We start from the raw sequence: 108,513 nt of genomic DNA, 5'->3' as shown, positions 1-108,513 counted from the left end.
AACTATAGAGTTTTTGGTAAAACTCTAGGCTTTATTCAAGATTGTGACAGACATATAACGTGTTGAGGTTTGATTTCACTGGTCCTTTATAGTTTATTAAGCATCATGACCGTGAAGCCTAGCATAAAAGAAACATACAAATATAAAATAGAGAATGTAGTAATCAAATTATGCCAAGTTAAAATTATATGAGTGACACATTTACAAGCTCTGATACACAATAAAAGGTTCTAGCAATGGCAGCGTATTAAAAGTTATATAATTCACAATAATTCACAATTAAAACAGTGTTATAATTAATTACCTTTGCCTCCGTAGGCTGTCAAAATCTTGCTTTAGTGTTTGCTGTACAATATAGTAGGTGTGTGCTTATGGCTGGGTTACTACTGAGAAACTAAATCATAAGGCTGCTGAAATGACCTGGTTGCAAAAAATACCTTTTTTAATTGTTCTGTCGGCGCTGCGATTGGTGACCACATATCGGGCCATACTGCTATGAGTGGCAATTACCCTCATTCACGGCTGACAGTAGGGGGTCATACATTCTTGGTCAGTGCAAAAATCAATAATGCATATTTGGCAGCAAACAAGACTGTGTATTCCTTTACACTCCCACCTAACATTTAAGTGGTAACTTAAATTTATTTTATCCAAATTAAATTTTCTTTAAAAAAAAAAGGACAATATCTGGCATAAAGTGAATACTGCATTACAACTACTCCATTTATGTTACGGTAAATATACTGATTAACACATACGCACAGCTACCACTACAGTCTACAAAAACTATGAGATTGAGTAAACTACGTTTCTACATTATTGACAACAAAGAGTAATAAGTCTGATTATATAGGCATGAATCACGAGTAGTAAGATTTGCTGTGTTAAGCTCTAAGTAATAAAACTAATTTCTGTACTGGTCGCTGGACGATTGTGGTTGGTGAAACTGGCTTGCCCTTGTGGTTCAGGTTCTTATTTGCCAAGCGAAGAGTTACTTTTCGTACTTTGCCATCATCACCAATTTGGGTGGCGTCCACTATGCCTGTACTCCAAAGGTTCCGATGTAGGTTGTCATCTTTAAGTAGCACTACGTCTCCTTTCTTGATGTTATCTTTAGCGCTTGTCCATTTCTGTCTTTGACTGATGTGAGAGATGTATTCTGATCTCCAGATCTTCCAGAATTCGTCCGCTATCTGTTGTGCTTTCTTCCAGCGAATATTTCCATATATCTCACCATTTGAGAATTCTCCAGGGGGTGGAGCAGGAGTATGTCCTGTCTTTCCAGTTAGCAGGTGGTTTGGAGTAATTAAAGGATCCTCGGGGTTTCCTATTTCTGTGGCTGTAAGAGGCTGACTGTTAAGAATACTGGCAACTTCACAAAAGGCTGTTCTCAATGTTTGCGAGTCTAGCCTTCCTTTATATTTCAGTGCCATTCCATTTAAGACAGCTCTGGTAGAACGTATGAGCCTTTCCCATACTCCTCCTTGGTGACTGGAGCTGGGTGTGTTCATCTTAAACTCTATGCGATTGTTCAGGAGATATGCTTTCAGTTCCTTGTCCTTTACACTTTCTAGCTCTTTCTGTAACAAATTCTTTGCTCCAATGAAATTTGTACCTTGATCACTGTAAAGTGTTGTTACCTGTCCTCTGAGATATATGAGACAGCGGAGAGCATTTATGAAGCTGTCAGAAGAGAGATCCTCTATCATTTCTATATGAACTCCTCTGCTATAGAGACAAGTAAACAAGACGCCCCATCTCTTCAGGACAGTTCTTCGGTCTTTTACCTCAAATGGACCGAATACATCCATGCCTACATGGCTAAAAGGCGCTGTTCTTTCAAGTCTTTCAGCTGGTAGTTCACCCATTCTTTGTGTTTCCAATGGTTTGCGCAATCTTGCACATGTGACACACTTACCAATCTCTGTTTTTACCATAGATGTGCCGTTAGTTATCCAGAACCCAGCCTCTCTAATCGCTGCCAGTGTGCTTCTTTGGCCTAAGTGATGTATTTTGTCATGTAAATTACGAATGATCAGTTTTGCTATATGCGTGCGTTTTGCTATGATGATTGGGAACTTCTCATCTTGACTTAATTCGCTCGCCCTTCTTATCCTCCCACCAACTCGGAGTAAGCCGTCCTTATCCATATATGGGTTCAACTTGGCAATAACGCTAGATTTGTTTACTTCTTCAGAACATTCTAGTGCCTTTACTTCTTCAGAGTATGTCTCCGCTTGTAGCGTTTTGATGACGAACACTTCAGCTTCATGAATTTCTTTAGTCGTGGGAGCCTTTGTTTTCCAGATATTTGATGTTTGTTTACTTCTTGCCGTTCTTGCTATTTGCTTAAGAATCGCAACACTGTGTAGCAGAGATCTGTATGAGCTGAATCTATCAAATCTTTCGGCAATTGTGGGAGCTACACTTGTTGAGAAGACTTTGATGCTTCTTACTTCTGGGTCATTTTCTTGTAAGGTTCTGTCAACTGAATTTGATTTCAGATATGTGTCTAAGCTTGGTTTCTTTAGGAACTCGGGTCCATCCAGCCATGATGACCCTTTCAACTCACTAATACTTGCTCCTCGAGAAGCAGTATCTGCTGGGTTATCTTTTGAGCATACGTAAGCCCACTGCTCAGATGTCGTTGTTTCTTTGATTTCTTGAACTCGATTTGCCACATACATGTGAAACCTTTTAGTGTCATTCGATAGATATCCTAGCACTATTCTGGAGTCTGTCCAAAAACATTCTCGGTCGATGGGCATTTTTAATTCTTTTCTGAGGAGAATGCTCTGACGAGTGGCAATCACAGCTGCTTGGAGTTCCATTCTTGGGACAGTAACACTTTTCATTGGGCTAACCCTAGCTTTTCCAAATATAAGTGCGCAATGTACTTTACTGTCTGTATCTATATATCTTAGATAGGAACAAGCTCCATAGCCTGATAGGCTAGCATCACTGAAATGATGAATTTCTGTTCTCTGAATCGTAGTGTGTGGCTTTACACATCTTGGAATACGCACCATCACCAATCCTTGCAATTCTTGTAGCCATGCGTCCCACTTTACTTTTAGTTCTGGGCTGATAGGTTCATCCCATGGTTGTTTGTCAGATGTACAGATCTGCAGAAGTTGCTTGCCTTTTAATATGAAGGGTGCCAATAAGCCAAGTGGATCGTAGATTTGAGCGACACTGGATAGGAGTCCACGCTTTGTGGCATCTTTAGCTTGCACGTTGTTGGTGAAATGAAACTCATCTGTGTTTACATCCCATTCTAAGCCAAGTGTTCTTTCGTTTGGCAGTTTATCTGTGAACAAATCTATACTTTTTACACCTTCACTTCTTTCGCTGGTTGGAACTGAAGCAAGCACTTCTCTTTCATTGCACACAAATTTGTGTAGTCGAATGTTTCCTTTTGAACAAATGTCTCTTGAGTCTTTTATAAGTTCTATAGCCTCTGTTCGGTTTGCAACACTGGTGATTCCATCATCTACATAAAAGTCTTCTAGTAGAAACTGTGCAGCACTCTTAGATATATCACTGTAGTCCGTGGCCAGTTTCCTTAGTCCAAAGGTTGCTACACCAGGCGATGACGTGGCGCCAAAAGTATGAACCTTCATTCTTAATTCTTTAGTTTGAGTGAAGTCTTCGTTTGTCCAGAGGAACTTGAGGAAATTACGGTGTTTGACTGGCACATGAAAGTTGTAAAACATTTGCTGTATGTCACAGCATATAGCAATGCTCTCCTTTCTAAAACGACATAGTATCCCCACTAAACTATTTATGTGGTCAGGTCCTTGCAGCAAGGTGTCGTTTAAAGATATCCCCCTATATTTAGCACTTGCATCAAAAACTACCCTGAGCTTTTTCTTCTTTGGGTGTCTTACTCCGAAATGGGGTATGTACCAGCCTTTAGTGGTTTCATCTTGAGTGGTTGCTGGGCATTCTTCTGCATGACCAGCTTGCAGAAGGTCCTCCATGAATTTGACGTATTCTTCTTTGTACGCTTTATCCTCCTTCAGTTTCTTTATGAGCTGTGCCAGGCGCTTCTCTGCTTGAGGTCGATTGTCTGGGAGCGTGGGTGCTCCGTTTTTGAATGGAAGTGGGAGAACATAGGTGCCCTTTTCATTTTGAGCAGTTTCTTCTGTAAGCATTTTTGTAAATAGAATGTCCTCTTGGGATGCGATACCATGTTCTGCATCTTTAAAGTCCCTTTCTAGCATGTTCAGTATTTCGCTATCTTTCTTTGTATCTGTTTTATATGATGAGACGTTCTTCAACGGGATTTTCTTGTTTGTTCCTCCACAGAGCGTCCAACCAAATATGGTTTCCATCGCAAAGGTCTCTCCAGGGCCTCCTGCCACTGAGCTGAGAGGTGTAAGTGCTTGTGGGCAGTCAGACCCTATCAATAACCCGACGGGTATGTCGAGGTAAGATGGTATCTCTTTTCCTAAGTGTGAGAGATGATCCAGTCGGCTAGCTTTTTCTTTAGTTGGGATTTGCTCTTTCTTGCATGTTATATAGTCTTGTTCGTATGCGCTTACAGTTACATGTGCATCTGTCATATAACCTCGTATGGTTATATTGTCGTACTTCTTTATTCTTTTAGTCGTTTCGCCGTTTAATGTGCATACAACAACATCTTCACTTTCGCCTTTAGACTCGATGATGTTTGCAACGGTCTTAGTGACAAAACAGGAATCTGACTGAGTATCTAATAGAGCGTAAACAAGCAGTTCCTTGTTTCCAGAAGATACATAGACTGGTACAGCCATGCTGAGAATCTCTGATTTGAGTTGAGTTTTTCTTACATTTACTTCGGTGTTTGGGCCAGTATTTGACTTTGCTTTACTTTCTCCTTTCTCTTTTGTTTCCCTATTTGGTGGTGAAGATTTTGAGTTGTCTTTATGTTCATCTGATCTTTTGCCTCTTGGCTTCCAATTGTCGTCGTGAAGAACTGTAGGGTGCGCTCTGTTACATCTTTTACAGGTGTCCTTTTTTCTACAGGTTTTTGAACGATGTCCTGTGGTTAAGCAGGTAAAACACAGGTTGTGTTCTTTTACGAACGTCACTCTTTCCTCATAGGGTTTAGCTTGTAATGTATAGCAGACATTTACTTTGTGTCTTCTCTTGCAGAAGAGACAAGTGTTTTCTTCTTCAGCTGATGTTTGGTAGTTCCGGACTCTTTGCCTTGTGCTTCTGTCTTTATCATCTTTGTTCTCTTTAGTTGAAATTAGTGATATTGGTAATGTCATTACATGTGCTTCTTCTTGTATGAAATCTGTGAACTCGCAAAAGTCTGGATATCTCTTTTCTGACACTTGTATCCTTGCGATCTTTCTAGCCCAACGGTTTCGTAGCCAGTCTGGGAGTCTCTGTATCATCTTTTCATTCTCATTGCAATCATTTAAGATTTCGAGTGAGGGTATGGTGCTCATCGCACTACGTATGTGACACAAGAAGTCGCCTAACTCTCTTAAGCCTTGGCCGTCTTTTGCACTTATCCGGGGCCATTCTGCAAGTCTCTGTCTAAATGATCTAGAAATGCTTTGCTGATTTCCATACCGTTCTCTAAGCTTTTCCCTTGCCAATTCATATGCGTCTGCAGTAGCCACTAGGAAGTATCCATCTATGCATTTCCTAGCTTCTGCTTTTACGTATTTCTTCAAGTGTCTCAAACGATCGGATCCTTCAATGTTCTCTGCCTTAAGATAGGCGTCTAAATCAACTTGCCAATCCATAAAGTCTAACATATTACCGGCGAAAACTTCGGGTTCAACTGACTTCTTTGTGGAACTTCTGCTCAAACTTGCAGCTATGGTTTCACCCAACTGTTTCATGCTTTCTTGCTGGCTACTGATTAGACCTTGCTGCGCATTACTGTTAATTTTATGACTGGCTAATAGGCTATCTTGTTGCGTGTGTTGTTGCTGCATAAATTCGTCTCTCCTGTTTCTCTGGTGTGTTTGATGCATGGTGCTGCTTGATGGTTGACTTGTAGGTACACTTCCGTGTGGATGTTGATAATGCATGGCATTGACTTCGCTAGCATCTTCTCCCACTTGTTGTGTATAGTCTGTTGATTGGTCAAGGAGGTCAACCTGCCGGAGTTGCTGCTGTATCGACGCAGCCTCAACAAGGGCCTTCTTCGCTCTTCGTCTTTTCATCAGGTCTTCAAAGATTCTCTGCTGTTCTGCCATTTCCTGTTTTGTTCTTTCTATTGCAGCTTGAGCTTCTATGAGTTCTTCTTCTTCTTGCCTTTCTGTGTCCAGATTATAGAGTTTTTTGTGACAATGCTCTTTGGTGGAGTCAACTTCGCTTTTATACATAGCAAACATAGTCTCAGTTTGTTCATCAACTTTATTTTGAGTAAGATCAACAAGTTCATTGTATAAATCTGACACACTACAAAATTGAGTATCTACTGATTTCAACATTTCAACAACATTCTCAGCGGACTCAGCATCAATTGTATCTGACAAGAAATCAATTGCCTTAACCTGCACATTTATCTCTTTCAACACCTTTATGTTCAGTTGATATACCTTACTTTCTTGACCTATTAAAGAAAGAGCTGCCTTTCTTTGAGGCCTTTTATCTGTATTTTCGGTAGAACTAACACTGGGTTTATCCAAGTGTCCGGAATTTTGCTCACTTTGCACACAGCCTGGCTCACTATTGACAGATTCCGAATCGGTGTCGCCCATCACAGCGCGCAAAGCCCAACTGTGGCAACGCGAAAGGCAGCACAGACAGACAACCAAAAATTGTACGGTTAAAAATGTGGGATTTACTACTCAGCAGCTTTATGGCTTAGTTTTTACAATCTATTGATAAAATGTCTTAAAATTATAACAAACAAATTATATAACTCAAAGGTACACTCTTAGTAACTGATACGCTGAGAAAGGTAACTGATCAGTGATTATCGCCCAAGGGCAGTTGCAGAATTAATATTTATTAAAATTATCTATATAAAACAGGCTTCTGATAATAGCAATAATACTACTATGTTATTGCTAGTCTATGATAATTGCTGACCTATATACTGATAGCAGCTCTAACTGAGGGCTGTGTACTAATGTTAATAGCGCTAATTGTCTGTAGTAACAAATGTAATACCTGTCAATGCTGTATGTGTATACTTGTGGCAGTTTACACTTACTATAGTTCTTTGATCCGCTTGGGCTAATGTTTATATATGTATTTGAACTTAGCTTGGCTGGCTGATAATTTCTTTACGACAATATAGTCACTCTGTATCTGTAGGCACTGTATTGTGGGCTTGTATAGGTTCTGTGTAGCTGTAGCTCTGTGTGTAGCTGTAGCTCTGTGGGTAGCTATAGCTCTGTGGGTAGCTGTAGCTCTGTGGGTAGCTATAGCTCTGTGGGTAGCCGTAGCTCTGTGGGTAGCTATGGCTCTGTGGGTAGCTATAGCTCTGTGGGTAGCTGTAGCTCTATGGGTAGCTATAGCTCTGTGGGTAGCTATAGCTCTGTGGGTAGCTGTAGCTCTGTGGGTAGCTGTAGCTCTGTGGGTAGCTATGGCTCTGTGGGTAGCTATAGCTCTGTGGGTAGCTGTAGCTCTATGGGTAGCTATAGCTCTGTGGGTAGCTATAGCTCTGTGGGTAGCTTTTCTAACCACTTTGGGTAGTTCTGACTTTTTCAACACTCAGGATGTGGAGGCTTCACTATAGAGTTTTTGGTAAAACTCTAGGCTTTATTCAAGATTGTGACAGACATATAACGTGTTGAGGTTTGATTTCACTGGTCCTTTATAGTTTATTAAGCATCATGACCGTGAAGCCTAGCATAAAAGAAACATACAAATATAAAATAGAGAATGTAGTAATCAAATTATGCCAAGTTAAAATTATATGAGTGACACATTTACAAGCTCTGATACACAATAAAAGGTTCTAGCAATGGCAGCGTATTAAAAGTTATATAATTCACAATAATTCACAATTAAAACAGTGTTATAATTAATTACCTTTGCCTCCGTAGGCTGTCAAAATCTTGCTTTAGTGTTTGCTGTACAATATAGTAGGTGTGTGCTTATGGCTGGGTTACTACTGAGAAACTAAATCATAAGGCTGCTGAAATGACCTGGTTGCAAAAAATACCTTTTTTAATTGTTCTGTCGGCGCTGCGATTGGTGACCACATATCGGGCCATACTGCTATGAGTGGCAATTACCCTCATTCACGGCTGACAGTAGGGGGTCATACATTCTTGGTCAGTGCAAAAATCAATAATGCATATTTGGCAGCAAACAAGACTGTGTATTCCTTTACAGGCCACACTATCCAGCTGGTAATAGATATCTGCAGGTGTATTCCACAATATTGACTATAATAAGAGCCATGCCAGTTCACCCGTACAACCAAAACCACATGTGAAAGTTACAAAAAATATTCACACAAGATTCACACAAGATTCCAACTCACAATTACAGGATTCGATCTCACAACTATTAGTTCAGCTGTACAACACAATCCTACCTGCACTAATTGACCAACTTGATACATTCAGTACCAATCGTGTTGTGAGCTATTATTCCTGACAATCTCTCATTACACTCCAGACTGTCAGAATGTTAGTTATTAATGTAATTAGCGGTGATGAGCCCATATGACAGCCATTAGTCACATTGATATGACAGTTTAATGTTCCAGTACCAACATGTCTGACGGTAAAAGCTTCGTAGTGAAAAGAAAAGAGAAGCCCTATTGATAAACCTTTAGAGCCTTTGAAGATAAGTTGCTTTAACAAAATGAACCAAAGCCTCAGCTGAAACACCCAAAATAAATATACAGATACCTACTAGTAGCCTGATCAATAAGTCTAAAAGGAAGTCGGAATTTACATTCAGTTTTTAAAATTTATGCACAAACTTGCTCAAGGAGCTACCTACTTTTGCCAGATACAACCATAAAACCATATAACCATAGTTTTACGGCTCGATTTGTTTTATATGGTTGTTTAAGAGTGTGCAGAAAGAAAGTTATTCCTTTAAACATATTACAGAAATTAATAAATAAAAAATGTAAACTGACTTAGTACTTGTTCAAAGTTCTCAACTACAGTTTATGGCAGATCTTTAATAATAAAAATCTGATTGCATTAAATAATTACACCAATTTAAAAGAACTACTGAAAAATAAAAACCAAAATGCTTGCTTCTAGTTTAAAATTTGAAAATGTCCTTTGAAGATGATTGGAAATAACAAAATGAACGTAAGTCTCAGCTGAGAAACCTAAATAAATATTAATATCTACTATTACCTTGACAATCTAGAGTGAAGTGAGAGATCATCACCTGGTATGATAAAGCACATACTGAGCAAGTTGATTGGTGCAGGTATTACAGTGTCTGCCTACTAAGCTAAACATCATGAGCTCAGGTCCTGTGCAGGGCAACTTTCTATCCTTATCTCTGATCCTGGTTTCAGACGTACACTGAGTTTCTTATAGTAAAAATTTCTTGCTCAACTCTTTCTCTACCAAATTAGTTTCCTTAAAGAGATATTGTTGCAGATTTAAAACCTAATGTTTCCAAAAGGCACATATAAACTGTCATTACATTTGAACCACAGTCTATAAAATGATTTTGATATCAAATCAAGAAGCTTAAGATATTGAAATTACACAGTATGAGCACTCTGACTGGCTAGTGTGCTGTGAGAGATCAAGTACACTGACTGGCTAGTGTACTGTGAGATATCAAGTACTCTCACTGGCTAGTGTGGTGTGAAGGATCAAGTACTCTGACTGGTTAGTGTGCTGTGAGAGATCAAGTACTCTGACTGGCTAGTGTACTGTGAGAGATCAAGTACTCTGACTGGTTAGTGTACTGTGAGAGATCAAGTACTCTGACTAGCTAGTGTACTGTGAGAGATCAAGTACTCTGACTGGCTAGTTTGCTGTGAGAGATAAAGTTCTCCAACTAAGGGCAGAAAACATATGTATGTACAATTTTTCTGGAAAGTTGATGAGTGATCGATTAGCGCAGTTGTTAAGATGATGGTCAACCAGGCAGCACATGTTCCGTGTTCAAATGCTCTAGAATGCAATATTTTATGCCAACCTTCAAACTGTGGTTAATTAACACATAAGTATGTAGGCAATTCTTTACTTACATTGCAGAAACCAGTTCAAGCAAATTACAGTAATAATAAGATATCTAGTGTAGTCAAGCTTTACTAGGTAGAGTTGAGAATTAGCTTAAAAATAGGAAACAGAGAGGAAGTCTTGATCACAAACTAGTATTTCCATAATGCTCTCAGCATGGCTTCAAAAGAATGTAAAGACACGACTATAGTTATAGAATAGACCCATTTGTTGATAATAAAAATGTTGTTAACAAATTTATTGTTAACAACTTTGTTGATAAGAAGTTTGATGATAACTTTACTCACTGGAGTCTATTATCATTCTCCAAGATTCTAAGTTAGCTCTAGACAGTCCTGCCACCATTGGCAACTGACAAGTATCAACAGGTACTTATGCTGTGATGATTACTGCAAGTGGCCGAGCTTCTTCACATTCAGCTTCGGTTCTGTAAACAGAGGAACAATTGAAAGTTTCTGGTTTTAATTCAATAGAAGTGGTATGACCATGACTTAGTTTTAACAAAATGTAGGACAATTCCAGCCATGTTCAAAGTTCTTTCCAGATCACCAACACTGCACACTGCTGAACAAGTTTATGCTCACTCTTCATTGGTGCAAACCACTATAGCAGCTTTGCCCAGACTACGGAAACTGCTAGACAAAAAAGTCTATGCAAACATTAAAACAGCAAATAAGTACATGTAGATAAATAAATATTCAGAGATGTCTGAAGGCAGATGTTAGAGTGTTGATCTACCAAGTTGGATGTCCAGGGTTCAAGTCATATCCATAGCAGTCTTTTATCCTCACCTCCACCCCTGGATTCAGACAGACACGACTTTCATTACAGTAAATATTGTATTTGTAACACAGTCAGTCACTCTGGACTCTCTTACTTTCTATTCAAAGAGCCCACACAATCCAGATGATTATAGACATCTGGAGGTGAATTCCATAATCTTTACTATGATAAGAGCTGCGTACATCCGTCGAACCAAAGCAATGATTGAATGTTACAAACACGATCAATTTAAACAAGGCTAGAACTCACAGTTCAACTGCACAACACACTCCTACCTGCAATTCCACCTGCACTAATTGACCATCTTGCCACATTTAGTGATAACCGTACAGTATGCTGTTACACACGACGATCTCTCAAAACACACCAGACTACCAGGATGTTATTTAATAATATAATTAGCAGTAATGAGCCGATATGACAGCCATTAGTCACATTGATATGGCAGTTAACTGTTCCACTACCAACAGTCCTGATAGTACAGATTGCCTAGTAAAATGAGTTGCCTTTTGCTGCAGGTTTCAAAATGATATGCATATATGTGCAAAGTGTAGAAGGCATAGTGAACAGTCAAGCCTTGGACAGTTTGTTATAGTACCAATTGCCTTTTCATTTCTTTAAAACTTTTAATAAATTTAAAAAGATTATGTATAATAACAAAGCAAATTAACTTAGTATTTTATAGGCCAAGATTTGAAAAGCTGGAAGCCAAAATAAAAAGTTCACTTTTAGGCAGTTTAACATAAATAATTTCCTTTTCATTGCGTTTAAACTTTCAATAATTTAAAGAAATTCATAAATAATAAAATGGTCAATTAACAGATTTTTAATAATAAAACTCTGATTGCATTTAAAAATTACTCAAAATTAAACCAAGTATTGAACAATAAAAACCAAAATGCTTGCTCCTAGTTTAAAATTTAATTAAATATATTATCTGAAAAAGAATTGCTGTAACAAAATGAAGGAAAGTCTCAACTTTAACTCCCAAAGAAATATAAATATCTACTAGTACCCTGACAATCTAGAGTGAAGTAAGAGATCATCACCTGGTATGATAAAGCACAGACTGGGTAAATTGATTGGTGCAGGTATTACAGTATCTGCCTACTAAGCTAAACATCATGAGTTCAAGTCCTGTGCCAAACAATTTTCTATCCTAATCTGTCATGTGTTTTGCTGGTTTTCGTGCACCAAGGTTTTTACAATGTTTGCATTATTGAATTTTTCTAGCATTTTTGGTTTTTGATTACTAACAATTGAGATGTTTTTATTCAGCCCTGAGAATCACTGAAAAACATCACATCTATTTTACTTTTTTTTTATAAATCAAACAATTGATGATTAATTTAAGATATAATTCAAGGCTCGTCATTTAATCAATTTTACTATAGTAAGAGTCGTGGATGTCTGTCTATGTGAGGCCGTACTTAAAAGTTTGAACCAGTATTGCTTTCAACGAGATTCAAACTCTCAACTTTCCGCGCGATAAATCACCGTGTTAATTTTTTTACAAAAGCTAGCCATAAGCATAGATACTTGCGATAACTATAATCATTGTATATTATTATAACTACTAGTACCCTAGAAAACAGGGTGCTGATAGAGACAGTCAGGTATTTCAATGAAGCACAGAGAGTAAGTATTTGTACATTAACTTTAACATCGTGGAAGACGAGTGATTGATGTGAGTGGCAGTGCGTCTAGTCTAACTTTAAAAAGTATAGCATTTTTCAGTATTTGTATGTTTTTATGATTTTTGATTTTTTTTATGTTTGATGTGATCTGACCGCCAGGATGTTTATAGATTAAAGTTGACCAAATTTCATCGCAGTTGAGCCACTCAGAGCAAACATAAGCGTGATTATGATGGCTATAGAATAAACAGAATAGGAACACATAACCCTGCAACTTGAACATAAAGGATCGATATTAACTATGGCAACAGCAAAAACTAGTGACAATATCAAATCACTAAAAAACCTAAATTTATATCTATTTTAATTTTTGTTTACAAATCAAACAAATGATTAATTTTAGACATAATTCGAGACTTGTCATTTAATCAATTTTATTATAACAAGATTTGTGCGTGTCTGTCTATGCGAGGCCCTACTTGAAAGCTGGAAATATATTGCTTTCAAACTTTCAACTTTTGGCATGGTGGACCAACACTCAAACACTTGATACTGTCTACCTGTTTGACAAAAATTAGACTCAAATGATAATATGAAATCCCTGGTTTGAAAGCAGCTTTTAAAGGCATATTCAAGGAATTTGAGTAAAACAGTTGCGGAGAAGCTGATTTTATTTTAATCAAATATTATTTCCTTGTGAATCAAATTATAGTTACAGTTACATTCTATGACTATTATAATCATTTTATATTATAAAATGCACAGTTTTCTATGAAATACAGCCCTTTGGTATAAACAGTCTCTCCTGCCAGCAGCTATATTCTATTGCATCCTACCAACAACACTATTTGTAGCATACAATTGTTATGGCCCTGGCAGCAGTAAATATAAAAAAGACATCCCTGAATCTGCCTTTTGTTCATACCCCCTAATAACGTCAGCATTAGTGATATGTGGCAGACAGTTAGAATTTATATAAATCCATATATTCCATTATCGCTCATAAAAGTAATGTTCGAAGTTGAGTTTGCACATACGCCACAAGCACCAGTGGCAGGATCGCAGGGCTATCGACAATGAAATGGGAACGTATGCGCTGAGCACTGCCAGGTATAGCTGTCGGTCAACACAAAAGTTCAGCGCTGTTCAACCTTTGCAAAACCTTCCCAATATGTAGTTTAATTTTGTAACCTTAGCTCAAAGAAGTGCATATCATCATCTGATAAAGATCATCATCTGTTGGTCACCTGTGTTAGTCGAAAAATGTTGCAGAAATTGTTTGCGCTATCTGGAAGCAAGTATGGGTCACATGATCAAATTACGACTAGATGTTTAGACCAAACTGAAGCGAAACTGTAAAGTAGTGTGCATCTATATTTGATACGGGCTTTCAGGTTAAACCCGAAGTTTTTGTCATAAGCTAGTGCTACGAGGTGTTTTATATTAAGCCTTTCATTGGCCTTTCATTTCACTCACAACATCACGTGTCAAAAAAATAACCACGTGTTTGAGTATGTCGTCGAAATAACAGGACTCTAAACTACGGCGGTTTTGTGTGGCTGCGATTAACTGTTCATTTTTGAGCTTTTAAGACCTTGTAATCACATTTCCAATTTTTTTGTACCTACAAAACAGCAGAGCAAGACATAGGGGATCTTTAGATAGCAAATAGCTGTAATGTGAATTTTTTGCAAGTCAACCTTTAAAGAGATTTTAGGTTTCTAAGTGCACTTTGGTATAGAAAATGTGACATATGTGAAAGTAAAGTTTTAAGATTGTTTATTGAGTTCAGCGTTCCTCGGGGTGATTTTGAGTTAATGACTTATTGAGTTCCTTGGGATGGGTCTGATTTTTCACAATAGTTAGGCTATAGGTAAGACATGGAGCTCTGGCTATCTGCTCATATAATTCATATACGCTGTGTTTCCATGACACGCAAGCTTGAGCTAATCTGCAGAAGATCTACATCATGAAAATGGCCAGAAATGCGCAGCTTGAGCGGGTTTGTTTCATACTTGCAAAAGATGGAAATCACATTTGCTAATGATTGCTAATGATGCGTATTAAAATGTCGCGTAAGCTATTCCATTCTAAACATTTTCATACTTCAGTTGTTTTTATTTCATCTTCTGCAGCTAGATGGCTGATGTTCTGAATGCTGTGAAGTTTGTCAAGACTCTGGGAGCCAATCATTATCAACACAGTCTGGTTGCATTTTTCTTTTGGCATTCATCGTCGATTATGTGAACCGTAAACCGATGGCATCAACTAAGCAATGCCGATACATCCCGAAAGTTGGCAAAAGGGCAAACTTTCCTGATATTTCGTGGAGCGTCAACGACCGTCTGTACAATGTCAACCATTATGGTGATAGTAATCTGTGATCAGAGATAAAGCAGTTTATTTATTTTCATTTACAATAGTTGCTGCCGGACTAGTATTTGATTCAATCAGGTGGAAACAAAAATTTTTTTTTACGAAAAATGACAAGGCGACGTCACGAATAGGCTTGTATAACATGTGGTTTGGGTAAACATTGTTATTATCGATTATCACTAGAGTAAACAGCAGAGAAGGTGATATAGTGTAAACCAGCATTTAACAGCATTTGTTGTGTAATTATTATGTCATCGTGATTGATGTTTCTGTACATGCTGATTTCGTACACCCACTGGTAAAACCATGATAACATAATTTGTTATGTAATCATTTTAGTTTAATCATGCTATAGACCTACTTCCTTCTATGGAGTAGAAACTAACCCTCATTCTAACAACACACTGCATCAATTTCTGACTCACCTCTACTGCAGACATTAGTGTCAAATATAGTCGAGATTGTCATTTACCTCCTTGTCATCATCATGGTTTGTAGATATTTTTTTTGACAGTAGCTCCTCAGAGCTCAGCATTGATTGTATAGATTGATTGAATTTGATTGATTGATTTAATCAGACATGAAGTGCATGGCTGCAAATGCAGAATAGAAAAGTTACAGATATTATTATAACTGTATTTTAACGGTGTAACTGAAGATGCCATGCCATTTGGAAAATGCTGGCCTTTGCCAGTACACAGCGAGTTTTGCCATTGACAAATCTCTATCGAATCCATCATGCTAAGTAAGAAAAGCTAAATGAATGTTTATTGTATACTCTATTCCATATTAGAGATCTTTTCAACATTTTGTCAAGTGTACCTCATTAAGGTATTAGAAGAGCATACAAAAATGCCCCAGCTCGCGTACATTATCATTGCATAAGACTAAAAGGTGTTGGAGGAATCAAAATGCTAAAGTTGCTATGTATGAGTTACCATTCCTGAATTTGCCATGTTCAAACTTTGATATGGGTAAAACATTATCGGTTGGTACAAATCAATATGACCTAATAAAATAACCGATAGTTACTAGCCGCATTGCAGAGGAGGAGGTACTAGCACAGCACAGTTAGTACCAATGTTACTTGCCTCCTAACTACAGGCTCAAATACTTTACTATCATGTATCAAGTATACTCGTCTTCTCTAGGTTTATGGTGCACAGGCTGAAATAGAGACGTTGGTTAAAGATTGTTTTTTGAAAAAATAAAATCTAGTGATAAATACAAATTATACATTCTAAGAAACTAGTTAGTAGTAGGTAGATTATTAAGATGAAAATTATCAATACAGTCATACCTTGACATACGAGTGTTTAACGTACAAAAAAAAGCTGGGCACAAGCATTTGAGATGGTGTTCGAAGCGGCCACAAGGTGGCCTAAAATGTGAGAGGCAGCTTTCAAGAGCAGCATCACTCGGTCTATTCTTTTCCGATGAGATTAGGAAAGTTTTTTGAACAAGCTCGCTAAAAGTGATAGTGAAAACGATGCAAAAAGTACCAAACTGGACAATGGTCATATGAAGAGCACATCTATATGTGTGAAAAGCATATGTATATGACCAGTACATCTTTACACATGAACAATATATTTCAACACTCAAAATATATGTACATATGAACAGCCAAACCTTACAAATAAACAACAGATATGTACAATAAATGTACAAAATATCTATATATATGAACAGCAAGACTACACATGACCAGCTAAACTTTACAAAGGAACTGCATAATTATACATATGAACAAAATATATATACATACAAGTGAACAGCAACTAAGTACATATGAACAGCATATCTGTACGTATGAACTACACACCTGTTTATAGGATGAGCAAATATGTGTGTATGAGTAGCATACATGTACATATGAATAGCATATATATATGTATTATTATCACATCTGTACAGCATATCTGCATATGAACAGACAGTCTGTAACTATGAACATCATAGTGTACAGACGAACAGGATATATGTACATATGACGTAAGATATACAACGGGGATACGCAACAACAGCCAGAGTTCCTACCCAAGTGTAAAACTATCATTCATCAAGCCTCTCATCATTGACTAGACACCTCTTCATCATCTCGTCAGCTAGACTGGACTTAACCTGTCCACCAACACTATCATCTTCCTCACTGCTTCTGTCGACGGTTCCTGTTGAAGACAACAGAAATACTGGCTAAACTGAAAACGACCAGCTACATGTATGACTCATAGCGACTACAGTAATAAGAACAGCTAAAAGTTAGACCCCAACCAAAATATGGCTTACTTAAAATTACATCTGTAAATGATCGATCGAGCTCTGTTTAAGATAAAAGTAACACTCACTTCAAGTACTGAGTGTGTAACCTAGCAGTTGATGTAATATAAGATAGAGAATTCTAGAAGGCAAATGACAAGGGCCAGTGGTAGCATACCAGATTGCTTAGTCATATGTCGCAGGTTCAATTCTTACATGCTGCAATATTTCTCTCCAACCTGCAATCGTGGTTTCAGGGCAATAGACACGGCACTTATTTTATCAGAAAAGATTAATTTCTATATTAGTATTTGGTAATATATTAACAAATAACACTTTGCAATCCATAGTTTTTGTTGACGTCATCACCCTGTTTGCACATGCGCTCGTCCACGAAAAAGCCGCTATCTTTGTAGAAAACGATCGTCATTGTCTTGATTAATAGTAATTTTCGATGTTGTTTTGATACTGAAATAAAAAATTTGCAAATAAAAACATTGTTTGCAATAATTACTTGCAGAAGTTTCGTGTTTTTAACGATAAAAGTTGTCCATAAAGATGGCAGACAACGATAGAATAACGTCACAAAAAAACGAAGGATTGAGTGTGTGCATGTGCACTTGTGTGTGCGCTGGTCTGTGCAAATGTTATGCATTTCTAGAACAGCATATATGTACATATGAACAGCATATACATGTATGTACATATCAACAGCATACCATACCAATGAATGGCTTCAAAAATATGTGTATATTTTATTTTTATTTAGTATCTTTGACCAAATTTATGACAATTTTTAACATGCCCTCATAACTTTGAGTCATTGGTAGTGAGCCAGTCATTAAGTGACCATCTCACACTTTATCTGTTCTCTTGTTTACTTAAATACTTTTGAATGTGAATAAAAACAAACACTTCACTACTCACCTGACTGGTTATAGGAAGGAATGATATCATGCCTCTTTACCGCCTGTGTCCTATCTTCATAGCTGCTATAGAGAACCTGTAGAAAGATGTCACCATGAGTGTAAATTGTAGTAGCTTAGTACCAGAGGCCATTGTCAAGGTATTTGGCTAAACACTTGTGGTCCGTTATTTAGCTCCCTGGCAATAGATGCAGTCCCTTACTACCTTATTTGTAGCAGTATTGGCTGTTCTCCGGCTGTCTGTTCATTTTTATCATAAATCAATCTTTATTCTCTGCTTGGTTGAATTATTCTGAAGCTTCAGAAGGTAAATTGGCCACACTGGTTAGAGTGTCAGTCAAACAGGCTGAAAGTCATAGATTCAAACCTTGTATAAGTATTGGATAATTATTCAGTCATCTCATTAACTACATGTACAATATTTTGTGAGTGTGTGAAAGTTGTCGCATTTAAAACAATTGCTATTGCGATAGATCTAAAAAAGGCATTAACACACAAAGTGAACTTTATCATTTCTGAGAATGTGATATTGATTCATAAGTCACCTTTAATTAACAATTAACATGCACAGCATATTTGTACATATGAAAAATGTTATCTGTCTAATGAAGATGTAACATGTACATATGAACAGCATATGTGCACATATGAACAAGATATATAAATATATGACCAACCGGTCTGTACATATGCACATCATTTATGTATTTAATGTTCAAATAGAGGCTGGTGGTGTATTTTTCCAATGGCTTTTGTCAGAATTTTGGGATCATACATTCAGCCCTTTTTTGAGTGAAATTAATGTCGCCTTTATTTTGCCATCTTTTTTCCGGTAGAATGATATTAAACCTTTTGCATGCAATAAATCTGCTAACTCAACTCCAACTTGCCAAAGATCTCTTAATAAATATGCACTGGGAAACCGAGAATTATTTTATCAGTGATATCTATCGCTTGCAATTAACCTGCAATGATATTATAGCCTGTTTCCTGCTTTGCACTTTTTAGAGGTTTCAGTTTTTATTTCATTCTGTATTTAAAAATATATTTTTATTTTATATATGTATTTAATCATGTTACATGTTACTTTCATGCATAGCCTTAATCGCAAATGGAACACATAAAGGTTTTGCTCGCTAAACATAACCTTTGGTGCAAAAATTGCAAACTGTTTTAGATGCATGTTATTCTAAGGATCAAGTTAAACAAGGAACTACCATTAGCCTGAGACAGCTATAAATTATTTCTATGGTGTGGCTTTCAAAGTTTTAATGGAACAAACAAAACGAACCGAAAAGCTTTGGAGTTGTACAACAAGATAATTAATTGTTATTGATGTAAATGATTCGTTATGCTACTGCGCAGTTTGGGCCTCATCATTATTTTTCTTTCTTTCTTTCTTTTTCTGTTTTCATACTTTTTGATGAAATAAAACAAACAAACAAACTATCAATGCAATTTTGTGGAATTTTTTCATGTGATCATTTGATATTATGGTTTCATAAATATCAAATAATATTACAGTGGTGGTCAAATGGAGGTGGTGTTTGATTAGGTAGTGCCACTCTGTTTTTCAACATTTCTCTAAGGGCGATGGTCAAATGGAGATGGTGGTCAAATGGAAATAGCATTCAAATAGAGGTAGCGTTCAATTAAAGGTTTCATAGTATATACATACGAACAGAACATTTGTACATATTAACAGTTTACCTGTACATATGATCAGCATGTATGCACATCTGGACAGCATATATGTATGTACGGACAGCAAACATGTACATATGAACAGCATATATGTACATGTGAACAGCATATCTGTACATATAACGACATACCTGTACACAAGAATAGTATGTCTGCCCATTTGAACTATGTATCTGAACATACGAACAGTGTATGTGTATATACTGACAGCATATCTGTGCATCTGAACAACATATCTGCAAATATTAACAGTAGGCTATATCTTCTATATAAACTGCAAAAAAATATGTTTATAAATGTGTGTGCATGTGAGTGTGTGAACTTGTAAATGCATGCAATTTGGGACTCACACCAGAATTTAACAGACAAATTGGAACGTTCAAAAATTGGGGACATTCCCAATATGTTAAACCCTTTTTTCTTATAGAAGACTAAAAAATAAATAGTTTAATCCATCTCCCGACAAAATCTGAGCATTGTCCCCAATTGCCTGCATTTGTAAGAGAACATCTTTGAGTGCGGGAGTGTGAAAAAATATGTAAGTCCCCAAAATGTTTGCTAAATTCTCAGACATATTTGACCTGTTTCCATTTGTTAGTTTGCAGAGTTTTCTTCTCATAGAAACCTTTTACCTAACAATTGGGGACATATATTTTATTGGGGAGCTAATTTCTATCTTGTGAAAACTCACAATATTTGTGAGTTTCTACAAGAATGAAATTACAAGAGATGAAAACTCACATATTTGTGAGTGAAAACTCGCAATATTTATGAGTTTTTATCTATACTGTAGCTTTTATACTTTATGCTTTATACTTTTATGCTGTAGTTTATACTTTTATTTGAACTTGTGTTTAACTAATGGCTACATCTGGTCTTCTACATTACAAATGTATTTTATAGTTTAGTATTTGCAAAGTTTTTTTATGATACGTCTTTGGACAGCAGTTATACGATCTCAGCAGACATTTGAAAGTGTGTCTCTTTTGCTTCCTTCAATAGTTCATGCCTTTAATAATCCTTGAGAGCTCTTGTACCTTTTTAAATATTCTCACATATGCATCCTTGTTTACTCACTGGCTTTTGTTTTAGTATAGTTGTAGTTTATTTGTAATTAAAAAAATCTGTGCTTTATTATTCAAAAGATTTGTTTGAATTCATTATGTAAATTTGTTACATAAGCTATAGCTGCATAAAATTTCAGGTTAATTTTACATAGTCTTAAACAAAAGATCTCTGTACATGTAATTTATTCACTTCAAATCATGATCCATTGAAGGTCTTTGCAAGAACTTTACTACATCATCCTTCCTTGATATTTTTAGACCGAATAAAATACAAAAATAAAACATGTAGCTTCCAATGCTTTTTCTAACTCGTCTACATTTTCCTATATCTATGAACAATAATGGTTGAAATTCCGATTTACATGTAAAACATATTTAAAAAGTTAACTTGAATGTTTGATAATTTTGGTTCAAATCATTTAAAACAAACATTATTAAACCAATTTCAAGTGTATCTGCAAATTTCTAATCTGAGATCTGTATATTGTTAGAATTCAATCAAATCTTCGGTTCTTTCTTTCTGAGACCAGCTGTCCATCATTAAACTTTTTTACTATGTAGTATTCTTTCATAAGCTCCACTAAAAAACTTTAATTACTACTAAAAGATCAGAGTCAATTGCAAAGATTGACAAGGTAGTATATTTTTAGAGAATGAAATAGCTAGATGGAAAATTCTGCCATACATTTATCGCTTTTCATTAAAAATAGTTATAGTATTTTTTTAAAAATATATATATTTCATCAAGTTTATATTGAGTATGTTGGCCATACCAATCTTTTTATCTAAAGCTTGATGGTAATTTATCTCCTATGTCTCTATGCTTGCTCTTCATGTATGGCTTGAAAACAATAGACTTCAAGTTTAACCAATTTAGACTTCAGTTTACCAATTTCAAGTTTAATCAATTGCGGTTATCAATGTGTAAAACTAAGCAGCAATGTCAACATAAAATGAATATATTTAATTCTTTTTGGCTTTTTGAATTTTTTAAAAAGTGCTTGCCATCGCATCACTCGTTCTTTTTACTTTCGTTTATAACACTTAACTCATGCTTACACAATGTAAATATGCTGATGACTGGCATTGCTAGCGGTATAAAATGAGATATGGCAACAAAATTAATTCAGTAACGTAATTAAATTTGATGATGGTTTATGCCAATCGCTTGGCATGAATGCAAAACAATCTTACATTCAGCTGTCTTCTCAGTTCTGCAAAGTGGAAGGACTTGAGAGTTAATAGAAAACTCTGTCGAAATTTTTACCTTGGTGATAAAAGCATTACTGGTTGGAAAATCAAAAATGTAGATAAGACATCAGTTTGCCACTCCTGCTGTTTACAACTTACAAACTATACTCGCAAAGATCAGCATTGATCCTGGGAAGCAATTGGTTCTATTGAATTTATATCCGAATATAATCACCTAACACCGAGTTATCTTTTGTACATCATACATATGTATAATTAATAGTTCCTAGAAGTAAATTAAAAAAATGTCATAATATGTATGTTTATTACTCAACAGAGAATTCATAGACAACTATGAAACTTTTGAATTGAGTTTGAAGTAGAAATGAAGCCATGCATAACATTTACTAGCATAATTATGAAAGTGTGCACATGAGACTGCACATGAAATTATCTACCGAGCATATTAAATTGGCAAACAATTAAGTATACAGAAAAGCAAAGTGTTTTTGCATACTCGCAAACAATAAAAAGAGTATTTGGGGTGTAAAATGGGTGTGAAATACTGAACGTAAATAATCGCCAGCATGGATGGTTTTTAAAATGTTTATTACTACTTGGTTCAAGGGAGTGCAATAGATTAAAAAATTTTAAATTTTAATGTAATATTCATCATATTTAATTTTAGCTGGATTTCAGTAGTATATATATCTAAGAACCTAATACGCTTCAATGAATGCATGAAACTTCGTTTGTTATACAATACAAAGCCAAATCCGCTAAGCTAACGTGTCAGCAAATAAACAATGCATAATGAAAATCTATATATCTATATATAAATCTCAGGGTCTTTTTGTCTTCAATCGTATGTCCATTTATCGCAAGTATGCATTGTTTCAACATAACAATGCATAACTTATATGACTCTCGCATAAGCTTGATTGATATACTAAGCAAGAATATGGCAATCAGTAGAGAGCTGTAGCAGAACTGAAACAGGCACAGTATGAATTACACAAATACATAAACAGTACACATAAATAAATGCAGTACGCAAAAATAAAAAAACCTTCATTTAAAACCGTCATTTTTGATACCCGCGCAAAATCAGGCAATCTGCTAGTTTTATATAAAGCAGGAGTGGCTGCTACCTATTTGTAAAAATTCACAACAATAAAAAATCTAAAGAAGTAAGACCAATTTAAAAAGAAAACACTTTTTATAATTAAATCACAAAATGAAACCAAAACTTTGGATGATCACCAAAAAATACCAAATAGTAGATCCCTGGTCAAAATTTTTCAAAATCACACCGGCAAAATTGTTAGCGATTTCTTGTTAACTGTTTTTTTTTCAATTATTCTTGACAAAGTTATTTCTTGCGCTGTTTTAATTAAAAAAGTTCACAGACAAATGTTGGTTTTTTGCTATTTTTAATTTTGTTCAAAAACCTTTGCAAATAGTTTTTATATATTGCATTGTAACAAACTAATTTTAGATATCAATAGCAATAGTGCAATAAGTTGCTTATGGTTCTATTGTTATTGTGATTGCTAATTTGAACTAAATAGTTTTATCAGAATTATTCTATAGCTGGCCATTGACAACCTCTATTGTAAATCTTATCTATAGTTTCAATGTTTGGGAAACCCATCTAATTATACTTTGTATAATTGTGTACTTTTAATAACTACTTTGAAATTTTGATGCTGTTTGTGATTTGTCTGAGTCAACATGTTATGGCTTCTCAACCTTAGCCTGTTACAGTAGTGTCTTGCTTATATTAATGTAATCTCAAAGAAGCAGGAGTTAAATATAGACAACAAATAAATTATTCAGTACTGCTGGTCATCTGAAATAACAAGATTATAAAATTTAATCCTTTATACACCAAATCAAAGAAAAATCAGATTTTTACTCCCATAAAATTTGTGCTCGGTAGCATATACAATTTACAAATATTTGATGAGTTTATTATTTTCTGTCTACTTCGCTCTACAGTATTCTAATCTGTTCAAAGCTTTATAATGGTTAGCTAAAATGCAAGCGGATTCAGTGAGTGAGACATGTTGTAAATACTATGTTGGCTTCAAAATTCCCCAGACACTGCAAATAGTTTTCAAGAATCTACCCAGGTGCCATGTTTTAAACTTTATTTGCAACATCACCTAGATAGCTTCAAACAGGAAATATTAACTTTGTTTTGGATTAATGATAGTCATGCTCACGTTCATTTTAGATTACATAATTTTCACTATGCCCATTTTTTAAGAAAATGCGTACATGTTTGCCTATCTAAACAGGTTTCATAATACATCAAATCACTGCACAGTTGTCAAAGAGTTATCACATACGTCTTAAATAGAAAAAATAAAATGAACAAAAGCTAATGATTAAGACTCATCATATTTTTAAAATATTTCATCTAAATTGATGTTGTTCCCATAGACTACTATTATCATACGCTATACTGACATGAGCAATATTGTCAAATATTTTATTTGAAAACATTATGAAAACAGCACGTAATATAGAACACTAGTTAAATCTTTAATCAGATCATCGAATTTACAAAGAGTTGACCAGTTATATTTTAAAACAAGTATGAAGGGTCTTTCTTATGAAATTTTTTCAATTTCTTGAGTGAAATTTAGTATTTTGACAATTTATATGTAATTCAACCATGAGCAACTTATACCAAAAGAAAATTATGATAGACAACAGAATTATATCACCCCTAACCATGGAAGGTATGAAGTCATGTATTTACTGATTTGCTTTAGTTTTTAATTTAAATTGCAATTGGAAAAATCTTGTAAACCTAAAATGCATGATTCTCAAAGTTGATTGTTTGACTATCACACTCACAAATTTTTTTTTTCGCATCACATTAGATAGTTCGGTTGATGAGCCGGCTTGCACAGTAAGAAATCTAAGAGTGAGTGGTTACTTATTACAAAGTTATTTTCTAGTGCCGTTGTTTTTCTAATATTTTTTATACATCCGTTGTTTTGGCATACTTTCAGTGTTTTTAAGAGAATCTCCTGAACCAAGTAGATATTACTGCTTTCTACTTATTTTCTGCCAAACGTTAAGCAGCAAGGGTCCAGGTAATCATGATGCAACATCAAACAGCCACAAGATCAATTAATAGAACAAAGGAAATTATGCAATATGGTTACATGCAGACAATAATAAGATTATATGGTTTGCAACTTTTACACAGTCTCACATACAGAGAAGAAACTTTTTCTCTTATGGTACGCACTCCATAACATACAAAATTGAAAATATTTAATATTTTAATTGCAATGCTTATTTTATATGAAGCAGGAGAGGCTGATAATTGTTTTTAAAATTCACAATAATAAAAAGTCTTGAGGAATGATACCGATTTGCAAAAATATTTCTCACAATTTAGACACAAAATTAAACAAAAACTTCTGTTGAACACCAATAATGACCAACTGGTAAATCCATTGTTGAAAATTCGCAAAAGCACAGTGGCAAAATTGCCAGCAAATCCTTGTTAACCGTTTTTATTACTGTTGACAAAGTTATTATTACTTTCGCTCTTTTAATTAAGGAAGGTCACAAGCCAAAATTTCTGTTTTGTCAATTTTAAAAGTCTTTTAAAAACTACACAAGTATTTTTAGAAATTGCATTGTACCAAAATAATTTTACATATCAATAGCAATAGTGCAATAACTTACTTATTGTTCTATTGTGATCGCTAATTTGAACTAAACATTTTTTTGAAAATTACTCTATAGCTGGCGTTGACTACCTTTGTTGGAAAGTTGCCTCTAGTTTTAATGATTGGAAAACTCATCCCACTTTACTTTTCCAACTCATAGCCACTCATTTTTATTAATAATTGCTTTAAAAAGTCTTGCAGCATTGGTAAACTTTTGGCGCTGTTTGAGATTTTTCTGAGCCAAGATGTTTGTCATTGTTGACACTTTGCCTGCCATACATTGTGCATGTCGTGTACTGCTTATGATTATGTAATATTGAAGAAGGATCAATTAAACTTAGGAAACAAATAAACTTATGCAATACTGCAATCAGTAAAATTCAGCACTGCTCGTGCACAATGACAAGATTATAACATTTTCTGCTTGTACACTAAATCAAAAACAAATAAGATCCTAAAATCTCATAAATTTTGTGCTCAATAGCATATACACTTTACAAATATTAAATGAACTTATTATTTTCTGTCTACGCCGTTCTATAATATTATATTCAGTGCGCAGCTTTATGGTTAGCTAAAAACTAAGCAGATTCAGTGACTGAGACATGCTGTTAATAAAATGGTAGCTTGTAAATCTCACAGACACTGCAAATAATTTGTCGAAAATCTACCTAAGCACAGTATTTTAAACTTTATTTGCAACGTCACCCGGTTAGCCTCAAACAGCGAATATTATAATTGTTTTGCGTTAATGATTGTTAAGCACATTTTGATTTTAGAGCACACGGTTTTCACTATGCCCATTTTTCTAAGGAGATGCGTACATATTTGCCTATCTAAAAAGCTTTCACAGTGCGTCAAATTACTTCACAGTTGCCAAAGTGTCATGCCATATGTTTTGAATCAATAAAATAAAGTGAACAACAGTTAACCATCAGGACGAATCACATTTTCAAAACATTTCACACTATTTGATGTTGCTCAAAAAGATTACTATTATCATAAACTATACTGACGTAGTAAAATATTGTCGAAGGTTTTACGTTGAAACGTTAGGCTTAAAATTTAATTAAATATTTAAAGAATTTAATAGTTAGTGTCTAAATTGTTCTATTTTTAAAAACTTCGAGATGAGTTAAAAACCAAACAGGCATAGCAAGTGAAATGTGTTTGAAGTGATAGGTTGTATTCTGTCTCCTAGATCCTGCAGATAATCTGGCAAATAACTATTTACTTGTCTTAGACTGTACACAGGATATATTATATTTGTAATGCATTAGTGTTAATGTCTTGTGTACATGTGCCAATTGTAGGCTCAATAATTTCTATCATGCTAATATTTGAAAGAAAATAAATATATATTAATACACCTATTAATAAACGAACAAAAATTTGTGAAAATCCTAAACTAATGGGTTAAATGTCATCCACACCCAAGTGTGTATGACAATGTAAGTGTGCACTTACAATAATTTATCAATTTTTAGGCTAATCGTTCAAATATAACAGAAACTCGCTTTGATATTTGTGCCATCAAATTAGAAAGATTTTACTGCAGCCCAGATGCTTTGAAAGCCACTAAATGATTAGTGACTGTAAGTGAACTTACAATAATTTGTAATGTCACATGCCCATGTGATATTAGTTCTGTCATAAAATTGAGACATCTTGGCACGATGGTCTTTACATGGCTTAAAACTGCACATTATTTTGTATTAATTGGTTAATGCAACCATACAAATGTTTAAACTAACGTAAATATGCCTGAGATATTTGGCTGTCAAATAACGGCCATCTTACAGCAATGGTTTTTAGATTGTTCATGACTGTGAGTTCACATATAATAATTGTTTTATGTCACCAAATTAATGGTTAAAATATCATACCCACCTGTGAGAATAATTTTACTATCAAATATATAAATATATATATATGTATATATATATATATATGTATATATATATATATATATATATATATATATATATATATATATATATATATATATATATATACATATATATATATAGATATACACTCTTGCAGAACTATGATCAGGCACATTTCATCCAAGTCCTTCAGCTAGCTCTACCATCATAAGCTCATTAATATAATCCTGAATATGTTATGGACAAGTCAGTTATGTTAGTTTCCAAGACATTCACAACACCCAAACACTAGTTTCCATTTCAGTCGGTGCCTTTTCCACTCCCTATTGTTTAAATGATGCCATTCCAATAAGCCAAAGCTTTCCTTAAGCTAATTGCAGTGTACACGCAGTCACAACCAGCCAAGCTATGTTCATTAATTGTATGCAAGCTATAATATCAAAAACGATTCTGTTGAAACCTCAAGTTGAGCTGGATGTTTTTGGAGATGTACAAACACTTGTCAAACAGTATTTCTGTGTTCTTTAGTGGTTGTGGTTTTGCTGTCTCAATCTCCACTCATCATCAGTTTTAATCTTGTCTGTGAGTTTCCATGCTCTTAAAGTCTGATGAGATAAAAGGAGAAACATATCAGTTTATTTTCTAGTTTCAGATTTCTATTGCTTTCTATTATTCAGTTGTCTTCTCTTTATCATCTATTTAGTAAGTTTACCCTATTCTATTTTAAACTATCAACACAATAGTCCATGACTGTGGTGTTAAGTCACATGACAGAAACAACATGTTATCTCATTTGTGTTTCAAATCCTACAGTGGTGTGCATAAACTTGGAATCACATTGTTTTGTTCACTCTATATCAAATGGATCTTCCATTTGCTTTCTATTTTCCTGCCAACTATGATGCCATGCCAGATATTATATATCAATCTGATCAGCAGAAGATGTGCTTTTAAACAATGCAATGATTGATTTAACACAATCATTTCTGAGTGATTTATATTAATCCTATTAAACAGATTAGCAATTTTATTTAATCAGAAAGTTGGTAAACAGCATGCCTCGACGGTGTCAGATGGTGATCAAGAACAAGGGCTGGCCAATAAAATACTAATGCTCAGCTCAAGACACCTTACCAGTTCTTCTGAAGACCAACAATAACTCAACGGCCTTTTTCAGGGCCACCAATTTGTATAAAAGAGCTTGTTTGTATCCTATTTTATCAATTTTCACTAACAACATTCATAGCCTGCAATAAGTCGGCCTTTTGGTAGATCCACCCCAGTGATAAAAATCTGAGAATATTTTTGAATATTTGGCATCATCGTGTTCTTCAGAATTTTCCCTTTTAAATGATATATATATTGATGGGGTTGAGGCATTTAACTCCAAATAATTATATGCTGTTTATAACTAATTAACTCCTGTTTATATGCTTAGACAACAGCATATAAACAGGCATATTTGAAGATTTAACTGGTGATTAAAGTTTATGCACACCACTGTATTTTCAAATTTAAAGTTTTCAACTTTTCATTCTTTTGAAGCATCCACATACATCTGCACTCGACGTTTACATTCTCAGTGCTGCTGCTTGAATCTGCCAGCCATATTTTAAAATCAGAGCAAACCATGAACTGAAGACTAAGTTTACTCTGACTGCCACTGTAACAGTGTATTTCTATAAAATTCTCATAGTTCAAGTCTAATCTGTCCCTTTGGTTGATTACAATCTCCAATATGACAGCTGGCATCAAAAAGGTCTTGCTATTATACGGTTTTTTACATTCAGGAGTTCTGTACTCTACAATGTTCAAATATTCGGATTGTTCAGCCTCATTAACTAGCAGATGGAATAGAACAATTATGGTGCAACAATATATATCATAGATTAGGGATACTTGATTATCTATCACATAGACCTGCACATGTCTGTAAATTGGGAGTTACACTCTCCATATGCATATCTCCCTAATGATTGGGAAATGATCAATTAGTAACTCTAATAAGAGCATTGGTCACATTTATCAACCATGAATCTTCTATAACAAGCATTTCATTATCATAGCATTTATGCTTTACCTATTTACAGAGATTTCATGTCATTAGTAATATTTTGTTTTTAAGAGATGTTTACATATTCACCATCCCCAAGACATACTTATCTCAGCTCATCATGTACCCTGATCATCACAACTAACTACCATATTTCTTGTGTAGCCTTCCTGTTACATCTTGTGCTGTTCCCTTCCCAATTACTCGCTTATTCTGGCAGTTATCGTGTCGTGCCAGATAGGTGATTGGTTGGCTCCAGTTTCAGCATCCCATTACTTCCGTTATAGAAGGCTTAGTACATGTCATGTCCAATAGAAAACAAGAGTCAAAACATTTTTGATTCTTTCAGATTTTTTTGCTTCAGAGAATTTCCTTGGTTTTAATTTTAAATTTTTACTTTGTGTATTAAAGTATATTACTGTAAAACCTCTAACTGAACGCCATGGCGCTCTATTTTTCAACCCTTGTTTTACAGTGGCGGTCAATTGGAGGCGGCGTTCAAATATAGGCTAACAGTGAACTTTTTTCAAATGGCTCGTCAGAATGCTCGGAAAATAAATTTAACCCTATAATGGGCGAAGCGAATGTCACCTATATTTTGCTCTCTTTTCCGGTGGAGCGATATGAAACATTTGGGATCCAATAAATCTGCTAACTTGCATAACCTGCCACAGATTTCTTATTAAATATGCATCAAGAAACTGAGAATGATCTCTACCAGTCGATATTTTTTGCTTGCAATGAACCTGTGGTGATATTATAGCCTGTGTTCTTCTTTGAAATTTGTTGGCATTTTTAATTTGTAATTTATTCTAAATTTGAAGACATATTTTATTGTATATCTATGTTTCATAAAGTTGCATAAAAACTCATGGCATTTATTGATATTTTTGCTACTGCTTGCATCCAAAACTAGCTTTTTATGTTCAATAGATGTGGAGTCATGAGCATCAATCTGCTGGAAGCTGTGTTAAGATAGCCACAAGGATGCTATTAAATAACATGTTAAAACTCTACATATTTATAAGTTATACAATGACAATCTATCCAATGATACAAATATATGTTCATGAACAAGTGACATAAACGAACTTAACAAATGGAAACAAATATTATCGTTATCAGATGAATCGTTTACATTGATAACAATCGTTATTAATGTAAACAATTATGAATTAACTTATTAATAATGCAATAATACTACAATTATGTGAACACCTTTTTCTACTGACCACTTGATATTATGGCTTCATAAAGATCAAAAATAGTCTCTCCTCCCCCCTCTCCATGCAATCCCTCTCTTTAGAGTAAGATGTCTGCTTGCTTTATTGATGTGTTTGGTGTGTTTTAAGATGGCTCCGTAGTCCGATCATTGCTCTGCATTGACGATTGCAATGTGGACATTGGTAGTCATCATTCATCAAAGTATCAGATGAGCTAAGCCACACTTTTCGTGCTGCTTTGAGCTCTTCTCTGTGACACATTTTTTCATTTTCAAGTATTTTCACCCTTTATGAGTTAAAGTTCTCCATCCAGTTCTTCTCGTGGCATTCCATTCCCAGGTTTCACATCTGATGTGACAACGCTTCAAGCTATCTTTGAGACAGTCTTTATAGCGCTTTCTTTGTCCCCCCTAAAAATAGTCAAAGCTGCGATCAAATGCAGGTTACTTTCAAATAGAGGGTGGCGCTCTATTTGTCAACCTTTCTCTCGTAATGGCGGCCAAATAGAGGTGGTGTTCCAATAGAAGGGGCATTCAATTGGAGGTTTTACGGTATATTAAATTTGAATTGTTTTACTTCATAGGGAGAGTGTTATTGTAGGATATCAAAGTAATTTTATGTATTACTGGGCAAAGTATCTGGATATGTTAACAAAATGATCGTTCGCTACTTTTTCTCTTCTTTTTAATGTCTTTTGGTTCATCAATAGAAATAGAGCGATACCTCAACATACGATCCTAATGAGTTCTGGAACCTAGCCCCCATTTCAATTCTCGTATCTCAAAACAATTTTCTTATGTAATTAATAAATAAGAATTAATTTGTTCTTTCCAGTAAAATAAAGAAGCTAAAGTGGATATTACAATGGAAATGTGTTTTTCATTGGTCTAATTCTCTACCTGCAGTCACAAAGTAACAAGTACATATGTAATGGGTATGGTCTACAATAAAACAACATCTTTATATGCAGTACTGAATAGAGTTCTCACCTTTGAGACAGACGGTAGAGGCTAGCGGTAGTTCAGGAAATACTTGACTACAACTCATTCTGAACACTACACTTTTGTCATGCTACGCAACAGTAAAGATACTTTACATTTAACTTAAATTAATTTTGCTGATTACGCATACAATTAGAAATAAGTTTTTATTTTACCTTAAGCTTATTCAAATTTTGTTTTCCATTTTTGTACTTTCCGATTAAAATCATTTTGCTTCACTTTTATACTTTTTATCACGTTCACTCATAGCCAGCTTTCTTTATCATTTTTATTAGATAAGAAAAAATAAGGTATCGCGATGCTATTCTTGTCAGCATTGGAACTGTCTCGTATGCTAGTATCTCTAATTGGTCTTATATCTCAAGGCATGTATTGGCTCAGAATTAATCTCGTATCTCAAATTTCTTACCAGTTAGAATGCTCTTTTGTCGAGGCATGCAGCGTTTCTATTGATCGTTTCACAAAGGAAGGGAGGGGATGTACACATGAAATCAATATTGCTATCTAAGAACATATTTGTACTATGATATATTACTAAATAGATTAATAAAAATACTGTCATCAACGGCAGGTTCCACTGCTGATTTTTTAACTTAGTTTATTAAGGAGTTGCAGTTAACCTAATTTCTGTGAAGATTGTCACAAAATGAATAAGTGAGGGTCAGCATATATTAGCCCACTGCAATTTTGATTATGTTGTATTGTAGTTGTTGTATTGTATTATCACAATAAGTCTTGTATCACAGAAAACACAGCTAACAGGTAAGAAGCACATAAAGGAACTGACTTAGTTAGCAAGCCCATAGCTATGGGTTATTAGACAATTATGCAATTATAGCACAGCTAAAAGAAAGCTGACTGCACAGCTAATATGTAACACATCTCCCTTACTATTTTGAGTTTATGGTTAGTCATGACCTTGTTAGAACTTAGAACTGTCATAGTAATCAGGTCGTCTTCTATTACGAGTAGGATATCTGGGACTTTGTACTGGCCTCTCATCAGGTACAGATTGGGCAGGTTGGATGTTAAGATCATTTGAAGCTGTGATGATATTGTCATTGGTCGATGTATCATTAACTTGAAGTCTAGCTTGTAGCTGATTGGCATGTCGTCTCCATACACCACGGTCTGTTCGCACAGCATACAGTATGTTACCCAGCTTGTTAATTATCGTTCCAGGTATCCACTTAGGTCCAGAGCTATAGTTCCTTGCATAAACCAAAGAGTCTACTTCATACCGTGATGATGTAGAAGATGCTTGACCTGGTGAAAGAGTTTTCTTGTTCTGAATTGGTTTCAGCAAGGTCAGAGTATTTCTCGGCTGTCGTCCATGTAGAACTTCAGCAGGTGATTTCCAGTTCAAAGAGGGATGAGGTAAACATCTGTAAGTGGTTAAAAACAGTTGTAGGGCAGTCTTGATTTTCTCCCCTCCTGCACAATTCTTCTCTACAGATTGCTTAAGAGTCTGGACAAATCTCTCCGCTTCTCCATTCGATGCAGGATGGAATGCGGGAGATGTTATATGTTTAATGCCATGCATGGTGCAGAACTGGTCAAATTCATTTGACACGAATTGTGGGCCGTTGTCTGTAACGATAGTCCGAGGAAGACCTTCATGTACAAAGATCTGTCGTAGCACGCCAATTGTGTCCTTAGAAGTAGTTTTTCCTACATCTAGCATAGCAACGTACGGATATCGGGAATGTGCATCTACACAAACCAACCACATCTGACCTTTAAAAGGTCCTGCATAATCCAAATGAATTCGTTCCCATGGTAGTTGGGTGGACGGCCAACTTTGGTAAGTCTTGGCTGGGTCATTAGCACAGATTCGGCAAGGTTCACAAGCTTTGATTAGCTGTTCTATGTCTGCATTGATGCTAGGCCACCATGCGTATCGACGAGCAAGCTGTTTTACTCTTTCTACACCCCAGTGTGATGTATGCAGCAAGTCTAACACTTTACTCTTCAGAGCCTGTGGAATGACAACTCTAGTAGTGCCATCACGTTGCAAAAGCACAGCCTCCCCATGAACAAAAAGAGACTCCCTCATATTCCAATATGGCCGCAAATGTTCATAGCTAGCTGTAAGCTTACTGGGCCAAAGGCCATTCAGTATCCACTCTTTCACTATCTGTAGTGATGTGTCTTTCATGGTTTCTTGTTTAACAGCCTCATCGTCAAGGGGACCATGATCGAGCTCCTCTTGTATAGTGTGTGAGACCTCAATGCTCTCCTTCTCTTCATCATGGTCAAACTTCGGGTCTGCCCCTATAGGTAACCTGGACAAGCCATCTGCATTGCCGTGCTGTGCTGTAGGTTTGTACCTGATGTCATACTGATAAGCCATCAGTGTGAGGGCCCATCTCTGCAGTCGCTGAGCTGTTAAAACGGGGATATTCTTTTCTGGTGAAAACATGGCAACCAGGGGTTTATGATCAGTAATGAGCGTGAAACGTCTCCCATATAGATACTGTCTAAACTTAGTCACTCCATAGATGATAGAAAGCGCTTCTTTCTCTATCTGTGAGTAATTCTTTTGGTGCATGTTCAATGTCTTTGATGCATGTGCTAGTGGTCTTTCAGCTCCATTTTCCTCTTGTAGGAGTACTGCCCCAATTCCATAGTTAGATGCATCTGTTGCTAGAACCAGCGGTTTACTCTGGTCAAAATGGGTAAGTTTGGTAGCCTTGATGACACTTTCTTTAAGAACATGGAAGGCCTTGTCACACTTGTCAGTCCAGTCAAACTCGACATTTTCACGAAGAAACTTGTAGAGGGGGGCTGCTTTGCTAGACAGTTCAGCAATGTATGAGCCATAATAGTTGATCTTGCCCAAAAACGCCTGTAGCTGTTGTAAGTTCTGTGGTCGTGGAAGCTGTTCAATAGCCTCTATTGCAGAATTCGAGGGAGTCTTGTCGTTCTTGTCTATTATGTGACCTAGGTATTCAACAGCATTCTTAAAGAACTCGCATTTCTCTCTTTGTATGCGGAGCCCATACTCCTGTAGTCTAGCTAAGAGTTTGTCGAGGTTAGACCAGTGCTCACTCTCACTGCTACCAGTGACAATCAGATCATCCAAGTATGCTGCAACTCCAGGTAAGTCAGCAATCATTGAGTCCATGCATCGCTGAAACTGTGCAGGGCTTGATGCCAATCCAAAACACATCCTGTTGTAGCGAAACAAACCACATTGAGTGTTGATGACACACAACTTCTTTGCATTATCATCTAACTCTAGTTGCAAGTAGGCATCTGCCAGGTCTATCTTGGAAAAGTGTACCCCGCCTCTCAACTTCTCTAGCAACTCTTCAAGGCTTGGTAATGGGTGTTGATCAATTGATATTTGTTGGTTCAACATCTTGAAATCACCACATATACGCACTATTCCATTTGGTTTGGAAACTGCTACTATTGGAGCAGCATAATCACTAGAGTCCACATGTTCCAAAACACCAGCTTTAACTAATCGATCTAGCTCTTCTTTTACAGCTTGGCGTCTAGATAATGGCACTACACGAGGTTTAGAAAAGCTTGGTGTGCTTCCTGGTTTCAAGCGTACTGGTACTTTTACCTTTTTACATCGGCCAAGACCGGTCTTGAAGACATCAGAGTACTTAGAGGAGAGTGCAGCGATTTTGTCCCTAAATCCAATAGGGTTACTTCCTGTGACAGTACAGGTAACATCACAACTACCCTGTGTCAATATAGCTAGCCCCTGCTGAGAGAGACCGAATTTGTCACTCCAATCTAGACCAAAAAGGTTTGAGCCTTGTGTTGTGTTTACAACAAGAAGTTTGAAATTTTGTTTTTCCACATCTCCTACCTTCACACTAACTGAACATTGTCCTTTAATCTGTAACTCACTCTGCCCATATGCTTTAAGATGGGTACTGACAGGTAAGAGGGGGGGTGATCCAAGACTTTGGTAGCCTTGCAAATCAACTATAGAGCAAGTAGCCCCTGTGTCCCATTGAAACATTGCATCATGACCATTGACAACAGTTTTGATCCAAACCTTTCTATTGACTCGTTGGAAAAGATTATCTGAAACTGCATGTACTGAATGATAAGGTTCACTTGCATCAGTGAGCACACTTAACACAGAGTTTTCAACTGTCCTAGCAGACTGTTCTGTCTGACTTTGTGCTGCTGTCTTAGCCATACAGACAGCCTCAATGTGACCTTTGACCTCACATTTCCTGCAGACAAATGCTCGGCAGGGACAATTTTTTCTGTCATGTTTAATGTAACAGCTAGGGCAAGACTTCAACATACCTGTGTTCTGTGCATTAGCTTGTTGCTTTCCAATGGTTTGTTGACCTCGGCGTGATCTTTGCTTGTACTGACCTGACATTTTGTTTACTGTGTCTTCGATAGCTGGAGAAGTTGTCTCCCCCTTGAGAATTTTATCGGTCTCCGTTGTCTTGATGAATGCTGTAGCCTTCTTAAGAACATCATTAAGAGAGGGATCAGCATCAAGTAGACACTGGCGATGTACATCAGCATGTGGCGTCTCTTTAATGATTATGTCACGAATTTGTTCATCAACATAACTAGTGCCACAGCCTGTGCTTTTGCACGTGAAAGCACAGTGCCGTGCGAGTCCACGAAGTTCTGCAGCCCAATCAACATAGGACTGACCAGTCTTCATCTTACATTGAGAAAATTCAAATCTTGCTGCCTGAACATGTATGGTATCTGCAAAGTGTTCATTAAGTTTCTCCGACAACTCAGTAAATGACTTGCTTGTAATATCCTCTGCGCCAAATAAGTTTGACAACAAGTCGTATGTCTCAGCTCCTACCCAAGATAGTAAGCATGCTCGTCTCTGACTGTCATCTACCACCCGATACACATTAAAGTGCTGATTGAAAAGTTGAAGGTACTGGTTCCATTTTTCTTTACCCCTGTCGTATGCTTCAAACTTGGGTATGGCGACAGCTACTGGTATTGATGCAGCACTATCACTCTTGGTAGCTTCAAACAAGGAGATAAACTGCTTCTGTAGATCAGCGTTTTGCTGCTGGAACTGTTGTTGCTGTTTCTGCATAGCATCGATAAAAGCTTTTATGTTAGGATCCATAGCAAGACAATAGAAAAATGCTGGCTGTGAGTCCACAATGTTCGTTCCTGACACCAGTTGTTGTATTGTAGTTGTTGTATTGTATTATCACAAAAAGTCTTGTATCACAGAAAACACAGCTAACAGGTAAGAAGCACATAAAAGAACTGACTTAGTTAGCAAGCCCATAGCTATGGGTTATTAGACAATTATGCGATTATAGCACAGCTAAAAGAAAGCTGACTGCACAGCTAATATGTAACAGATTACAAGTTATATTATGTTACAGACAATCTGGTGAATGCCAGCTGGTCACATTGGTTGAGCGCTCTCTTCAATTCCATTCACTGTTTTAAAATAACTCAAGTTGTAGCTTGGGTGGTCGCTCCTTGTGTGGCAATAGCTAAAAACTGTCAGTTTGAGTTCAACAATAGAGGATAGTAGGTGGGCCTTGAGTGTGATACAGATGGCTGGGGTTCAACTCTATGGTGAGATTCTCAGTAAGACATAATAGTAACAAGTAATAATAGTAATTATAATATTAATAATAGTAAAGTTTATTGTACTTCATAGCTATCAACTTTAACTAGTAATTTATTAATCATACTTTATTTATAGCTCTGTTTCTCTTGTTTTCTAAACAGCTTTTTCTATTATTCAGTTGTCTTCTCTTTATCATCTATTTAGTAAGTTTACCTTATTCTATTTTTAGACTATCAACACAATCGTCCATGACTGTGGTGTTAAGTCACATGACATAAACAACATATCATCTTTTTTGTGTTTCAAATCCTATTTTCAAATTAAAATTTTTTAACTTTTTATTCATTTGAAGCATCAAAATACAACTGCGCTCGATGTTTACATTCTCAGTGCTGCTGCTTGATGCTGCCAGTCATATGTTAAAATTACAGCAAACCATGAACTGAAGACTAGATTTACCCTGACTGCCATTGTAACAGTGTATTTCTATACTAGAAATTCCACTGTCATACAGCCCACGACCAAAGTGATACTAGAAAAAAGAAAGGGTACTGATGGTTGAGAAATGCAATATTAGCAGTCAAATAGGACAACTGCAATGGTAGCTGTAATGTACTGGGTGTTATTATATACAACAAATAGCAATAATGAAAGGAAAAGATTATATGTTTATATATCTCCTTCTGCAAAAAAACAAAGGCAATATGGGCCAATATTATAAGTAAAATGCACTGATATTATTAGAATAACCAATATTATTTATATAGCAATAATAAACAACCAATGCAAAATTTTGTTTACATTTCAAAACGGCATAGCTAACAATATCACGAAGTTGTGATATTTATATAGGTTTTTAGAAAATCTGTACGTAATCATTGTCCTGTAGTCATCCCAACTTATAATTATTTATTGCAATAATCTCATTAGAACCGTTAGAAAAAATATCATTGTCTTGCCTTTACTTACACTGCGTTAGATTTTTAGAAAGTCTGTACTACGTAGTCATTGTTCTGTAGTCATCCAAACTTATAATTAATTATTGTAATAATCTCATAAGAAACGTTAAAAAATATCATCGTCATTTGCTTTACTTATACTGCGTTGGACATCAGTTAGAATGGGAAAGTATTCAAATGTGTCGGCAAATGAAAATGAAAAAATTGAAATCGGCAAAAATGAAACGATTTCTGTACTCCTATGTTAATTGCCAAAACCGTCGGCAATTCGACAATGCTATAGACTGGTGAAAGGTGCACGTTTTTTTTCGTGAAATGCGCAAAACTTCATCGTTCTATTATCTGTCCCTCAGCGTTTTAATTTTCGGTCTTAACTTTATTAAATCAAGCTTTTCAAGTGTTTTGCCGCGATTTTCGTTGAAATTCATCTGTCTATTTGTGTATAATCCGATCGAATGGGTAAGTTTTAAAATAATACCGACGGTTTAAAAAGACTTGGTAACGTATTTAAATGAGTTTAAATGTGTTTTGTATTGTTATTATACTTTAACGACTTTACATAACGATGCTTAAATTTGTTGATGAGATTTCCTGACGAGGGTTCGTCTCATTGTTGATGAATAATTTTCGTAGGTTGTGTGCACATGCATTTATCATAAAAACTCCCACACTTCACTCCGCTCGTTTGGTCGTGGGAAAATTTTCATAGTTCAAGTCTAATCTGTCCCTTTGGTTGATTACAGTCTACAATATGACAGCTGGCATCAAAAAGGTCTTGCTATTATACGGTCTTTCACATTCAGGAGTTATGCACTCTTCAATGTTCAACTAATCTGATCGTTCAGCCTCATTGACTAACATATGGAATGGAACAATGGTGCAACAATATTTATTATAGATTAGGGATACTTGATTATATATCACATAGACCTGAACATGTCTGTAAATTGGGAGTTACACTCTCCATATACATGTACATATTGTCCTAATGATTGGGAAATTATTAATTAGCAACTCTAATAAGAGCATTTGTCACGTTCATCAACCATGAATCTTTTACAACAAGCATTTCATTATCATAGCAGTTAAGCATTACCTATTTACAGATATTTCATGTCATTGCTAATATTTATTTTTAAAGAGATGTTTACTTATTTACTACCCACACGATGACTTGCTTGTCTCAGCTCATCATGTACCCTGATCATCACAACTACATGTAGCTACCATCTTTCTTATGTAGCCTTCCTGTTACATTTTGTGCTGTTCCCTTCCCGGTTACTCACTTATTTTGGCAGTGCTATTGTCGTGCCAGATAGGTTAGTGGTTGGCTCCAGTTTCAGCATCCCTTTAGTTTCGTTAGAGAAGGCTTAGTACATGTTATGTCCAATAGAAAACAAAAGTAAGAAAAAGTTTTGACTAATTTAGAATTTTTCGCTCCAAAGAATCGTCCTGGTTTTAATTTTAAATTTTAACCTTGTGTATTAAAATATATTACCATAAAACCTCTTACTGATCGCCATGCGCTCTATTTTTCTACACTATTTACAGTGATGTTCAATTGGAGGCGGCATTCCAATAGAGGCAGGCAGTGTATTTTTTCAAATGGCTCTTCAGAATTTGCAAAACATGAATTTAGTAATAATACGGGCGAAGGGAAACATAAATATTATCATTATTAAACATAATCATATCGTTTACATTAATAACAACTTTTATTATTGTTAGCGATTAATTATCAATACAGTTTTGTGGGCCCTTTTCTACTGATCACTTGATATTATGGGTTCATAAAAGTCAAAGAAAGTCAAAGTGACAGTCAAATAGAGGTGGTATTCAAATGTATCATATCTAATTATCATATCTCAAAACAATTTTCTTATGTAATTAATAAGAAGGAATTAATTGGTTCCTTCCAGTAGAATAAAGAAGCTAAAGTGGATAATACAATAGAAAGGTGTTTTTCATTGGTCTAATTCTCTACCTGCAGTCACAAAGTAACAAGTACATATCTATGGTTATGATATACAATAAAACAACATTTTTATATGCAGTACTGTATAGAATTTTAGAGGCTGGCGGAGAAGAGGCTAGCGGTGATTAGGGAAATTTTTGACCGAAACTCGGTCTGTATACTACAGTTTTGCCATGACAGTAAAGAAACTTGCGTTTAATTTAAATTAATTTAGCTGATTACGCCTACAATTAAAAATAACTTCTTATTTTACTTTGAACCTTTTTGAATTTGTAGCCTTGTGAAGTTTTGTTTACAAGCTATATTATGTGACAGACAATCGGATGAATGTCAGCTGGTCACATTGGTTGAATGCTTTCTTCATTTCCATTCACTGCTTTAAAATAGGTCAACTTGTAGCTTGGATGCTCTCTCCTTGTGTGGCAATAGCTAAAAACTGTCAGTTTGAGTTCAACAATAGATGATAGTAGGTGGGTCTTGAATGTGATACAGAGGGCTGGAGTTCAACTCTATGGTGAGACTCTCAGTAAGACATAATAGTAACAAGTAATAATAGTAATTATAATATTAATAATAGTAAAGTTTGTAGTACTTTATAGCTATCAACTATAACTAATAATTTATTAATCAGACTTGGTTTATAGCTCTGTTTTTCTTGTTTTCTAAATATATAGAGAAGTGGTATTACATGTTTTAATGCCACCCTGCATCACACCTGTATTATTTACTAAAGATTTGGTGTGTTTATATGGAGTTTTTTTATCTAAGGCGCATCATGGCAAGTGACAATCATGCTAATTCCTACAGGACAGTTTCATCTTCTTTTACAATTTCAGGTCAATGTAATACCAAGTTTGATATCATCAAGAATATTATTATTCTTCGATAACTATCTGAGGATTACATACGTCCAACCAAAGGTTGACAATGTACGCTCACTATACATGGGGATTATTCTGTACTTTGCTCATATGAAACTATGTCATTTGCGGAGGAGCTTTGGCTGAATGACAGAGTAAGTTGACTTGGAGGGTATGTCAGATGATGTTCAGTTTATAATTTAGAATTGTTTACTACCAAAATTACTGCGAAACGTCTATTTGAATGACATCACAATCTATTTTTAACCTTTCCCTTATTTATAATAGCGGTCAAACAGATGGTGGTGGTGTATTTTGCAAATAGCTCGTCTGAATTTTGGAAGCTAAGTTTGACCCTTTTACAGGCGAAGTTAATGTCTTAACCCTTAATGTCATTAACTTTTTTCAAAGTAATAAATCTGCTAATTTGTTGAGGATCTCTAAATAACAAGCATGGGAAACCAAATAATATGTCAACCAGTGGATATCTATTGCTTGCAATTTACTCCTGATAATACATATAGCACGTGATTCTGTTGTCTTGCAATTTGTTGGTGCTTTGAATTTTTTCATTTTGTAGCAAGTTTGGAGGTATATTTTCATGCTATACTCTATTTAACATAGTTGCATACAAACTCATTGCATTCATCGATATGTTTGCTAAAGTTTGCAGTCAAAACTGACATTTACATGCAGTAGAAGAGGAGTTATGAGGGTCGATCCCTTGCAAGCTGAGTTGGGATAACCGCAAAGATGCTATTTAATAATATATGCTATTAATCTGGAATTTTACAAGCTTCATAGTAATAATTTGTCAGATGTTACAATTGTACAAAACCATACTTGTACCACCTGCAGAACCAAGAATTGAGATTTTTGAAACTGAATATTCGCTCGTTAGCTTCGCCAATTGTGTTCTGATTGTTGCATTTAATAGAACAAACATCTTCTGGCTATTCAATACCTTCCATAATGTTTTCTGACATCAAATCTTCTTCTGTGCCACTGAACTAAAATATATTAGCGTTTAAACAATTTTTTGAGCAGTGCGAAATACCTACTGGTTGCATTTCGCGCAAATGATAAACCTTTAGCGGCATCGCTAAGCACAACTTTCAGACTAAAACTAGTCGCTCACATACCATCGTAAATATAAACCATTTTTTACATACATCAAAACATGAAGGCCGAGTCAAACAAAGGAACTACTTCTGTCTACTAAAGTCTGATACAGTTATTAATTATTTATACGGTGTTGCTTTCAAAGTTCATTATAATTATTTGTTAATGGAATCGATTCATTATTAGTACAATTGTAAGAACATTTTTTTACTGGTCACTCGCTATTATGGGTTTGTAAAGTTAAAAGAATGTCAAAGTGATGTTCAAATGGAGGTAGCGTTCATTTAAAGGTTTTACAGTAAGTTAAAATAAACTGAAAATTTTTTATCAACTGCTTTTTGATTGCAGCTGCTAGTACTAGACTTTGTCTTTAGATAAGCTGTAAGAATACTTAAATATTGTTCACTTACTGCTAGCTTGCATTGTCGCTTGATAAACTGACCAGAGATAAAATACATGTATCTAATTTTATTGATTTAAGCGGGCGTACCTTATCACAACTATGGCCGCATTTTCCAATGGGCAGACAAAGCATTATTTCAACCTAAACTTCATGTGTTTTTGAAAAGTGTGACAAGCTTTTAAGCATCCTTGACTTCAATGTTGTTTATTATCTGCCCTTAAACTAAGTGTTTTGTATTTGGGAGTTTATCTGAGAAACAGTAGCTTTAATTAGTAGACCTTGACTAGGACCTGCCACTAGCTATCGTACTATGTGTGACATTGGCTAGCAAGTGTCTATAAATTATTCATTGTTGCTGCTAGCTGAGTGTGAGTGGCTGATATGCTGGGATATTTAACATCCATGTACTTACTTGAGTCTTTAAATGTTTTCATTAACTATTTACTGTTTGTGATTGATTATTACTAAAATGTAATATAAAACATTGTACTTAGTACCTACATGTTAATCAAAGACAGATATGTATCTTGAATTCTATTTAATTGTAGCAACATGAATTGTATAAAGGTTTATTTTATAAAAAAATTTCTATTTGTCACATTACTGACAGTGGTCACAATGTGAATATTTATAGTGCCCGAGGCCATTCTGTTTCTCGTAAAAATAACATAATGTTTGTTATTTTATTATATGAAATTAAGCAGATAAACTTCACTTTAAATACTAAACAGAAAGTGAAACTAGCCACTTACAAGGCTGTAGAACCAGCCAATCATAAAGCTGCAGTAACAACTAGCTCCTGTTCCTTTATTCAATATCTTATAAAGTCATCATGAATCACTGTTTGAATAGCTCTTATTCAGATCAGCCAATCAGGAGACAGATAACAGTATTATAACCAGCTACAAGCTATAAAGAAGTCTGTAGTAGTCAGAGCAGGTAACAAACAGAATAGAAACAGATAAGTATAACTTATATATTATATTAGCATCTGCTGATATTGTACTTACTGGGAATAATAGAGTAGATGAGGAGAGACACTGAGTCAGTGTGATTATAATATAACTCTGACCTCCTGAGACTATCACTCTCTACCCTGAAGAGACTCATAGAGTCTGTCATGTAGTTAGGTTAAGTTAAGGTCAGGAGGCTCGGGTCTCATTCCTCAGTCATAATCAGACCAGCAAATACTTCCTACTGCAGATATTTCATGTTTCTCAGCTTTGCCAGAGTCTGACATCCCTGGCCTCTTTTTTATATTCTGTAAATATCCAGGGTTCACCCGCAGCCACTCTGTTATGGTTGGCAACTTTCCAACTCTGCAGTTGAGTCACATTGTGTACCCATTTCTCTATAATATTTTACTGTATGCAGCAGCTAATATAATGCAGTACATGTGTTACAGTTAAACATGGAAGGAGTGCTGAAGAGTTATGTGAGAGATGGAGAGATGAAGATGCATGAGTTGAGGTCAGCCTTATAGTCAGTCCAACCAGCTGAACTACTGAGGTTACTGATTACTATCAAGCATGACTCATACACAGCTATCATGGTAGCTGCAGTAAAAGGACACACAGAAACCTGTCGTCTGCTTCTCTCACCAATCAGAAAAACAGCAGACGAGTTGCTCTGGATGAAGAGGAAGGATGGATTTACAGTACTACACCTTGCAGTACAGAGGGGAGACAACAGTTAGTGCGTAGAGTTACTGATAGACACAGTGAGTGATGAGAGGAAGTACAAGTTTGTAGCTGAGAAGACTGGATATGGTTACACAGCTATAGGAGTGGCTGCAGAGTATGGAAGTAGCAAGTGTATAGAGTCTCTCCTCTACAACTTCTCCTCACTACAGAGAGACTCCCTATTAAACATACAGGATAACGACTTCGACACTCCACTACACAATGCAGCACTCAGAGGGGAGACGACTGCTCTGCAAGTCATGTTAGGATCCGTGTCTCTAGTGACTGTCTCTTCACTCCTCAACATAAAGAATAGTGACAACCGTACTCCATTGGAGGAAGCTGAGTTGAGGGGAAATAAGGAATCATCAGAGCTGTTAAAGAGATGGAAGAAGCAGCCAGTAGTAGAAGGTAGGATTGTTATACAGTGTGATACCAGCTACTCACTTGAACTGTTCTACTGCTAAACTCTTCAGTCTCAGCAACTTTCTACTGAAAATCTAAACTAAATGCTAGTAATTCATTCATTGTATACATTTACTGTTGAATCCTGGGACATACCCTGGATAATTGCATCTCTATTTTCCTGTAAACTCACTGAGTCTTGCATAGACAGAGTGCTGCTTGTCTCCAGCCTCCAGCTGAACAGTTTATAGTCTGAGTATTTAAATTAATATTAATATTCAAAACTGGTAGGATTGAAGTGATGTTAGCAGCTCTTTAAATATCAACTCCTTGTGTCAGACTCAGTAGCTTGACTCTCGTGTTCCACACTATTCTGTCTGTTAATATTTCTGTATTATGAAATGTCTGAGATGTGAAGAATTTAACACAATAGTAATGATACTATGATTATTCTATGTAGTGGTAGACTAGTGAGTCATTCTTTCAAGCTGAGGTTAGAGGTTAAACATTACACTCATTTTCATGAATAGTTAATCATCTATGCAGCAGTTTTTGATGGAAAGTAGAAAGTATTACAACCATATTTTACACTGCTGTAGATTATCCACAACTTTTAATTGTTCCTAACATAACATGACTCTATCGTTTGTCATGTTTTGTAGTAAACTTAATAACAGACTAAAGTACATATTGTAGCAGCTTCATGCCTCAATACTCAGAATTTAAATCTATAACAAAAAATAATGTTTGAAATAAAGATTAAAATCAGAATAGTTGATTTGCTGCTGTTATGGACTATAAGACATTGTGTGGTTCCATTTTCTAAGGCATGTGTATTAGGAACAACTAGTATGATGTTGAGTTTTGGCTGAATTTCGTATTTGCTGGTGCTGGTTGGAGGATTTCTTATAAAATGACATCAGCATTTATTTCTACCAGATACATTCAACCTTCTTTCCATTAACAACTGTAGATATGAAATTATGTTCTAGTTTTATTCACCCCACAGATCAGATATTGTGGTATGTTTGGCTTGGCTGGCAATAACTACAAAGTTTTAAAACTTTTTAAAAAATTTCATTTTTCTTGAGCGCAAGTGGCTTCTGCGCAAAACACTCAGTACAACTACAATACATTTAGTGGCCGGTCGCTATTTAGCCAGAGAAATAAACTTACCTTTGAATTAGAGTGAGTGTGTTGAAACTTCATCAAGCGACCAGCCTGCCGGAATGCATAGGTGTGCAAGTTCACAAAAGTTTCGCCTTGCAAGAAGCTCGAGCAAACTTGCAGCGTTTAGCTAGCTGAGCAGTCAAGCTATTATTAGTAGTACGCTGGCCTCGGCTCTTACGAAAAGCACCTAACAGCCTGTTTGCCCCACCTGCTTGGAAGTCAACCAGCCAACCTGTCGCAAGCTTGTGCGAGTCCATGAAGCTCATGCGCTTTTGATTTCAAGTAAAGGCAGATCTGTCTAATTTCACTGCTGAGTACAGGAATCGATCGCACTCCACTTGATCTGCCTGCCTACTTGTGTGCAAGATTGCCAGCCTCTACGCTACTATATACAATGCACATACAGTAGAGTATATTCATAGAACGGCTCAAGACTGGGGTCGGCCACCCACACTGCCAGGCCAGCTTGTTTCTGTCTCTAGGCACTTGCCTTTGCCTCTAGGCACTTGCCTCTGGGACCCACTCACTGCCTCTGTGCTACTACATATGTCCCTGCTTCTACATCCCTCAGTCTCTGCGCTACCATTTACATTCCTGCCTTTATGCCCAGTCATTCAGTTCCTTCTGTAATAAACAATGCATATAAAAGCCTTGTTAGCATATAAATATGTTAAGGTACATCTACTCACCAATGTATTCAGTATCTGCTGTCATTGTCAAATGTGAGCAATGAAATTGTTGAATATCTATCAGCAAGTTTTTTTTTCACTCTGCTGCAGCTTGGGATGACGCTAGACAACGAATTACAACACTGCGAATAGAAAGTGACCAGAAACTTTCCGTTCTACAGAGAGAAGGCGACCGGAAATTCACTGCTCTACAGGGAGAAAGTGACCAAAAAGTATCAGCTCTACAGAGACATACTCAGCAGCAGGCAGAAGGTAACTTCCTATGTCATTGTTTCACTAGTATATTGTTAGTATAGTACTGAAGGAAAAAAGTTTGTTGTTTTTGTAATCGACAATGCATATGAATGCTTTGTTAGCAGGTAAATGTGCAAAGGTACCTATACGTACCAATGTGTGCATTGTCTGCTGGGATTGTCAGGTGTGAGCAATGAAAATGTTGCACATCTATCACCAAGTTCTTTTTTCACAATGTTGTAGAATTGGATGACGCTAAACAACAGATAAAAACACTGCAAAAGGAAACTGAGCAGCAGGCAGGAGGTAACTTTCTATGTAAATGCTTCACTAGTCAATTGTTATTATACTACTGAAGGAGAGAAGTCAGTTGCTTCTGTAATTAACAATGCAGATCAGAGTCAGGGTAGGCAGATCTATTTACATCCAAGCACAAATATATGCAGTAACAGTGTGGCACATGTAACATATGGTTTTTCATGCTCACTTTTATAGCTTTGGTTGAGGCTAGACAGCAAGTAACAGCTACAGGAAGACAGTGTAAGCTATAAATTACCTACTAGTAATGGTCTATAATACTATTTACTCTCAACCTCATATCTTGAGTATCTAGTATTACCCAATATTTAGTATCATTCAATGCTAGTAAGCTATAAATTACCTACTAGTATATATTATACTAGCTGTTGTATTGCTCTGATGGTCTGATTCTATAAGGCTGTGGTTGATCAATCATGGCTCACTCCTGGTAACTTTATGTAGATATGTTTATGCTGCTTGAGTTACATAGTATGTGAGAATTCACTTCATAAGCTCAAGATTTTCAATCAAAATGGCAAAAGTTTGAATTTTAGACTGTTTTAACAGATTGATAGAGGTTTGTCATTGATATCTCCCTGCTCATCAGTAAAAGTAACCCTTGTTTATATATCAATTATGATGACGAATTTCTGTTTATTCAGATTTGGCTGCTACACAGGGGAGGCTGGAACAATTTGCTGCGTACCTACAAACTCCAGGTGATACAAATTTGACAGGCAATCAATGTCACCACCCGAACAGTTAATAATTTGGCAGCCGAGACTGACAATCTACCCAGACAGACACTAACGATGCCGCGTGGCCTACGTTTTAGCCCAACCATCCAATAAGCAATGACAAGAGAAATGACCAGCCAGCCCCCAAACCAGAGGGCAGGCTTATAGTAAATAAGGACACGCTCGAGGCCCACTAGATGCCCATTGTCAAAGTGATCACATTATGTTGTTCTTTATATTGTAATACATCCTGCTTGTATTTTATTATTTTTGATTAAATATACTTATTCTTTCAACCTTCTTTCTTCATCCATATACAATGCACCCTTAGACTTTCTTTAACAACCACAATATATAACTAAATCTCTTCTTTTAAAATTCATAACTTTGCTATATGAAGCAGCAATAGAGTCACGTTGATGAACATGACTAATAGTTCCTAATTGATGAAAATAACTAGTCTCCTGGGTATTAAAATAGCCTTTAGTTTAATAAACCATGAGGAATTTGTTGATGATCTTAGGCTATCTCAAGAAGTGCACCATTAATTATAAGTTACAAGACATTGTCTCATATCCAGCAATGTAATGTCTGGTTCCTGGTTCACACACTACAGCCACCTGTTATGGCTGCTACTATATATCATACCAGATGAGGAACAAACGTTCCTATAGCAAAGTTCATAGCTCTTAGCAAAGCAATTCAAGCTAATTGGTACAGAAAAATTGAACTTACAAAATGGAACTGGTTTGTTATGAATATTGTTCCAAGCCATATTGTGCAACAGGTAAAACGCAATCACTCAACATGATGTTTACGCCTGATGCACCTTAACCCTTTCAGCCCTAATTATTTTCCAGTTGAGTGCCCCCCTGGCCTAATTAATTTTTCACACTCAATATTTAATAAAGTGAGGTGTGTTAGATTGAGCATAAATAAAGCTGCGTTCAAGATAAATGAAAATAGTTTTTTTGTAACTTGTTGGTAACATTCTTAGCTACATTTTGATACTAATATATACACATTAGGTTAATCTATATAGGATGTTATTGATAAGATTCAAATCGATACATTTTTTGGAAATCGAAAAGTCTAAGTTTGGCTGCTACTACCAGTCAGCTTTTTGGTTGATAACACTTCAGTAACATATTAGGATGACAAGAAAAGGTGTTATCATCAAGTTGCTAAAAGAAAATTGGAGTTCTAACCAATAGAACTGAAATTATGAGTCTATACGCAATATTATGGCATAATGTAGTTTCCGTTCCATTGTTCAATCAATTGGTATATAAGGTCTATATATCATATTTACATTCTATAAGGACATCATTTATTGCAGTTATGATAATAAACACGAGATGCAAACAACTGGAGTACAATACTAATATAATGTATCGTTTTTATCAACTAAAATTGTGAAAAGATTTGTCAAGTAAAATTTTTTTCTTCGAAAAATTTAAAAGTTATAACAATTTAGTAATTTTGACGTTGTGCAATTGAAACCCACTTTGTGCTACTAATAAACGATCATAGTGTTGTTGTAGATCACTGTCACTGCTAAATTCTTCACCTGAACTAATTATTACGTTAGATTGTAAGATTTAGCCGTTGTCTTTCGGCGAACGCATTCAATATGGCGACCTCCAGTGTTGAAGTTTGAAATCTATCACAGGATTTGCCTAGTAAAATGCTTTTATCCAACCACATTTCTGGTATCAAAACATTCCTCAGACTGTTATCTTTCGAAATAAAGCTATAAAAAAACGATAAACACAAAAGGAGTATCAATAAATTTACTCAGAAAGTGTCCCGAAAGTGTTGGCTTCAGGCCCAAGTGTGAACAACTTCTCCCGAAATAGTTGGCATCAGGGGTGAGAGGGTTAATAGACTAAACTACCTTCCGTAATAAATAAAATGATATTTGCTAGCACAGTGTCATTCATTCTGTCAATAAACAGTATTTAAACAATGTATAACACATATCAAAAGTTAGCATAGATGATTGAGATATCTAGCAAGTACATACAAGTTGTCTTCATGTTACATACTTGTTCTACATTGGTTTGGAGTTACGACCTCGTGTTTTAGATAGAAAATTGTGAAGTGATAGCATTGTGACAGAAGACCTATGGTAAATACAAATGGTAAATGGTAAAAGAAATACAATTAAGGTATATAAATAATAAGTAAAAATACATCACATCTACCACAATGTACTCCACAGTAGTCTAACATTTGTTTACATGTTTTTACACTAACAAAAGTTGACTTGAGAAAATAATTGTTATTTTATTTAAAATTCAAAGAACTGGTTAAAAGTTTACACAACCTATTAAAAGCCAATAGAGAATAGAGAGAGACCAGGTGAAGAGGTACATCACAGTGTACATAACCTATACATATACAATACAGTAGCCTACTACCAAATACAATGTTTATCAACAGAGACTCAAAGGAGAGTTTGATTAACTATGGTAGTGCTTCATGACGGTATCTTCAGAGTGTAACACTGTTGCTAAGGGAAGACAACTTCTGTGGCAATTTAAGTCTGACATGAAAATACTAATAACAAAATAGTTAATCATGAATATATACCAATAAGGAAGAATAATAAAAATGAAATTAAGCCGGAGGAACCAAGTAAGGGCTCTGGTAAAAAAGGTACAGTGGATGCTCTCGTAATAATGTATGTTCCAGACAACTTGAAGAATTCATGTGAAGTTTTTTGCATTGTACTACATAAAATTTTTTAATAATCTAAAGAGTCAAGCCAGGTGAGTTTTCAATTTCAACTTGAATGTTAACATATCTTGTCACATTCGCTAGAAAAAGAATGACACATGTGAAGCGTTACATCTATTATATTTACAACTTCCATGACATTCTAGTTCATCGTGATAGATCGTCAGATGTATCGACAAAAATGGGAATAAGTACCTGCACAATTGTTTATAAATACTGAATATCCTTATAATGGTGCAGGTGTTACAGTGTGGGTCAAATAATCTGAATGTCACGAGTTGGAGTATCGTCAAAAGTTATCTGTTATCCTAAACTTGACCTTTGCATACAGATAGACGACAAACAGGTAGTACCTCTTATAATATTATAAATATTTTGTTGTTTCGGTTTATTGGACACGTATAACATATTTGTTATTAGTTTTACTTAGCGGAATAGACTTTGTTGTTTAGAAAAAATAGACAAATCATAGTTAATGAATATCAAAGATGTACATTTTCCATAAACTTCTTATAAAATTATGGCAGCCATGGTTCATAATCAGTAAGATTTAGCGGTTAAAAAAAGAAAAGTTTTCTATGCAAACTAATAATACAGCAGTTATGGTGCAGCCCACCGATTAGAAGAGTTGAGTATAGTTTTTCCTTTTTTGTATGCCAAAAGGCTAGTTTGAAAAGTTATTGGATCAGATTAGCCAACTTACGCCAAGTTGTAGGAGCACGTAATCTATTCTGAGGTATCACGACTGTGTAAAACAAGGAACTATTATTAGGTGGTTAACCCAATCCAATACAATTCTCCATCACCAGAGACCCGGCCCTCTCATGAAGATGTGGTGAAGATGTTGAAAAGGCCGAAGGAAGCACACACGACTCACTGAAATGAGCAGATGGCCATCTGACAAGGGGTCCAAAAAGAGCCTCCCCTATTTGCACCGGAAGACTGAATCTGGCTTCTGAATGAAAGAAAAAAAATGAAGGGACAACCCCAACTTTAAATTAAAATTTGTAGGGCCTTTCCAAGTAAAAATTTATTTGGTCAAACCATAGTTGCGTAGTATAAAGGGGGCCAGTTCTTGGTGCAGAATGAAACCAGGCAAAAACCATTCCGTGTTTGTCCGGAGAAGCTTGGACAGACACCAGCCACAATAAAGCTAAGAAAAGGTCCCAACATGCAAGGGACGCGGTCTAAGAGCCTGGGGGAAAAAGCAGAGCTTGAGATGGAAAAGCAAATATCAAAAGCTTACACTTCCCTTGCATTCAGTAAATAACTAGAAGGCCAACTGCAGGAGATCCGAAGGAGCCTGGAACTGGAGAAATGACTGTAACAAGAAAAAATTCCAGGAGAGCCAGCTGAGCCTGTGTGTCCGGCACCAATCTAGCTTCCTGGCTGCTAGCAAAAAACACCTGGAGTCAATAAGTACAACTCTCGGCCATGAAATCTTTTCCCCAAAGAATTTTACCTATACGACAGCAAAATTTTGGCTTCTGATTGGTTCCCATATGGTTCAAATCGCATGAACTGCACTCTACTCATGCATTAAAGATATTGTAGACATGGTAATTGATATGCAATCATATTCACACACAGGATTATATTGGACTTGTCTCCACATTGTAAGATTTGTTCATTGGGAAATTCTTGAAGATTGTTATATAAATTATGTTATGTATGACTACAGGTACCATAAATATATAACTTTGTAAACATTGTGCTATAAATTTGTATATAATATATTAATGTCTGTTTTGTGCCGTCGATAAAACACAAATTGTCGAATAACCGTTCGGGCGTGGACGTGGTACACACGATGCCGATTAACGATCACTGCTACATCACATACAAATTTATAAGTAAAGTATGGGTTTTATTACTCTATTGGTATTACCTTCAGAGCTCATAACATGTTTATTCATTATCCGTATATCTGTGAACCAAAAAGGAGCCAAAATTTTACTGCCATAGATAAACATGTTTGAGAAAAAAAAGTTGCTCCCCGGCCAGCTAGAGATGATCGGCCACCTGAATATTAAGGAGAGTTGGAGTGTCAGCTATGGTGAGAGCCAATGAAAAGCACAACAAGCACAGCGCTGCCGGAGCCCAAGTGAGGAGGAGTGCTGATGACAAGAATGACATAACGCCTTTTGTTTTTAAAAGATAAAAAGTGTGTATTGCATGGTCTGGGTAGCACACAGTGGCACTGAATGAACAAAAAACCTAATTAATATTACAAAAGTGATAAGGGTGTTAGTACTTTCGTCCATGATTACATTTGGTAAAATTACTGGTACAGTAAAACCTCAATTCTGAACATAATCCGTTTCAGAAGGTTGTTCAAAAACTGAGTTGTTCGAGCTCCAAAAGAACCTTTCCCATTAGAATTAATGCATGTAAATTTTAATCCGTTCCAAGTCGAGAAAACCACTTCAGGAAAGTATTTTTAACATTTCACACCATAAACTGTATACCGCATACTATAAATAAAAACCGGCAGATGATGATTGTGTTTATTTTTAATAAAATATTTAATATCATGATGAAAAAAGAAAACAAAAAGTAAACAGTATGTATGTTTTGCTCTCAAAAGATTAAAAAACCTTAAGGTTAAGATATGATAACAAACATTGGCGAAATTAATAAAGAATTGACCAAAAAGTGAAACCAATCAGTTACATAAAAAAGTGCGTAAAAAATAAGCATAAATAAACAGCAATGACCCATTTATTTCACGTGTTTGAAGGATAATCCTCCTACGAGTCGCTTATAACAATGTCGTTAAACGTATAAACCGCTCTACAGCCCTCTTCTATGCTGTTTCTGGAGCTGTTCTGAACGCTTACTTGCAATGCACATGCTCTGCTTTGTTCGAGAACCGAACTCGTGTTTGAGATCCGAGATGAACAAACCTCAATTTATTGTTTGATAACAGAGTTGGTTGAGAGCCAAAGTGTTCCAAAGCCAACTTGTAAACATACTAATAGATAATCGCTATTTGTGTTTGATGTGGTACTGCATGGACATCAGTTAATAGAATAACATGGAACATCATGTACATCAGGGAAAGTGATTGATGCTCTGCCAATATGTAGGCAGGACTTTGTTTTAGTGTTTTGTGTAAAATTAGCTGTAGTGGGTGATATACAGACACCAACATGCCTGTTCAGGTGGCTGTATATCATTAAACATGATGAGTTGGGTGGGGAAAGTATTCTTATGTCTACTTGTAAAAAATACAACAGCAAGTAAATGTTGTAAGAATTGGTCACCCGGAGAGTTCAAAGGTAATCATAGTTTGACGTGAGCCTAAATGATAGATGATGATGGTGAGGTAAGAGTAGCTCCTGTATGGATTGTTTGATGTCCAATTGTCTGCCTAGCAGCAGAAAACAAAGTCATGTCCATCAACTGGCCCACTGAGTTATTTGATGTGCTGATTGATTATTCACATGTAATACTACTCATGTAGAAACCACTGCCTGTATAGACCATGTATAGGAATGATATCTTATACAGGGATGATTTAGCTAAAGTCATTCACCCTAGTATCAATACTAGTTGCAGTAGGCCAGTCAGCATATTCTTCTGATGGCATGTACAGATGTATAACAGCACTTTGTCGGTTGCAGAATATGACGCACAATTCTTATCAACACAGACCACTAATTTGTAAGTTTGCATATCATTATCCATACACTCCACCAGTAGCTGACCTTAGCACATCACAGGGAGAAGGATAATATATGGACAAACAAAGCAAATTCCCTCCTTTCCTCAGTGATTGGTCGTCAGCCTGCCTTTACCAAAGCTCATCCGATTGGTGAGATTCATAAATAAGTCAGCATGTTTTTTATCATGTTCTCGAATTCTTCTTGAATGCTTGACATGAATGCTAATCTATCTTGTAGCAGTTGCGAGAGAAAAATCTCCATGTGTATAGCGTTATATCTATTATGTTTGTGTATATAACCACAAGGTCCCTGTTGTCCAACCTTGCCCGTAGATACAGATAGACGACAAACAGGTAGTATTTTTTTATAGTAAACATATTATGTTGTTTTGCTTCATTGGGTACATAAAAACATTTGTTATTCATTTTTGCTTTGAAGAATAGACTTTGCTGTTTAGAAAAAATAAATAAATCTATGTGAATAAATGTTGACAATGTTTGTTTCCTATAAACTTCTTATAAATTGCCGCAACGATAGTCTATAAAACCAGTAATATTTTTTAGTGAAAAAGATAAAAAATTTAATTCAAACCAATAATACAGCAGTTATGATACAGCCCACAAATAAAAACAGCTCAGGCAAGTTTTTGTATTTTGTATGGCGAAGGGGTGAGTTTAAAAAGATCTTTGAATGGATTAGCCCATTTATATGTATTTTACTGTTCTTATAACGTAGAAGTCTCATAGCATAAACGTAGCTGGAATAGCTTATTAACTTTAAAGGAACAAGTACTGTGTTTCGAAGTATCAAGATCATGTTAAACAAGGTACTACTATTAGCCTGAGACAGTTAATCCAATCCAATACAATCCTTAAAGGTTGACTTGCAACAAAATTCACATTACCGTTATTTGATATGAAAATATTCACCATGTCTTACTCTGTTGTGCAAAACATGTGGAAAGGTAATTACAAGCTCTTAAAAGCTCAAAAACGAATAGAAAATTGCAGCAACACGAGACCGCCGTAGTTTGGATTCCCTTTCCAAAACGGCTCAAATGTGATGTAGTTGTGAGAGATGGTTTCTGTTTACACTTTCTTGCAACCTTGTTCGTTGAATTATTTTCACAAATATACTTCACGCATTCAATAAAACCATGTCTATTGTTCTTACGCGTCTTTTTCGCCATCATCGTAATCGAAAAAATTTTAAAACCTACCGTAAAAAATCTAATTTTTCTACCTCAACTCGAAGGAGTGCATATCATTCTCTGATGAACATGAGAGGCCTGTTGGCCACCTGCGATAGTAAAAACTGCTGCAGAAACTGTTCGCGCGCTATTTGACAGAAAGTATGGGTCACATGATCAGATTACGACTAGATGATTAGACCAGGCTGAAAAGATACTGTAAAGTAGCGAGCATTTATATTTGATACGGGCTTTTGGATAGAACCTCAAGTACTTGTCATAAACTAGTGCTACGAGAGTTTTATATTGAGCCTTTTATTGGCCTTTAATTTCACGTGATAATATCACATGTCAAAACAATAACAAAAATGTAGGAGTACGTCAGCCAAATAAAGAGATTTCAAACTACTGCGTTTTCGTGATGTCTGCAATTAACTGTTCGTTTTCAAGCTTTTAGGAGTTTGTGATCGCATTTCGACACATTTTGCATCTACAACACAGCAGACTAAGACATTGTGAACCTTTTGATACCAAATGACTGTAATGTGAATTTGGTTGCGAGTAAACCTCTGAGTGGTGTTTCATTATCTTACATTAAAAACGATTACATAACAGCCATACATATACCTTAGAATAGAACTAGTCAAGCTGTATTATCATTACTCATTGTACGTAATTGTTATACAGCAGGTAAAATGGAAAGCAAAGGTCTGTTGCAGGAGCAGACAAATCCATAAGTTATCTAAAGAGGAAGCTGCTATCGCTGACATAGTAGGCCCCTTGAACATGTTTGACTGAGCTGAAGATTGCTGTGCCTGCTAGGTTGATGAATCGAACTTTCTTAGACTTTATTCTGTGTTCATAGTTGGCCAGGTACTCCCCGTTGACGTATATCTGTAACATGATTTAACGTAGATATTTGTGTTTCCAAGGCTATAACAGCGGATATAACCAATTATGCCTTTTTACATACATTTAAGACACTATCAACCCACCAATTCACATATTAAAACTTGATTCTACTGTCACCTCATAACCATCATCTCCCACATTGAACTGAACATAGAACTAAATAGGATAAACATAGGATAAATCTCCTCATCTTCCCAATCTCCATTATTCAGAGTGTTGAGTACAATTTCACCTGCAGAGAGCTTTGAAATATTAGGACACAAACATGCAGCAAGCTGCACTTCCTAATGAAGGTGATAGAACCCTGTATATCTGGCCACACCTCCCAATGGTAATTGAACCTTGTATATCAGGGCCACACCTCCCAATGGCGAAAGGATTCTGTATACCAGGCTATTACTTTTTGCTATCACGAATCATTGTTTCACACATTTTTATCATTTCATCTAGCTATAACATTTGCTTAAAATTCTCTTTGGTATTTTTAGCTAGTATATTAGATTTATGATTAGAATTTACGTTCATTTCTCACTTGTAGAAAGTGAGGAACATTGATTGATCAATGCTCATCTTCAACTCCAAGAAACTGAGCTTCAAATTGTTGGCTTTGTGTATTTATGCTTTTGTTAAACATTTATTCATTTTAAAAATTACACTCGCAATTTATCTAACTATCAAATTGAAAGCTTTCAGTAGATATGCAATAGAACGACGTAGATATAAATGACATTTGTTTTATTGTTACATGATGTTCACGTGGTTCACTAGGGAGCAGTTGTGTCGGTCTGGAAACTGCCATACATGGGAAAGAGAGACACGAATGTGGGCTGCACCAACCATAATATGTTTTGTTTGAGTTTGCAGCAGTAGATTAATTTGTCCTATTATATGATACTAGCTGCATTACCCGTCTACAGGAGCAGATTCACGGGCAGCATAAGGTTTATTGAGAGTTGGCTTTCATACCGTAAAACAACTCCAAATATGCAGTTACATCTCCCTTTCTCCATCTCTCCCTTTTTCCTCTCTCCCTCTCTCCCCTCTCTCTCCCTCCCTCCCTCTTCTCTCCCTCTCTCTCCCTCTCTCCTCCTCGCTCTCCCTCTCTCTCTCCTTCTCTCCCTCTTTCCCCTCTCTCCGTCTCTCCCCTCTCTCTCCTCTCCCTCTCTCCCTTCTCTCTCTCTCCCTCTTTCTCACCCTCTCTCCCCCCCCCCTCTCCTCCTCGCTCTCCCTCTTTCCCCTCTCTCCCCTCTCTCTCTCTCTCTCCCTCTTTCTCACCCTCTCTCTCCCCCTCTCTCCTCCTCGCTCTCCCTCTCTCTCTCCTTCTCCCCTTCTCTCCCTCTCTCCGCCTCTCCCCTCTCCCTCCCCCTTCCCCCTCGCTCTCTCTCTCCCCTTCTCTCCCCCTCTCTCTCTCCCTTCTCTCCCCCCTTTCTCTCTCTCCCTTTTTCTCTCTCCCCCCTCTCCTCCTCGCTCTCCCTCTCTCTCCCCTTTTCTCCCTCTCTCTCTCTCTCTCTTTCTCCCCTCTCTCTCCCTTTCTCCCCTCTCTCTTCTCCCTCTTTCTCTCCCTTTCTATCCCTCTCTCTCTCTCCCCCCCCTCTCCTCCTCGCTCCCTCTTTCCCCTCTCTCCCTCTTCCCCCTCTCCCTCTCTCCCTCCCCCCTTTCCTCCTCGCTCTCCCTCTCTCTCTCCCCCCTTCTCTCCCTCTCTTTGTCTCCCTCCTTTCCTCCTCGCTCTCTCTCTCTCCTTTTCTCTCTCTCTCCCTCTCTCTGTCCCTTAGTTCAACGCAACACATGCGGATAGACAACATTTTTGGTTTTTCTGTCGGGCGTATGAAGAAACAGTTTTCGGTGTGTGCCTACTTTTGAGCAGGCGACGTATAGCTGGTCATGGCTGATGCAGGGTGACAGTAAGTCGATAGCAGCTGCTCTCTTTCTTTTCACAATAGCGTATCGCAACCCTCGGAGTACTCGTGGAAGTTCTGTAATAGTAAGTTACAGTAGGCCTACTCATAGCTGGAAAAAAATTAGTAACTCGGCTGCTGAAGAAAATGAACATGACCCAGTATCACGAACAGCGGCAAAGTCAACGTTATTAAGTAGTGGAGATATCAATCAATTTATCTTTGTATAAGCTATCCTGCATTACTTATTAGAAGTCATCCTCTCATGTAAATTTTCTTTTAACTTTTACACAAATAATCTCAAACTAAATATGAATTGTTCACTACTATCTTGCATTCAGGATTCTTCTACAGTTTCCGTTTTATTGGATAATATGCCTGCAAATAGAGGCTTTTTGTTATTTTGTTGTCAGCAAAATAAAAGATTACTAACTAACTAACGATCGAATCGAAAAAAAGACCGCCATATACGGTAATTTATTTATACTGCTCATATTTGGGAGTTATCGGTGACTCAATATATCGAGAAGACAACTCGTACTATTAGCATATCAGTATTTATCGTCCATCTCTACGAAGAATAGCGGGTTACGTATTATAATAGAGGCGTGTACTAACCGGAGATTCTCGTTAATGCGCCCTAGCGGTGAAAAAAACACAGAATAGACACGCCCTTATATAAAAGTAGCGGCTAATAGTCGGAAAAGTACGGTACTCTATAAAGCGAACAGACAGATACACAGACAACGATTGCCGTTTATATAGTAAATGAAACTAGGTGAATGGCCACAACTTGGATGGATGGTTTAATAAAAACTTTATGCTGCAGCGATAATTGCAGTTGTTTTCGCCATATATTCAAACATAATTTTCTCCAAGATGGCGGCATGCTTATTTTCACCATGTTTCCATGGTGCGCAGTACTGCGAAGCAGCCCCCTCCGAAGTCGAGGGGTTTGTACGTTTCCATGCTGCGCAGTGGTTTTCAGCAAATACCGCAAATTAGCCAGAGAAGAGAAATTGTATAAATCGAATCGCCTGATGGAGAAATAGAATCGATCACGTATACCGAACGTCATAAACGGTCTTTTTATGATTCTGTCGTCATTATACTTTTATTTACAATACACATTCACAAGGTTTTACAAACCTTAACACACTTTTTACATTGTAATATATTTTTAATATTTAATATTTAATATTTTCAAGTATTTTTAAGTAATATAGTATTTAAACGTTAATTTAGGACTTGCCACCTATTTTTCGAAAAGTGTTGGCACCGATAACAAAGTCCAGAAAAGTAATCACCTCATCATCCTCGTGAATGCAGACCATAGTTAAATTTAGGTGAAAGAAGATCGGAAGAATAGTAAAAAACAAGATTAACAGGACAACCTCTGTACTAGTTTATGGTCCTCGAAGAATCCGTATCCACGGCATGAGAGCTATGCGCAGCCACTGCGCAATCGCTATTTCTTTGCTGCGAATTTGCACTGGCTTCGCACTGATCAGTGCGCGGTGATTTCAGTGCGAAATTGCCGTTTCCATGATTCGGAGATAGCGCAACTCCGAAGCACTGAGCATCATGGAAACATAGTGTTTGTTTAGTAGCTAGTTTCCCGTGTGAGACATGCATAATAATGTATCTGTAGCTAGATTTAAAATTTTATTTTAGCTCACATGAGCAAATGCAAAATAAAATTTAAGCCAATAGAGCCGCTAGTAGGAGCCGCTAGTAGGAGCCAATAGTAGGACTAGACTTTTATGGCAATAGACAATGTGAATATGAGAGATAGAGACAGGTTGTATCACTGGTTACATCATTTTGAGCAAGTCCGGGCATGTTATTTGGTCTGAGCGTTCTTACTGTGATCAACCTTTTTCGATTTTAATCTTCAAATATCTTGACAATGACATCGCACAACAAACAACATATCAACTGATAGACAAAAAAGTGTTTTCTTTTAAATATCAACTCAAGTTCAACTTTGATAGGACCCTGTATATCAGGCCACACCTCCTGAAGGTGATAGGACCATCTACATGTATGCAAGACGACATTTTTACCTTGGTCCCATCTTGGATTAAAGTGCAGAGGAATGTCTGTGTGTTTCTCTTCCTCATCAGAACTTGACGACGATTCGTCCGGAGTCTTACCTTGAAGGTTGATGCAAATTCTGAAAAAGGACAAACAAAGCTTTAACCAAATATCTAGTCTCAAAACACCTGTTTAGTCATCTGTCACCTTCTACAAGGTGTAGATGCTTGTAGGCACCTGCAAGCACATGTAGAGCCTTGGCTAATGCTAGATGTTCATATGGCTAGATGATTGTTGGCGCCTATAGGCGGCCCAAACTATATTCAGGTAAAATTTGCATATTTACACAGAATGCCTTAAATGCCTTTGCAAAAGGTTTTGGCATTTTGTGCTAAGAATATACTTCAGGCAAAGTCTTAGCCGGATTCATGTCAATGACAGAATTGTGACATAGGCAAGTATCTAATAGCATCTTAAATAAAATGTACTTTTAGTCTTCAAAACATGAACAGCCACACTCATAACACCTTCTACTGGTTCACTTCTGATTATTACAATTATTATTGAATATTACATCCATACACGAAAACAAGGCTCAAATTTGATTAATTTAGAGTTATCGTCTCAGCAAGGTAATGACACAAAATGAGGCAACTCCAACGCCTCATTATTTACAATCTTGTTGATGCACATTTCCGTCTAAAAACAGTCATTTTGCTGTAAACTCCAAATGACCAAAATGCAATAGTGAACACAATTTTCAGGATATTCCTGAATTGAAAACTTTACCTGAGATAGAGAGAATAATAAAGAGTCATGATGAATGAACTATAGGAACAATAAACACATCAGTTATGAAAATAAAACAAACAACTTGTTTTTCTCTTATGCAGTGCTTAGATCATGGATTACATACACTCCAGAAATACACAACAAACATTTCTGGTCTGTGAGTTGTGCCTCTAATAAATAATCAAACAGAAACTTTTGATATCACGGTGTTTCATTACTCACGATACTTTGACAAGTTTTGTTAAAATTTTGCACTTGTTCAAACTTTTCTCATCACAAAGTCGGAAACCTGCCACTGTTTAACTTCTATGTTTACTTTTCTAGATCATCCTTGACGGAGCCTATGACTGTAACAATGTCTCCCGACTTCAGACCTGGCACTTTGCGATAGGAGTTGTCTTCCTACAGCAGGTTATCACACTGCATCACTACTTCAGTGAATATGAGTCAAATTTCCAGATCCAAACAAAGAGAGAAAAGTCTACTGATGGTTTACGGATAGAGACGATATGATCAGCACTTACCAACGAGCCAAAGAATCTAACCTCCAATACAGACACATCTCCATTAACTGTTAGATGATGAGCATCCTGAGCATCACATCGATGATTGTATGTCACATATGGCTCACCATTCACATACACCTGCAACAGTTGTCAATATATCAAGCACAGGACTAGCTAGTCATGTATACCAGTAATAACTGTCAATAGACTGACATTTGAGTCATCATTAGCAAACACCAGTGACGGCTGTCAAGAAGCTAAACCTCTACAATAATTGTCATCAACATGAATGACAGACATCACTGGATGCTACCAGATGGAAAGCTCAAAACAGAGAGTGTGAGAATTTTAAACGCATGACTATAATATCTTGTACATGTATTCTGTCATGGCTAGATGCAGGCTTGTGTAGCTTTACATATGTTTACACAATTCTAGATTAACTAAAAATGTTATGCATGACTAGCATCTCTCCATCTGCTGCAACACAGTAGCTGCTACAAATGTCAATAAAGCCCAGCTTACCGAGTAATAGTCATCTTGCACCTGAATGCCGATCTTGTAGACTTTTCCAGCCTCAAATGGGAAGCCACCTTTTCTCTCCTCTTCTCCGTACTCACCACCTAGTCTAAAATTCCTAACCGTTTCTCCTTCATAGAAACGTGGGTTGAAATGGAGTTGTCTTTCCTCATCAGAAGCGTCACACGCCAAGTTGACATCAAACCTTAAATATTAACAAACAATCTAAACAAACATTCAGACTGGAAGACCAAACACTTGCTTCTTATGGTCCAATCATTGATAGAATGTGTCGGTCTGTGAGCGGGGCTCATGTCCCAAGTCGGATATGTGAAATAGGTCAATAGAAGACAGAGACATATTTATAGAGGAGGTACGACTGGCTACTAGATGCAAGGGAGATATGACCCACCTAGGCTACTCTGCATTGGATATTGAAATCACCCAGTGGCAACAGTTAAGAAGTGTGGTAAGTAATCGGTTAGTCCCACATATACTGTTTCCGTGCTTCGAATTGGTTTGGAGTTGCTTCCACTCTGATTCATTGAAGCGGTAAAATCCAAATGCATTTAATTTCGTTTCTTGCTCATAAAAACGTTCACTGCTGATGAATCCAAATCGATAACGCTTGGCTAAGCTCTCCTTATTATAAGCAAAAATCTTTTAGCTCAAACATGTGGATCACTGCTATGAAAACATTCTACTGCTTCTCTTCTCACTGCTGTCTTTGCTTGAGTTTTTACCTTTACATAACATTTATATGTCAAAGATGGCTTGTTCGTACGAGGATGATGAAATAATTATATTTTCTAGCACAACTTGTTAATTACGCAAGAATTGGAAAGTAATATGAAGACCTGTTTGACTTTGAAGTATACATCACGGATCTTGGAAAGATCCATAGCGCAACTCCGAATCATTGAAACAGTCGGGAGCAAGTTCGCCGGCAGCAGGCAACTCCAAACTTATTTGAAGCAAGGAAACACGGTGATTATGTGGACTGCAGACTATTATGGGAATAAAACTGCTCCAACTTTCCCTCAGAGTTCGTTGGTTTCATTCTCTCTCTTTTGGTTTTATTCTTCTCCGTATTTTTTGAGATGTTAAAACCATGTTTACAATAAAAACAATCTCATTTCTGCCGTCACTGTGAAAATATGAACAATAATATTTATTTATATTTAAAAGCAAGAATACTAGATATTAGTTTGACTACTTGGAAATACTTGGTAGGTTTCTGTAGTATTTCGAGTAGGCCTTGAAAAAAATGATTTTCATATCTTGCCTATAAAATGGCACCATACTTTTAATGCACTTTTTATGCTTTAAAGGTTACTTTGTTAACTGAAATACATGACAAGTCGTGAGTGGCGAATTCCATATAGATTTTCTTTGTTCGCATTTTTCCAACTACGGCTCACCTGTGAAGGCTGTCACAACTGTCAGTCGTATTTATCCAATTACACCGACACGCAAGAATTGTCATTAACTATTTGTGTCAAAAAGCAAAAAAAGTACACCCGCATAAGGTGTCATGATTTTATGGTCATGTTGAAACTGCTGCAGCTCACCTGTGAGGGTTGTCGTGAACAGCAACAGTCACATTAACCCAGCTGCCAGGAATCAGCTCCTGTGGGATGATGCTGTTGTAACGAGCTCCCTAGAAAGCGAACAGAAAACTCCCTGTAATTCAGACATTCTATTCTCATCAAGTCAGTCACACAGTACTGAATAAGTATGATACATGTAGTTCAAGGAACTACTTACATCAGTAGTTATGGCTTAAGGAAAATTTTAGCCTTAGTTGCTTCAATGCTCACAGACTGTCAATACTAATAGATACTTACAAAGTATGCTGTGAATTCGACATCGGTAAATTTAGCATCACCATCTATGTAGATGTGAGAGACGGAACGGATGTCCACTCTATGGTCGTAATTGCAGAAGTGGGCTCCATTAACATAGACCTAAAGGGGACAGTAGATCAAAGTTTACGCACAATATCCCTATAAGCTGACCATCACTGATTCAACGATGCAATTAATCAACAATTTTGAGCCATTCACAAGATAACAACAGTAAAAATCCGCAAGTCAAGAGAGTTTTATTACGCAGAAATTTGGATCGAATCCATCATGCTTCAAAAAGATGAAAACAGAATTTGCGGATGCGTCGAAAAATGCTGTGCCAGCTATTCTATTTTAATTGTTTTCCAAATTTTAGTCATTCTTGTTTTGATTTGAGCAGTTCAGAATGCACCGCTATGGCGTAGAAATCCTTATCTTTTTGGCAAATCATCCACATCCCTTATCTCCATTGAATCACTTATTGCATGGCAACTCAACGTGTGCACAACTCCAAATCCACACCATAGAGATGGTGATTCACTGGCTACTAAATGACAACATGCAATAGCATATTGGAAATTCATCATGCTTTATGCTTTATCGATGTATCTATTTACAAGAGCAGTAAGTCTAGAGATGAGGTTTAACCCTTTTGCAGGCAGAGCGACATTGTCGTTTCCCGATACTGACGCCAATGGACAGAGCGACTATTATGTCACCACACGAATGTCTTTTATAAATTTATTTCTGGTTACCTTATTGCGTTTTTTTTATTTAATATTTTTACTAATAGTAAAATGAAATATATTGGTCAATGTTAGCAACCAAACAATTAGCAGTTTTGATAAAAATTGATCGTTTTTCGCAATGCTAAATGAATGAAAAATCGGAAATAAAAACCTATTTGAATAAAATAGAGATTTTTGTTTGTAGCTTGTTTATGCTTCTGTTACTGCTTTCTGAATATTTTCCCAGAGAGCAACAACTTTCTTTTACTGTCATGGCGTCCTCCAAAGGCTATAGGCAAAGATATAGAGGAACAATAATAAGCACATGATGTCAAGACTGTGGTGTAGGCCTCTGCAAGGGCAAATGCTTCCAAAATTAGTATAGCTAGAGAAACACTTATATAAGAATTTGAATTATAAATGTTTACTAGCTGCATTACCCGCCTACAGGAGCGGATTCGCGTTCAGCATAAAGTTTATTGAGAGTTGTCTTTCATACTGCAAAACAACTCCAAATATGCAGTCTACTAAATTGTTATCCTGATCAGAGTATGTATGCACATATACATGTCAATGTTGGGGAGAACAATGGAAATCTGCAATGTGTCTTACAGTTAGATGCGTGTCACATCTAGTAAATATTCTAGATTCATGTGTCTAGATTCATGCATCCGTTCATACCAGTCTATATTTGCAGTTGACGATCGCGCACTTCTGCCACTGAGCCCCCGCCTCGGCTGACCAATCTTTACTCGCTTTACCAGTTGACAATCACGCTTTTGAACTTGCCTCGCAATCAATCGGTTCGCACTCGCAATCAATCGGCCTGAGCGCCTCGCAGTCAATCGGCCTGAGCGCCTCGCAGTCAATCGGCCTGAGCGCCTCCCAATCAATTGCCTTGCACTCTCCTCGCAATCAATCGTCTCACACTCGCCTTGCAATCACCTCTCACTCGCCTTGTAATCACCTCTCACTCGCCTTGCAATCACCTCTCACTCGCCTTGCAATCTCCTCTCAATCGCCTTGCAATCACCTCGCACTCGCCTTGCAATCACCTCTCACTTGCCTTGCAATCAATCACCTTGCACTTGCAACCAATCGTCTTGCAACCAATCGCCTCGCACTCGCCATCTCATTCATCCAGAAAGCCGCGCCTAGAGACTCTCGCTGTACTCGAGGCGAAAAAGGTCTTCCGCGCATCCTCGAGTGACGCGATGGCCCAAGGCCTAGCTGTGCTACCCGGCGCTGCCCGGGTAGTAAAAAAAGTCTTTGCACACATAATTTATTTATTATTTAACATATAACAACATGCGCCATTCGAACTTTCAAGCTACATATCATGAAAGAAGTGTTTTGTGTAGATGAAATAAATTAGGAGAGAAAATAAAACAACTGTAAAGGTTTTCAAACTTTTTCAAACAACTACAACTTTCAAACTTCATATCATGAGGAAAAGGTTTTGTGTAGGACAACTGATTTAAAAATAAATAAAACAACTGTAAAGGTTTTCAGACCAATGTAAATTTAAAATTTCATAACTTTCAGCGACCTATATATTTTGATAACGTATAGTGGAACCTCAGTTCTCAAACATAATCAGTTCCAGAAGTTTGAGATCCGAAACAATTTTTCCCATTAAAATAATGTAAATTTTAATCCCCTTCAAAGCGAGAAAACAACTTCGGTAAAGTATTTTTTCCACATTTTACACCATAAGCTGTACTTGAGCCTGGGTAATAAAAAAGTCTTTGCTCAGAAAATCTATTTGTATTTAACATATATAACATTTGCCATTCAAGCATTGAAACTACATAGGTAACATGAGAAAAAATAATAGGAAAACATGATAAAAACATGAAACCTATCATGAGAAAAGTGTTTCGTGTAATTGAAATAATTTAAGAGAAAATAAAAACAACTGTAAAGTTTATCAAACTTTGTCAAACAACTGTAACTTTTAAACTTCATATCATGAGGAAAAAGGTTTTCTGCCAGTCTAATAAATTAAAAAAAATAAAACAATTGTAAAAGGAATTATATGTAAATTTCAAATAATTAGCAAGTAATAGCTAGATTAAGTCAGTTTTGCAACAATTACAATAAAAGATAACACGGTAATGATACAATTAATACAAACTGAGAAAACAAAACAAAATTTGTGAATATGTTGAATTAATAGTAGCAACTAGCAATAGATATACAGTCAAGGTGTTAATACATATACAAGCAAACTAGCAATAGATTTACAGTCAAGGTGTTGATAGATATACAGGCAAAATAGCAATAGATGTACAGTCAAGGTGTTGATACATATACAGGCAAACTAGCAATAGATTTACAGTCAAGGTGTCGATACATATACAGGCAAACTAGCAATTGATTTACAGTCAAGGTGTTGATACATATACAGGTAAACTAGCAATCAATATACAGTCAAGGGGTTGATACATATACAGGCAAACTAGCAATAGATTTACAGTCAAGGTGTTGATACATATACAGGCAACTAGCAATAGATTTACAGTCAAGGGGTTGATACATATACAGACAAACTGGCAATAGATTTACAGTCAAGGTGTTGATACATATACAAGCAAACTAGCAATAGATTTACAGTCAAGGTGTTGATACATATTCAAGCAAACTAGCAATAGATTTACAGTCAAGGGGTTGATACATATACAGGCAAACTAGCAATAGATTTACAGTCAAGGTGTTGATACGTATACAAGCAAACTAGCAATAGATTTACAGTCAAGGTGCTGATACATATACAGGCAAACTAGCAATAGATTTATAGTCAAGGGGTTGATACATATAAAGGCAAACTAGCAATAGATTTACAGTCAAGGGGTTGATAGATATACAGGCAAACTAGCAATAGATTTACAGTCAAGGGGGTGACAGATATAAAGGTGAACTAGGAATATATTTACAGTCAAGGTGTTGATACATATACAGGCCAACTAGCAATAGATTTACAGTCAAGGTGGTGATACATATACAGGCAAACTACCAATAGATTTACAGTCAAGGTGTGGATACATATACAGAAAAACTCGCAATATATTTACAGTCAAGGGGTTGATACATATAAAGGCAAACTAGGATTATATTTACAGTCAAGGGGTTGATACATATATAGGCAAACTAGCAATAGATTTACAGTCAAGGTGATGATACATATTCAAGCAAACTAGCAATAGATTTACAGTCAAGGTGTTGATACATATTCAAGCAAACTAGCAATAGATTTACAGTCAAGGGGTTGATACATATACAGGCAAACTAGCAATAGATTTACAGTCAAGGGGTTGATAGATATACAGGCAAACTAGCAATAGATTTACAGTCAAGGGGGTGATAGATATAAAGGTGAACTAGGAATATATTTACAGTCAAGGTGTTGATACATATACAGGCCAACTAGCAATAGATTTACAGTCAAGGGGGTGATACATATACAGAAAAACTAGCAATAGATTTACAGTCAAGGGGTTGATACATATAAAGGCAAACTAGGATTATATTTACAGTCAAGGGGTTGATACATATATAGGCAAACTAGCAATAGATTTACAGTCAAGGTGATGATACATATTCAAGCAAACTAGCAATAGATTTACAGTCAAGGTGTTGATACATATTCAAGCAAACTAGCAATAGATTTACAGTCAAGGGGTTGATACATATACAGGCAAACTAGCAATAGATTTACAGTCAAGGGGTTGATAGATATACAGGCAAACTAGCAATAGATTTACAGTCAAGGGGGTGATAGATATAAAGGTGAACTAGGAATATATTTACAGTCAAGGTGTTGATACATATACAGGCCAACTAGCAATAGATTTACAGTCAAGGTGATGATACATATACAGGCAAACTAACAATAGATTTACAGTCAAGGGGTTAATACAAATACAGGCAAACTAACAATAGATTTACAGTCGAAGGGTTGATACATATGCAGGCAAACTAGCAATAGATTTACAGTCAAGGTGTTGATACATATACAGGCAACTAGCAATAGATTTACAGTCAAGGGGTTGATACATATACAGGCAAACTAGCAATAGATTTACAGACAAAGGGTTGATACATATACAGGCAAACTAGCAATAGATTTACAGTCAAGGGGTTGATACATATACAGGCCAACTAGCAATAGATTTACAGTCAAGGTGGTGATACATATACAGGCAAACTACCAATAGATTTACAGTCAAGGTGTGGATCATAGACCTATTAACTATACTAGACTGGGCAATGCCAAGCCACGTTGTCCTACATAAATAGCCACATTCTTCACGACGTAACGTCAACGCTTTGTTCACTCGCAGCTGGTCAGGCAAGCGAGTCATCATTGTTTACATTAAAAGAATGGCAGAGACAGCTTTGTTGCTACATGTAATTTGACATAACTACTAAAGTACACAAGATATTGGTTTAAAACTTTAGATGCAAAGCTTATACACTATGCATTTCCTGCCCTGAAAACTTGTAAACATAAAGTTGAATATTTCATATGTAAAGTACGAGTAAAAATGTATATTGATCTATTCAAAAAGTATTGCAAAATTATCAATGTTGCCCTATGCTACGGGCTAACATGTCAGATAGCTAGGTGTACAAACTGATTTCAAATGCATACACACTGGTAAATGGCACACTGATAGCAGTCTGCCATGAATATAAATGTTGGGTCTTGGGTGTTATGCAAACAGCATCAGAAAAATCGTAGAAAACAAATTACAAATGGTGCAATTTTCTAGACATATTGTGACAGGCTACACATGACTAAGGACGACCAGTCGGCTGAGCTTTGATCTAAGATTACTTTTGTTAGCTGCTACCTTTGTAGCCTCATGGTAAATCCTAATTCTGACATATCTGGATGTGATAGTTTTAAATAACGCTGCGCAAAAATTTTTATTCTTGTCCTGCAAAATAATCAGTAAATAATTGCATTCTTATGCAACCATCATAAAGTAAAAATCTTTTCGTTAGGTTTAGCTACACTTCTAAATATAGCACAGCCATCACCAAACTCATTTACTAGCCTATGTCCACCTGCCATGGTGATGAAAAACTTCATGAAATGGGCAGCACTTCGTCTACTCCGGGGTTGACACCTCTTTGTGCGAAGCAACTTTTCAAATATTAGCGCCAGCAATGAACTCTAAGAAAAAATTTTGAAAAAAACTATTATTTGTATGCATATCTCAGAAAAATCCGCAAGATTTCTTGCTCTTCATATCTAGGTACCTCTCACAACCACACTTGACAACAATTGGAGTAAAATTTACCGTCGAATCATTTCCAGTGCTGGTAGTTGCTCCACTCTCAATGGCTTCCTACTTAAAACTATGGCCTGGACTAGGCAAAGTGAACAAAGCAACAAAGTGAACATAAACATATTTTCTGATGCTGTTTGCATGACACCTAAGAGCCAACATTTATATTCATGGCAGACTGCGATCAGTGTACCATTTACCAGTGTGTATGCATTTGAAATCAGTTTGTACACCTAGTTATCTGACATGTTAGCCCATAGCATAGGGCAACATTGATAATTTTGCAATACTTTTTGAATAGATCAATATACATTTTTACTCGCACTTTACATATGAAATATTCAACTTTATGTTTACAAATTTTCAGGGCAGGAAATGCATAGTGTATAAGCTTTGCATCTAAAAATTTTAAACCAATATCTTGTGTACTTTAGTAGTTATGTCAAATTACATGTAGCAACAAAGCTGTCTCTGCCATTCTTTCAATGTAAACAATGATGACTCGCTTGCCTGACCAGCTGCGAGTGAACAAAGCGTTGACGTTACGTCGTGAAGAATGTGGCTATTTAAGTAGGACACAATGCTGAGCCGTGATGCATTGGATTGCCCAGTCTAGTATAGTTAATAGGTCTATGGTGTGGATACATATACAGAAAAACTCGCAATATATTTACAGTCAAGGGGTTGATACATATACAAGCAAACTAGCAATAGATTTACAGTCAAGGGGTTGATACATATAAAGGCAAACTAGGATTATATTTACAGTCAAGGGGTTGATACATATATAGGCAAACTAGCAATAGATTTACAGTCAAGGTGATGATACATATACAGGCAGACTAACAATAGATTTACAGTCAAGGTGATGATACATATACAGGCAAACTAGCAATAGATTTATAGTCAAGGTGTTGATACATATACAGGCAAACTAGCAATAGATTTACAGTCAAGGGGGTGATAGATATACAGGCAAACTAACAATAGATTTACAGTCGAAGGGTTGATACATATGCAGGCAAACTAGCAATAGATTTACAGTCAAGGTGTTGATACATATACAGGCAAACTAGCAATAGATTTACAGTCAAGGGGTTGATAGATATACAGGCAAACTAGCAATAGATTTACAGTCAAGGGGGTGATAGATATAAAGATGAACTAGGAATATATTTACAGTCAAGGTGTTGATACATATACAGGCCAACTAGCAATAGATTTACAGTCAAGGTGGTGATACATATACAGGCAAACTACCAATAGATTTACAGTCAAGGGGGTGATAGATATAAAGGTGAACTAGGAATATATTTACAGTCAAGGTGTTGATACATATACAGGCCAACTAGCAATAGATTTACAGTCAAGGTGGTGATACATATACAGGCAAACTACCAATAGATTTACAGTCAAGGTGTGGATACATATACAGAAAAACTCGCAATATATTTACAGTCAAGGGGTTGATACATATACAAGCAAACTAGCAATAGATTTACAGTCAAGGGGTTGATACATATAAAGGCAAACTAGGATTATATTTACAGTCAAGGGGTTGATACATATATAGGCAAACTAGCAATAGATATACAGTCAAAGGGTTGATACATATACAGGCAACCTCGCAAGATAACAGATATTGGTTGATAACAGAGTTGGTTTAGAGCCAAAGTGTTCCAAAGCCAACTTGTAAACATACTAATAGCTATATTGCTACTAAATCTAAAAAGTCAATGTCAGCTCTGAATCTCTTAGTAACTTCGGTACTAGTACTTGCCTTATTAGCATAATCTCGGGAAATTCTTTTAGAAGTCGCCATGGCAGTAAACTAAAGTCAAACTCTCGAAAAATTCGGTAAATAAAAGCTAAAACCGAAGCAAGAAAAATAAAAGTTGATAAACGATTTAGAACAATTTTCTAATTTTTTTTGAAAGTTTATTTATTCATCACTGCTAAAAACGATCGATTTTTTTTAAACCTTGAAGTCAATATTTGAGGCTAACCGAATTTACTATATCATAGCTTGCTATTGCTAAAAAAAGTAAACAAAAAACGGCATTTAGCTAACCAGAAACTGCAATAATAAAATACTTTACCGAAACGACAAAAACGTAGCACTGCCCATTAGCAGCCGTATCGCAAAGTGACAAAAACGTCGCTCTGCCCACGAAAGGGCTGCAACAACTACTGAAAAATAAAAACAAAAATGCTTGCTGCTAGTTTGAAGTTTAAATTTTTCTTTGAAGATAAGTTAATTGCCTGAACTGAAACACCCAAATAAATATCTACTAGTAGCCTGACAATGTAGAGTGTAGTGAGAGATTATCAAGTATTATGCTAAAGTACGGACTGGGCCAATTGATTGGTGCAGGTATTACAGTGTCTGCCCACTAAGCTAAATGTCATGGGTTCAAGTCCTGTGCAAGACAATTTTTCTATCTTAATCTCTGATCCTGGCTTCAGACATACACTGAGCTTTTTGTAGTAAAAATTTCTTGCTTAACTCTTTCTCGACCAAAGGAATTTTTTTACCAGGACATAATTGCATAGATGCTAACTAATATTTGACAAAGGTGCATATAAACTGTCATAAACTTTAGCCAGTAGTCTAAAAAACATTTAAATAGCAAATTACTTAGCATAAAACTTCACAGCAGGTGATGCCATGAAAATGCCACAAATGTGTTGCAGAATTATCTCGGGTACCTTTTCAGCCATTTCCCCTACTACTGTGAGCATGTCCAAGTCAAAGGAGTTATTAATATTATTACAGCTAACAATAAAATAATCACTCTCTGTAGTACTATTGTTCAATAACATTCACTTAAAGTCTATTGATCTACAATCAGTGAAACTCTGTAACAGTAATATGCTGGTTATTGCTAAGAAGAAATTGTGATAAAAATACTTTTGAAAAGGTTTAATAGCAATAAAGGTTTGTAGAATTTTATTTTGAAACCACTTCGCAGTCAGGCCACTTCAAACATCAAAAATAATAGCAAATCGTAGAATAATATCCATACTTTCTGATAGAATTAACTAAAATTGGTTGCAACTACATCGTTAAGGCTCATCTCACAAATAAATTGCATATAATCCATTCACTCAATGCATATTTCCTTTTGCTCAAGTACAGGTACTATTGGCTAATAAATCAACTTCTCACTAATCGAACACTGCACAAACCCTACTAAAGCCGCACCATGTGACTCTTGGCCATCTGCCAACACTGTGGCAATTAACTCACACTACTCGGCTCGCAGTATTCACAGTGGCTCAGGTTGTGGTTAAAATAGTTATTCACATAATACACTGAGAGTTAATTATAATATGTAGATAATGCAGGTAGCGTTCTAACCTGCTCATGGTCCAATAGCTGTTGAATTTTATCAAAAAATAATTAAAATGACAATCAGTAGTCTTTGGGTCGGTGTAGATACAGACAAGAAATAACAATTTAACTTACATGAATCTGTTCCCATTCCATTCGATCCTCCATAAATTCTTGACACAACTCTTCCCTTATTGCCCAGTGACAGAAAGAATGCCAGGTACAATTCAGTCACTAAGGGATGCTGACAGGTGTCAACAGGTTCTTGCTGAGCTAGAAACAGAAGTGGGGTACTTGAATTAGAATAACACACTTTCTCACACTCCTCGTGACTACAGGAAGTCAAATTTATGAAAAATTACTTGATTCTGATTCAACGTTAAAGGTTTACTTGCAACAAAATTCAAATTACAGTTATTTGGTATCAAAAGTTTCACAATGTTTTACTCTCCTGTTTTGCAGGCTCAAAATATGTAGAAATGTGATTAAAAGCTCTGAAAGCTCAAAACGAACAGTTAATCGCAGCCATCACGAACACGGCCGTAGGTTGGAATCCCTCTCAAAACGGTTCAAATGTTATGTAGTTGAACATGATGTGCTTCTGTTTACACTTTCATCCAACCTGATTCGTCAAAATAATTCTACAATTAAACTTCACACATTCATAAAACACTGTCTACTGTCCTTACGCGTCTATTTCTTCATCATTGTACTGCTGTTACTTTGAGCACGGATATCTCCAAACCTAGCCTAATGAAACTGTAAAGTAGCGAGCATCTGATTTTGGTAAGGGCTTTCATGTAAAACCTAAAGTATTTGTCATGAACTAGTGCTTTCTATTGGCCTTTCATTTCACATAATAACATCGCCTGTCAAAACAATACCTACGCCGAGTTGAGTATGTCATCGAATTGATGGTTTCCAGCCTACAATCGTTTTTTTAAATGTTCGTTTTTGAGCTTTTAAGAGCTTGTAATCACATTCTCACGTATTTGGCACCTACAACACAACGGAGTAAGACATGGTGAATATTTTGATACCAAATAACTGTAATATGAATTTTGTTGCAAGTCAACCTTTAGTGATGAACTTACACAAAACTTTAGTAGATTTCATCGGAATGTGTGGATATTTTTCAAATTTGAAATTTTTGTTGATTCTTGAGACGATTTGACTAACATGTCTCAGAATTTAAATTGACAAAACTTCAAACATAAAACACTCAAAGGAAAAATATGTGCAAAATGATGTCATATGTTGTCATCGTTGTGGTGGTTGATACCGACTATTATATTCAAGTTACAGCGTAACGTGTCTCTGCTCTGTCTCTTTAAACCTATAGTCTTCATAATCACACTTGTGCTTGATACGAGTGTTTAACCGCAATCAAGTTCTATCAATTTTTAATCTAGAAATATTCTGACAGTCAGATGACCTCAAACATGAAAAACAATCGCAAATGATAAAAGATATCAACACTTTCTGATAAATCTACTAAGATTATGTGCAAATTAACTTTTAACAAGTCTTATAAAAAGCCGGTTTGTGCGGGATTTGAACTTGTGACCTTCAGTTTGGTTTCGTGACCTTCCGACCTTGCTGATGATTTGCCAATGTAGTCGCATCAGCGAAGATTCATTTCAAAATAAACGCATTAGTCTGCATCAGAGGAGATAAAAGCTATGCATCTGTGATTGGCTGAAATGCTGTATTATAACCACCTGGGTTCCATGTTATTCATATCCACTGCAAGCTAGTAGTGTCTGAGAGTGACTTTAGAATAATGACTACAGTACTTGTTATACACAACTATTTTATATATTCAAAGATATTCTCACTCGTACATTCTCAACATATCATATTTTTTTCTAGTTTTGTCATGAACTGGAGTAAGTTTTTGCATTGCCGTTTTTATCATAAAAGTGGAGCACTTTTCCCCAAGTAAAATAAAGCAACACAAATAGCTACGGAAACAATATTGATGATCCGTATTAGAATACAAACACTCTGAGTGTTAATTAGATAGCATAGTGGAAAATCATAAAGGATACCATTGGCCTTCACACAATTGAGGTCAATTCTCATTGGTCAATTTATTTGTCAACATGGCACAACATTTAATAGAGCTGGTGTGTATAGCCCCAAGCAATATCTACACTATGCATCTGCCATGCATTTTGCTGGTCTGTGTGCACCTGCACTTTTGGAATGTTTGCACTATTAAATTTTTGTAGCATTTTATGCTTTTTGATTACTAAAAATTGAAATTAAGCCTGGATAATCATTGAAAAACATAATTTTACTTCTAATTAACATTTTTATTGGAAATCAATAAAAAATGATGATTTACTTAAAATACAACTCATGGCTCGCCATTTAATGAAGTTTACTATAATAAGATTCATGCGGGTCTGTCTATATGAGGCCCCACTAAAAGGTTAGGAGAAAAATATTACTTTCAATGGGATTCAAACCCTCAACTTTCAGCGTGGTGGACCAATATTCAGACCCCTGCTATTATCTACCTATTTGACAAGAAATTAGATTCAAAGTAGAATATGAAATCCTTAGTTTGAAGGCTTTAGAGGCATATTCAAATAATTTGGGGTAATACAATTGTAGAGAAAACGATTTCATTTTAATCAAAGATAATTTCCTGGTGTAACAAATTATAGTTATCTGCTTCAGCAACTGATTCTATAAGACCTGAAAGTGAATATAGACTAAGATCCTAAATCAATGTGCTTAGAAATCATATTGACCTTACACTAAAGTTACTCTTTTGTTTATTTACTATGAGAAAAGCTGGCCATACGCATAGATACTTGCTATAACTATAATCATTATATATTATTATAATTACTAGTACCCTAGCAGTCAGGTGTGCTGATACAGACAGTCAGGTATTTCAATAAAACACAGATATTAAGTATTTGTACATTAACTTTAACATCGTAGAAGGTGATTGATTGATGTGAGTGATGGTGTGTCTAGTATAACTTTAGAAAGTTAAGTATTTTTCAGTATTTGAGCTTTTTTTATTTTCAATTGATCGCAGCTGAAACACTCATAGCTAGCGTAAAGCCTGGTTCCCATATCAATTGCGATAATCCGGCGGTAACTTGAGCAGTACAATGTTTGCGACGTTATCCTCAGTGGCATATGTTCACATATAAGCTGCATCGCTAAACATAATCGCGTAATCAAATAAAGTGTTCACTAGCCATGCGCTTCTATAATGGTGACCTCCACCTGTACAATGCATTCCGGGAACATATATGTACATGATACATACTCATATTGATCTTTACTATAATAAGTGACGTGTCCGTCGAAAAGCACACTAAGTGTATGAAGAAAAAAGATTGCACAGCACAGGAATAGAACACTGATATTCAGACACTGAATATCACAAAGTTTAGAGAACTAAAACTAATTCTGTGCATAGTTGTTGCACATGAGAATCTCTCCCAGTGCACGAAACTGCTAGCATACCTATATTCTGCTATTCCGACAGTGGTCAGAATATGTCGGTCTTGTATTGCTGTCTTGGTTTGGTTCAGGATAAGTGTGTTTAAAAATTTGAATTGTAAGTATTTCCCAGCGACAAAATCGAAAAACAGTTATCATACAAAAAACACAAAATTTGGTCGTCAAAAACAAAAGTTGTCCTCTCATGTGTGCCACATGCACCATAACCAAATCATCAAATAAATAAAAACGAAACATTTGTGGTCTGCTGACTCGCTAGCAAAAGGAACTGAGTGAGATGTGTTCTAAGTCATACCCATAGGAAGCAAACAGATGCGTGATTGTCACAGCCTGCTAAGGTTACCTATTACCAAGATCTCAGGCTACTGTTGTGATTACTGAACTGGGGAGCCATAGGCCTACCCACTATCAGTTAGGTCTTTATGTATATGAAATACTGTCCATGAGACAGATCATACTACTGCTAGGTAGATACATTAGATCAGTAAAAGACAGCGATAGACATACATCCCACCAGGACCAATAGAAATTGGATCAATACAATACAGTAGTCGCTCCTACAACGTGAATAATCCATTCCAGGAATGTACATGTTATAGGAATGTTATGTTACCTGAACAGTAAAAGACATGCAAATAGCCTAATCTGTTCTCAAATATTCTCAAATTCACCCTTTTGGTCCTTCTAAAAGGGAAACCAGACATAATGTTTTAATTTAATGACTACCACAACTGCAGTATTATTGGTTCATATTGACAACTTTTCTCTTTTTTTCGTAGCAATTTCATCTGATTCATGGTCTATGATTATGGTAATTTAACAACAAGTTAAAAGGAGCTCACACCTTGAATGGCGATTTATAAATATTTATTTTTTCTCTTTTCTACACACGAACAGATTTATTTCGTAGCAGAAAGGTACTAAATAATATTTTTGGTTTAAAACAAGGTAAAATAAAAATATATCTTTACTAAACTCAGATGGATCTCTATCCGTCTGTCCATCTATCCATCGCCAGAGTTTGAAGTTATGATAAAAGGTAGCATTTGACAGTATTCCATCTCGTGACATTCAGATTGGTAGACCGACGCTGTAACACCTGCACCCATCGGTCGCCTTCAAGTCTTTTTGAATATCCTAGAACACTTATGTACTCGCTTCATCTAACTTTCACAGTTTCGTGGAGTCATCCACTCGCGAAAATTTCATGAGCGAAACTAAACTAACATAACGAACGAGCGAAAACGCGGAATTAAATAGCTTTGTTTATTGAGTCCAAAAAACAAATGGCAGCAAGCGATCAAATTGCATTATCGATCTCAGCAACACAATTCTACCTGCGGCTCACAATTACAAACTAGTCCGAAATTGAATTTTTTTTCTTACTGGTGAACTGAACCTGAGGAATCTAATTATGTTTGTTCCAAAAAAAGTATTTCTGCAATTTCAATATGACTAATAGTCTAAATTCTCTCATTGGTGAACTTGTTTACAATTGTTAAATTATTATATTAAAAAATTATAATTTAAACAAATTTTTATTATAAACACCATTTCATAACAACAATAAAACTTTCCAATATATGTTCAAAGCCAAAGACGTGATAAGATAGCTCCGATACAAAAACTGTTAAATAACCATGATATAAAATTGGCTAAGGATGGTTTTGTATCTTATAAGAGTGTTTGTTGCACTCTGAGGTTTGTACATGAGCCATAGATAAACTAACTAGAGTGCTGATCACAAATCACTGAGAGTAGCAGGGAGATGATAACTTCAAGTTTAGGAGTATATGCATGACTAAACAAAGGATTTTCATATAGTTTCCTATCTACCCTCTTTATGGTACAGGAGTCGTGCACATAGGGCTAGAAATCCGCCTAGCAGTCTTGATTAGATCAACAAAAATGTTTTAAGAAATCAGCCAAACTGTCGTTTGTACTGGTTCAGTTTAGAAATGGCTGATCCTCTGTAACAGCCAATCAGATCAGATGGATTGAAGTTCTATTATCTCACACAGAACTAGCTAGCAAGTGCTAATAACCAATAAAAATAACGACCGTATTTGTGTACGTAACAACAGTTGGTAGGGTAGATTGTTCCACGTGCTCCTTTACAAAGCTTTTACGAATAACTCAAATGTTATCCTATGTTATCCTTTACAAAGGTTGTGAAAAAAACTCAAACATTGGAGGCTGAACGAGAAAGTCTGCCACAATTATATCAAACTGGCACCCAGGCAGCTAGTCCAGTGTGCTGTGAGAAATTATCAGGTGTGATGATAGAGCACAAACAATAACTATCTGTGTAATTATTGTGATATTTCAAAGGGTAGTAGATTGACCCAAGTATTAGAGTGTTCAGTCTACCAAGCTGAATATCAGAAGTTCAAATCTTGTATGATGTAATCTTTTTCTAATCTTAACCTGTGGCTACGGATGGACGGACAAGATTACCAATACATAGATCTAGACTCACCTCAAGTCTATGTATGGAGGATCCATAGAAGTAATAGTAGAAATCAAGGTGAATACAGCCAGATGTAGAGCAGAGGTGAGACATTTCTACAAATACCCTCATGTACCTATAAATAATAAACATAGGAAATCACTGCACCGTTATGCTCTGAGAAATTCAAAAGAATAATTTACGAGACAACATTGATAAATTTTTATGAACACGCAAGGAATTCAACACACAGAATCAGTTATGTAAGGGAGCAAGGGAGTTTGACAATAGAAAACCTGCAGTGCGTCTTCATGATTATGTTACAATCAATTTTTCTATAGAAACATTGGAGGCCTTCTCAATCACTAGTGTTACATGCCATCAATTTTTGACCGATTTTTCATCTTCGTACCACATGAATGGTTTGAAAAGTGGCATATTTAATTCTTCGAAGCGATTCAAACCTCCGATTCAAGGAGGGGTATTTTTAAAAACATCGTATCAACAACGACGTACTGCGTATAGTTTAAACATCGATATTCGTATTATTGCACAAATCTTTGCGACCGGAGGTTGGAGTTTCATCATCTTCATCGATGACATCTTTACAGCATTTCTACGCAGCTCTGTTTTCAACGTGTGTGTTCTAAAAACATTTTAAAACATGTTTATTTTAAAATGTTAAAACACAAACATTTTATAAATATTTCAAAATGCCAAAAGTTGTGGGAAGTTTTTCTTTTAAATTCAGAGTTATTTTCCAAAATGGTGAACTCTCTGTTCTCAGACGAGTTAGTCATCGCAAAACTCAACAATGGTTGTATTAAACTTTTCGTTAACGATAAATAGTCATTGTGAATTGAAAGCGGAAGATTCAAATTTGACCTTGAATGCATTTTAATAGTGTCAGCTGTAAGCAGTCATTGTGAATTAACTGTGTTTTATATCACAGCTGAATAGATAGTGTCAGCTGCGATGTAAAACATGCGCCCTCTGTAGCTAAATCGCAACAGGCTTATATAGAAAACTCGGACAATTTTGTTGTAGCGTGTGAACTCGTCAGCTACAAACAATTGGGAGTTGTGTGACCACTACTGTGAATCATGTAAGTTCGTCCTCCTCATTCTACGATCAAAACCAGCATTTTGAAGCTCAAAAATGCAGCATGTAATGTTAGTGATTGTGTCTGGCGACTTCTCAAGGTGTCAGACACAATCCAACCTTCTCAAGCCAGTTACAGCGCCTGTCACGACGGTATCTATCTCTATTGGCTACTGGCTAATTAAGTCATTTGGCACGTTGCAATTGACCTCAATTGATCAATTGGCATTCTTTCAAAGGGTTCCAAGCATATTCCACTATAAATGCATCTCCAAAGGTTGGCTACAGAAAAGACACATTTGGTCTGGCATGTAGCAGTGCCTTTAAGCACACATGAAATATTGAACCTTATTAAGATATGAATTAGGTAACATACATTCACTCATTTCCTAGCCTTAGTATACAAACATCATATACACTAAATACCAATCAATATGAGCTAATAAAATATTCAATAGTTACTATCCACATGGCAGAGGGGAGTTACTAGTACAAGTATTACCAGTGCTACTAGCCTCCTAGCTACAGCCTCAAGTACTTTACTATCTGGTATCGAGTACACATGTCTACTCTAGGTTTATGGTACACAGGCTAAGTTAGAGGAGTTGGTTGAAAATCATTTGTTGAAAATTAATAGTAAGTGATTGATTAATAAAGTTATACATTCTAAGAGAATAGTTAGTAGTAGGTAGATTATTATGATGACTATTATCAATACAGCCATATCTCAGCATACGAGTGTCCAACATACGAGAAATATGAGACACAAGCATATCAGACGGTGTTCGAAGCGACCACAAGGTGCCCCAGAATATGGAAGGCAGCTTTAGAAAACAACATCAGTCGATCTATTTTTTCCGATGAGTTTAGGAAAGTTTTTTGAACAAGCCGGCTAAAAGTGATGGTGAAAGCGATGCAGTAAGTGCCAAACTTGACAGATGTCATTCGAACAGCACATCTATACATGTGAACAGCACATCTATACATGTGAACACCACATAAGTATATGATCAGTACATCTGTACAAATGAACAAGAAAATTTTAGATACAAAATATCTGTACATATGTACTGCTAGACAGTACATATGTACAGCAAAAGTATACATATGAACAGCAAAAGTATACATGTTAACAGCAAAAGTATACATATGAACAGCAAAGGTATACATATGAACAGTAAAAGTATACATATGAACAGCAAAAGTGTACATATGAACAGCAAAAGTATACATATTAACAACATATATGTACTTATGAACAGCATGTCTATACATATGAACCACATGTATGTACATATGAACAGCATGTCTATACATATGACCAGCATGTCCATACATATGAACCACGTGTCTATACATATTAACAGCATATATATACGTATGAACAGCATGTCTATACATATTAACAACATACCTATATGTTTGAACAGTATATCTGTAAATAAAAACGGTAACACGGCAAATATGAACAGCTTGTCTGTACAAACAGCTTGTCTGTACAAACAGCTTGTCTGTACAAACAGCTTGTCTGTACAAACAGCTTGTCTGTAACCTTCGAATAAACTTAAAGAAAAATCAGCAATATTTATTTTGGTTAAGACACTCGAGAGAAAAATATATCTTTTCTTCTGAGCATTTTAACAGCGATCAAGTTTTGCCAATTTTAATCTGAAAACGTCCTGACAATCACATCACCTAAAACTCCAAATTTTTTAGAAGACAGATTATGGCATTTGAAAGCGTAAAAAGCTGTTGAGCCAGATGTCAGGAGTTCAAATCCCATAAGCTGCAATGTTTTTTCTCAACCTGCAACCGTGGTTGCAGGGAGACAGACACGGCTCTTATCTTAGTAAAAAAGATTAATATTTATATTAATATAGTACCCAGTATTATATTAACAATCCCCACTTTTTCATTAAGTGTGTGTCCGTTGGTCTGCACAAACACCATGTGTTTCCTTAATTTCCACACTCGAAAGCACATAGATTATGATTATGAAGTTTGACTGATTTCAGCCAAACTTTGTATGTATATGCTCCATGCCTTCCGATATATTACAAGTATATTTAGTCTCATAACCCTGAGTCATTGTTAGTGAGCCAGTCATTAAGTGACCATCTCAGACTTTATCTTTTCTCTTGTTTACTTAAATACTTTTGGAAACAGTTCACTACTCACCTGACTGGTTATCTGAAGGAATGATATCATGCCTCTTTACCGCCTGTGTCGTATTTTCAGGGCTGCTATAGAGAACCTGTAGAAAGATGTCACCATGAGTGTCAACTATTGTACCAGAGGTCATCATCGGAGTATTTGGCTAAGCACCTGTGTCTGATATTTAGCTCCCTACCAATATATACAGTTCATCTTTACGTTATCTATAAAAGTATTGTCTGTTGTCTGTCTGTTCACTTTTTCTCACAACCCAATCTTTATTCTTTGATTATTGTTTTGACTATTATTTATTCAACTCTCTTTTTAATCACCTCCTCTCCGCCTCTCTCCGCCTCTCTCTGACTCTCTCCCGCTCCCCCTCTCTCTTCAGCTCCCTCTTTCTCCATCCCATTCCCGCTCCTTCTCTCCCGCTTACTGTCTCGGTCTCCCTCCCACTCGTTCTCTCTCCCTCTTTCCCTTCCTCTCCTTTCCACTCTCTGTCTCCCGTTTCTCTCTACCTTTCCGTTTTTCTCTCATTTCCTCTCCCCGTATACTCTCTCTCTTCATCTCTCTCTCACACTCTCTCTCTGCCCCACTTTCTCCCTCAACTGTTTATTTATAGAAAACTAAGCCCTATCATAGGAAAGACAATTACCAGATAGGAAAAGCCAAGACAACTGCAGCTAGAGTATAGAGTGTATAGTGTGACCACAGTGTAAAAATACTACTGAATGAAAACTTTCCTGAAGGTCGGCTACCTCATTACAAAGTCTTGGAAATATTGTAAGACCTCCTAATAGCAGTTACAGCTATGAATCACTCTTTGCTATTGGCTAGCTTCACTGTAAAACATCATACAATTGGTTCAAATTATTACAATGACCTCATACCATTAGTAAACTCTATCACTTGGATCAAGTTGTTCTTTAGCTTCAAGTGTTCATCTTTAGTCACAACAGCTTGGAATCCTGCTTTTACCTGATTTCATTGTAACAGACCACAGGCTAAAGCTGTACTTGTAACATAATAATAACTGATAATAATAATAAAATGATAACATAGCCTTTGATTCACTTAACCCCAACGTTTCTTTCCCAACAATTAGTGTTTTACTATAACCCGCTGTAGGACATATTTCTTGTAAAAGTATTTTGGTGTAGGTAAGTCACTTGTTTTGAGATTTAGTGTCCTGTTTTGTTTTGTTTTTGTTATGAAAAAAATAATAAAAATTTCAATGAATACAATATATTTATTTTTTTTTCCACCATTAAATCTTGTCAATTATCCCACAACCAAACACGAGCGAAGCGAATGTTTGGGAGCTCAATGATAAATGCATATGCGCACACAACTCCCGAAAAATTATCCGTCCACGGCCGTTATCAAACCCTTGTATCATAATAACATCAAAAATGTTAACCATTTTTGTGTAAGGTCGCTCAAGTATAATAATTAATAATGATACAAAACACGTGTGAACATATTTAAATATGTTACCAAGTCTTTGAACAGTTTCTGCAATATCCTAAAACTAACCCATCTGATCGGATTATACATAAATAGACAGATTAATTTGGCTTAAACTCGCGATAAAAACTTGACGAGCGTTTTTTACTCAAAATTAAGACCGGCAAATGAAACGCTGATAAGGCCGTGCAACAAAGAGTAGAACCACGAAGTCGTGCGCATTTCAGAAAAAAAGGCGTGCACATTTCACCAGTCTATGGCATTGTCCAATTGCCGAAGGTTTCTGTAATCAACGTAGAAGTACTGAAAAGTAATCGGTTTTTTTTTTGCCAATTCTACCGGACTCTGACATTTCGGACACTTATAATGAGTACTTTGGTATTCCAATTAATGTCCAAAGCAGTGAAAGTAAAAAAAACGACGATGGTATTTTTCTAACGATTCTTATAAGATTATTACAATATTTAATTATGAGAATAATTATTCGGTTTTATCGGATTATTATAAGATTTAATTGTAAGATTATCCTTTCGAATTTACAAGATCAAAGTAAGCCTATAGTGACCGATGGTGTGCAATATGTTACTGTTATTTTTTATCTAAAGATTTTGTTGATGATACTGAGGCTGTGGTCAATAATGCGGTGCTGCTAAGCCGTTTTTAATATCTGCAAAATTAAGTAATAGGCCTACTTTTTCTTATAGATATACATCTATTTCTATAGTTCAAGAGAGATCAAGTTTGTAGAGATCAAGTAGGCATGCAGCCACAGAGGACAAGTAGGCATGCAGTCATAGAGATCAAGTAAGCATGCAGCCATAAAGATCAAGTAGGCATGCAGCCATAGAGATCAAATAGGCATGCAGCCATAGAGATCAAGTATGCATGCAGCCATAGAGATCAAGTAGGCATGCAGCCATAGAGATCAAGTAGGCATGCAGCCATAGAGATCAAGTAGGCATGCAGACATAGAGATCAAGTAGGCATGCAACCATCGAGATCAAGTAGGCATGCAGCCATAGAGATCAAGTAGGCATGCAGCCATAGAGATCAAGTAGGCATGCAGCAATAGAGATCAAGTAGGCATGCAGCCATAGATATCAAGTAGGCATGCAGCCATAGAGATCAAGCAGCTAAAATATGTTTAGATTTTTGAATTCAGCGTAATTTTATAGATATATAGATGAATATGACAACTTCTTGCTATTGCTTGCTATGAGCAATGATATACAGCCTCCCCCAGCCTGTGTATATTACACAGCGGCTTGCCATTTTACTTATAATATTGCATTTCTCCCATTGCAGGGAAGAGATATAAACATAACCTTTCCCTTTCATTATTGTTGTTTGTTGTACCTAATAACACGCAGTACATTACAGCTACCATTGCAGTTCTCCTATTGCACTGCAGTGCCATTCAACTGCTAATATTGCATTTCCCAACCGGCAGTACCTTTTCTTTTTCAATTATCACTTTGGTAGTGGGCTGCATGACGGGAATCTCTAGTATATAAATTGATTTTTTGTTTCCCACGACCAAACAAGAGTGAAACAATTGATTGGGAGAATTATGATAAATGCACATGTGCACACAACTCCCAAAAAATTATCCGTTAACGGCCGTCACCAAACCCTTGCAACGAAATCCTATCAACAAATTTAACTATTTTTCAGTAAAGTCGCTTAAGTATAATAATGATACAAAACGCATATAAACCTATTTAAATATGTTACCAAGTCTTTGAAAGGTTGACGCAATTTCCTAAAACTAACCCATCTGATCGGATTATACATAAATAGACAGATTTATTAGGACGAAAATCGTCACAAAACCCTTGAAAAGCTTCGTTTAATAAAAGTTAAGACCGGAAATTGAAACGCCGAGCGACAGAGAATAGAACGATAACGTCTTGCCACAAATCGCCACAAAACGCTTGAACAGCTTGGTTTACTAGTAGTTTCGACCGACCTACGAAACGCCAATAAAGCCGTGCGACAGATAGTAGAACTGTTTACTGTGTACTGTTTGTCTACTGTTTGGGGCGTAGACCGATTTACAGGTACGAAAATGTGGTACACAGTTTATCACCCTACGTTTTTGTCCAATTACCGAAGGTTTTTCAAATTATCTAGAACATCAGCCAGATTTCTTTACATCTTATCTACAAGGTAGGGCGTTACTACGACGCCCATTTATGACAAGAATATTTCTTCATTTCACTCCAGTTTGCATAAAACTTCCAGACGCGTAAATGCCAACTCTTGCTCTCTGTTACATATCGCTGTCAAACCCATTCTACATTCATCACAACACAACCACCTTTCAAACTGTATATTACAATATATTTTACTTGTAATATTGCATTTCAGAGTTATAATAATCATATTTCATTATTGCTGTTGTTAGTTAAATTACGTACAGTAGTTTAGGTCTACAGCTTGAATTAATATTTATTTTAGCCAACAAACAACTTTCAAACTGCATACTACACGGCAGCTCACCATTTACTTTTAATATTGCATTTCAATATAATAAGAGATATAATAAACATATATCATTATTGCTGTTGTTATTTAAATTACGTACAGTAGTTTAGGTCTACAGCTTGAATTAATATTTATTTATTATTGTAAAACATAAGTTTGAGATAGTTAATTATTTATTTTATTATTATTTATTTCTGTTACATTTCTGTTATTTCCGTTGCGCCTTTTTAGAGTCGTGCTCTCTCAAATTTATTTTATATCATCTCAAACAAGTCTCATTTACATTATACTCTGTCAATTCCTGCTGAGAACTACTTTTTCGACAACCAACAGTACACTTTCTTTTTTCCATTATTACTTTGGTCGTGAGCTGTATGACAGTGGAATTTCTAGTAAATATAACAAAATATGAATACAAATTATTCTTGCCTTAACTAGAGCTGTTAAAATAATCGGTTAATTTAAATCCTTAGCCAAGCCCCACAAACTATTTTATTAGGTTTACTCTATTCACTAGGTTGTGCAATCTGCTCTTTTTTAGACTGTTCAAAAGTGGTATTCAAAACAAAATTATTCGAAACCTAGAGCAACCAACTAGGCTTACAATGATGAAGCAATGTTTATTTTTATGGTACTTGGGATTCTCCAATACCAATCAATTTAGTTTGGGCTGTCATCGTACAATTAAACTTATGATTACTTACAGTTGAGCCTAAACTTGTGTATAGTTATATTTATACAAATAGATGCCAGTTAAAAAAATATCCGTACATTTTAACTACCTGCCCTCATAACATGTGATAGTGTTCTTCATGGTTGGTTCGGAATGGAAAACGCGTTGCGAATATTTAGAGGTTTCAACGCGGCCGCCAGCGCATTTATCATAAAAAGCTAAAATGGAGTCGCTTATAATAGTTTATTTGTTGAGAACTCGTTCGAAAATATAATACAGGACGTACACATGTGTTGGCTGATCATTATAATAGACCATTTTCTTCGGGTACTTTTTCAGAACATAAACGTAACTCTCACTAGAGAACTGTCACCCCCTCCTACCGGTATACGGTAGACAATAGCCTGTCTTGACAAGCTGTTGTTTTTGCGTAGTTGTCCCCCCGTCGAGCGGCGAGCAACAACAGCTTGTCAAGACGTACTGCACCTGATGCATCAGTTGCACTTATAGGGAGTTGTTCTCTTCCGTCTACGCGGCTTGGCCGCGATGTTATGTCGGTCGCTCCATTGGTAATCATAACGGATTTCACGCAAAAATTTATGTAGAAAAAAAAACAAGATTACAACGTTTAACCAAAGACCAGTTTTTGTGATAAACTTTAGTAAAACTTAAGAATAAAACAAACTATTTAAAAAAGGAAACCCTTTGAGCTGTAATAACTACAGACCCATATCTTCACTTCCCATTTTGTCTAAGATTGTTGAAAAGATTATATCTTTACAGATTAAATCATTTTTAGATACAAACCAAAAACTTTCAAGTAGACAATTCGGTTTTCGAAAGTGGACCTCAACATCACAAATGCTTCATTATATATTTGACATTATTGCTAGTCACCTTGATAAAAAAGATTCACAATATGTAGCCTTGGTGTCTCTTGACATAAAGAAAGCATTTGACACGGTTGACCACTCCCTTCTAGTTGACAAACTTAGTTATTTCTTTTCATTTAGTTCATCAGCTACTAAATTAATTCAGTCTTATTTGACCAACCGCAGCCAGGCAATGAAAATTGGTAATACTCTGTCAGAATTTTTAGCTATTCGTAAAGGTGTCCCTCAAGGATCTATTTTAGGGCCTTTACTTTTTAACATGATGGTTAATGACATGCTAGATAAAAATCCAAACGCTTACTCCTATGCAGATGATACAGTAATTATTTCTTCAGCAAGTACTCAGATAGATTCTCAGATGCTATCAATAGAACAATTTAATAGAATGCAAAACTGGTACCTATCTAATGGGTTATCTCTATGTGTTGAAAAAACACGATTTATTATTTTCTCGAATCGAGCAGTTGATTATAATAGAACTTTGAAGCTATGCAACACTGAAATCAAAATTGAACACAATATAAAATTACTTGGGGTCACAATTGATGCAAATTTTGGTTTCAATACGCATATAAAACTAACAGTGACCAAGGCAAAACAATGTTTATATGCTCTTCGTAAGATTCGACATCTTTTGTCTGTTGAAGATGCTAAATTAATATATACTTCAATAGTCCGAAGTCGTCTTGAATATTGTGCTACTTTGTTTATGTTTCTTGGTAAATGTCATTCAGACCAAATTGAGGCTTGCCAAAATAAAGCGGTGCGAGTAATATGCAAAGCACCTAAATCCTTCTCAGTAACTGATGGTCGTCGATTATTGGGCCTACATACTCTCGCCAGTCGGCGTTCTTTCTTTTACAGGCAGTTGATAGGCAAAGTGGAGGTAGCTACAGTGGCCAGTGCTCTATACAAATATATTCAAGAGGATAGTGAGAGACACCAAATAAGCCTAAGATCGCAATGCTCATTAATAACACCATCTACTAATAAGAACTATGGCAGACAATCTTTTAAATATAACGCTATCAAGATTATGAAAGAAGAGGTATTAGATCCTGTAAATGAGCTGTCATTTGATATTGATTAACTGGCCATACTGTGACTACTGACCATTCTATATTTTATTTACTAACACTGGTATACTAACAACATTGAATTAAAATTATTAAAAACCATCGGTTGTCACTTTACAACCATAGCTGACATAAGAATAGTAGAGTATTGTGTCACCCGCGTTAAAATTTTTAAAAAAAATGACCATACTAATAATTACTAACTTGGAATCTAAATACTCAATCAACTCAGCTTGCATATGTATATGCACTATATGTGTGTGTATGTATATATATATGTGTATATATATATGTATATATATGTGTATGTATGTATATGTATATATATACTCAGCTCAATCAACGATCTTATTATCCTCTTATAGAAATCATATTATTGTAGCCACTATCAATTTTATTCTCAATTATCATATTATACCACATTATATTAGCTTTAATTTTTAATTATGAGGTCAACAGAACATTATTTTCTCATGAAAACCTCAATAAATAATATTCACAAACAAACAAACTCAAAATAAAATCCATAAGAGCAAATAAAACTGACTGATACAAAAATAGAAATAAAACTGACTGGGCGCACAAATAACGACATGTTTAGTCGCTGTTGTTGCCTAAGTTCTCAAATTCTAATAAAGCTTACTGCAGAGATGGGTCGCCAGTTAAACGTTCTTATCTTAAATTTTCTACATAAATTTTTGCGTGAAATCTGTTATGATTACCAATGGAGCGACCGGAATAACATCGCAGCCGAGCTGCGTAGACGGAAGAGAACAACTCCTTATAAGTGCAGCTGATGCATCAAGCGCAGTACGTCTTGTGACAAGCCGTTGTTGCTCGCCGCTCGACGGGGGGGGGACAACTACGCAAAAACAACAGCTTGTCAAGACAGGCTACGTAGACAATGCTACTGATAGAATAATGTGACTCAAAACCTATCGGAAATTTAATAGCTAACTGCTTGGAACTTGTCATTCACGATTCATAAATGACGGCTGATGTTATAATTAAACGCAGCTGCAAGCAATTATAACGGAAGTTTCTTCTAAAAGTTTCCAAAGTAGCAAATTTGATTTTGCGGTGGTATGACACGTCGCGTTAGGCTAACCTATCGAACTAAGGTTATATCACGGCGAGCGCATTATGTTTTATTATTGCGTTTCACGCTCTGGCTACGCTCTAGCCAAATATGTCTCAAGAAGAATCTACACGTGTTGTCTGTGAGACTGTACATGTATGTGTTTGATATATTATGTAACCAATTTTCAATAATTATGAATGTTCAACAATGTATTTTACCTGCTGTTTTATACTATTTTGTTGGTATTTTTTGCTATCGGGTCAACGTTATCGGGTTCCCGTTAGCAAGGCTGAAGGGAACTGTCCGATTACAATTACTAGTGAGGGGGTGAGGAAATTGTTAATTGGTCTGAAGACCGGAAAGGCCCCAGGCCCTGACCAGCTGAGGAAAGAGGACCTCAGTCTTGATGTGGTGGTCACTAGTCAGATTTTAGCTCTTATCTTTCAACATTCTCTTAATACTGGCCAGCTGCCTGATATCTGGAAGGCGGCAAACGTAGTACCAATTTTTAAAAAAGGCTCGAGAGACAGCCCCAGTAATTTTAGACCAGTTTCACTTACATGTATTGCATGCAAACTTTTAGAACATATAGTACTAAGCAATATTAATCAGCATCTTAATGTAACGCTCAACCCAAACCAACATGGATTTAGACAGGGTCTCTCATGCACTACCCAACTTGTCACAACAGTAGATGACATTATGAAAATGGTGGATGGAAATGACTCGGTACACGCTGCAGTGTTGGATTTTTCGAAAGCTTTCGATCGAGTACCTCACGGTCTCTTAATTGAAAAGCTGTTATTTATTGGTATTGACTCAGCAGTAGTTAGATGGATAGCACATTTTTTGGCAGACCGAATGCAGAAAGTGGTTGTGGAGGGAGCAACGTCTGGTTCTCTTGCAGTAACTTCTGGTGTTCCTCAGGGTTCCGTGCTGGGGCCCTCTCTTTTTCTAGTTTACATTAATGACATTTGTAGCATTATAAAGACATCGACAATAAGACTTTTTGCGGACGATGCCCTTCTTTATTGCCCGGTTAACAGCTTAGATAGTTCCCAGAAATTCCAGGAAGATTTGTTTTTGTTGGAAAGGTGGGCTGAGCATTGGGGTATGGTGTTTAACACTGATAAGTGTCAAATAGTCAGGTTTGGTAAGAACGGTCTTGATAGTTCTGTGGATTACTTTTTAGGAGGAATAGCGTTAGAGAATGTATCAGCTTTTAAATATCTTGGAGTTGAAATTACTAGTGATTTTAGTTGGGACTTGCAGATTGATTCGGTGACGGCAAAGGCTTCTCGGAGGTTGGGTATGATGAGGCATGTGCTTTTTAAGGCCCCCAGAAAGGTGAAGAGGGTTGCATACCTCACCTTGTGTAGACCTATAATGGAATATGCAGGTGAGGTGTGGGACCCTCATTTAGTTAGGCAGATAACATCGTTGGAGAATGTGCAGCGAAGGGCTGTGCGTTTTATTTCAGATTTGAGGGGAAAACAGAGTGTTGCGGAAGCAAGGCAGTTTTTGGATCTAGAGCTGTTGGAGGCAAGGCGTAAGAGTGCTCGCATGACATTGATGCTAGAAATTTTAACAGATAGCAAGCACAGTTCTTTTGTTGATAGTTTTAAGCATTTACAAGATACAACTCATGATCATAATACAAGGTCAACAACTAACGGGGAACCCCCCGCCATTGAGTCAAATTCGAGTTTTTATCAATATAGTTTTATGCCCAGGACTTCCCGCAACCTGCGAGGAAAGCCATGAAATTTTATCGAATTTTTGACAGACATTTTGAAGGCCTTCTTTTACCCGCGAGCGGGGTCTAAAGGCTCGAGTTTTACCTAGACCTAGACCTAGAACGTAAGTTGGTCAGATCTCTTATTATCGTCATCATTATAATTGGATTTTCCACCACTTGGCCAGCGCGTAAGTGTGGGAGAACATAATATATTGGTAATTAAAAAGAGCTGTTTTATTAAGAGCTTGTTTTGATATCTTCACTGTAGTCATATTGCGTTTGGCGATTCAGTGGCTAAATGTATACTTGAAGAATTGCAGTTTCACTCAAAGTTTATTAGTGTTAACTTGCGCCAAGAATGACAGCCGATGTCATGGACAAAAATACGTAGCACAATATCAACAAGGAAGACAACATCTAGAGTAAAGCCTGCCTAGTTCCACTAAATAACTTACGTTTTGCATAAATATCTACATCTGAAATTGTTGAAGTAGTGCAAACGTTTTACCTGATTGCACGAGTAGGCTACTTGGTGCTTCCAAGTTTTTATAATATGAAAATGTATATGGTAGTTTCACAAGTATTGGCTATCGTTTCATGAGCATAGGTGGTACATGAGAAAAAAGAAATTAAAAACGGGCTCATATCGCTAGCAATACATGCATTGTGTATGGTGGTGGTAAGAAGCAACAGAGAAGTCTGTAGTTTAAACATCACAACATCTCATTTACTCTTCGATTACACTCAACAGAAATTAGACATCACATAACCTAGAAACAGGAAGGTTTAGCACTCAAAACATCCAATTGTACACAACTTGTAAAAATCGATGTCTGGCAGAAATGTAAGTCCATTGCAGATCTTCATACACCAAAATTTAATATATAGATGTAGCGGCTGCAGTGAAAAAATATGTTCACGATGAACATATTATTTTAACCATTTAACCTTGCTGTGATATGGGCGCAAATGTGTTTGGGCAACTGCAATCATTAAGGCATTGATGATTCATGTGTTTGTAACCAGCCCAGTGGAGAGGTTAAGATTTCTTAACATAATATTTTACAGTAGCTGCTATAAGTCGAATTTTGATATATTACAGGCTTCAGTAGGCTTCCGTTTAGGCCCGCTATCACTTGTCAAAAATATGTGTACAGTTGGAAACGTCAATATAATGGTGCGGTGTTTTTGTAATATTCCTTTCTTTCTTCTCACTGCCTCCTGTTATAAAAATACTGGGTATTTTCATAGCAGCTTCCTTGTGCTTTTTCTTCAGCAATAAGATCTGAGCAAAGTGCCTTAATTTAATAGCTAAATTCTAGTTTTACTAGTTTAGAGGCAATAATAAGTTATAAAAAATTATTATATTGTTTTTGTGAACTAAACAGAAAACATGATGATTAACCAAACTGAATTAATGCAAAAACTTGAATAGCTGATTGAGGCGTTAGTGTTAAAGGCATACTTGCAACGAAATTTACATTACAGTTATTTGGTATCAAAAGATTCACCACTTCTTACTATGCTGTGTTGTAGGTACAAAATATGTCGAGATGTGATTACAAGCTCTTAAAAGCCCAAAAACCAGCAGTTTATCGCCGCCATCATGAACCCGCCATAGCTACAAATATTGGGTATTTTAAAACAGTTTTTTGTGCTTTCTCTTCTGCAATAATGTAGGAGACATAATAGGAGAGAATAATGCAAAGTTCCTTAATTCGATGGCCGAAATCCAATTTTAATAGTCACACATGTTGTACCTGTAAGCAGAAACAGACTAATTGTAACCAACAAACATTTGAGTTATAAAAAATAAATGAAAGATTAAAAATATTCTAAACTGTCAAGACCTTTCACTTTTTCATTCCACTCTCACCATGGATCATTGTACTCCTGGTATTGTTGTGAAAGTGTGATCTAATCATATAGGCTATACTTTGGTCAGTTTTTAGTCTTCCTTAAAAAATGGCCAAAAGGAAAATCATGACGCTGAGACATTGCCTGACATGTGAGAACTTTTTTGGGTGTCTAAACTGTAGCCTTTGTGTAACGTATTAAACTCATATAATACTAAGTGAATGCCCTTTACATTACCATTACCTTACATTACAATTGAAATTGCAATGCCTACACTATATTACCTAACACATTACTTTTACACCATACTAGGGTTGCGCGATAGCTCGATAGTCGATTTCTATAGTCGATGTCGATAGTTGTCTTTCTCGATATGAATTTGTTGCCTATTTTTAGCCTATCGAAAGATCCGAAACAAATATCTCGTTATCGAATAATGAAAAATAATATAACTCGATAGTTATCGCCCTCGAATAGCTCGAACACGTGATTAACTCGAACGGATCTGTTTGGTCCATTCCCACGCAATGATAAATTGCTTTAGATAACTCGACCTCAACTTGGTTAACTCAAACAGTTTTTTGCCCAACGGCCACTAGGATGGTTGTTATCGCTATAGAATATCACTTTATTCCAAGCCATAGAGTCAAACCTCAACTTTTAGTAGTTCTTAGACGTCGTTATTACCATCATCTGCAAAATATTTTCGATAACGACTTTTCTAAAGGTTTGCAAAAGTCAAATTTTGCCAATCATCTGATTAGCGATGGCCCTCCAAAAGCTAAGAAAAGTGAGTTTAACCTTCGAATAAACTTAAAGGAAAATCGGCAAATTTGATCTTGGTTAAAACAGTGATATACAGTCCCCTGTATATCATTCCTGGGGGCTGTGTATCATTGGTTAAAACGCTCGAAAAAAGATGTCTTTTTTTCTGAGCATTTCAACAGCGATCAAGTTTGGTTTTTTTCATCTGAAAACGTCCTGGCAATCACAAGACGTCAAACAACAAACCAATCTCAAGTGATAGAAAAGTCTCGATACTTTCTGATGAAATTTTTTTTAAACTTCACGCTAGAAGCTTTTTAATTTGCAACAAGCCATCTATGCGTTTGATTTATATATAGTTTGTACATTTATCGACTAATAAATACATACAAAGCTTTTATTACTCTGTGAATTCATCTGGTGAGGCTGAGAGCCCAGCATGAGATGTAATGTCGTAATGCATATTATAACCAACGTAATGAATATCTTCACTAGTATTGATTGCTGTACTCAGTTGAAGGCATAATCTAATGGGTAAGCTCGTGGCCTCTAGAACTGGAAGTGCCAAGATCCAATCCTCTGTGAAGTGTATTTTTGTCACTAAAATCTGATCTCTATCACTGAAAGTTTTGCTATCATAGTGTAGTGGATTAGATTGCTGGCCTGCCGACAGGGAGGTTCTGAGATCAAATCATCTGCGAGGCAGATTTTTTATTCCTAATTTTTAAACGCAATAACTGGACTGACCACAAACATTGAGATTCATATATATGGATATAGACTTTTGCAGAACTATGATCAGGCATATTTCATCCAAGTCCTTCAGCTAGCTCTACCATTATAAGCTAATTAATATACTCCTGAATATGTTATGAATAAGTCAGTTGTGTTAGTTTCCAACACATTCACAACACTCAAACACTAGTTTCCATTTCAGTCAGTGCTTTTGTTATTCCCTATTTATTGGAATGAAGTCATTCCAATAAGCCAAAACTTTCCTCAAGCTATTTGCAGTGTACACACAGTCACAACCAGCCAAGCTATGTTCATTAATTGTATGCAAGCTTTAATATGAAAATGATTCTGTTGAAACCTCAAGTTGAGCTGGAGGTTTTGGGAGTTGTCAAAACACTTGTCAAACAGTATTTCTATGTTCTTTAGTAGTTGTGGTTTTGCTGTCTCATTCTTCACTCATCATCAGTTTTAATCTTGACTGTGAGTTTCCATGCTCTTAAAGTCTGATGAGATAAAAGGAGAAACATATCAGTTTATCTTTTAGTCTCAGATTTTGATTGCTTTCTATTATTCAGTTGTCTTCTCTTTATCATCTATTTAGTCAGTTTACCCTATTCTACTTTTAGACTATCAAAACAATAGTCCATGACTGTTGTGTTAAGTCACATGACATATGCAACATGTCATCTTATTTGCGTTTGTACTCCTATTTTCAAATTTAAAATTTTGAACTTTTCATTCATTTGAAGCATTTACATACAGCTGCACCCGATGTTTACATTCTCAGTGCTGCTGCTTGATGCTGCCAGCCATATTTTAAAATTGGAGCAAACCATGAACTGATGATTATGTTTACTCTGACTGCCACTGTAACAGTGTATTTTTTTATAAATTTCTCATAGTTCAAGGCTATTCTGTCCCTTTAGTTGCTTACAGTCTCCAACATGACAGCTGGCATCAAAACGGTCTTGATGTTATACGGTTTTTACATTCAGGAGTTATGTGCTCCTCAATGTTCAAATAATCTGATTGTTCAGCCTCATTAACTAGCAGATCAAATAGAACAATTATGGTGCAACAATATATATCATAAATTAGGGATACTTGATTATCTATCACATAGACCTGCACATGTCTGTAAATTGGGAGTTACACTCTCCATATGCATATTGCCCTAATGATTAGAAAATGATCAATTAGTGACACTAATAAGAGCATCTGTCACGTTCATCAACCATGAATCTTCTACCACAAGCATTTCATTATCAGAGCATTTATGCTTTACGTATTTAGAGAGATTTCATGTCATTACTAATATTTATTTTTAAAGCGATATTCCCTTATTCACCACCCACAAGACTTGCTCATCTCAGCTCATCATGTACCCTGATCATCACAACTACATGTAGCTACCGTGTCTCTTGTGTAGGCTTCCTGTTACATTGTGCTGTTCCCTTCCCAGTTACTTGCTTATTCTGGCAGTTCTAGTGTCGTGCCAGATAGGTTAGTGGTTGGTTCCAGTTTCAGCATCCCATTACTTCTGTTAGAGAAGACTTAGAACATGTCATATCCAATAGAAAACAAGAGTAAGAAAAGTTTTGACTCTTTTAGAACTTTTTTACTTCAAAGAATCTCCCTGGTTTTAATTTTAAATTTTCATCATGTGTATTAAAATATATTACCGTAGAACCTCTAACTGAACGACATGGCACTCTATTTTTCAACCCTTCTTTACAGTGGGGATCAATTGGAGACGGCATTCAAATAGAGGCGGACATTGTATTTTTTTGTATGATTCATCAGAATCCTCGAAAGATAAATTTAGCCCTATTACGGTCGAAGCGAAACATAAATATTATCACTATTAAACATATTCGTATCGTTTACATTAATAACAATTTTTTTATTGTTAGCGATTAATTATCAATACAGTTTTTTGGGCCCTTTTCTACTGATCACTGATATTATGGGTTCATAAAGGTCAAAGTGACAGTCAAATAGAGGTGGTATTCAAATGTAGGTAGCGTTCAGAGGTTTTACGGTATATCAGATTTGAATTGTTATAGGGAGAGTGTTAATTTAGGATATCAAAGTTCTTTTATGTATTGCTAGTCAAAGCATCTAGAGATGTTAACAAAATGATCCCTCACTAATTTTTGTCTCCCGTTTAATATCTTCTGGTTCATCAATAGAAATAGAGCCATACCTCAACATACGAGCCTAGTTAGTTCTGGAACTTAGCTCCCATTTCAATTATCATATCTCAAAACAATTTTTCTTATGTATTTAATAAATAGGAATTAATTGGTTCCTTCCAGTAGAATAAAGAAGCTAAAGTGGATATTACAATGGAAATGTGTTTTTCATTAGTCTAATTCTCTACCTGCAGTCACAAAGTAACAAGTACATATCTAATGGTTATGGTCTACAATAAAACAACATATTTATATGCAGTACTGTATAGAGTTCTCACCTTTGAGACAGACAGTAGAGGCTGGCAGTGGTTCAGGAAATACTTGACTACAACACATTCTGAACACTACACTTTTGTCTACGCAACAGTAAATATACTTTACATTTAACTTAAATTAATTTAGCTGATTACGCATACAATTGAGAATAAGTTTTTATTTTACCTTAAGCTTATTATACATTATACATTACGCATACAATTAAAAATAACTTTTAATTTAAAAGTAAACCTTTTCGAATTTTGTCTTAGTTTTCCTTTTTTATCTTTTTCGATTAAGATAATTTTGCTTCAATTTTCGACTCTTTATTACTTTCGCTCATAGCTAGCCTTCTTTATCATTTTTATCCGCCGAGAAAGACTGAGCAATGCTGTTCTCGTAAGCATTGAAACTGTCTCGTATGCTAGTATCTCTAATTTGTCTCATATCTCAAGGCATGTATTGGCTCAGAATTCATCTCGTATCTCAAATTTCTTACCAGTTGGAACGCTCTTTTGTCGAGGCATACAGTGTTTCTATTGTTCGTTTCACAAAGGAAAAGAGGGGATGTTCACATGAAATCAATATTGCTATTTAATAATATTTTTGTACTATAATATATTACTAAATAGATTACAAAAATACTGTCATCACTGGCAGGTTTCATTGCTGATTTTTTAACCTAGTTTGACAATGAGTGTTAAATAACCTAATTTCTGTGGTGATTGTCACAAAAGGAAGAGGTGAGGGTCAGCAATATAGTAGCTCTGTGAGATTTTAAAGTTTTGCTCACAAGCTATATTATGTGACAGACAATCTGGTGAATGCCAGCTGGTCACATTGCTTGAATGCTCTCTTCATTTCCATTCACTGCTTTAAAATAGCTCAATTTGGGTGGTCTCTTCTTGTGTGGCAATAGCTAAAAACTGTCAGTTTGAGTTCAACAATAGAGGATAGTAGGTGGGCCTTGAGTGTGATACAGAGGGCTGGAGTTCAACTCTATGGTGAGACTCTCAGTAAGACAATAGTAACAAGTAATAATAGTAATTATAATAGTAATAATAGTAAAGTTTATAGTATGTTATAGCTATCAACTATAACTAGTAATTTATTAATAATACTTTGTTTATAGTTCTGTTTCTTTTAATTTCTATACCGATAGAGAAGTGGTATCACATGTTTTAATTCCTTCCCGCATCACACCTGTATTATTTATTAACGATTTTGTGTGTTTATATGGAATTCTTATGTAAGGCGCATCATGACGAGTAACAATCATGCTAATTCTTCCAGGACAGTTCAATCTTCTTTTACAATTTCAGGTCAACGGAATAAAAAGTTTGATATCATCAAGAATTTTATTACTCTTCGATAGCTACCTGAGGATTACATACGCCCAACCAAAGGTTGACAATGTACGCTCACTATACATGGGGATTATTCTGTACTTTGCTCGTATGAAACTATGTCATCTGCGGAGGAACTTTGGCTGAATGACAGATCAAGTTGACTTGGAGGGTATGTCATATGATATTTGGTTTATAATTTAGAATTGTTTACTACTAAAATTACTGTGAAACTTTTATTTGAATGACATTGCATTCTATTTTTAACCTTTCCCCTATTTATAATAGCTGTCAAATAGATAGTGGTGTTGTATTTTACAAATAGCTCGTCTGAATTTTTAAAGCTAAGTTTGACCCTTTGTCAGGCGAAGTGAATGTCTTAACCCTTAATGTCATTAACTCTTTTGAAAGCAATAAATCTGCTAACTTGTTGATGATCTCTAAATAACAAACTTGGGAAGCTGAGTAATATCTCTACTAGTTGATATCTATTGCTTGCAATTAACCCGCGATGGTGCGTATAGCAGGTGATTCTGTTGCCCTGCCTTGCAATTTGTTAGTGCTTCGAATTTTTTATTTTGTTATAAGTTTGGAGGTATAATATCATGCTATACTATATTTAACATAGTTGCATACAAGCTCATTGCATTCATCGATATGTTTGCTGCAGTTTGCAGTCAAAACTGACAGGATAACCGCAATGATGCTATTAAATAATATATGCTATAAATCTGGAACTTTACAAGCTTTATAGTAATAATTTATCAGATGTTACAAATGTATACATTCACGAACAAGCGACAAACAAACCATACTTATTACCTGCAGAAACAAAAATTAAGATTTTTGAAACTGAATATTTGCTCGTTAGCTTCGCCAATTGTGTTCCGATTGTTGCATTCGATAGAACAAACATCTTCAGGCTATTCAATACCTTCCATAATGTTTTCTGATCTCAACTCTTCTCCTGCGCCGCTGAACTAAGTGATATTAACGTTCAAACAACTTTTTGAGCAGAGCGAGACAACTACGCGTTGCATTTCGTGCAAATGATAAACCTATAGTGGCATCGCTAAGCACAACTCTTAGACTAAAATTAGTCACTCACATACCATCATAAATGTAAACCGTTTTTTACATACATCAAAGTATCAATACCGTGTCAAACCAACGATCTACTTTTAGCAGGGCAGTATCTACCTGTTTGAAAATGGTACTGCAGGAAAAGTCTAAGAGAGGTACCGAACGCCCTCTCAGTTGGGGGAGGGGGATCTGGGATCCTCCTCCGGAAAAATCTTTAGTATGAACATGTATAACTAGTCAAAATGGTGCAAATCTAGCACACTTGGCTCCTGATGGGCACATGTTCTAACAGCAAATTTTTATAAATATAAAACTGTTTATTGAGATTGTCTCTAACAACGCTGATTAAAAATACAATGTGAATGAGAGCTGCTAAAGGGGTTGGTCACAGCTAGCATGAGGTAGAATTATCACCAGGTACAATGCTGTATGGTGTAGGAGACGAGTAGTCTCCTATGAAATAATTTATTTAAATAATACCGTATTTTAGAGTTGAATGGTAAAACTAATAGAGCACCATGTTAAAAATAATGCACTTATACTGTAGTCTATAATAATCAAATATCAAATAATATTTTATTTTACCGTTTGGAAAGTCAAGCCGATGTTGACTGGTATTTTCAGCTTTTATTCTTTTCCAAGGAGGCGCGATTTCTTTAGCACAAAGCAACGCCTTTCGGGTAATCGTTTCATATCTTAATTTATCAACTAATATCTTATTGATGATATTTAAAATTTACTAGCATTCATATCCTTTGTTTAACGTTACGAGACGGCAGCTTAATAAACGTCTACCGAAAGCGACATAAATGCCGTTTCCCCACGCAACTGATAAACGACATTTTGGTCATTTCGCCAGCCAAAGTGTTAAAATCAATAAAAAATGACATGAATTCCGGGATTTTTATCTTCACAAAATGGTACTACCATGGCAGTAGCTGCAGTATAGGATGATACGGCCCTGACGATTAGTCTAACACAGATATTATTCATTTTTACGGTGTTGCTTTTAAAGCTAATTATAATCATTTGTTATTAATTGAACCGAGTCATTATTACTACAATTTGGAGAACAATTTTTTACTGGTCACTCGCTATTATGGGTTTGTAAAGTTAAAAAAATGTCAAAGTGATGTTCAAATGGAGGTAACGTTCATTTATAGGTTTTACAGTAAATTAAAAAATTGAAAAGAATTTATCTACTGCTTTTTGATTGCAGATGCTAATACCAAACTTTGTCTTTAGAAAAGTTGTAATAATACGTAAATAGTGTTCACTCACCGCTAACTTGCCTTGTCACATGATAAACTGACCAAAGATAAAATATCTAATTTTATTGATTTAAGCAGGCGTACCTTATCACAATTATGGCCACATTTTGCAATGAGCAGACAAATCCTTATTTCAAACAAAACTTCATGTGTCTTTGAAAAGTGTAACAAGCTTTCAAGCATCCTTGACCTCAATACTGTTTATTATCTGCCCTTAAACTGAGTGTTAGGTATTTGGGAATTTATCTGAGAAACAGTAGCCTTAATTTGTAGACATTGACTAGTACCTGCCTCTAGCTATCTTACTATGTGTGACATTGGCTAGCAAGTGTCTATAAGTTATGCACTGTTGTTGCTATCTCAGTGTGAGTGCCTGATATGCTGGGATTATTAACATACATGTACTTACTTGAGTCTTAAAATATTTTCATTAAATATTTACTGTTTGTGATTGATTATTACTAAAATGTAATATAAAACATTGTACTTAGTACCTAAATGTTAATCGAAAACGGATATTTATCTTGAGTTCTATTTAATTTTAGCAACACGGATTGTATAAAGGTTTATTTGATAAAAAATTGCTATTCGTCACATTACTGCCAGTGGTCACAATGTGAATATTTATATTGTCCGAGGCAATTCTGTTACTAGTAAAAGTAACATTATGTTTGTTATTTTATTATATGAAATTAAGCAGATAAATCTCACTTGAAATAATAAACAGAAAGTGAAACTAGCCAATTACAAGGCTGTATAACCAGCCAATCATGAAGCTGCAGTAACAACTAGCTTCTGTTCCTTTATGCAATATCTGATAAATCCATCATGAATCACTGTTTGAGTAACTCTTATTCAGCTCAGCCAATCAGGAGACAGATAACATTATTATAACCAGCTACAAGCTATAAAGAAGCCTGTAGTAGTCAGAGCATGTGACAAACAGAATAGCAACAGGTGAGTATAACTTATATATTATATTAGCATCTGTTGATATTGTACTTACTGGGAATAATAGAGTAGATGAGGAGAGTCACTGAGTCAGTGTGATTATAATATAACTCTGACCTCCTGAGACTCTCAATCTCTACCCTGAGGAGACTCATAGAGTCTGTCATGTAGTGAGGTTAAGTTAAGGTCAGGAGGCTCTGGTCACATTCCTCAGTCATAATCAGACCAGCAAACACTTCCTACTGCAGATATTTCATGTTTCTCAGCTCTGCCAGAGTCTGACATCCCTGGACTCATTTTTATACTCTGTAAATATCCAGGGTTCACCTGCAGACACTCTGTTATGGTTGGCAGCTTTCCAACTCTGCAGTTGAGTCACATTTTGTACCCATTTCTCTATCATATTTTACTGTATGCAGCAGCTAATAGAGTGCAGTACATATGTTACAGTTAAACATGGAAGGATTGTTGAAGAAGTATGTGAGAGAGAGAAAGATGGAGATTAGTGCTTTGAGGGCAGCCTTAGAATCAGTCCAACCAGCTGAGTTACTGAGGCTACTGATTACTATCAAGCATGACTCATGGACAGCTGTTATGAGAGCTGCAGCAGGAGCCCACACAGAAATCTGTCGTCTGCTTCTCTCACCAATCAGAAGAACAGCAGACGAGTTGCTCTGGATGAAGAGGGAGGATGGATGGACAGCACTACACTTTGCTGTATGCTGGGGAGACAACAGTGAGTGTGTAGAGTTGCTGATAGACACAGTGAGTGATGAGAGGAAGTACGAGTTTGTATCTGAGAAGGATGTATATGGTAACACAGCTATAGCACTGGCTGCAGGGTGGGGAAGGAGCAAGTGTTTAGAGTCTCTCCTCTACAGCTTCTCCTCACTACAGAGAGACTCCCTATTAAACATACAGGATAACAGCCTCTACACTCCACTACACAGGGCAGCATACAATGGAGATACAACTGCTCTGAAGGTCATGTTAGGATCCGTGTCTCTAGTGACTGTCTCTTCAATCCTCAACATAAAGAATAGTGACAAAAGGACTCCATTGGAGGAAGCTGAGTTTATGGAAAAGAAGGAATCATCAGAGCTGTTAAAGAGATGGCAGCTGAAGTCAGTAGTAGAAGGTAGGATTGTAATACAGTGTGATACCAGCTACTCACTTGAACAATTCTACTGCTAAACTCTTCAGTCTCAGCAACTTTCTACTGAAAATCTAAACTAAATGCTAGTAATTCATTCATTGTATACATTTACTGTTGAACCCTGGGACATACCCTGGATAATTACATCTCTATTTTCCTGTAAACTCACTGAGTCTTGCATAGACAGAGTGCTGCTTGTCTCCAGCCTCCAGCTGAAGAGTTTATAGTCTGAGTATTTAAATTAATATTAATATTCAAAACTGGTAGGATTGAAGTGATGTTAGCAGCTCTTTAAATATCAACTCCTTGTGGCAGACTCAGTAGCTTGACTCTAGTGTTCCACACTATTCTGTCTGTTAATATTTCTGTATTTTGAAAGGTCTGAGATGTGAAGAATTTAACACAATAGTAATGATACTATGATTATTGTATGTAGTGGTAGACTAGTGAGTCATTCCTTCAAGCTGAGGTTAGAGGTTAAACATTACACTCCTTTTTATGAATAGCTAATCATCTATGCAGCAGTTTTTAATGGAAAGTAGAAAGTATTACAACCATATTTTACACTGCTGTAGATTATCCACAGCATTTTAATTGTTCCTAACATAACATGACTCTATCCTTTATCATATTTAGTAGTGGACTGGATGACAGACTAAAGTACATATTGTAGCAGCCTTTTGCTTTATTCAGAATTTAAATCTATAACAAAAAATAATGTTTGATTTGAAGATTAAAATCACAATCGCTGATTGCTGTTATTATGAACTATAAGACATTGTGTGGTTACATTTTCTAAGGCAGCTGTATTAAGAACATTTAGTATGATAGTATGATGCTGAGTATTTGATGATTTTTATATTTGCTGGTGCTGCTCAGAAGATTTCTTACAAAATGACATCAACATTTATTTCTACCAGATACATTCAACCTATCTTCCATTAACACCTGTAGATATGAAATCATGTGTTAGTTTTATCCATACTACAGATCAGATATTGTGGTATGTTTGGCTTGGCTGGCAATAACCAAACCCCTGCTTAGAAGTCAGCCAGTCAACCTGTCTGCAAGCTTGTGCCGAGTTCATTATGCTCATTCACTTTCGATTTCAAGTTGCCGACGATTGCACAATTTCAATGAGTACACGACTCGATGGATCGCACTTCACAGAGTCTGCCTGCCTGTCCCTGCCTGCATGTGTGCAGGATCGCCAGCCTCTACTCTACTACTGTATACACAGTGTATATATACTACATCTACATCTACATAACGGCTCAAGTCGGAGCTCGGCCACCCACGGAGCTCGGCCACCCACGCCTGCCAGGCCAGCTTGCATCTGTCTCTAGGCATTTGCCTTGGGACATGCCTCAACATGCATCTGTGCTTCTACATACATTCTTGCTTCTACACCTCAGCCTCTATGCTACTGTATACATTCCTGCCTTCATGCCCAATCATTCAGTTGCTTCTGTAATTGACAATGCCTTGTTAGCAGGTAAATGTGCTAAGGTACATCCAAGCACCAATGTATTCAGCACGTGCTTTGATTGGCAAACGCAAGCAGCAAAATCGCAAGCAGCAAAATCGCAAGCAGCAAAATCGTTGCATATCTATCAGCAAGTTCTTTTTTCACTCTGTTGTAGCACTGGATGACGCTAGACAACGAATTACAACACTGCAAATAGAAAGTGACCAGAAACTTACCGCTCTACAGAGAGAAAGTGACCAGAAATTATCCGCTCTACAGACAGAAAGTGACCAGAAATTATCCGCTCTACAGATAGAAAGCAACCAGTCAGTCTCAGCTCTACAGAGAGATACTCAGCAGCAGGCAGAAGGTAACTCCCTATGTTATTGTTTCACTAGTCCATTGTTAGTATAGTACTGAGGAGGAGAAGTCATTCGCTTCCGTAATTGACAACGCATATCAAAGCTTTGTTAGCATGTAAATGTGTTAATGTACATCTAAGCACCAATGTGTGCAGCACCTGCTGTCATTGTCAAATGTGAGCAGTAAAAGTGTTGCATATCTATCAGCAATTTCTTTTTTCACTCTGTTATAGCTTTGAATGACGCTAGACAACGAATAACAACATTGCAAATAGAAAGTGACCAGAAATTATCCGCTCTACAGAGAGAAAGTGACCAGAAATTATCCGCTCTACAGATAGAAAGCGACCAGTCAGTCTCAGCTCTACAGAGAGATACTCAGCAACAGGCAGAAGGTAACTCCCTATGTTATTGTTTCACTAGTCCATTGTTAGTATAGTACTGAGGGAGAGAAGTCAGTTAAATTTGTAATTGGCTATGCATGTCAGAGTCAGAGTAGGCAGATCTATTTACGTCCAAGCACAAATATATGCAGTAACAGTGTGGCACATGTAACAGATGGTTATCACCCAATGCTAGTAACCTATAAATTACCTACTAGTGTATATTATACTAGCTGTTGTATTGCTCTGATGGTCTGATTCTATAAGGCTGTGGTTGATCAATCATGGCTCACTCCTGGTAACTTCATGTAGATATGTTGATGCTGCTTGAGTTACATAGTATGTGAGAATTTACTGCATAAGCTCAAGATGTGCAATCAAAATGGTGGCAGTTTGACTTTTAGACTGCCTTTAGCATGTTGATAGAGATTCGTCATTGATATCTCCCTGCTCATTAGTAAAAGTAACCCTTGTTTATATATTAATTATAATGAAAAATGTCTGTTTATTCAGAATTGTCTGCTACTCAGAGGAGGCTGGAACAATTTGCTGCGTACCTACAGACTCCAGGTGATACAAATTCGACAGGCAATCAATATCACCACCCAGATAGTTAATAGTGTGACAGCTGAGACTGACAATCTACCCAGACAGACACTAAAGATGCTGAGTGACCTGCGTTCTAGCCCAACCAGCCAATGAGAAATGACCAGCCAGCCCTCAAACCAGAGGGCTGGCTTATAGTAAATAAAGACACGCGACGGGCCCCACTAGACGCGCATTGTCAAAGTGATCACATGATATTGTTCTTTATATTGTAATACATCCTGCTCGTATTTTATTATTCTTGATTAAATATACTTGTTCTTTCAACTTTGTCTCTTCATCCATATGCAACGCACAGTTAGACTTTCTTAACAACCGCAATATATAACTAAATCTCTTCTTTTAAAATTCATAACTTTGCTATATGAAGCAGCAATGGAGTCACATTGATGAACATGACTAATAGTTCCTAATTGATGAAAATAACTAGGAATTATTGACACAAATGGTAGAGATTAAATATATTATTCTCATGACCTCTTGGGAACAGCCGGTATTATAGGTGGTGCAATGCTCGGATAAAACAGTCATTGACGTGGATTGTATACATAAGGAGTCTAAATGTCGAGAGTTTTATTTATTAAATGATAAGATATCAGGGGGCGTTGTAGTTTTAGTTAGCATGTGATCTAGTTTATCAGGGCTTTGATGCCAGCCATGACTAGTCACCTGCCTGATTCACATACTACGGTCACTTGCTATGGCTGCTCTGGTTCACACACTTCAGCTACCTGTCATGGTTGTCACTTTGTATAATACCAGATGAGAAACAAACATTCTTACAGCAATGATAATAAAGCATAAATTATAAATAAAATCCGTTTCAGAAGGTTGTTCAAAAACCGAGTTGTTTGAGATACTTAACAACTTTTCCCATTAAAATAAATGCATGTAAATTTTGATTCGTTCCAAATCGAGGAAACCACTACAGGAAAGTATTTTTAACGTTTTACACCATAAACTGTGCACTGCATACTATAAATAAAAACAGGCAGATAAAAATTGTGTTTAATTTTAATAAAATATTTATTATCATGATGAAAAGAAAGAAAACATAAAGTAAACAGTACCGATGTTTTGCTCTTAAAACATTGAAAACCTTAAAGGTTAAGATACAATAACAAACATTGCAGAAATTGATAAGGAAACAGCAAAAAATGCAACAGATCAGTTACATCAAAAATTGCACAAAAAAGAAAACATAAATAAACAGCAATGACACGTTTATTTCACATGTTTGAAGGAGAATCTTCCTGCAAAACAATTTAGCGTAACTCGACTGTCTCTCTTGAGAAAATGGCTTCAGTAGAAGAGGCATTGTTCAAGGTGGTGCTTGGATATCTGTAAAGAACTTATGAAACATAACTGAGGCTATTGAGGCTATGTCAACGAGTGCATCATTTATTATAAGTTACAAGATATTGTATCATAACCAGTTATATAGAGTCTGGTTCTTTTTCAATCTAAATAAAACGAAGGTTTTTTCATGAGAAATTCTTTCAGTTAAAATTGACCGTTTTTGTGAAATACATAGACCCTGACTGCTGTCACGTATCCATTAAATGGGTTAATAGCTGCTCCTTCCTGTCGCCAAGATAACGTAGAATTGTTGACGCAAATGGTTCAGATAAAATATATTATTATAAGGATCTCTTGGCAACAGCCGGCATTATGGGTGTTGCAATGCTCTGATAAGACAGTCATTGACGTGGATTGTATACATAAGAAGTCTAAATGTCGAGAGTTTTATTTATTAAATGATAAGACATCAGGGGGTGTTGTAGTTGTAGTTACCATGTGATCTAGTTTATCAGAGCTTTGATGCCAGACGTGACTAGTCACCTGCCTGATTCACATACTACGGTCACTTGCTATGGCTGCTACTATATATAATACCAAATGAGAAACAAACATTCCTATAGCAAAGATATTAAATCATAGATTAAATTACCTTCAGTCATAGAAGGGAGAGGAAA

The 108,513-nt window shown here is 36.2% G+C and overlaps 3 protein-coding genes across 3 annotated transcripts; 1 reads left to right on the top strand and 2 right to left on the bottom strand.

Moving 5' to 3' along the window:
* Window positions 1-884: 884 nt before the first annotated feature.
* On the bottom strand, window positions 885-6,710 carry LOC137388593 (uncharacterized). The gene has a single exon (XM_068075075.1). The coding sequence runs from the start codon at window positions 6,708-6,710 to the stop codon at window positions 885-887; it is 5,826 nt and encodes a 1,941-aa protein (XP_067931176.1).
* Window positions 6,711-44,359: 37,649 nt separating this feature from the next.
* On the top strand, window positions 44,360-106,555 carry LOC137388592 (repetitive organellar protein-like). Its single transcript, XM_068075073.1, has 6 exons — window positions 44,360-44,501; window positions 44,589-44,903; window positions 46,847-47,008; window positions 47,234-47,296; window positions 105,362-105,556; window positions 106,445-106,555. Exons 1-6 carry the CDS (start codon window positions 44,360-44,362, stop codon window positions 106,546-106,548), a joined length of 981 nt encoding a protein of 326 aa, XP_067931174.1. The 3' UTR covers window positions 106,549-106,555.
* On the bottom strand, window positions 56,365-83,096 carry LOC137387106 (32 kDa beta-galactoside-binding lectin lec-3-like). The gene is made up of 11 exons (XM_068073406.1): window positions 83,022-83,096; window positions 82,714-82,789; window positions 79,465-79,550; window positions 64,135-64,254; window positions 63,859-63,947; window positions 62,294-62,492; window positions 61,787-61,906; window positions 61,579-61,664; window positions 60,500-60,609; window positions 56,664-56,770; window positions 56,365-56,520 (listed from the first exon to the last, which is right to left on the bottom strand). Exons 1-11 carry the CDS (start codon window positions 83,094-83,096, stop codon window positions 56,365-56,367), a joined length of 1,224 nt encoding a protein of 407 aa, XP_067929507.1.
* Window positions 106,556-108,513: the final 1,958 nt, after the last annotated feature.

The sequence above is a fragment of the Watersipora subatra genome, chromosome 2, assembly GCF_963576615.1.
Source record: "Watersipora subatra chromosome 2, tzWatSuba1.1, whole genome shotgun sequence".
NCBI lineage: Eukaryota > Metazoa > Bryozoa > Gymnolaemata > Cheilostomatida > Watersiporidae > Watersipora > Watersipora subatra.
The sequence above is the reverse complement of the archived record's forward strand: the minus strand, read 5'-3'. Positions and strand labels throughout refer to the sequence as shown.

Coding starts and splice junctions, on each gene's coding strand:
- LOC137388593 (XM_068075075.1), bottom strand. CDS start 6,710: ATGGGCGACACCGATTCGGAATCTGTCAATAGTGAGCCAGGCTGTGTG.
- LOC137388592 (XM_068075073.1), top strand. CDS start 44,360: ATGGTAGCTGCAGTAAAAGGACACACAGAAACCTGTCGTCTGCTTCTC. Junction 44,904..46,846: donor GAAGCAGCCAGTAGTAGAAG/GTAGGATTGTTA, acceptor ACTCTGCTGCAG/CTTGGGATGACGCTAGACAA. Junction 105,557..106,444: donor TACTCAGCAGCAGGCAGAAG/GTAACTCCCTAT, acceptor CTGTTTATTCAG/AATTGTCTGCTACTCAGAGG.
- LOC137387106 (XM_068073406.1), bottom strand. CDS start 83,096: ATGGAGAAAGAGGGAGCTGAAGAGAGAGGGGGAGCGGGAGAGAGTCAG. Junction 82,790..83,021: donor CGGAGAGAGGCGGAGAGGAG/GTGATTAAAAAG, acceptor ATCTTTCTACAG/GTTCTCTATAGCAGCCCTGA. Junction 79,551..82,713: donor TCCTTCAGATAACCAGTCAG/GTGAGTAGTGAA, acceptor GGGTATTTGTAG/AAATGTCTCACCTCTGCTCT.